The sequence below is a fragment of the Ascaphus truei genome, chromosome 10 (assembly GCF_040206685.1).
Source record: "Ascaphus truei isolate aAscTru1 chromosome 10, aAscTru1.hap1, whole genome shotgun sequence".
NCBI classification, from domain to species: domain Eukaryota; kingdom Metazoa; phylum Chordata; class Amphibia; order Anura; family Ascaphidae; genus Ascaphus; species Ascaphus truei.
In genome coordinates, this window is record NC_134492.1 from 60,797,897 (window position 1) to 60,921,105 (window position 123,209).

General features: G+C 48.6%; 1 long non-coding RNA gene across 1 annotated transcript; it reads right to left on the reverse strand.

Moving 5' to 3' along the window:
• Positions 1-61,148: 61,148 nt before the first annotated feature.
• On the reverse strand, positions 61,149-119,940 carry LOC142503997 (uncharacterized). Its single transcript, XR_012804158.1, has 3 exons — positions 119,738-119,940; positions 88,867-88,951; positions 61,149-63,999 (listed from the first exon to the last, which is right to left on the reverse strand). It is a non-coding gene; the product is annotated as an uncharacterized LOC142503997 (long non-coding RNA).
• Positions 119,941-123,209: the final 3,269 nt, after the last annotated feature.

The window sequence follows — 123,209 nt, forward strand, 5'->3', positions numbered from 1 at the left end:
TCTCAATGGTTTTGATTTAGGAATTGAATGGTATAAGTGATTTGAATTGTATTGTAATTGGTTTTAGAAATTGATTCATTGATTGATGGTAAATGTATTTATGTTTACTTGCTTAGATTGTATTTGATTTTGTGGATGGCATTGTATGTTGTTAAATAGGTTGTTATTTTGAACATTGATTTTGCATAGTGTTACGTGATGCACAGATTAATTGCATCATGTACACACTAAAATGCATTTGTTTGACATTTGATATATATTTGCCTAGGTGCTGGTTTGTTGGGAGAGGAGATATCATTTATTTTTTCAAGTGCTTCTGGTTTAATTTCAAATGCAATGTGCTGATTTTAAGATTCAGATTTCATGTTTTTATTTATGCATGTTTATGTAATCCTTTTATCCTTTTACATTTATTTGTATATTGGTTTTTATATATATATATATATATATATATATATATATATATATATATATATATATATATATATATATATATATATACATACATATATATATACATATATATATATATATATATATATATATATATATATATATATATATATATATATATATATATATAATACCCACTGTACAAATGAATGGGTGAAGGGTTGGTATCTGTGCAGGGTGGGTTAACCCCTTAATTACTATAGCGGTTATTAACCGCTAAGGTGATTAAGGGGTTAAGTGGCCTTTGAAAATATTTGCAATGTTTTTTTTGCCAACGGGGGACCTTTGATGACCGGACTGCCCATCTCATTGCCAGGGGGTAAGTAGAACTCTATTTATTTTCTTTATTTATGCTGTTTTATGTGTTTCATAATGGGCAAATAATCTATTATCCCTATATGGATAATAGTTATTTTGCACATTACTGTACTGTATGTGTGTGTGTGTGTGTGTGTGTGTGTGTGTGTGTGTGTGTGTGTGTGATTTTACATACAGGGTTGGTTCCTTAGGTCTGCGGGGACCTCTGTGGACCACATGAGGTCACCTCGGGCGCCCACGGGTACCAGGCTGGTGAACTCATGGGGGACACCTGCGGGGAAGAAACGGTGGCCCCACATCTGTGGGGGCACCGCGGACCCGTTGGGACCACCCGAGGGCCACCAGACCCCGGTGGGAGCCACCCGAGGCCCCTCAGACACCTGTGGGTCTGACCCGGGGCCCTCCAGACACCCGCGGGCCTACCCGTGGAGACCCCATTGTGGCCCACGGTGACCCGCGGAGACCACCTGGTGGATTACGGCACCTGTCGGGGACCACTCATAGGCCTCCAGACCCTGTTTGAAACCTTTTGCTGGGCCACTGTGAGGATTACGGACACCCGTCAGGGCCACCGGGGACTCCCGTCTGCCTGAGGTATTAACCCTGTATGTAAAAGAATAAATCAGGTATTTATGGGGGGGGGCCACAGGGGGTGGGTTATGTAGTGTTTATTTAATATAGTGATGTTTATTGTGGTTAACGGGGGTGGGGGAAGTGGGTATTGTCCCCAAGCCAGGTTGGGTAGGCCTCCTTGTGGGTAGTCGGTGGTTAGGCCTCACGGTGTGGGTAGTGGGGGAGGGTGTATAGGCCTCCCGAGTGGTGGGTGAGGGTGGGTTAACCCCTTAATGACTATAGCGTGACCGCTAAGGTGATTAAGGGTTTAGGGGACATTACATTGGCTATTTTTATTGTTTTCTATGTTTTACAGCACTGGAGGGACATGGGCAGGATGAAGATGAGGATGAAGACGGCCTTCATCATGGGTGCCTGGAAAAGGTAAGTGTAATATGTACAGTATTTACTGTATTTATTGTGATCAATGTATTTAAAATGGGCAAATGCATTATTATCCATATGTGGATAATAGTAATTTTGCCCATTACTGTATTGTATGTGGGAGGGGGGGTGTATTTAGTTAGAAATATTGTTTATTTTTTTGGAGGCGCAACATTGGTACCGCAGGCCCGCGGGGACCTCCGGACTCCCGTGGGGACTTCCGCTTGGTTAGCCGGGGACACCTGCGCGACCCCCGGACCCCCACTTGATCAGCCGGGACACCCACGGGACCCCCGGCCCCCTGCGGGGTCACCCGGGGGCCCCCAAGGGGGCAGCCGGGGACACTCGCCAGCCTGTTGTATGGGTGTTGGCCTGCAAAAAAAATTTTATCACCTGCCTTTAGCTGGTGAGCTTTGTTCAGCGCAACTTTCAAGTACGATAAGTTTGCGTAGCTTAGTGAATCCCGCAGAAGGGCAGGATTCAGCGCAAACAGCTGATCGTACGAGCAAAGTTGGACTTTGAAAAATTTCCTTAAAAAAGTCAGTTTTAGAGCGCAAAGTGCATATTAGCGCGGCTCTGTGAATTATGCTCGGCGGAACATCACGTTCTAAGAGCACTTTGCGCTCTTAAAACGACTTATCACTGCTTAGTACATAGCCCCCTGTGTGTTTTAAAAGCCACGCGACTTTTCTCCTCCATTGCGGTCAATGGTGGGACCCTCATGGCCGGCGCGACCCTTTCTCGCCGCCATTGACTGTCAGACCCGGTTGGGGTCGAGTTGGAAATGCACGGGCCGGCGCCGCCATAGGATTCAATGGGACCTCCGCTACTATTGGAGTCAATGGGCAACCCACACTTTTTACAGTTAACCCTACTCCGTTTGGTTGTGGGGAGAGGGCTGGAAATTGCAATGCAGTCATGCCGGAGCAGTGACTACATGCTGGCCAAATTCCAGCCTTCTAGTTCCCACAGAACCGGAGATCTGGGTTTACACTTTTCACACTGTCGGAACTGGTTGGGGTCGAGTGAGGGGGTTCCTACGGGCTAGGGGCAAAAATAATTTTATTTCTGGTCGCCCTAGAACAAAAGTTTCACACGCTAATTGGCTGGCCACTGCATGTTGGAATTTGCGAGAGACTTTTCCTCCAGAAGTCTCCCAGGTAATGGTTAGTGAGGGTATAGAGTGGGTGGAAGCATCTCCCGGTATTGGTATGGAAGGTGACAAGGCAAGCAGTAAACCAGGCATAGAGACCGAAATCTTGGGATACATACAGAGTATCTCCAACTGAGAGGAAATAACAGGGGCAACAGAAGGTTCTGAGGGAGAGAACCATGGTTTAGCAGGGGCAGAGAAGCAATCAACAGCGGAGTTCTCAAATACTGGGAATTCCTCAGTGGGAGATAGTATTGTCTGGGAAACAGGAATAGGCTTTGAGATTTTCATATCAGGAGCTTGAGGAAAAGGCAGAGCCAGGGTAGTGGTGGGAGGGAAGCTAACATCAGAAGCTGAAGTCTGTACCTCAGTGACAGGGACCTGAGAGACAACAAGCAGCAAGTAGGAACTATGAAAACTCTTAATGACAGACACCTAAGGAGCACAAGGAGTCTTTTCCGAAACTGCAAGGACCCTAACCACAGGGGTACTTAACCTGACAAAAACATGAATAGGTGTGTTTCCTAGTGCAAAAATACTGATAGCATGACTCCTAGCCAGTAGTGAGGGTGTTTGTGTTTGACTAGTGAAAAAATCAGATGTATTGATAAGTGACTTAGAATCAATTACTGAGGTTCTAGATTTGCTGGACATGTGTGAAAAAATACCCTTTAAGACAGGAGCTTTAATTTCTTCCCAGAGTAACCCAATGGTTGCTGGGGCATATTTAGACGCAGTACTGAGGGACTGAGTTTTAGCAAGGGCAGGAAAACTAAATAGCTCAGATTTAAACCCCAGGACTTGTAATATAGTCAGGATGGTCTCAGACAGTACTAAGGGAGTAACCACAGATATGCTGATCCCTGGAGAATTAGCCTGGGCAGAGAAATCAGGGGAACCCCCAGCCAGGATAACCATTGTAGGAAGAGATTCAGAATCTGAAGGGGGGTTATTACCTCTCAGAGTTTCAGAACCGGTAAGGCACAATACAGCGAGAGGGAAAACTGTGTGCAGGCTTCTTACTAGTATATATGAAAAAGTGTCACTTTTGAGAGAAAACCATGTGTCAGTAAACATTCCTGGGAACACAATATGAACCACAGGAGGGACATACAGACCACTGTATGCTTTTAACCCTAAGCTTAGAGAAGAGGAGGACACAGACAGTACACGGGGGTTAAACATAACTGTACTGGTCTCTGAAGTAGGTATTTGGTAAGGAATGTCTGGGAAACCAGAAATGACTGCAGATTCCACAATGTGGGGACTATGCGCTGAAGCAGGGATCACCGCTCTCTGGGCGACAGGCTGGTTCAGTGTAATACCCAGGAGAAGGAACTCTGCGACCAAGCTTAGGGAAAAACTTGATTCCTGAAAACATTTTACAGGAACCAGAACTTTAGCCGAAGTCTCCGGAGGCGAGACTGCGGAAACTTGAGCTGAAGCAGGGGATTTATAGCAAAGAATTTCTAAGGAATCCGTAAGGTTAGGGGAATCCTTCAATGCAACCTCTGCTGTCTGACTTGGGGACTCATTCTCTGAGGCTAGAACGAAGGCATTAACTTGGAGGCAGCCAGAATTTACAGGGGTTAATGCAGACAGTGCCTGAGAGTAGAACCTAGGGAGTCTTCTCTCTGAATTGGGGGAGACAAGGAATCTCTCCTCTGGAGCTAGGGGCGTGACCATGGCTGGCAGAGAACAGGGAATTATCAAGGGAGACTCAGAGAGCTGCCCCACAGGGGTTAATACAGAAATGACACTGGGAACAGAACTTAGGGATTCCTTCTCAGACGGGGAAAGCGCACAGGACTGCCTGGCAGGAGTTAAAGCTGGAAAACCCTCAGGGCTGGAGTGAGGGATTTAGAGTTAGAAATAGGAGAACTAAGGGACTTATTCTTTGATACTGGAACCTTAGTGTTGGTTAGAGAAACATACGTATACTCCAGGGGAGCCTCACAGGCCTGATCGTCAGGGGTTAACGTAGACATATCATTTGTGTCAGGGAACCCGGGCATACAATCAGGGCTAGGGACCGTGGCAGTTACTACGTTGGGGAACGGTGATAGTGAATCAGACTGGTCAATTCCTGAGAGGGAGATACGTCCCCAGGTTTACCGACAGGAATGGCAGCACAGGGAGACAGCCAAGCGGCAGCGTAGCTGGCGAGGAGAGGGTCCTGTTCCTTTATGCAAATGTCCAATGTTATGGAAAGAACATGGAGCGTGTCTTGGGTGTGAGCCAACATGAAGAGAGGGTCCTCTCGTGCTATGTAAATGTCCAAAGACAAGGCCAGGGTAGAGAGTGCCTTTTGGGCGTCGGCCAGTTCCAAAGGGTACAAGTTATCCCAGGTTAAAGGGTAATCAGGGAAGCGAACACAAGCGGCCAGAGACTGCTTTAAGTCCTGGAGGTAGTACGCCTTCATCATGAGATGGCTACGGCATTTATTTTGCAAAGGGGTTAAACCTTTAAACACAATCTGATCTTCAATCAGGGGTAGTACTTCGCACAGATACTGGTTTTCAAACTGGGACTGGTCTACAGGCCGGGACAGGATTTCAGACAGAAACTTAACAACCCTCACCACAGGGCGGTCCGAGTTTGTGGGGCCGAGCATACTGTCACGGTTGTGCTCGCCACAAACCTGGGTCGGACCGCGTGGCTGAGGTGGGGTTGTAAAAGCACCGACCTTAGACCGCGCAGGCTGATCCGGATTGCGCAGTTCGTAGTCGTACGTAGCAGGATCAGGATAGGAGAAGACAGCATCGTCGTTGGACAAGCCAGGGTCAGGACAGGAGACATCAGGGTAAACGTTGTACAAGCAGGAGTTCGGCAACAGGTAGTCAGGAGAGCCCCGCTTCAGCTTAGGAGCGCGGGGGTGGCCTCTGTGCGTGCGGCAACCATGGACCATTTTACTGGTCTCAGGAGGTGGTAGGTACCAGAGTAGCACACCACCTAGCTGCACGGGTAAACCAGTGCTTCAGCGCAAGAGTCCTGAGCGGGCTGGGGAATCCTCCGTTTCAGCGCAGGAACCAGGACACGGCCTCTGGATTAGGGAAAGAGCAGCAGGCCCCAGGAACCAGGAAGCTGAAGAAACACAGGGAAACCTCCGCTTCAGCACAGATGACAGGAACAGACCGCTGCGAAATAAAGCAGCCGGTCACAGGAAAACCAGAAGCTGAAGTCAACCAGAAGAGTACTCAGCTACAACACAGGAGACAGGAGCAGACCGCTGCATGACAATAGCAGCCGGCCTTAGGAAACCTGGAGCTGCAGACAACAAGGAGAGAACTCAGCTTCAGCACGAGAGACAGGAACAGGAACAAGCGAGGGCTTGTGGCAGAACAGTTAGTGACATCCGGAAAGGACTATGCTCGGCAGGGAGCATTGTGGGAAGGCAGTACTTAAAGGTCAGTGAACCAATGGCAGAAGGGGCGTGTGGCAGCATTACTTTGGTGAGTGAATCCAGGCTGCAGTAACTATCAGGGGAAGTGTTCCAGGACTGCACAAGACTGCAAGGTAAGGCAAACAGTAAACCGAGGAGCGGATTCCTTACAGAATGACATCGAGGGTAATGGTCTCCGTATGAACCCCGACAAACTGCAGTTGAAGAGGCACCGTCTGCAGCGTGATGAAGGCCGGTTGTAGTGGTCGACCATCAATGGCCTCCAGGCCCACTGGAATCCTCTTGCTGGTAAGTGGAATATTGTTCCGTTCTGCAAAGGCTTGATCAATGAAATTGCCTGCGGAGCCGGAGTCCACAAATGCCAGTGTTTGAGTATGAAACCCCTCTCCAGACAGCGTCACTGGCAGCAGGATCCTGGTGGGACGGACATCCTTGATGATGGGGGAGATAGACAGTGTTCCCAACGAGACTCCCCGGGATCTCATTGGGATTTGGTGTTTCCCGGCTTGTGGGGACACTCGAGCACCAAGTGACCGGAATTGCCACAGTACATACAGGGACCTGCACTGCGCTGGCATTGTTTTTTTGGCAGAGGACAGCTTATTCCCTCCCAATTGCATTGGTTCCGGGACGTCCAAAGACGGAGGTGCTGGGGAAACGAACGATGGGACGGGAGACATTGAAACCCGTTGACGATGATGAGAAAGTTCAGTCTTCCGCTCCTGCAGACGGTGGTCCACCCGAATGCAAAGAGCGATCAAATCCTCTAGGTCAGTAGGACGTTCCCGCGCCGCAAGAGGTCGATGTCCTATGTGATGGGAGACTGTTGTTCCCAAATGGGGGAGGCCCAGGCCAGCGCCTCGTCAGAGAGAAGAGCCACGATATAGGCGACCTTAGAGCTTGAGGAGACAAAACGAGAGGGTGAGAGTTGAAATTGAATAAAACATTGATTAAGGAAGCCCCTACATCCTTGGGGGTCCCCAGCGTAGCGGTCGGAATTCGGGGTTCCATAGCAGACGGAGGAGATGTAAAGACAGTTGCGGAGGAAGTTGAGGCCGTTGGTGAAGGTCCCAGACTGGAAGCTCGGGCTTGAACGGTAAGGGAATGAAGGCTCTGCTGAAGCAAATCCATCCGCCTATCATTTTGTTCCAGATAAGTCTCTAGCCTGGCGAAGAGATTAGTGTGGGAAGTTAAAGTACGCTCCACCTCAGCGGGGTCCATGTTTGTTGGGCTGAGCATAATGTCAGGTCGAGCTCACCACAAACGAGGCGGGACCGCGGTGCAGAGGTGGGAAAAGATATAACGCCACCCAAAGCCACAAGGGCACGTCTTGAGAGTAGAATGGTCTGGGTGTCCGAGTCGGTGCAGGAGAGGTACGGATGGTAGTGGATGCTGTTAGCCAAGTCCGGGGTTAGAGAGAGAGACGTAATCGTTTTAACGTTTGCCGAGTTCGGGGTGCCAGAGGTGCGGAGAGTCGTATTGCCGTATGCCAAGTTCGGGATGCCAGAGGTACGGAGAGTCGAAGAGGAAGCCGGTTCGGTACACGAGGAAGACTGCAAAACAAGACAAGACAGGACTAGGGAGGCAGAGAGTGATGAGAACAACTGGTTCTATGCTCAGCCGACGAGTCAATGACGCTGCAGGGTATATTTAGGTGAGAGGGTCCAATGGCAGAGTAGCGAGGTGGGGGTGTGTGGATGGGCAAGGCTGCGACAGGGATATGTACAGAAGGGCTCCCGGAGGAGGGGCTATAGAGCCAAGTAGTAAGGCTGCATTTGATTGCAGCATTGGATAGTGGTAGTGTGCCTTTAAGAGGCTGGTGTGCCTCCGTATGGCCGCGCCTGCGGGCGCGTGACCGGGCACGCGCCCAGACTCGGCACCAGAAGAGGGACGCCGGCGTGCGTACGCCCAGGCGAGACGGCGGTCGGCGTCCTGGAGGGAGGATCTCTGCGAGGCACGGGAGGACCCGGCGGAACTGTGGGTGAGTGGGGAGCACGCAGAGGGCGGCGTGACTCCAAGGTCGTTACAGTTAGCACTGCATTAGGATATGACATAATCCCCACACCCACCACCGTGTACCCCCACACCGTGTCCACAGTATAACCCCCCTTGTCCCGTGGTCAGCGCTGCCAATATGTGCGAGTACTTGTGTGTGCACGTGCATAACGTTACCTGCCAAGTGCGACGGCACCTGGGCGTTAAAGGGTCTTCGCAAAGGATCAGAAGTACTTTCTCGTGATGTCCGGTTCCTCCGGGGAGATGATCAGTCAGGGCGGTCCACCCTTGGTACAGTTCCGCTCTCTCTGCGGAGCTGTGTCCCTAACTGGCTCTTGATAGTAAGGGGTAGGGTCCCTAACCTGGGGCCTGTCCCTGAAGCAACACAAGCCAATAGATGACTCATGGCTAACTGGGGCCTAGGGGGCTGCTGGCCTAGTGCAGGGAGTCACTGACTCCTGCACCCTCACCTCCTTCCCCTAGCCTCTCCTGGCGCCAACTGGCTTGCTCCAAAACCCCACGAAATGTATCTAATCTCCTCTGCAGGGAGATGCTACAGCCCTATTGGCTCCCTGGCGTCATGTGGGGTCCCCTTTGTCTCATGGGACCTGTAGTCCCTGCTTAGAGCCCTTCTCTCATTGGTGGTGTGTTCGCGCACTATCACTGCGCATGCGCGAGCTTCAGGGGCCTCCCGACTCACTATCCTCACTGCGCATGCGCATGGCAGCAGAACATGGCGGCGCCCTGCACCGGGAACTGCCGGGGGTACTCGCAACGTGCACGCGTCCCCGGCAACCCCCCACACATGAAAAAGGGCGCGCTGTGCGTGCACAAGCCCCCACACCTCCCCGTGAGCTGCCGCTCTACCGCCACGGTGAGTACCCAGAGGGAGGGCCCACAAGGCAGAGGGGGACCTGGCTACATCCTCCCCCTTGTAAAAACCCCAACGACCTCGCTTGGGACACATAACTTAGATAACTATATACAGCAGTTATATAATGAAAATGGCACAACATCATTATATAATTAAAAATGCAACAATCAAATGCGATCTTACACTTATCAGCTCTATATCAGCTTGTACATTTCATTGAACATCACAATGACGGACTGCACTTTGCTGCAAGCCCACTGCTGAGCCTCATAATGGGGTGCCCCAATTTGGTCATAGGTTACCCGGTTTGGAGGGTACCTTACTCTTTGGCTCCTACGGAGCTGTTCTTCAGCAACTCCCTCTGGGGAGTAATAAGTACAGTCCTGAGGCTCAGCCTCTTCCCTTGAGGGGAGAAATGTCTCTGAACAGTCTCTGTTTGGCACAAAGCACGGGCTCTGTGGATCCAAAGGCTGGCCTGTTGGTGCCACCTTAGTAGGCGTTGGCCTACGGGGCCCTTTACCCGTAGCTCCTCTGGTAGATGCCCCTTTAGTGGAATAGTCCCTTTGATAGGATCCTTCCATAGGGTCTTCAGGAGTTTCAGAGTTGGAGTAATTAGTTACAGTCTCTTGACCAATCTCTGAGAAATCGGACTCACCGTTGAGTGGTGTGGCCAGTATTTCTGCTTCTTTGTCTCCCACTTGTGGGATGGGGAGAAGGTGATTACGATGCCAAACCTTTACCCGGCCTTCAGTGTCTTTGATGCGATAGACCGGGAGGCCAGGCATCTGTGACTCTACCTCATATACCCCATCTCTCCATCGTTCCGCCAATTTATGTTTTCTGGGGACTCCCAGATTACGAAGCAACACAGCGTCCCCAGGACGTAGCTCCCGATACTTGACTTTATGGTCATATCGTCTCTTGTTGCCAGCATTCTGTTTAGCTGTAGACTTCTCAGCCTGTTGGTAAGATTGCTGCAAACTGTCCTTGAGTCTTTGCACATATTTGAAGTGGGTAGCATTGTGTATCCCATCTGTTGATACTCGAAGACGCACATATACTGGCAGTCTTGACTCTCGTCCAAACATGAGGAAGTATGGGGAGAATCCAGTGGACTCATGGCGGGTACAGTTGTACGCGTGTACCAAAGCTTCCACGTGTCGGCCCCATTCCGTTTTCTGCACATCCTTCAGGGTTCCAAGCATGTCCAACAAGGTCCTATTAAATCGTTCTGGCAAAGCGTCTCCTTCGGGGTGGTACGTAGTCATCCGCGATTTGTCAATGTTTAGCATTTTGAGTAATTCTCGGATCAGAGTGCTCTCAAAATCTCGACCTTGGTCTGAGTGAAGTCGGTTTGGAAGACCGTTGTATGCGGACGCTCACAGAGGTATGCAAGGGAGTCTGGTTATTGTGAAATTAAATAAGGCTTTTATTGCGCCTGTTTCCTTAGCATCAGGAAACCATCCAAACAAGGGGCAAACAAAGCTTCTATTCACTTGGGAGTATTTCTAAGGAATTACTATGCAATCCACCACTCCCTTTAGATAAGCATGTCTCCCAGCCCCAAACATATAGCATGAAATGAACAGATATAAAAAAAAGTCTTATAAATGAAAGTCTTATCTGTTCCTTGTGGTTTGGAGGGAAAATCTTCTCTGTTCCTGGTTGCTACCTTTTCTTCAGGATTTCTCAGTGTGACGGTAGGGAGGGTTTGGCCCGGGATTAACGGGGTTACCCCCCAAGGGCCCCCCTCTAATCTCGCCAGGGAGACAAGGGGTTAACTGGGCTGAGGCCCAGAACTGTGACTTAACCCTTGTTAAATAACATGAAAATGCTTATTCCCCTGTGTAAATGTATTCTCCCCTGTTCCCCTGTCCCATTGTAATGTCTGGGTTAATCAGTACCTGCATAACACACACACTGGGTCATCAGGGGTTAACTGTGTAAGCCCAGTGGGCTAACTAATGCGTTATCTGTGTATTCCCTTTGCCTCATGGGCCTGCAACTGCCTGTGTCAGCGTGTAAGTGGATTGCCTTGTATGGGTGGCCTCTTATGAGAAATAGCTGCAGGGCAGGGATGTCTGGAGCATGAGGGGAAAGGGGGGATATTTTAACCTGTTTTGCCTGCCAGCGAGGTATTCTGAGCTGGTGTCTTAGAGAAGAGAAGGTTTTAGAACCCCACATGATAGATGCAGATGGGGGACATATATTTTTGATTTTGTGGCTCACTGGGGCAATTTTACAATGCGCATCCCAAATGCTAATAACCTCTGCCTGCCTTTGTAATGCGTACCAGGAACCAAATGGTCTTGACACCTTAAAGCTGGGTTACCTCTGTATGCTAAATAGGACATCCTGCTAGATTTGAGCCTGGCTTCACAGGGGAATTGTTTATGCGAGGAGCTACCAGCCTGCTTCAAAAGGTTTTATTGATGGGGCCAGGGGGGGGGGGGGGGCTACCCCCAACAGGATATCAAAAGTGAGTAACTTTAATAAATATAAGAATATTATGAGATGTCCTTGGCTGAACCAGCTAAGAATTACATAAGTGTATTGGCGGGAGTCAGCCGATCTTTGAGAGTCTAAACACTGTATATGTACCTGCTGCTAAATGCCAGATATTAATATCTCTATTAATGTTCATATTACAATGTAATCTCCCTACAAGGGTCTCCCTACGAACGTCAGGTGTCACAGAATGCAGTAATATATCTCACCTGACTGTATGTTTTACTGAACTCAAGTTATGCAATGATTTGCAGTAAATATGAAATTTTGGTTGAGTCCTGAAGAACCCCTGTTGTGATGAGCAGGAAAGGAGAATTTACAAACCTGATCATCAAAGACTAAGTGGCTAATTGCTTATGCTTGGCCCAACGGACAAAAGGAATTAACCAGGGTAAGTGTAACTTTTCACACTGACCATGGAATTCCAACCCTAGCTTCAAAAGCTTCAAAGAGGATTTACTAGACGGCACGGAGCCGTAAACTGGGAAGGAGGAAGTTAAAATGATATATAAGTCAAAGCCACCCTCTACCCAAGTTGTTCATGTTCATGTTGTTCATGCTGTTCATTGTTCTTCATGCAAATGATCTTCATGCATGCATGTGACCTGCCTGTTTTGCTGTGATGTCCACTGCAATATGGAAGAAGTGGCCAGTCTGTAATCCTGCTGGCTGTCTTGCCATAATCTTTACGTAAATGTCTATATTTTGCCTGTTATTGTATAATCTGTTGTGTTCACCTTTATCAAGGAATAAATTATATTTATCATATCTAAGTCTCGTCCCAGTTCAAACCCAGGTATATATATATTTATATATAGTTTTGGTGTCAATTACAGCCTGTCGCAAGCTCTCGTGACAGGCTTGTAATTAACTGGTGGCAGCTGGCGGGACCGAACTGGACCTGGATTACAGTATTCTGCGGGGTACTGTGATCCAGTGGGAACTTGATGGTAATTGCAAGTTCCTGGGACTAAAGATATTGAACACACAGTGTACAACATATAACACAAGATATGGCACCTCCTCACTGTTCCCCTACTTGTGAGAAGCATTTCCTCCAGAACCAAAGTGCCGGCCATCCGTCTGACTGGAGCCGGGCACTGAGACCAGAGGAGTGCATCAAGTCGGCGCGGGGAGCAGCAGCCAGCAAGGCTGAGAGAGAGACAGCAATGGGTGAGCATGAAACCCGGCAGGCTGAGCAAAGATCCACAGCTGCAGCTGCTGTAACCATCACACCGCCCGGAGAGCAGGGAAGGGACCAAGCTCCGGGACGGCAGAGACTTGTGGAGGGAGCGGGTGGTCTTGCACCAGGAGAGGTATTGGCCGTTGCGGCGGCCAGTCCATTTTACCCAGAATTGCTGGCCCTGATGTTTGCACACGGAGAGATGTCACCAGCAGAGCGGCTCGAGCAGCTGAAGCTGGCAATGATCCGACCCGCTTATCCCCTCCCAGAGCCCGGCGCTCACGCAACTCCGCTCTGGACTCCGTTGCCCCTTGCTGAGGTTAGTCCACCGGCGGCGGAGAAGCTCTGGAATGAGCCCGGCGCTCCCGCAACTCCGCTCTGGACTCCGTTGCCCCTTGCTGGGGGAAGTCCACCGGTGGCGGAGAAGCACCGGCAGTTGCTGCGGCACTGCCAACAAATGGGCCACAATAATGCCCAGTGCCCTGACCGTGCGCGGTCAGGCGAAGAAGCCCCTCAGGGCCAACGCTCACGAGCTGCGGAAAAGATGACCCAGTTAGCGGCATCCTCTGATGGCTCCCGCCCAGCCGGGGCGACAACCCTCCGCGGGACGTCTCCTGGAGAACCTGGACAGGCTGCATCAGCAACAGCGGCGGAGAGCAGCGGCCATCCACCTGATCCCAGCGGAGAACCAGCGGCGGCGGCAGAGAAGACGCCGCCACTCCGGCATCCTGCCGGCGGCAGTTTTATTTGGGGGGAGGGACAGGGTTTGCGGGAGGGGGTTATTTTACCAAGTTTGCATGGAGCTGTGTTCCTCCACAAAGACCTGGGACCCTTGTCCTGCACCGTTTTACCTGTACCCAACCCGGGCGCTGTTGCGGCAGCGGTCCGGCGCTGCCCAGCCCAGATGGGGCCGGCGGCGGCCGCTCCAGTCCCCCTGCAATTGGGACCAACGAAGGCGGCGGTCTCTGCGGGGACCAGCAAGGTAAGCCAGACCAAGTCGCAGACTGACTCTGACTTATGTTTCCCTATGACTGTACCCTGTTGTTTCACTCTAGGGGTGACTGGGGGGTGGCAGGAGATAGGGGCACCAGGGGAGGGGAAGGAAGGACAGCTGGTAGGGCAGTCAGGATTCCCCATTACCCTGGCGGGGCAGCAAGGGGACTCTCAGTTAAGAGCCCCACTGTTGCAGCCTTGCTCTGGGCTGGAGGTATCAGGGGTTGTGGCAAAGTTAGACCACCCCCAGATTATCTGCCAGCCAAGAGCTAAGGTGGGTGCATCTGCACCAGCAACCCTGAACTCATCCCTGGTAATGGGGAGACAGTGTCAGGGAGATGGCCTCACTCAGGTGTCCCTAGGATCCAGGTTAGGATTAGTTAGGGAGAAACGGAGTGAGGGGAGGCTGCAGGTAGGTAGCCCGCATCAGTTACCAGGAGAGGGGAAGGAAGGGCAGCTTGTAGGGCCGCCAGGCTTCCCCATTACCTGGGCAGAGCAGCAAGGGGACTCTTAGTTAAGAGCCCCACTGTTGCAGCCTTGCTATGGGCTGGAGGTACCAGGGGTTGTGGCACAGTTAGACCACCCCCAGATTACCTGCCAGCCAGGAGCTAAGGTGGGTGCATCTGCACCAGCAACCCTGAGCTCACCTCCGGTAATGGGGGCACAGCTTCAGGGAGAGGGGCTAGCCCCATTAGCACCCAGCTCTAGGGTAGGATTGCCTGGGAGAGGGTTGGGTGGGCCAGTGGGAACCGGGGAGGGAAGGCAGCAAGTGAGCCAGCCAGTTTTCCCCGTTGCCCTGGCAAAGCCTCAGGGGGTGTCTCAGATCAGCAACCCCCTGTTGCAACCTTGCTATGGGCTGGAGGTACCAGGGGTTGTGGCACAGTTAAACCACCCCCAGATTACCTGCCAGCCAAGAGCTAAGGCGGTTGCATCTGGAGAGATGCCCCTGGGCTCATCCCCGGTAACGGGGAGACAGTGTCAGGGAGATGGCCTCACTCAGCTGTCCCTAGGACCCAGGTTAGGATTAGCTAGGGAGAAGCGGAGTGAGGGGAGGCTGCAGGTAGGTAGCCAGCAGCAGATCTCAGGGAGAGACGGAGGGCTAGTGGTAGCCAGAGAGGGAAAGCAGCAGGTATTGCAGCTAGAGTTTCCCGTTACCCTGGCAGAGCCTCAGGGGGTGTCTCAGATCGGCAGCCCCCTGTTGCAGCCTTGCTATGGGCTGGGGGTATACGGGGCAGTGGCAGGCTTGTGCCACCCCAGGGATACCTGCCAGCCAAGCGCTAAGGCGGTTGCATCTGGAGAGGTGCCCCTTAGCTCATCCCTGGTAAAGGGGAGACAAGGTCAGGGAGGTAGGTGCACTCAGGTAGTTCCAGGGTCTGGGGTAGGATTGCCCAGGGAGGAGAGGAGTGCAGGTGGGCTGCAGGGAGGTAAGCAGCAGGCTGAGGTGCTGGGCCTAGGGGAGGCTAGGCAGGGAGGCACCGTGGAGCAGGGGGAGATAGGAGGTCAGTGGGGTGTTAGGCAGCTGGCAGAAGCTAGGGATGGGCTAGGTAGGCAGAAGGTCCCTTGTTCTGACTGGCCAGGAGTGACCCCTCTGACAGAACCCCCTGGGTTCCCAAAGGAGAGGCTGTGGGTAGATAGGCAGCCAGGGAGGATAGTCAGGAGTATAGCAGAGCAGCTACAGGGTGGCACAGAGCCAGGGCAGGTAGGGTCCCTACAGAATAGTGACATAGCCCTTTCCCAGACTTGGTTGACAGGAAAGCGACGGTCTGTGCTGGATAGCTGGTCTCCTGCAGATGCAGAGACATGCCAGTCTCTGGGCAGTGTGCAGCCTGGACTGCACCGGGGCCCCTTTACCATGGACTTGGTTCCCAAGGCACTGGGTGGGGGGCAGAGGGAGGCAAAGGAGAATGCCCGGCGGCCACGGTGGAGCCCTGCTCCCCAAGATCTGGACTTTACAATCCACTGTGGCCAGGACAATGTACTGGTCAATGTCGGAGGACAATTTTGCCAGGCCAATCCCTCAGGACGTATTGAGTGCGTCAAGAGCGCCAGTGGTATCCCAGGGCCATGTGGAGGCCGCTGGGGTACCAGGGGCCCTTGAGCAGGGGAGGTGTGACGGTAGGGAGGGTTTGGCCCGGGATTAACGGGGTTACCCCCCAAGGGCCCCCCTCTAACCTCGCCAGGGAGACATGGGGTTAACTGGGCTGAGGCCCAGAACTGTGACTTAACCCTTGTTAAATAACATGAAAATGCTTATTCCCCTGTGTAAATGTATTCTCCCCTGTTCCCCTGTCCCATTATAATGTCTGGGTTAATCAGTACCTGCATAACACACACACTGGGTCATCAGGGGTTAACTGTGTAAGCCCAGTGGGCTAACTAATGCGTTATCTGTGTATTCCCTTTGCCTCATGGGCCTGCAACTGCCTGTGTCAGCGTGTAAGTGGATTGCCTTGTATGGGTGGCCTCTTATGAGAAATAGCTGCAGGGCAGGGATGTCTGGAGCATGAGGGGAAAGGGGGGATATTTTAACCTGTTTTGCCTGCCAGCGAGGTATTCTGAGCTGGTGTCTTAGAGAAGAGAAGGTTTTAGAACCCCACATGATAGATGCAGATGGGGGACATATATTTTTGATATTTGTGGCTCACTGGGGCAATTTTACAATGCGCATCCCAAATGCTAATAACCTCTGCCTGCCTTTGTAATGCGTACCAGGAACCAAATGGTCTTGACACCTTAAAGCTGGGTTACCTCTGTATGCTAAATAGGACATCCTGCTAGATTTGAGCCTGGCTTCACAGGGGAATTGTTTATGCGAGGAGCTACCAGCCTGCTTCAAAAGGTTTTATTGATGGGGCCAGGGGGGGGGGGGGGCTACCCCCAACAGGATATCAAAAGTGAGTAACTTTAATAAATATAAGAATATTATGAGATGTCCTTGGCTGAACCAGCTAAGAATTACATAAGTGTATTGGCGGGAGTCAGACGATCTTTGAGAGTCTAAACACTGTACAGTATATGTACCTGCTGCTAAATGCCAGATATTAATATCTCTATTAATGTTCATAGTACAATGTAATGTTGGGTCTCCCTACGAACGTCAGGTGTCACAGAATGCAGTAATATATCTCATCTGACTGTATGTTTTACTGAACTCAAGTTATGCAATGATTTGCAGTAAATATGAAATTTTGGTTGAGTCCTGAAGAACCCCTATTGTGATGAGCAGGAAAGGAGAATTTACAAACCTGATCATCAAAGACTAAGTGGCTAATTGCTTATGCTTGGCCCAACGGACAAAAGGAATTAACCAGGGTAAGTGTAACTTTTCACACTGACCATGGAATTCCAACCCTAGCTTCAAAAGCTTCAAAGAGGATTTACTAGACGGCACGGAGCCGTAAACTGGGAAGGAGGAAGTTAAAATGATATATAAGTCAAAGCCACCCTCTACCCAAGTTGTTCATGTTCATGTTGTTCATGCTGTTCATTGTTCTTCATGCAAATGATCTTCATGCATGCATGTGACCTGCCTGTTTTGCTGTGATGTCCACTGCAATATGGAAGAAGTGGCCAGTCTGTAATCCTGCTGGCTGTCTTGCCATAATCTTTACGTAAGTGTCTATATTTTGCCTGTTATTGTATAATCTGTTGTGTTCACCTTTATCAAGGAATAAATTCTATTTATCATATCTAATTCTCGTCCCAGTTCAAACCCAGGTATATATATATTTATATATAGTTTTGGTGTCAATTACAGCCTGTCGCAAGCTCTCGTGACAGTCAGCATTCAGGTTTAGAAGTTTCCTCTGTGTCTTGCAATCAGCCTGTTCTGGTACAGTAGACTCAAGACGTCTGTCCCCATGTCAGTCTCACAAGTTGTGAGAGTAAGGGACAATCTCTGCTTTGTCTCCAAGTTCAGCTCAGGTGTGAGCTAAGGAGTCTCTCTTCCTTTCTCAAAAGACAGGCTTTTCAAAGCAATCTAATCAGGCAGGTGGTGTTTGTTAATTGACTACCAGCAGTTAACCACCACACTTTTGGATTAGAGGCACATTACCTGAACAGGGATAACTCCCCTGTTACATACCTCCCCTGTTTGTGGGAAGCTCGGGCTTGCCACGGCCAAAGCCCATCCTTCCACTCTCATTCTAGATATCTCTGTGACTTGAATGAGAGTGGATGGAGGAAGAGAACCCTCAGTCCCGTTGGGATCTGCGCCCTTTTTCCAGTTCATTCGTGTCTCCTCCCGAAGGTGCTTGAGATCAGCACTCCTCAGTCGCTCGAGGAGGACTTTTTCTAAGTACAGTCTTTTTGCTACGTGCGCGGTCATGAGACTTCCCTCGCGTCGGGTGCTTGTCTTATTGTAGGCAGACTGTATGGCAACAGTTGCAGAGCGTTTAAAAACAGCCCTTTGAGTTTTCTGCTCTTGAAGCTGTCTCTCTGCTCTTTTCCCACTCAATGGGGTTGCTATTTCAGCCTCTTTGGGATTAAGTTGCAATTCCACGCCCACTTCCAGAGAATGTCCCATCTTTTCAGCTTTATCAGCTAAGGATTCTTCTGGTTTTGATTCAGCACGTGTACCTTCTTTTGTTGCCTGTTGGGTGGCTGAAAGTTTTGCTAGGGCTTGTTTAGGTGGTTCAAATTTTGCAACCTTGTCTTTCAGATGAGCGGTATTCCCAGCTCTCACTGTACCCTTGTCTTCAAGGGTTTTTGTGGCTGTGGGATACTGATGCTTAGTCAGGGTCAATACTTGTCCTTGTAGGACTGTAATCTCATCCGCGAGAGATCCCTGTTTTTTGAGTGCGTCTTGCAAGTCTCTTCTCAGGGAATTTATCTGCACGTTTTGCTTTCTCTGAGCTTGCTTCCACATTTTTATTGCATTGTGAAGCACTATGAATTTCTTTGCTCGGGCCACAGTTACTTGTTTTAGTTTCTGGACCTTCCTGTGCTCCCTTTTGTGCGGGGTCACCTGGGTTCTAAGCTTGGCCTCTAGCGATGCTTTGGTGATGCTCAGGGTAGCCTTCAGTTTCTCATGCTGCTTTGCGGGGACATACTGGGTCATCAGACGTTCCTGCAGCACTTGAATTTCTTTAACAGCCTGACGATTTTCTTCCTGCAGAGTTCGCTGCTTCTCCTCGGCCTTCTCGAGGTGCGTACGCAGACCTTGCAGTTGGTTCTGCAGCCGGTGCTCTGCTTCAAACTTCTCACCTTCCAAAAGTCTATTTATTTCCTTAAGCTCGTGTAGCTTTTCATTCTTTTCCTTGACTTCGTCTGTCAAATGAAAAATGTCTTCTTCCCGTTTTAAGTTATCTCTTTTTAATCTAAAATGTTCTCCTTTTTCAGTCTCTGTACTATTCAGGCCCTCCTTGCAGTCCTCCTTCCATTTACGCACATCTGCTTTGAGAATGACAGTCTCCTGGCATCTTGAGATCGTCCAATTCTGTCCTGGCTGCAGAGTACATTGCGAGCACCGTCTTCTGTTACTCAGCATTATCTTTCAGTACACTGGCGACACACTTTATTCGAGCTTGGCTAGTTCCACGAATTCGGGTATACCCGGGTGTATTGAGGTTTGTGACTGTTTTCTGCCCGAGTACATTGAGTTATTTTCCAAGCAGGGATTGAAGCATTTTATTCCCGCTGGCTGCAATACTGCACAGTTTATATATATATACTGCATTACAATTCATGAATTTATGCCATCTGGTAGACACGCGAAGCATTGCAGCCTATTAAATCCTAATCATTATCATTTAACAGATCAGCCGCCCATCAGCCAGGCATGAACCCAGGCTGAGAAGGCAAATGCAACGGGGCTTGTCAGAGGTTAGGAGTGGCGCATTCCAGGTATCTGCCAGGTACATACCGGGTATTTGCTCGAATAAAGTGTGTCGGTGCAGTAGCTCCGCGTAATCATCTTTCCTTTGTTTCAATTGTTCACGGAGTATATCACAGTCACGCCTGGCATTTTTCAGGGCATCCTCAGGGCTGGTCAAGGGATCGACACTCACTGGTTCCGGCTCTGCTTCCCTGGGATGGTTGGTTGAGGGTTCCTCACTGTTGGCACCGGACAGACACTTCTTTGGGGTACACGACTTCTGCCTTGGGCCCTCTGGATATTCGGTTATCCGCGGGACGAGTTCTCCATTTTCTCTAGGCTGCAGGGCAACTCGGTCCCCCTTTTCCTCCACTGGATCTGTGGACGTGTCTGTTCCTTCCACGGTAAGGGAAGAACCGCTTTTCTTTTTCTTTTTCCGCCTTTTTGTTTTGGATGACTCCGTCCCATCAGGAATACTGGGGTCTCCTTCTTTATTTGACACTTCAACAGCTTCATTATATACGCCAGGCTTTTCTTGCAATTGCTTTAGCTGACAGAAATATTGGGTGATCTGCTGCTCCCGCTCTTTCTCTTGTCGACCATATTCGTCATCATAGATAGTGGTCTTTTCTGTTCGTGCCGAGTTCAGGCACCCCCACCATTCTTGGGGTGTTTTGTGGGTGTGACTCGGTTCGGGTTCCCCGTAAGAGATGTCTTCCTCCTTATTGGACTGGAAGGGCCACTCTTCCATGGGGTAGGGTTCATTACAGGAACGCTGCATCTTGTCCTCCATTTTGGGGCTCTCAGGTGTAGTTTTCTTCCTGACCTCAGGAGGTGCTATTGCAGCTGTTGCCACTGTATTTGCTAGACCCCTCAACTGTAGTAGTCCTACACGTGGGCATATTTTGCTTGTAGAGGTCGTAGCTCTCACAGGCATCTCTGTAGACTTTTTCTTTCTTGGATAAGTTTTACAATATCAGCAGTACTGTGAATGCATTTTCTCTCATCAGGTATACAGGATGTGCAGTTGCTAGGTAAAATGTCTATTTGCTTTTCTCCATTTACTTGCTAGGTTTAATCTCTCATTAGGTATGCTGGTTGTGTAGTTGCTAGGTAAAAACTTCTGTTTGCTTTACACCATTTACTTGCTAGGTGCAATCTCTCTGCTTCAGCCAAATAATGTGATTTTCTGCTTGAGTTCAGTCTCAACTTTGGGTATTATGACATTCACTCTTCACACTTTGGGATACCTTTTACACAGTTCAGCAATTCCTTTTTTTTCTAGTAGGCAATTTTACCCTCAGCACTTGTTTACTGAAAATTCCCCTGCTTCAGCACAGTTTTGCAGCAATTTTCACATTTTTCTGCATATACTCCATTCATAACTGGTAGTCCTATGCGGTGTGGCAGCCTTTACTTGCAGAATCAGTACCGTTCATGGGTCACCATCTGTATTCACTGCTTCAGCTAAACATTTGAAAACAACAAACGCCTATCCCTTTCAAGGGCTAACTCACTTCTTGAACCCTGACTATGGCTGGAAGGCAAACCCCCTATTTCAATGACCATATTACACTTTATTATTGTGATAGGCAAATAAGGTTTACCTGCTTCAGCAGTCTCTCTCTCTCTCTCTTCTTGGGATTGGGGAAAAGAGTCCATCTGTGGTTTTGTAAGTTTCAGCGCAGTGTAAGTTTCCTGCATGGGTGTGTATCACTTTAATTCTGGTCTCTGCTGCATGAGATTTTTTTTAATTTTTTTTACGTTGCTCAGACTGTTTGTAGGCAAAAAGCATAAAAAACAATTCACAGCCAAACTCCGGGTTCCTTAACTTTAAGAACCACCTCTCGTCCCACTTCGAACACCATATGTAGGCGGACGCTCACAGAGGTATGCAAGGGAGTCTGGTTATAGTGAAGTTAAATAAGGCTTTTATTGTGCCTGTTTCCTTAGCATCAGGAAACCATCCAAACAAGGGGTAAACAAAGCTTCTATTCACTTGGGAGTATTTCTAGTGAAATACTATGCAATCCACCACTCCCTTTAGATAAGCATGTCTCCCAGCCCCAAACATATAGCATGAAATGAACAGATATAAAAAAAAGTCTTATAAATGAAAGTCTTATCTGTTTCTTGTGGTTTGGAGGGAAAATCTTATCTGTTCCTGGTTGCTACCTTGTCTTCAGGATTTGTCAGCATTCAGGTTTAGAAGTTTCCTCTGTGTCTTGCAATCAGCCTCTTCTGGTACAGTAGACTCAAGATGTCTGTCCCCATGTCAGTCTCACAAGTTGTGAGAGTAAGGGACAATCTCTGCTTTGTCTCCAAGTTCAGCTCAGGTGTGAGCTAAGGAGTCTCTCTTCCTTTCTCAAAAGACAGGCTTTTCAAAGCAATCTAATCAGGCAGGTTGTGTTTGTTAATTGACTACCAGCAGTTAACTACCACACTGCTGGATTAGAGGCACATTACCTGAACAGGGATAACTCCCCTGTTACAACCGTAGTGAACGAAGTACTTCTCCCATAGTATTTTTGCTACTGTGATGGCCTTCTGGTCTTTCGTGGGGAAGGCCTGAGCATAGCGGGTGTAATGGTCCGTGATGACCAGCACATTACAGATTCCTCGGGTATCAGGTTCAATACACAGAAAGTCCATACACACTAGGTCCATTGGGCCAGAACTCTTGAGGTGGGCCATGGGCGCTGCTCTGGTAGGCAAGGTCTTGCGTTGTATACACCTGGAACAACGGCGGCAGTGTTGTTCCACCGCTTCCCACATCTTGGGCCAAAAGAAGCGGTCTCGGACTAACCCAAAAGTCTTCTCTACACCGAGATGCCCATGTTCATCATGTAGAGACTTCAACACCATATATCTCAAGTTTTGGGGTAGAACCAGTTGTCGCCTATCAGGGTGGTTGTGATATTGAACTACCCTATAGAGCAAGCAATTGTCAATCTCGAACTTGTCCACCTCACGCATGAGCAACGCGATCAGGTCTCTGGGAGCACTTTTCAGTAGAGCTGGATTCTTTCTTTGAACAGCTTGCCGAATGATGCTGATTACCGGATCTCTCATTTGGTAGTCCACTAGGTCTTTCCATCTTATGACCTTGTCGTGAGTTATGTTCATTCCTTTTGGATCGCAGTAGGCGCCTGGGATAGCCTGCGACTGGCATCCTAATGAATCTGCAACTCGTAGTTCTGAGGCCACCTGATCATTGATGACCGCCGCTATACTTAGTCCTGGTCGTCGGGATAGAGCGTCAGCTCCAATGTTCAAAGGCCCCGGCTTATACTTCAGAGAGAATCTGTAATTACATAGGGTTGCCAGCCATCGGTGCCCTGCTGCATCCAACTTGGCAGAGGTATTGATGTACGTGAGGGGATTGTTATCCATCCTTACCTCAAACATAACACCATACAGGTAATCATGGAGTTTCTCTGTGATTGCCCATTTGAGAGCCAGGAACTCTAGCTTGTGTACAGGGTATTTCTGTTCACTGGGTTTCAGACTGCGGCTGATGTAGGCTACAGGCCGAAGACCATCATGGTGCTTCTGATGTACTGCTGCGGCCGAGTTTATTCGAGCATTTGCCCGTTCTCGGCTGCAGCAGTAACCTGGCGCGCGCCGGAGGGTGCCGGGCGCGCGCCGAAGCAGCGGAAGAGCGCCCTCCGATCGGGGCGCTCTCCCTCCCGCTGCCGGGTCCGCCGGGTCCCCCGGAACCCCCTGCCGCCGTCCCCCACATCGCGGGACACCAGGGCTCCCTCGGGGAGCCCTGGACGCGCGTGCAGGGGGCGCTGGCACCCGATGACGCGTGACCGCGCATCGGTGACGCGCGGCACGCCGAGGGAGTGGGGCTAGCAAGCCGGGGCATCCCCCGGCTTGCGGAACTAGCCCTGCTCGGATTAAGTGTGTCGGTAGTGTAAGACAGCGCCCAGTCCATTGAGACTGGCGTCCACATGCAGAACGTATGGTTGTTCTGGATCAGCATTCGCAAGCACTGTCAGGCTTTTCTTCAAGTTCAGGAAGGCCTGTTCACACTCGGACGTCCACTTATCACCAAACGGTTGACGGGCCGACGTGGCCTTCCTTCCGGTATCTTCGGGGTATATCTTCAAAAGATTGTTCAGGGGTTTAGCTCGACTAGAGTACCCTTCCACGAAGCGACGGTAATACCCACAGAAACCCAGGAATGATCGCAGTTCCGTGACATTCTCGGGACGAGGCCAATTCACTACCGCTTCTACTTTGGCTGGAACGGTAGCAATTCCTTGAGCAGACACTATGTGTCCCACGTAAATCACCGAGGTGTGACAGAACCGACACTTGTCGAGGGACAACTTCAATCCTTCTTTTCCAAGACGGTCTATCACCTTAAGCAGCCTCTCTTCGTGCTCCTCCAGAGTCTTTCCGAAGACAATGATGTCGTCCAGGTAGACTAGACACTCCTGAGGGTTCATGTCTCCGATAGTCTTCTCCATCAGTCGCTGGAAGGTAGCAAGGGCCCCACATATACCTTGGGTCATACGTGTAAATTGGTAGAAAGGCAGGGGGCAGACGAAGGCTGTCTTTTCCTGGTCCTCTGCATTCATAGGTACCTGGTAATACCCGGACCGTAAGTCAAGCTGAACCATTGGCTCCCGGTTAGAGCATTCAGAATCTCTTCAATGATGGGAAGGTTGTATTGGTCGGGTGTCAAGAGAGAGGGGATTTGGCCCGGGATTAAAGGGGTTACACCCCATTTGGCCACCCTCTACTCTCACCTGGGAAGCAAGGGGTTAACTGGACTGGGGTCCAGTAATGTGTTTTTACCTTGCTTCAGCATCCTAATGTATATTCCCCTGTAAAAATGTATTGTTTCTGTTACAGTGTTGCACCAACACATACACTGGGATTGATGCGGGAGGCTTAAGGGGTTAATAAGCTACAGTTTAGGAAAATACAAATGTGTGGGGTCTTTTCAGAAATATCTGGGCTTCAACAGGCTTGATTGAAGTTGGGTGTGAAAAGTACAGAGGGGGTTTGGTGTATGTTAAAACATATTGCTGGTAGAGACAGCTAGGCCCTTGTCTGGGGCATTGGGTGTGAAATCTAGCACCTGTGATAAATGTTCTCTACACACGAGTCCCTGCTTTAAAGGATTTATTGACCAGGGGTTATGGGGGCCAGGGGTGCAGTTACCCAAGGAGATATCAGAATGAGTGACCTTATTAAATATAAGAATACTATGAGATGTCCTCGGCTGAACGTGCTAAAAGCTACATATGTGTATTCGTGGGACTGATTCGCACATAAGGATTACAGATACATGATGTCTAGCAGGTACTAAGAGACAGATATTAATATCTCTCTTAATTTTAATATTACACGGTAATATTTAGTCTTATTGGGAGCGTCATGCGTGCTGGAATGTATTAATATGACTCGCGTGCCAGTAAGTATCACTGAACGGAAGTTATGAAGTTATTTAGATAGGAAAAGCAGTTTTTAAACGTCCTTGGGTGGGAGGAGTTTTACTCTGAGGAAAACTGTCAACCTCACCACTGATTTATGAGAGGGGCTGGGTTTAGGTTGTGTTCAATGGGAAATAATTGTATAAGAACCAGGCTCAGCCTAGGGCTATTGTCCTTCATGTCTTTTGTGTCTTTTGTGATTCTCAAGATTGCTGCATGAACTGCTAGTCAAGATTTCTGACTATTTCATCATTTCCATCCTAAGTAAGTGCCTATTTTGTCTGTTATTTGTATAATCTCGTGTGTTCACCTTTTTCAAGGAATAAATTATATTTGATCATATCTAAGCCTCGTCCAGTTCAACCCAGTTATATTTGGTGTGTATTATTAATAGCCTGTCTCAAAGCTATCGTCACATCGGGCACCGTACGATTATTCAGGGTTCGATAATCGACACACAGTCTTACAGATCCGTTCTTCTTCCTCACCACTATGGGTGATGCGTAAGGACTCCGAGACTCCATCAGTATCCCAGCGGTCTCCATTTCTTTCAGGACGTTCCTTACATCGTCCACATCCCTGGGGGCGATGCGGCGGGAGCGTTCACGGAATGGAGTGGCGTCACTCAACCTAATGGTGTGTTGGGAGATGCGTCTGCGGCCCACATCCATCTCACTTGTGGAAAACACCATCCTTCGTTTATTCAGCTTGGCCATCAGTCGACCCTTCCACTCAGTTGGCAGCGTCGAATCTCCGAAGTTAAAATCCAGATCGACTAACTGCTCACCCACTGCAGCGGTGTTCACCTGTGGCACTATTTCCACGGGGCTGACCGTATTTATGTTACCCAAACTGCGTCCTGCATCAATATCCATCGGGAATGGTTCGTAGAGGAATTTTGGTCGTCCACTCTCTTACTTCGGGTATTACCCTATACCCTCTCTGAACCTCTTCCTCCGGGGTAGTCTCCAGAGAGAAAAGGTGATCGGTCTCATCTCGATCGGGATAACAGCACCAGACAGCTATGCCTTGCACTCCCCCTGGTAAAATTGTCGTCAGTCTGCGTTGACGATTGTATAGGTCCCCGTGACGCTCTAAAGCATATACTCTGTTGCCCTCCTCCCGCAGTACAGGGTCCAGGAGCGGATTGGGCATGGGTAATTCGTTGGTCTCTTTCAGGTAGGCTCTGATTACGGCTCGCACTATATCCGTATTCGTTTCCAAGATGACCGGGTACTGACACTGTCCTTGAGGCTTCGGACATACCATTGCCTCCACATGCATGGGATGTTTCTTGCAGGTGTCCAGTTGAACTCTCACAATCCCATCGATGGGGTAATCTTCGTTACTAAATCCCCTCACCTTCATATGTTCCGCCGACCGCAGGGGACAGTGTTTGAGGTGTTGGTCATAGAATTGTCGTTATATTATGGTCACTTGGGATCCAGTGTCCAGTAGAGCAGAGGCATAGACACCTTTTACTAACACATGCATGATGGCAGATGGGCATACCTGACTGTAAGCATCTCCGGGCGGAGTTCCATCGTCGGGGCTTAGGTCAGTAGGAGCTTCGGGAGGCGCAGGGGTGGCCTTGGATGTCTTGTCTTCTGTGGTTTGTATCCGGAAGATCATGGACCTAGCTGAGCTTCCTTTACTGGGAGTTTTCTTTTCTTTGTTGACTCCTTCAGGGCACTCTCTGGAGAAATGGCCTTTCTGTCCACAACCATAGCAGGCGATATCTTTTGGATCAAGTCGTCTTGGGTAAGTGGGGGAAGATCTCCCTGAAGTTCGCCCTTTCATTGAAGGCGACTTGGGTGGCTCCTCTTCCTCTTACACAGGTTTCTTGAACCGGCGAGCGGAGGCTCCCGGGATGTCACTCGTAAGCTGTTCTTTGACCTTGGTGGACGTATGTAGCTTGGTATAGTATTCATGCCCCTTGACGAGCCCCAAAATGTCCATGAATGTAGGGGGAGGCCCCTCCATTAGTGAGCACCTAATCATGATCACTATGTGATGCGTGGGAATGGCCCCTTGGAGGAACTGCTTGCGCCGGTATTTGTCCATATCTGAGGCTGGAATGAGGCAGCAAGTTCGCAATTTCCACAGTACCAGCTGAATTCGTTGAAGGAAATCTGACAGGTCTTCTTTCTCTTTCTGTCTGAGACCGTAATATTTGAACCACAGCTCACTTTTCTCTTCATCTTTGCCATAGATCTGGACTAACAAGACTACCATCTGATGAGCAGAGAGATCAGGGTCTTGGTCGCGCTGCGCACTGACCATGGTGGATGCCAGGGGTCTGAGGCTTTCCAGGATTATCTGCCGTCTTACCGCTTCTGAGCAGGGCCATTCATCGATCACCTTGAGGGTGTGTTCCTTCCAAGACTCAATGCCTTCCTCATCTGCGGGGACGGGAACCATTCCTGAAAACGCCTTCAACTTCCTGTAATTCTGAGCTTGGGCTGACGTAGTTATAGCTTCCACAAGCTGCAGGAATGTCACTCCTAGCATGGAGCCACCACTGTCTGAGGAACTTGCGATCCCCGCTCCCTGACTGTTAGGGGTTGGTGTGAAGCTGCTCATTAATCTGTTAGGGACCGGTGATGTTGGTGGGCAACCGGCCCAGCTGGTGGCCCCTTGCCTAGCATCAGAAGAGAAAGTCACTCGGGGTAGGGACACGTCTGATCTGATGGGAGTACTGGCGGATATGTCTTTGCCTTCCCAACCCGCATTTCTGGTAGGGGAAGTTACGTAACTGGAAACGGTTCCAGGGTAAATGAGAGGGCATCCTTGCGTAAAGTCTCTGGTAGATACACTACTTGTGGGCCTCCATTAGGGGGTTGAGTTTGTTCTGTGGCCAGCAGTAGGGTGTTCTCTTGCCGGTCAATATTGTAGTGCTTACTGATGAGGCGGGCTCCCACCAGACCAGGTAATGTCCTTACTGCAGACAGTAAACATGGGTACATCGGCAGGTACCCCTTCTACGGCGACTACGTGTCGCAGGGCCTCTCCTAGTCTTTCGGCCCAGGCGCCCACTTGTTGTGGTGTGAACGCGAGCATGCTGGCTGATACAATACTACATGAACTACTGAGTAGGGCACCCCAGGGCTATCTCAGCAGCGCCTCCAAATGTAACGGGTATTCCCTGTGAATACAAACGCTACTACTGATGTGTATACCTGTATGGCTCTCAGGAGCCTAAGCCTCCGCTCGGGGAGCCTGGGGTACATACATATAACAATCTCATGGTGCAACGCCTCCACCTGGAAGGGATCCCAATGGAGTGGGAGGAGGCCCTCACAGGAAACAATCACGGTAATCACACAGTTGTAAAACACGACAGGCTTTACTGCATATATGCGCATAACTTATACCAATCACATTCAAGGTTAGCACTGCATTAGGATATGACGTAATCCCCACACCCACCACGGTCTACTGCCACACCGTGTCCACAGTATAACCCCCTTGCCCCGTGGTCAGCGCTGCCACTATGTGCGAGTACTCGTGTGTGCACGTGTGTAACGTTACCTGCCCAGTGCGACGGCACCTGGGCATTAATGGGTCATCGCAAAGGATCAGACGTGCTTTCTGGCGATGTCCGGTTCCTCCGGGGAGATGATCGATCAGGGCGGTCCACCCTTGGTACAGTTCCGCTCTCTCTGCAGAGCAGGCTTGATCCCAAGCCTCTGGATGGGAATCGCAGTGTCCGCTGTGTCCCTAACTGGCTCTTGATAGTAAGGGGCAGGGTCCCTAACCTGGGGCATGTCCCTGAAGCAACACAAGCTACTAGATGGCTCAGGGCTAACTGGGGCCCTGGGGGGCTGCTGGCCTAGTGCAGGGAGTCACTGACTCCTGCACCCTCACCTCCTACCCCTAGCCTCTCGTGGTGCCGACTTACTTGCTCCAAAACCCCGCAGAATTTATCTAATCTCCTCTGCAGGGAGATGCTACAGCCCTATTGGCTCCCTGGCATCATGTGGGGTCCCCTAAGGCTCATGGGATCTGTAGTCCATGCTTAGAGCCCTTCTCTCATTGGTGGTGTGTTCGTGCGCTATCACTGCGCATGCGTGAGCTTCAGGGGCCTTCCGTCTCACTATCCTCACTGCGAATGCGCAAGGCAGCAGAACATGGCGGTGCCCTGCACCGGGAACCGCCAGGAGTCCTCGCAACGCGACCGCGGCCCTAGCAATCGGCCGCACGCGTCCCCGGCAACCCCCCACACATAAAAAGAGGCGCGCTGTGCGCGCACACGCCCCCGCACCTCCCCGCGAGCTGCCGCTCTACACTTACTGCATCCAAGACTGCAATAGCACACTAGGCCTTCTGGAGGAATTAATCCATACACTGCCTGTATCTAACAGGACTTTCATTGGTAGGGCCCAGGGAAGCAGGTAGCGGCCGGAGGCTAGGCTACATGTAAAACAGGACACAATAGTGCAATGAAGTACAACAAGGAGGAACATTCCAAATAAAGCACAGAAGTAATCCTACTCACGTTTATTGTGAGTGGTAAAAGCCTTGTGGTTGTTTAAGAGTAACCAGCTCAGGTCGCAGATCGTCAGGAGGATGGTAAGGAGATTTTCAAGGTATGAAAGTGTAACGCTTGCGCTCACCACGAACAAGTCGGGACCCCGGTACTGAGGTGGGAAAGTATAGAACAGCGCACCCACAGCAGCGGAGGCGCGCCTGGAGGGTGGATAGTCAGTGTAGCCGGGTCTGGGTTGGAGAGAGCGGGTTAGTTGCGATACTTTCAGAGGTCTTGAGGAGGAGCCAGTAGAATAGTCAGTGTCCGTAATGGCAAGGTCAAGGGTTGGAGCCAGCAGAATAGTAGAGTGTCCAAAATCCGAGGTTAGGGATAGAGAAGAGCGGGTAGTCAGGAGCAAGCCGGGGTCGTTATCCAGAGAGGGGTCCAAAGTCAAGCCGGGTCGGTACACGTGAGATCAAGCAGCAAGAGAACAAGGCAAGGCAGAAGCTAGGAACAGATCGAGGAAAGCACAAGGCTACCATGAACTCTGCTCAGCAATATTAGACTGCTGGGTATTTGTAGGACAGCTGGGTGAATGAGACAGAGGGGAGGAGTGGAGGCACAGCTTCTGGAGGCAGAGATTGGCTGCAAGGTGCTGGGGACAGGTGGGAGAGACTTGCCTCGCAGCTGGGGAGCGGCGAATTACGTCACGTGTGTCAAGCTCCATAGCAGGGTACAAAGACCTCCATGTGCACGCGTGCTCTGTAAGCGGCGCGGAGGTGTGTGAAGCAGCAGGTAAGGAGGGAACACGCCGCAGGGAACGCGTTACCCGGTTCCTTACAGAAAGAGAGGACACAAAATATAGTGCAGATTGCTTTATAATAATAAAATATTAAAAATCACCAGTAGCCCTCACAAACATAGATGGGTTTAGAGCAGTGGGACCCCCCTGGGCCAGACAGCGAGGGGAAGTCCAAAACTCCTTTTCTCTCAGGGAAAACTTTGTGGCGGACGTCCACAGCAGATCACCAGATGCAAGGGGTTAATGCTGGATGGGCAGTCCCTCACAGAGCACCGGTGCTCGGAACACCTCCTACTTGTTTGAAGAGGCTGCCACAAAGTTTTCTCTGAGAGAATATTAACTCGCTGGTTCCTTGTGCAGGAGAAAGGGGGGTGGCTAGAGTAGCCGTGTGTATTAACCCTGGTTGCATGTCTAAGTCACGTGCTCACGTGCGTGCTGTTAGTGACAGGTGGTATATTGGGACAGATTGAGGAGAGAGAGAACTCATTTGAGGGACCTTTGCGTAGGTGAAGGGTGGGGCAGCTTGCGGGTTGTGTATTGATCCTTGATCCTGTAGAGGAGATATTGTCCATTTGACGGACCTTTGCGCAGGTGAAAAGTGTGAGCGCTTGCGAGCGTCCGTATTAACACTTGTCCCATATGCATCTCTGCGTGTTATAATGTTTCTCTTTGCGTGTTATTATATATGTAACACATGTACCCCCACCCTTTAGGAGATACTGCTTCAGCTACAAGGTGTTGTGGTGCGGTGTACCTGAAAGAGTCCAGGAGAGCTGAGATGTCTGCGATGGGATGGAGACCAGGACAGGCTTTTGGTGACCTCTGATGTTCTTTCTCTGGTGTTCAGCGCCTCCAGCTTCAGTGGACTCCTGGGTTTCTGGAGGCAGTCCCCACCGAAGCAATCGTATGCTCCCCTGCCCAACAGACTGGAAACTCAGGCAGGGTTATGTAGAACAGAAGGGGGTGTATTTAGCAGTCACTGCAGTTCTTATCCATACAGCGGATGCAGGGTGCTCAGAGAAGCCAAGGTCTCTGGATGGTGCTGGCTCTTCTAATGTGGAGCCTTAGATGTTTCTGAACCAGCACCTCTCTCTCCCACAGGGAGGAGACAGGCCACACACCTCCACTCTCTTGGAAGGGTGGGAGAGCACTCACTAACTTTGGCACTGCCTCCCTGAGGAACCAGAAGGGGAGGGCTCACTCAAGGAGGAGCATTAGGGGGGTCAATTGCCCACAGGACTGCCTGTCACAGCCTAGACTCCCAAGGACTTATATGACAGGGGGGAAAGAGAGGCAGGGTGGACTATCCATGTTACAGTACATATAGTTTTGTGTGTTATATCAATCTGCATGTTATTATATCTCTCTGCATGTTATTATATCTCTCTGTGTGCTATTATATCCCTGTGCGTGTTATTATATCTCTCTGTGCGTTGTTATATCTCTCTGCATATCATTGTATCGCTGCGTGTTATTATATCTATGCGTGTTATATCTCTGAGTGTTATTATATCTCTCTGTATATCATTGTATCTCAGTGTGTTATTATATCTCTGAGTGTTATTATATCTCTCTGTATATCATTGTATCTCACTGTGTTATTATATCGCTGCGTGTTATATCTCTGCGTGTTATTATATCTCTCTGCATATCATTGTATCTCAGCGTGTTATTATATCTCTCTGCGTGTTATAGTATCACTTTGCATGTTACCGTATATCTCTCTGCGTGTTATTATATCGCTCTGCGTGTTATTATATCTCTCTGCGTGTTATAATATCACTTTGCATGTTATATCTCTCTGCGTGTTATTATATCTCTCTGCATATCATTGTATCTCAGTGTGTTATTATATCTCTCTGCGTGTTATTATATCTCTCTGCGTGTTATTATATCTCTCTGCGTGTTATTATATCTCTCTGCGTGTTATTATATCTCTCTGCGTGTTATTATATCTCTCTGCGTGTTATTATATATCTCTCAGAGTGTGGAACTGGGGCGCTCCCTGTTATATATGGCTTATAGTTGTTGGACGCCTATGGACATAAATGACTGTGCCAAAAAATAATGAAAAATATTAAAATTGTATACTGGCCCTTGTTGGTTTTGCTACAGCTTGACCTTGAAGAAGACAAATCCCAAGATCTTCTTATAACGGCAATTGGAGTGTGGTGATGGTCAGCGCAAATTATATATCTCTGCATGTTATAATATCACTTTGCATGTTATATCTCTCTGCATGTTATTATATCTCTCTCTGCGTGTTATTATATCTCTCTGCATGTTATTATATCTCTCTGCGTATTATAATATCACTTTGCATGTTACCGTATATTTCTCTGCGTGTTATTATATCGCTCTGCGTGTTATTATACTGCACCGACACACTTTATCCGAGCAAATACCCGGTATGTACCTGGCAGATACCTGGAATGCGCCGCTCCTCACCTCTGACAAGCCCCGTTGCATTTGCCTTCCCAGCCTGGGTTCATGCCTGGCTGATGGGCGGCTGATCTGTTAAATGATAATGATTAGGATTTAATAGGCTGCAATGCTTCGCGTGTCTACCAGATGGCATAAATTCATGAATTGTAATGCAGTATATATATATATACTGTGCAGTATTGCAGCCAGCTGGAATAAAATGCTTCAATCCCTGCTTGGAAAATACCTCAATGCACTCGGGCAGAAAACAGTCACAAACCTCAATACACCCGGGTATACCCGAATTCGTGGGACTAGCCGAGCTCGAATAAAGTGTGTCGCCAGTGTATCTCTCTGCGTGTTATAATATCACTTTGCATGTTATATCGCTCTGCGTGTTATTATATCTCTCTGCGTGTTATTATATCGCCCTGCGTGTTTTTACATCTCTCTGTGTGTTATTATATCTCTCTGCGTGTTGTAATATCTCTCTGCATGTTGTAATATCACTTTGCATGTTATTATATCTCTGTGTGTTATTATATCTCTCTGCGTGTTATTATATCTCGCTGCATGTTATTATATCTCTCTCTGCGTGTTATTATATCTCTCTGCTTGTTATTATATCTCTCTGCGTGTTATTATATCTCTCTGCGTGTTATAATATCACTTTTCATGTTATTATATCTCTCTGCGTGTTATTAAATCTCTTTGCATTGTATTATCTCTCTCTGCGTGTTATTATATCTCTCTGCGAGTTATTATATCTCTCTGCATGTTATTATATCTCTCTGCGTGTTATATCTCACTGTGTGTTATTATATCTCTCTGTGTGTTATTGTATATCTCTGGGTGTTATTATATCTCTCTGTGTGTTATTATATCACTTTGCATGTTATATCGCTCTGCGTGTTATTATATCTCTCTGCGTGTTATTATATCTCTCTGCGTGTTATTCTATCTCTCTGCGTGTTATATCTCACAGTGTGTTATTATATCTCTCTGTGTGTTACTATATATCGCTAGGTGTTATTATATCTCTCTGTGTGTTATTATATCACTTTGCATGTTATATCGCTCTGTGTGTTATTATATCTCTCTGCATGTTATTATATCTCTCTGCGTGTTATTATATCTCTCTGCGTGTTATTATATCTCTCTGCGTGTTATTATATCGCCCTGCGTGTTATTACATCTCTCTGTGTGTTATTATATCTCTCTGCGTGTTGTAATATCTCTCTGCATGTTGTAATATCACTTTGCATGTTATTATATCTCTGTGTGTTATTATATCTCTCTGCGTGTTATTATATCTCTTTGCATGTTATTATATCTCTCTGCATGTTATTATATCTCTCTGCGTGTTATTATATCTCTCTGCATGTTATAATATCACTTTTCATGTTATTATAGCTCTCTGCGTGTTATTATATCTCTGCGTGTTATTATATCTCTATGCGTGTTATTATATCTCTCTGCGTGTTATTATATCGCCCTGCGTGTTTTTACATCTCTCTGTGTGTTATTATATCTCTCTGCGTGTTGTAATATCTCTCTGCATGTTGTAATATCACTTTGCATGTTATTATATCTCTGTGTGTTATTATATCTCTCTGCGTGTTATTATATCTCGCTGCATGTTATTATATCTCTCTCTGCGTGTTATTATATCTCTCTGCTTGTTATTATATCTCTCTGCGTGTTATTATATCTCTCTGCGTGTTATAATATCACTTTTCATGTTATTATATCTCTCTGCGTGTTATTAAATCTCTTTGCATTGTATTATCTCTCTCTGCGTGTTATTATATCTCTCTGCGAGTTATTATATCTCTCTGCATGTTATTATATCTCTCTGCGTGTTATATCTCACTGTGTGTTATTATATCTCTCTGTGTGTTATTGTATATCTCTGGGTGTTATTATATCTCTCTGTGTGTTATTATATCACTTTGCATGTTATATCGCTCTGCGTGTTATTATATCTCTCTGCGTGTTATTATATCTCTCTGCGTGTTATTCTATCTCTCTGCGTGTTATATCTCACAGTGTGTTATTATATCTCTCTGTGTGTTACTATATATCGCTAGGTGTTATTATATCTCTCTGTGTGTTATTATATCACTTTGCATGTTATATCGCTCTGTGTGTTATTATATCTCTCTGCATGTTATTATATCTCTCTGCGTGTTATTATATCTCTCTGCGTGTTATTATATCTCTCTGCGTGTTATTATATCGCCCTGCGTGTTATTACATCTCTCTGTGTGTTATTATATCTCTCTGCGTGTTGTAATATCTCTCTGCATGTTGTAATATCACTTTGCATGTTATTATATCTCTGTGTGTTATTATATCTCTCTGCGTGTTATTATATCTCTTTGCATGTTATTATATCTCTCTGCATGTTATTATATCTCTCTGCGTGTTATTATATCTCTCTGCATGTTATAATATCACTTTTCATGTTATTATAGCTCTCTGCGTGTTATTATATCTCTGCGTGTTATTATATCTCTATGCGTGTTATTATATCTCTCTGCGTGTTATTATATCTCTCTGCGTGTTATTACATCTCTCTGTGTGTTATTATATCTCTCTGCGTGTTGTAATATCTCTCTGCATGTTGTAATATCACTTTGCATGTTATTATATCTCTGTGTGTTATTATATCTCTCTGCGTGTTATTATATCTCTCTGCATGTTATTATATCTCTCTCTGCGTGTTATTATATCTCTCTGCTTGTTATTATATCTCTCTGCGTGTTATTATATCTCTCTGCGTGTTATAATATCACTTTTCATGTTATTATATCTCTCTGCGTGTTATTATATCTCTCTGCATTGTATTATCTCTCTCTGTGTGTTATTATATCTCTCTGCATGTTATTATATCTCTCTGCATGTTATTATATCTCTCTACATGTTATAATATCACTTTTCATGTTATTATAGCTTTCTGCGTGTTATTATATCTCTGCGTGTTATTATATCTCTATGCGTGTTATTATATCTCTCTGCGTGTTATTATATCTCTCTGCGTGTTATATCTCACTGTGTGTTATTATATCTCTCTGTGTGTTATTATATCACTTTGCATGTTATATCTCTCTGCGTGTTATTATATCTCTCTGCGTGTTATTATATCTCTCTGCGTGTTATTATATCTCTCTGCGTGTTATTATATCTCTCTGGGTGTTATTATATCTCTCTGCGTGTTATTATATCTCTCTACGTGTTATTATATCTATCTGCGTGTTATTATATCTCGCTGTGTGTTATTATATATCTCTGCATGTTATTATATCTCTCTGCATGTTGTTATATCTCTCTGCGTGTTATATCTCACTGTGTGTTATTATATCTCTCTGTGTGTTACTATATATCGCTAGGTGTTATTATACCTCTCTGTGTGTTATTATATCACTTTGCATGTTATATCGCTCTGCGTGTTATTATATCTCTGCGTGTTATTATCTCTCTCTGCGTGTTATTATATCTCTCTGGGTGTTATTATATCTCTCTGTGTGTTATTATATCTCTCTGTGTGTTATTATCTCTCTCTGTGTGTTATTATATCTCTGCGTGTTATTATATCTCTGTGGGTGTTATTATATCTCTCTCTGCGTGTTATTATATCTCAGTGTGTTATTATCTCTCTCTGTGTTATTATATCTCACTGCGTGTTATTATCTCTCTCTGCGTGTTATTATATCTCTGCGTATTATTATATCTCTCTGCGTGTTATTATATCACTTTGCATGTTATATCGCTCTGCAATGTGTTTCTGGCGGCCTGGCTTCTCTTAATCCACAGATACTGTATGTTACTGTTATGTATATAGGAGGTGTCGTTGCGATCTCTGAGCAGCAGGGGGCAGTCACAGGCTTCCATAGAACAGACACTGCGTGTGGAGTTGGGATACACTGCATCACCATGTTCTGCCTCTAATTAACACCAGGTGACTAATTGCAGCTAATTAGAACCGCATGTGAGAGCAGAGCTCCACTGTCAGTATACATTATGATGATGCCTGGATGTCTATATTGAATGTATAAACCAGATATATACACAGTGACAGATATACACACAACATACATGTGTATATATACACAATCTTTTTTGAATGCACAGTATACATCAGATATCTACAGAATCTATATATAATATAATAATAATAGCATGTTCATATATATATATATATACCGTGTGTGTGTATATATATATATACACACACACTTTCTCTACTGAGTGCTCTGGACTTTCTTTTGTGTATGTATGTATGTATGTATGTGTGTGTTTATGCGTATGTATATATGGTTATATGTATGTGTATATCTGAGTGTTTGTGTGGATGTATATATGTTTATATGTGAGTGTGTATATATATATATATATGTATTATTTGTAATCTTACAGTAACTCTGTGCCCAGGACATACTTGAAACCGAGAGGTAACTCTCAATGTATTACTTCCTGGTAACACATTTAATAAATAAATATGTGTGTATGTGTAATAAATATTATATACACACACACACACAAAGGCGACAAGAAACCTTGACCGTATTGCATATCTATATATATAAAACTGAAAATCTTGGTTATGAGTGTCTGTAGACCATTTGATTGGTCCGTGTGTGTGTCAGTGTGTCTGTCACTGTGTGTGTCACAGTGGGGGGGGTCATAAACGGAGCTGGGGGGGCAAAAACGGAGCTTGGGGGGAGGGGCAAATACTCACACGTCTCAGTTAAGCCCCCACAGCAGCAGCAGCAACAGCAACAGCCGGCGCCACCACCAGGGAGCATTTCCTCCCTCAGGCAGCAGCAGCAGTGTGGCCGGGGGTTGGGGACACCTGGGTTAAAGCGCACCTGCCAATGAGAGCTGTGGGGGGCGGGCGGAGGGCGTGGGAGGGTGTCTATAGACACTCACAACCAAGATTTTCAGTTTTATATATATAGATATAGAAACTGTGGAGATTTCTTGTCGCCTTTTTCACCCACCATAACTTCAAATGTGGATGGTAAATCCTAGAGCCCTGAAAACTGCAAAGCCAGCAGTACAACCAGCCCCACACTGAGACCCATTAAGGTTGAAACATGTCTGTGAATGGTTTCTCTGGCTTTGCCTCTGATTCCCATGCAGTGCTTAAAAGCTGTGTGAACAGCGGGCATTATCCTCTAAGGTTTCCATGTAAAAATGGATTTCAGGCAAAAGGTGACACGGTGTGCTCATATGCCTGTCATTTCTCAGAATACCTTGCTACTGTGGAAGCACTGTATGCTAGGTAATAATGGTGAAAGGCGGGGGTGCAGACCTGTCTAAGACATGTGAATGTGCTCACAAGTGAACTCTTTATTTGATGTATGTATGTATGTATGTATGTATGTAATCCTCTTTCCCCCTGACTAAAGAGACTACCGGTACTGCCGTTACCTGTTGGCTCACAGAGGACCTAAGCCTCCACCACTGGGAGCCTGGGGTGGTATAATTTTTGTCTCGGTGCAGCGGCTCCACCTGCGAGGGATCCCAGCGTAGTGGGAGGAGCCCCTCACAGGAACCAATAGTAATAGTAAACACACACAGTAACAACCTTTACTGAACGCACATATACATAACACCACCACACAGTATATTGAACACTCCGCCCAGTACCACCAGTGAGTGTCCCAAAGTACATTGGGTGCCAGGCACCAATACCCTGATGTCCCTTTCTCAATGTCAAGGCCCACCCAAACCGTTGGAGATAGCGCTATCCCGTGAAGTGTTGGTGCACTTAGTTGGGTACCTGCCCGGGCTCCAGCACCCGGGAAATGCGATGAAGAAGGGGATTCGTCTGATCCAGCGATGGGGTCCACGTCCACGTGGTGAATTCCGGCGTGGATAATATCACCAGAGTCTCTTACAACGGAGATGGTCTGGCCCAGACCACAGGCCGCAGTCACCACGTGGCGTCTCACCGGTGCTGTACTTGACTATAAGCAGCTACTGGGGAAAGGTCCCTAACTATGGGCTTTCCCTGTAGACTGCGTCTGCGCGGCCAATTCAACATGGGGGCAGAATTACAGGGGGCAAAATAAATGCAACTCCCTAAATATAATTCAGACCCTCAGGAGGATTTTACCATCAAGGATCAGCCTCCAAGGATCCTATCATCATCCACACCCCAACTTCATACCCATCAAGGGAGGTCTCCAGGTCCGCCTGGCCTGCGGTGGAAGGAGCAGGCAGCGAAAGTATTTCTCAATAATACTTAATAGGGCCCTAGAGTAACAGGAAGAGGGGTATTCTGGCACAGAAGGGTGAGAGAGGGGAACCTCTCTATATACAGCCTGCATGATGATGACGCCTAAGGCCCCGCTCACTCTGCTCGCTACGCGACGTGCGCGCGCACGTTCGTCACTCTTGGATGCTTGTGTATGGGAGTTTTCAAACTACCAACGACTCCGGCGGCGAAGTACAGCGCTGACACCGCTGCGCTTGAGGGAGACCGCTCGAGTTGTAATTTCGTGCTGCAGCCGCGTCACGTGTATTTTGCCAGCCAATGAAATTACACACACTCTTGGAAGTCTTGGATATGGAAGTCCCGCCTCCAAGTTGCATCATTCAGTCTGCTGGGGATGAGCACACGTCACCCAGCAGACAGAGGCGCGAGGGCGCGCCTGCGTCGTGAGGTAAGCAGAGTGAGCTCGGCCTAATATGTGATTCCTGTAATGCCTATGCTGCAAGAAGTCCACATTGCTGTAGGAAGCGATCCTGTCCCAGGGTTAAGGAGGGTCCTGGGAGGGGGTTGACCCATGTCCAGTTTCAGGTGTAGGGTCCTGAGGTGGATCCAGTCTGGGTTCCATTTCCAGATTTAAGTTGTGAGCAGAAATGGACTTCTACCAGTGTGAGATTGTGAATTCTGCATTGAGAAATGCTGAAAACCTGTCCTGTTGAATAATGCTGCTACTGACAAAGATACAGTTAAAAGTTCCTGGCGCCTTTTCTATTTTATTTGATCACTCCTCAACCACAGCCTTGGCACGGACACCATCAAGGATACCCTGAGAAGACAGGTAACCGCTGAGCTAGCACACACCTTGGAACAGGTACAAACCCTGTCAAAGGTACACAGTCTGTATAAATATCTACAGTACCTCCTATTATTAGTACACCCTATCCATACAGCAAGGGGGGGTATATATATAAATACCCAAAATGTGTATATATATATGTGTGTGTGTGTGTGTATATACTGTATGTATGCGTGTATATATAATATATTATTATATTGTGACATAGTCCCAGGATGTTAGGCAGCTTTCTGCCCGATTTAGGTCAGAAAGTGCAGAAATAGTGTAAAAGGATCCATTCCCCAGCTTTACATTTACTGAGGCTGGTGGATAGAGAGTCAAGGCCATAGTTTATAGTGGTTCTGGTTCCCCCTCACCTGCTCTCCTAATTACAGGAACAGGTATTTAGGGCAGACAGGTTTGCTGTTTCAGTCTCTCTCCTGGAGGCTGGGGGCATCGCTGCTCCCCTGCATCCAGTTCGGGGAGGACACCCCCCTCCAGTATCGCAGTACCCAGAAGATTTGCCTGGGCTCACTTGGGACTGAGTTCCCACCACTACTGTCAGCCTCTCTCCTGGTGGCTGGGGGCTGGGGCACGCTGCTCCTCTGTATCCAGTTCGGGAAGGACGCCCCCTTCATGAGCTTTAGTGTCCAGAAGAATTGCAGAGAATCTATTGGGACGCTGTCCCTTTCTATCAGATAAGAAATCAATGTATATGTCTGTGCCTAAAGACTGTGAATAATATTAAGTATATAATAACCCTAAACAGGAGTGTGGTGTTTAAGCTGGGAACAAGGTTATGCTGCTGTATAGTTCGTTTCCCTAAAAGGGATAGGTGTTATTTTTATGATTTTGTTTTCTTAAAGTGATAGGCTGTATAAAATATTGTGTCACTAATATAAGAATAACCACTGAAGGTTAATGGCTGAGTGCCTCTAACATGTATCTGTTATAACTGCAGTCCCCTATGGGGACGAAATAAAACCGGCAGAAGCCTGAGTTATGCACTATAATGCTACGTATTATCCTTGTCTTTAAATAATCCCTACAAGACATGTTGGGAAGAGCCCAGACAGACGTCAGTGCTACACAAGGGTGGCGTTTGTCACACACATATATGTGGCACACTTTCCCCCACACCTTAGGAGATGTGTGTGTATGGTGCAATACTGGTGGCTCACAGGAGGTCTGAGCCTCCGCTGCTGGGGCCCGGGGTGTATCCTGGAATGATGCTCGGTAGCGCCTCCACCTGTAACGGGATTCTATAGTGTAGAATGACCCCGTTACAGGACACATAAGAAATAATATACACGTGGTATAATGGAACAGTTTACTATACACACTAATATAGTACAGCCTACACTCCAGGCCTCGCATGGCCATACCTCCCAATGTACCTAGGGGCCCTTGGGCACCCAACCAACCCGGTTGGTTGGGTGCCCAAGGGCCCCTAGGTACATTGGGAGGGGCCCTTGGGCACCAACACATGCTGACTGACACACACACACTGACAGTCAGTGTGTGTGTGTGTCAGTGTGTGTGTCAGTCAGTGTGTGTGTGTGTGTGTGTGTGTGTGTGTGTGTGTGTGTGTGTGTGTGTGTGTGTGTGTGTGTGTGTGTGTGTGTGTGTGTGTGTGTGTCAGTCAGTGTGTGTCAGTCAGTGTGTGTGTGTGTGTGTGTATGTGTGTTAGTCAGTGTGTGTGTGTCGGTCAGTCATCGTGTGTGTCGGTCAGTGTGTGTGTCGGTAAGTCAGTGTGTGTGTGTCGGTCAGTCAGTGTGTGTGTGTCGGTCAGTCAGTGTGTGTGTGTGTCGGTCAGTCAGTGTGTGTGTCGGTCAGTCAGTGTGTGTGTGTCGGACAGTCAGTGTGTGTGTGTCGGTCAGTCAGTGTGTGTGTGTCGTCAGTCAGTGTGTGTGTGTTGGTCAGTCAGTGTGTGTGTGTCGGTCAGTTAGTGTGTGTGTGTCGGTCAGTCAGTGTGTGTGTGTCGGTCAGTCAGTGTGTGTGTGTCTGTCAGTCAGTGTGTGTGTCGGTCAGTCAGTGTGTGTGTTGGTCAGTCAGTGTGTGTGTCAGTCGGTCAGTGTGTGTGTCGGTCAGTCGGTCAGTGTGTGTGTCGGTCAGTCGGTCAGTGTGTGACTGGCTGGGTTGACTGACTGGGTGGGTAAGTGACTGACTGGGTGGGTGAGTGACTGACTGACGGTGGGTGAGTGACTGACTGGGTGGGTGAGTGACTGACTGGGTGGGTGAGTAACTGACTGACTGGGTGGGTGAGTGAGTGACTGGGTGGGTGACTGACTGGGTGGGTGAGTGACTGACTGGGTGACTGACTTGGGTGAGTGGGTGGGTGAGTGGGTCGGTGGGTCAGTGACTGAGTGGGTGGGTCGGTGACTGAGTGGGTGGGTCGGTGACTGAGTGGGTGGGTGAGTGACTGACTGACGGTGGGTGAGTGACTGACTGGATGGGTGAGTGACTGACTGGGTGGGTGAGTGACTGACTGACTGGGTGGGTGAGTGACTGGGTGGGTGACTGACTGGGTGGGTGAGTGACTGACTGGGTGACTGACTTGGGTGAGTGGGTGGGTGAGTGGGTCGGTGGGTCAGTGACTGAGTGGGTGGGTCAGTGACTGAGTGGGTGGGTCGGTGACTGAGTGGGTGGGTCGGTGACTGAGTGGGTGGGTCGGTGACTGAGTGGATGGGTCGGTGACTGAGTGGGTGGGTTGGGTGTGTCGGTGACTGAGTGGGTGGGTGTGTCGGTGACTGAGTCAGTGGGTGGGTTGGTTGGGTGTGTCGGTGGGTGGGTAAGTTTGGTGACTGGGTGGGTTAGTCGGTGACTGGGTGGGTGAGTCGGTGGCTGGGTGGGTGAGTCGTTGACTGAGTGGGTTGGTCGGTCAGTGACTGAGTGGCAGGGTGGGTTGGTCGGTGACTGAGTGGCTTGACTGAGTGGGTGGGTTGGTTGGTGAGTGGGTGGGTTGGTGAGTGGGTGGGTGGGTTGGTGACTGCATGGGTGAGTGGGTGGGTGACTGAGTGGGTGGGTTGGTGACTGAGTGGGTGGGTGGATCGGTGACTGGGTGGGTGGGACCGTGACTGGGTCAGTGAGTGAGTGGGTGACTGGGTGGGTGACTTTGACTGAGTGGGTGGGTGAGTGAGTGGGTGGGTTGGTGACTGACTGAGTGGGTGACTTTGACTGAGTGGGTGACTTTGACTGAGTGAGTGGGTGACTGACTGGGTGACTGACTGGGTGGGTGGGAGACTTACCTTGACCGGGTGGGTGGTGGTTCCTGGCGGCAGACGGTTCCCCTCCTGGCCCTGATATCTCTGTGGCATCTGCCTGGGGCAGGAGGTGGGCTCGGGAAGTTGGCGGGGGAGCAAGAGTGGCAGGCTGGGGCAGGAGGGCCGTGCTTCCCCTCTGTTCCTCTTTGGGAGTGAGGGGGGAGGAGCGTGGAGTAGGTGGCTGGGCAGGAGGGCCGCGCCACGCTTCCCCTCCATCCGGGAGCCGGTGCAGGGCGGCGAGGGTGAGTGTGATGGGGCGGATGGGGATGCTGCTGCTGGCCGGGGCTCGGGTGAGCCTGGTGGATTCCTTGGGGGGAGCCGGCGGGGAGGTGAGCTGGGGCGGTGATGGATGGGGGGGGGGCGGGGAGGTGAGCTGGGTGAAGAAGACAGTGTGTGTGTGAGTATGTCAGTTGGGTGAGGCCGAGGGGGAAGGTGAGCTGCGGGTGAGGAGAAGAGAGTGGCAGTTGGGTGACGTCATAGAGCCACCAATCTGATTGGCAAGAGGCTGAGGACCAATCAGATTCACCGCATCTAGCACCAACCTCACAAATTTCAATTTTATTATATATAGAGATAGAGATAGATCTCAGAATGGAAAAATCGCACAATCCTACAGTAGTGCATTATCATAAAAAATAGACAGTTTATTTAAAAAGGTGGAGACAAATGCCCACATGTATGTATATCTTTATTTAAATATATTCACAGCAGCAATACGTGACAATCATATAAATAAATACTACAAATAACAGAACATAGGAATAAGTGCTTCAGACATAAAAATTAACATTTATGAAGAGGAGTCCCTGATACGAAGAGCTTACAATCTAATTGGTAGGTAGGAAGAACGTATAGAGACAGTAGGAGGGAATTCTGGTAAGTGCGTCTGCAAGGGGCCAAGCTTTATGTATCATGCGTATAGTATTAGACAGAGCTATTCATGCTTCGTTAAGCAGGTGAGTCTTAAAGGTGGATAGAGAGGGTGCTAGTCGGGTACTGAGGGGAAGGGCATTCCAGAGGTGCAGGGCAGTCAATGAGAAAGGGTTAAGGCGGGAGAGGGCTTTAGATACAACGGGGGTAGAGAGAAGACATCCTTGAGCAGAACGCAAGAATCGGGATGTTGCATAACGAGAAATTAGGGCTGAGATGTAAGGAGGGGCAGAAGAGTGTAAAGCTTTAAAAGTGAGGAGGAGAATGGAGTGTGAGATGCGGGATTTGATCGGAAGCCAGGAGAGGGATTTCAGCAGGGGAGACGCAGAGACAGATTTAGGAAAGAGTAGAGTGATTCTGGCAGCAGCGTTTAGGATAGATTGTAGGGGAGACAGGTGAGAGGCAGGAAGGCCGGACTGCAGGAGGTTACAGTAATCGAGACGGGAGAGAATGGGGGCCTGAGTCAGAGTTTTCGCAGTCGATCAACAGAGGAACGGGCGTATCTTTGTGATATTGCGAAGGAAAAAGCGACAGGTTTTAGATACGTTTTGAATGTGAGAGAGGAGTCGAGTGTGACCCCCTAGGCAGCGTGCTTGCGCTTACAAGATGAACAATAAAAACAAGCATTGGATATAACACCCGGTTACCGGCCGGAGACTACACAGTCCACTGGAGGAAGATTTCGATCCGTGCTGACCTGCAGCAGCAAAGGGGATCCACGAACCTCAGCTTGCGTATACCGACATCCGACTGGAGCATAAATGTCCTCCTAGAAATGTCCGCATGTAATGCTACACGCACCAGCGCAGTATAGTCGCCCGCATTTAGAGGAAGTCCCAAAGGTAAAGATAGTGAAAACAGCTCTTTGATGACATAAAAAGTTAAAAAAAATTATATGAAAAAAAAGACTACTTTTAACCTACTTCTCAGCCTGTTGGGCATGTCTCGGCTGTCCTAGAATTGTGCCTTGAAGTGACTTTCCCGTATTTCTAAGTGGGACGCGGGATTGCAATTCTAAAGCGTATAATCCGTCCCATTTGTTCTTGTTGAGATTAAATCCTGATATCTCTTTTCCATGCGGCTTGCGAGATTTACTTCCACTTTGCATACATTCATTTTCCTGTCGACTTTGAAAGGAAGAGATTGGGGGCACCGTCGTCCTAATTCTGTCACTGGGACGTTTACATCGTCAAACGAGTTTCATTAACCCTGTCTCGTCATACAGCCATTACAGGGCAGAATAGAATTCTGGGTAGTGATATGCAAATTAGCACAGTGGTCCCAATCCACGTGTCCCCCCCATTACATCCGGGCTCATAACGGGACGTTATCTAAATTAGTAACTGAGCGACCTAGAGAGGAAGATGGTAAAATAGAGAGAGGGGGGGGAACGGGGAGAGAAAAGGGGTGGGGAGCGAGAGAGAGAGATAGGGAAAGGGATAGACAGAGAGAAGAAGAGAGAGGGAAGGGGGGAGAGAGAGAGGGGGTGGGGGAGGTGAGAGAGAGGGGGGGTGGGGGCGGTGAGAGAGAGAGGGGGTGGGGGAGGTGAGAGAGAGAGGGGGTGGGGGAGGTGAGAGAGAGAGGGGGTGGGGGAGGTGAGAGAGAGAGGGGGTGGAGGAGGGGGGGGGAGAGAGGATACTTTGCATATCCCCAGTGAGCAGACAGTATTTGTCAGGCATCTCAGGTGTTCCATCTTGTTCACATAAATATAATATAATGATAATTATCCCTCCCAGATAAACACGGGTCTCCATATCTATTTAAACACATCGCTGTGATCCTACACAGGAGAGCGATTACTGACCCAATCTGCAGCGTTACTTAGTGACATTCTGCAGCCCTCGCTGGGGGGCACTTATGGCTTTTGGGGGCCGTTAGCCTAATCTGTTAGCAATAAACTGCCATGGGAACATGTAACCTTTTCCTAAACAACATCAGTGGGAAATCCATAGGGACAGCAGCAGAAACATAGGGAGGTGAAGCTCTTACACCCACATAGGGACGCAGTCCCTCCTAGGACCAAAACGAACCCCTGGCACTGCCATGTGTACAGAGTTTAATCTGGGGGATTGACACCTACAGTATAGGCAGTGGTCAACAAATCACCCAAAAATCTACTCGCTGAACAAAAAATCTACTCGCCACCTAGTACCACACGTGTGCTGCTTGGGCCAATAGGAGCTCGCCACGATGTTAACTCCACTCGCCCGGGGCGAGCAAATGTATAGGTTTGTCCAACACTGAGTATAGGTATTTTCACTGTATAAACCTGTGAGCGGAGACTCGGGGGGGGCTGGTTCCCTCTGGCTGCTCCCTTGTTCCTGATATCACTATACGCTGAGCACACTATATAAGCACCCCCGCTTCAGCTAAATGGTAGCTAGGTGTTGGTGCTAATTGGGACAACAGATTTATGCAACCAGAGAGAAAAGAACCCCAAATGTAAGCACTCTATCACCTTGTGAGATGATCAGCGAGTTAAAACATAATTTTATTGAAACAAGGTAAAAAAACAGGGGTTTAAAACAAGGATTAAACTAACACGCAGCGCACTGTAACCCCTTATTGTGAGGTATGTGAACCCCGGGTTATATAAGGGTGTGGTGTGAGCTCACTGGTCCTAGTGGTACGTGTATTATGAAATCCTCTAGGGATATGAATGAGAGAATAAAGTTAGGAACGTTACGTGTAGGGCCAGCAGTTATAATGAAGTAGCACTGTAAGGAGCAATAACGGCTTCACAACCTCACACACAGACGACTTGGGCGGCAGCTAAGTGCCCAAATAATAGTTGTTGTTGCAATAAGAAGTAGATTCTGCAACAATACAGAGAACGGACTAAATGGTCTGAACTAGTGTTTGACCAAATACAAGGGCGCCTTGTGTAGCAAGTAAGTCCGTGTGTGTAGTAACACAAAAAATTGTGTAAACCAAGATTTCAAATGGCAGATCTAAAGCTGACACTATACTTATATTTATTGGTCTCGTCTCTTCCTCAGGTCTGAATTCAGGCATGTCAGATACTTAGGGGCCTATACAAGTAGCTCCGATAAGCTCGCTGCCACGTGGTTGGGTTTGGCATGTTCGCACCTCACGGTCTGACGTCTGTGTTATCACGGTATTCAGAGAGAGTTACCGCAAGTCACAAACCGTGAGGTGGGAACATGCCAATACCACTCGGGATAGCAGTGACCTTATCGCCGCCTTCTAAGTCCTACCGCTGCGATCTCCCTGCGCAGAGACACGCTGCATCTGCCTGCACAGCTCATACTGGCGATCTCCCTGCACAGAGAGAGCTGCATCTCCCTGCACAGCTGTTCCAGGCGATCGCCCTGCACAGAGAGAAGCTGCATCTCCCTGCACAGCGCTTACAGGCGATCTCCCTGCACAGAGAGACGCTGCATCTCCCTGCACAGAGAGACACTGCATCTCCCTGCACAGAGAGAGCTGCATCTCCCTGCACAGAGAGAGCCGCATCTCTCTGCACAGCGCGTACAGGCGATCTCCCTGCACAGAGAGAAGCTGCATCTCCCTGCACAGCTCTTACAGGCGATCTCCCTGCACAGAGAGACACTGCATCTCCCTGCACAGCTGTTACAGGCGATCTCCCTGCACAGAGAGAGCCGCATCTCTCTGCACAGTGCTTACAGGCGATCTCCCTGCACAGAGAGACAGCTGCATCTCCCTGCACAGCTCTTACAGGCGATCTCCCTGCACAGAGAGACACTGCATCTCCCTGCACAGAGAGACAGCTGCATCTCCCTGCACAGAGAGACAGCTGCATCTCCCTGCACAGCTCTTACAGGCGATCGTCATATTTTAATTTTATTAACATATTATAGAAGCAGAGGGTTTCTGGACCTGACCCCCTTTAATTTCACGCCCGGGACTCCCTGATTCCCAAGTTACAGGCTTCCGTAGGGAGTGCCGGTATCTGTGCGAAGTTTAAATGTCCCGGTCATGTGACGCGAGACATTTAAACTTGCAGAAGATTCCAGCGCCCCATACCGGGAGGTGTACCTCGGGAAGCAGGGGGTCCCCGGACCTGAAATGAATGGGGGTCACGTCCTTCTTCAGTAATATGTTAATAAAATTTCAATAAAAACAGAGCTTCATTACCTTAGCGCAGGGGCGCTCAAACTTTTTTTAGCTGCGCCCTTTCTCCTTAGCACGTCACGTGACCCGCGACCTCATTTGACGCCGCGTTGCCATGGACACGAGTCCTGACACAGGCAGAGACAAGGTAAGTTTAGTGTTGCAGAAGCCTCACGCGAACCCCCGGGATTTAATTTAATGCCCCTCCTTTGCGCACCGCTTCCTTAGCGGCTAACCACTAAGGTAATGAAGGGGTTAACCGCCACTACCCGGTTTGTTGGTGGTAGAGGGGGTGAGTGTATAGTTATAGTTGCTCCAGGGAGGGGGATTAGGCCTGCCATGAGGGATTAACCTCCCCCCCTCACCTCTGCAAAGGTAATGGCGTTTTTAACCCCCACCATGATTGTAGAGGGAGAGGGGTCTTGGCCCGGTATTAAAGGGGTTGCACCCCATATGGCCACCCCCTGACCTCACCAGGGAGGCAATGGGTTAACTGGACTGCGGTCCAGGAATGTGGTTTTTACCTTGCTGCAACATGAAAATGTGTGTTCCCCTGTTCTAGTGTATTATCACCATGTAAGTGTCTGTACCACACACACCCTGGGATCCATCTGGGAGGACAAGGGTTAATAGTTAGGAAGTGATTATAACCCTTTGTTTAATTTTCCCGCCTTTTCAGGCACCATTTTGCAGAGTCCCATAGGTCGCCATTGGAGCTCCATTCACTTCAATGGCGGATCTAGCGGTTTTGGACCTGTTTCCCTTGAAGACCAGCAGGTGGCGTCCGAGTGGAGGAGTGGCGGTTTCCCATTGTAAGTCAATGGGCCCATTGACTTCAATGGAGATTCCTCGATGGCAATCTCCAGGAATAGGTTGGCAGCCGTCCAAACCGCAAAACCGCAACAGCGGATACTTTGTCTGAAAAAGAGTTTGATCACTATTTGTCCAAGTTCAACGACAAGTGGCGTGGGAATCTTAGGTTCTAGGGCACCCAGGAATAAAATTCTTTTTGCCCCTAGTCCCTAGGCCTCCTCACACTTGACCACCACCGGGTCCAAGAATCCAAGACCCCCAGAAAGGGTCGCGCTGGCCAAGCGGGTCGCGCCTTAGGCTTCAATGGCAGCGAGAGGAGCAGAGCGAGAAAACGGCTAAGTCCGAAACCCTGAAAAGTATAAGCCCATAACTCCGGTTCTGGAGGGGCCAGAGGGCCGGGGTTTGGGTGCCTGCAGTCACTGGTCCGGCATAGCTGCAGGTCTATTCCCGACCCTCTCCGTCCAACCCGACGGAGTATGGACCACCCTAAAGGTCCGTGAGTTTTTCCCCATAGACATCAATGGCGGCCGTTTCCCATTGATGGCTATGGCGGAGATGTCCTATAGACTTCAACGGCGGCGATGCCCCATTGTAAGTCTATGGCGACGGTACCCATAGGCGCCAATGGCGGAGTTTCCTCATTGAAAATCTATGGCGGAGAAGCCAGTTGATTTCAATGGGAAAGAAGTGAAAAACTGAGATTTAGTTTACAACGGAGAAATTTGTAATAAAGAAATAAACAGTTTAACTTGTATTTGCATATCTCCGGTTCTGTGGGTCGCAGCGGGCTGAAACTTGGCCACTATGGTGAGTCAGTTCCGGCATGAAGAACTGGGTCATTTCGACCCGCTGGACCCAACAAAACTGGTTATTTTAATATGTCTGTATATTAAAAACCATAATGTGTTTCAAAGCAGGGACAAAAGCCCGCGAAGATTCCTGCACACTGATGAATGCAAATGGTCAGGGGGGCGACCTAATCTCTAAGAACCAGACCCCTGATCAAAGGCTCAGCCTCTCTAACTGTTTATATGAGGGTGGAGAAGCGTAGAGCTGGAGTGGTTTGTAGGTGCCATAACTCAAACCTACAAACAAAGAATATCCTGCCAGATACACCATCTGGTAGACTGCCCGGCACCCCTGACTTGGGTGTGGGGCTACAGAAATGTGACCCCCAGGGTCCCAGTACGCATGTACCATCTAGCTGGGGGGCATGGGTTAACAATGTTCCCACGTTAGAGATTGGGTGCAGGTAACTGTTCTCCAATGGCCTGCACTCAATAGTAAGCATAGGGTTGAAAAGATATATAAACTGATGTCAACCCTACAGTCTTTGTCTCCTTGTTACATCTTGATTGATACCTGATTGCTGGAGAATTGCTATTTGTCTACTTCTTCATTCCAACCCCTAAGTAAGTGTTACCTTCTTGTCTGTTAATTGTACTATCTTGTTGTGTTCACCTATCTAAGGAATAAACATACTTTATTATATCTAAGCCTCGTTCAGTTCAACCCAGTTATTTGGTGTATATTATATCTTGTCATAAGTTACTGTGACAAGCTTATAATAACTGGTAGCAGTGGTGGGATTGAACTGAACCTGTATTACAGTTTACTGCGGGACTCTGTAATACAGTGGGAACTCGAGGTGAATTGTGAGTTCCTGGGACTTAAGATATTGAACACACAGTGGTGCAACATTTAACACAAGTTGTAACACCACCTCACTGCTACGACCGAACCTCTACCAGCCGTGAACCATGAGCGAGGCTGAAGGCTCATCCAATATCCGGACCCGAGCTCAGCTGCGGGACAAGTGCCGAGAATATGTACTGCCCTGGGAGGGCCAAGAGGTCGCGTAGATGAAGGAGGCGATCAGAGACCACGAAGCCCGACTTGCGGAGCCCCAGGATACGGCTCAGCTTGCTCTTGTGCAACCGCCCGGAGAGCAGGGAAGGAACCCAGTGTCGGGGCGGCAGAATCCTGGGGAGGGAGCGGGAACACCTCCCGGGGGCAGGGCAGCAGGAGGGGTATTGGTCGCTGCGGCTGCCAGTCCGTTCACCCCTGTAATGCTGGCCCTGATTACTGCGTGGAGTGACAGAGGGACAACGGAGGAGCAGCTGCAGTTTATCACTATGGCCGTGAACAGATCCGCTTATTGCCCCCCTGCCCATCACGACAAAGATGCTCTCAAGCTGGACCATCACAGTCTCACAAAGTTCGTGGAAGGCACTGATCAGATCGACAGTTTCTTAAAGAACTTTGAAACACAGTGCCGGCGGTACAAAGTGCTGCCCCAGCATCGGGTCGCACGTTTGGACCCCTTACTGTCCGGCTTGGCTAAGCAGACGATGATGGCGCTTCCAGAGGAATATGCTGACGACTATGATCACTTAAAAGAGCTGTTATTATTTCAATATGGTCTCACCCCTGAAGCCTACCGGGGCAAATTCCGGCTGGAAGAGAGGCAGCCCCTGGAGACCTATGTGACTTACGCGACCCGCATGATCCTGCATGGGCTCAGATGGGTGGAGGTCTATGGGGCAAAGACTTACCAACTCCTGCTGGATCTGATGTTCCAGGAGCAGCTCATGCAGCAGTGTCCGCTGGCGGTGAGGACTTGGGTGTACGACAAACAGGCCAAGTCTTGCCAGGAGGCGGCGAGGCTCGCAGATGATTATGTAGCCAGCCGGGCGCTGATGCCCGCCAAAGCAGCAGCCAAAGCGGCGGCGGCGGTCCCAGCTAAAAAGACTATCAGTACTCCCCAATGGACTCAGAAGCCGCCTGCGGGCAGCAGTCCACCAAAGGCGGGAGAGCTCCGGCACGAGCGCTGGTGATACAACTGTAACCGCACTGGTCACATCCGACCAGATTGCCCGGAACCCCTGCGTTCCGGCGGACCCCATCAGGGACAACGCACCCCAGCTGCGAAGCCGGTAGCGCGCGTACAGGTGGCTTCCACCAAAGAATCCAGACCAGTCATGGAAACAACTCCCAGCGAGACGTCCCATGCAACGCCTGTCCCGGTTTCATCGGTCCTACAGCCAGGAGCGGAGGACATCTCAGCGCAGCCCTGCAGCAGACAGACGGCCGGAGCAGACACCTCACCCCGGTCACAGTCGGTGACCGGCAAGCAGTCGGCTTGATGGATTCAGGTGCTGCAGTAACCCTGGTCCGACCTGATATGGTCCGGCCAGAGGAATTGCTCCCAGGCCCTGGGATACAGATCACTGTGGCAGACGGAGAGCCATGTTTCCTGCAGATTGACAGGATCTTTTTGGATTGGGGGGAGGGACAGGGTGTGCGGGAGGTGGGGGTTTTGCCCGGTTTGGATGCCGACGTTCTTCTTGGCAACGATCTGGGACCGATGACCTGCACCTACGACCGGGTACCAAGACCCGCAGCAGTGGCGGCAGTCACCCGGAGCCAGACCACGGCAATGGTGGCGGCTCCAGTCCCCCTGCCTTTGGGACCAACGTTAGCGGAGGGCACTGAGGAGCCCGGGGAGGTAAGCCAGGATCAGTTGCAAGCACCGACTGACTTACTGCTTCCCCTCACCATTACCCATTCCCCTGACAATGACATGACTGGGGGGTGGCCAGAATTAGGAGCCCAGTTTAGGGAGGCAGTGAAGACAGACCCTACCCTAGCCGGCGTGAGACTTCGGGCGTCCGAGTCTCAGGCGGGGGAAGGCACTGAGCGCTGCCTATGGCTTCGGGGACTCCTGTATAGAGAAGCGGGGATCCCGGGGAAAGAGGAGGGATTGACCGGTAAGCAACAGCTAGTAGTGCCCCAGGGATACCGACAGCAACTGTTACGGGTAGCTCACTCTATTCCGTTAGCGGGACATCAGGGGGTCAACAGAATGCGAGCCCGGTAATTACAGCGTTACTACTGGCCGGGGGCATCCCGAGATGTGGGCACTTTCTGCCGCTCCTGTGATGCCTGCCAGCGGGTAGGTAAGGCGGGTGACCGTGTGAAGGCACCCCTGAAACTCCTACCGGTAATAGGGGAACCCTTCCAGAAGGTAGCGATGGATCTTGTAGGACCCCTTATGATTCCTAGCAGGTCAGGAAGCGCTACATCCTCACGGTGGTGGATTTTGCCACCCGGTACCCTGAGGCGGTAGCGCTTGGCACCATAGATGCCAAGACAGTGGCAGCAGCTTTGCTGAACATTTTTTCTAGGGTAGGTTTCCCTAGTGAGATGCTAACCGATCAGGGGTCGCAGTTCATGAGTGAACTGTTACAGTGTCTCTGGGATGCATGCGGTGTACAGCACCGGCGCACTACCCCTTACCATCCCCAGACAAACGGATTATGTGAGAGGTGTAACGGTACCCTGAAGCAGATGCTTCAGACCTTTATAGAGGCGGAGGGGAAAGACTGGGAGATTCATTTACAGCACTTGCTGTTTGCCTACCGAGAGGTACCGCAGGAATCTACAGGCTTTTCCCCCTTCGAGCTGCTATATGGCCGCAGGGTGCGTGGACCTCTGGACCTATTCCGTGAGGGATGGGAAGGGGAGGCTACTGCTACTGATGCTTTGGTGATCCAGTATGTAGTAGATCTCCGAGACCGGTTGGAGATGCTCATGGGGGTGGCCCAGGAACACCTCAGGGCCGCTCAGACCAAGCAGAAGCAATTGTATGACCAGAATGCCCGTAGCAGGGAATTCATCCCAGGACAGCAGGTGCTTGTTCTCAAACCCACTCGAGAGAACAAATTGATGGCTGCCTGGTCGGGACCGTACCCGGTTTTCCGAAAGATGAATGAGTGCAACTACGTTGTACAGGTAGAGCCAGAGAGCCATAAGACATATCACATTAATATGTTAAAGGAGTACAGAGCACCGAGTATGGGAGCAGTGCTGGCCATTTGTAGCCCACTGCTGGAAGATCCGGCGAGCAATGCTCTGCCTGACCTTCTAGGGGAGGCTAGGCAGGGAAACACTGTAGAACAGGTGCAGATAGGGGCACAGTTAAGTGCTAGGCAGAAGAGAGAAGCCAGGGACATGCTAGCAAAGTATAGGGCTCTCTTCACTGACATGCCAGGGAAAACACACCTCACAGAACACCCAGTGGACACAGGGGACCTGCGACCTCTGCATAAGCACGCGTATAGAGTGTCAGCAGAGGTCAAGACAAGTATGGAGAGGGAGATAGAGGAGATGCTAACCCTAGGGGTAGTTACCCCGTCCCAGAGCCCTTGGGCAAGTCCGGTAGTCCCAGTCCCCAAAAAGGACAAGACCACCCGGTTTTGTGTGGACTACCGCTTGCTCAACGCTGGGACGGTGTCAGATGCCTATCCCATGCCCCGCATGGATGAGTTACTGGATGAACTCGCTGGGGCAAAGTATCTGACCACCATGGATTTGAGCAAAGGCTATTGGCAAATCCCACTGACCCTGGAGGCTAGGGAGAATTCAGCATTCATCACTCCAACTGGCCTCTATGAGTTTTTAGTGATGCCATTTGGGATGAAGAATGCCCAGGCTACCTTCCAACGCCTGGTCAACCGCCTACTGGAAGGGATGCAGAGCTATGCTAGGGCTTACTTAGATGACATTGCTGTCTTTAGTAACTCCTGGGACTTCCACTTTAGACATGTAGCTGCAGTGCTGGATAGGAGTAGGGAGGATGGGCTTACCTTGAAACCCACAAAGTGTATGGTAGGGATGGCAGAAGTCCTGTACTTAGGGCACAGGGTGAGTGGAGGGCACCTCAAACCAGAACCAGCCAAGGTAGAAGCCATAGTTCAGTGGCTTGTCCCCAGAACCAAGAAACAGGTCATGGCATTTATGGGCACCGCAGGGTACTATAGGAAATTTGTCCCACAGTACAGCGCCGTGGCCAAACCCCTAACTGATTTGACTAAGAAGCAACTGCCTGTGCTTATCACCTGGCCTCCTGCCTGTGAAACTGCGTTTCAGGCACTGAAAACTGTGCTTGCTGGGGCCCCCATACTGGCTGCCCCGGACTATACCAAACATTTTCTTATACAGACTGATGCCTCAGACTTTGGCGTTGGGGCTGTGTTGAGCCAGATGGGGGAAGATGGCAGAGAGCACCCCGTGGTGTTCCTCAGCCGCAAACTGCTCCCCAGGGAGGTGGCATATGCCACCATTGAGAAGGAGTGCTTGGCCATTGTGTGGACACTCAGAAAGCTCCAACCTTACGTGTATGGGTGGGCTTTCACGGTCATCACAGACCACAACACCGAGTTGGCTACAGAGGGCATCAGGGGAGAATGCCAAGCTGCTAAGGTGGAGCTTGGCCCTACAAGAATTTGAGTTCACTATCCAGCATAAGAAGGGTAGTGAAAACAGAAATGCTGATGGACTCTCACGTCAGGACTATCCCTCTGAGACTGAATTCATTAATGGTGCCAGCAGTGACTCACTGCCCGTGAGGGCCAGTGGGCCACAGGTCACCTATTAAGAAGGGGAGGTGTAGAGGAAGAGGGGGATTGGCCCTGTATTAAAGGGGTTGCACCCCATATGGCCACCCCCTGACCTCACCAGGGAGGCAATGGGTTAACTGGACTGCGGTCCAGGAATGTGGTTTTTACCTTGCTGCAACATGAAAATGTGTGTTCCCCTGTTCTAGTGTATTATCACCATGTAAGTGTCTGTACCACACACACCCTGGGATCCATCTGGGAGGACAAGGGTTAATAGTTAGGAAGTGATTATAACCCTTTGTTTAATTTTCCCGCCTTTTCAGGCACCATTTTGCAGAGTCCCATAGGTCGCCATTGGAGCTCCATTCACTTCAATGGCGGATCTAGCGGTTTTGGACCTGTTTCCCTTGAAGACCAGCAGGTGGCGTCCGAGTGGAGGAGTGGCGGTTTCCCATTGTAAGTCAATGGGCCCATTGACTTCAATGGAGATTCCTCGATGGCAATCTCCAGGAATAGGTTGGCAGCCGTCCAAACCGCAAAACCGCAACAGCGGATACTTTGTCTGAAAAAGAGTTTGATCACTATTTGTCCAAGTTCAACGACAAGTGGCGTGGGAATCTTAGGTTCTAGGGCACCCAGGAATAAAATTCTTTTTGCCCCTAGTCCCTAGGCCTCCTCACACTTGACCACCACCGGGTCCAAGAATCCAAGACCCCCAGAAAGGGTCGCGCTGGCCAAGCGGGTCGCGCCTTAGGCTTCAATGGCAGCGAGAGGAGCAGAGCGAGAAAACGGCTAAGTCCGAAACCCTGAAAAGTATAAACCCATATCTCCGGTTCTGGAGGGGCCAGAGGTCCGGGGTTTGGGGTGCCTGCAGTCACTGTTCCGGCATGTCTGCAGGTCCATTCTAGACCCTCTCCGTCCAACCCGACAGAGTATGGACCACCATAAAGGTCCGTGAGTTTTTCCCATAGACATCAATGGCGGCCGTTTCTCATTGACGGCTATGGCGGAGACGTCCCATAGACTTCAACGGCAGCGATGCCCCATTGTAAGTCTATGGCGACGGTACCCATAGGCGCCAATGGCGGAGTTTCCCCATTGAAAATCTATGGTGGAGAAGCCCGTTGATTTCAATGGGAAATAAGTGAAAAACTGAGATTTAGTTTACAACGGAAAAATTTGTATTAAAGAAATAAACAGTTTAACTTGTATTTGCATATCTCCGGTTATGTGGGTCGCAGCGGGCTGAAACTTGGCCACTATGGTGAGTCAGTTCCAGCATGAAGAACTGGGTAATTTCGACCCGCTGGACCCAACAGGACCGGTTATTTTAATATGTCTGTATGTTAAAATCCATACTGTGTTTCAAAGCAAGGACAAAAGCCCGTGAAGATTCCTGCACACTGAGGAATGCAAATGGTCATGGGGGCGACCTAATGTCTAAGAACCAGACCCCTGATCAAAGACTCAGCCTCTCTAACTGTTTACATGAGGGCGGAGAAGCATAGAGCTGGAGTGGTTTGTAGGTGCCATTACTCAAACCTACAAACAAAGAATATCCTGCCAGATACACCATATGGTAGACTGCTCGTCGCCCCTAACTTGGGTGTGGGGCTACAGAAATGAGACCCCCAGGGTCCCAGTATGCATGTACCATCTAGCTGGGGGGCATGGGTTAACAATGTTCCCACGTTAGAGATTGGGTGCAGGTAATTGTTCTCCAATGGCCTGCACTCAATAGTAAGCATAGGGTTGAAAAGATATATAAACTGATGTCAACCCTACAGTCTTTGTCTTCTTGTTACATCTTGATTGATACCTGATTGCTGGAGAATTGCTATTTGACTACTTCTTCATTCCAACCCCTAAGTAAGTGTTACCTTCTTGTCTGTTAATTGTACTATCTTGTTGTGTTCACCTATCTAAGGAATAAACATACTTTATTATATCTAAGCCTCGTTCAGTTCAACCCAGTTATTTGGTGTATATTATATCTTGTCATAAGTTACCGTGACAATGAGGCCTTACCACCCTCCCTGGGGCAACTATATCCTACACCCACACCCTCTACCACCAACACCACACAGGAATGGGCAAAAGTGCAAATAGCCAAAGATGGTTAATAGCGCTTTTGCCCATTCAAATAATAATTACAATGCAATACACTAAAATACATTATTATTAAACAAAACTCTAGCCATTTAAGGCCTATTGAGGGGCCAGTAGTTAGTTGTTTTTTATTTTACTGTTGCTCCCTACGGAGGACGCAGAGAACGAAGATGAGGACGGCCATCATCCTGGTGTGGGCAGGGAGGTGAGAGAGGATGAAGGGTGGGGGTGAGAGAGGATGAAGGGAGTGGGGTGAGAGAGTATGAAGGGTGGGGGGTGAGAGGGGATGAAGGGAGTGGGGTGAGAGAGGATGAAGGGTGGGGGTGAGAGAGGTTAAAGGGAGGGGGTGAGAGAGGATGAAGGGTGGGGGGGTGAGAGGATGAAGAGTGGGGGGTGAGAGAGGATGAAGGGAGGGGGGTGAGAGAGGATGAAGGGTGGGGGTGAGAGGATGAAGGGAGTGGGGTGAGAGAGGATGAAGGGAGATGGGAGTGAGAGGATGAAGTTGGTTAAGAGGATGAAGGGAGGGGGTAAGCAAGGATTAAGGGAGGGGGTTGAGCGAGGATGAAGGTAGGGGGTTGAGCGAGGATGAAGGGAGGGGGTTAAGCGAGGATGAAGGGAGGGGGGTGAGCAATGATGAAGGGAGGGGTGAGAAGATGAAGGGAGGGGGGATGAGAGGATGAAGGATGGGGGGATGAGAGGAGGAAGGGAGGGGTGGTGAGATGATGAAGGGGGGGTGAGAGGATGAAGGGAGAGGGGTGAGAGGATGAAGGGAGGGGTGATGAGAGGATGAAGGGAGGGGGATGAGAGTATGAAGGGAGGTGGGATGAGAGGATGAAGGGAGGGGGGATGAGAGGTTGAAGGGAGGGGTGAGAGAGGATGAAGGGAGGGGGGGTGAGAGGAGGAAGGGAGGGGGGTGAGAGGATGAAGGGAGGGGATGAGAGGATGAAGTTGGTTAAGAGGATGAAGGGAGGGGTTAAGCAAGGATTAAGGGAGGGGGTTGAGCGAGGATTAAGGGAGGGGGTTGAGCGAGGATGAAGGGAGGGGGTTAAGCGAGGATGAAGGGAGGGGGGTGAGCAACGATGAAGGGAGGGGGTGAGAAGATGAAGGGAGGGGGGATGAGAGGATGAAGGATGGGGGGATGAGAGGAAGGGAGGGGTGGTGAGATGATGAAGGGGGGGTGAGAGGATGAAGGGAGAGGGGTGAGAGGATGAAGGGAGGGGTGATGAGAGGATGAAGGGAGGGGGATGAGAGTATGAAGGGAGGTGGGATGAGAGGATGAAGGGAGGGGGGATGAGAGGTTGAAGGGAGGGGTGAGAGAGGATGAAGGGAGGGGGGGTGAGAGGAGGAAGGGAGGGGGGTGAGAGGATGAAGGGAGGGGATGAGAGGAAGAGGGGGGTAGGAGGGTGAGAGGATAAGGGGAGAGAAGATGAGGTGGAGTACAACAATCTTGGAATGTGTGGGAGGAGCAGTAAGATCAGTTTTGCTCGCCATGTACAGTATGACTGCCGGTCAGTTATTTATAAATGATCTGACCATTGCGTCATTTGTTCTAAATTTCACTCAAAGCGTGCACCAATTTGCACTATTTCATATTCTGTTTCCTAGAAAAATCCCCGGAAGAGCGCTCCCTCCCACTCCCGCTCCCACTCACTCCCGCTCCCACCCAAGACGCCTCCCCAGATTTTTTACTAAATAGAATATAAATTGGTGCAAATTGGTGAATACTTAGAGTGAAATTTGTAAAAAATGACATATCAGTCAGGTCATTTATAAACATACAATAAATTGTCCCAGGCGCTGTGAATAAAGTCCAATGAACCCAAATACCGTGAACCAATTGGGCAGTCTTTAGTATAGGCTTCCTATGCCAGATAGGTGATCTTGATAGTTGTTGGACAGGCAGGGGTGTAGTCTGATATGATGTGCTGATGTCTCTGAAATCATAGAAAAAAACAGCAGGGCACGCACATAGCGTGGTATGTTTTTTCAATTACCCCCCTGCCTAGAACCCTGAAATCCTACTTACAGGATGGGGGCTCTCAGGTACAGTTGAGAGAATCTGTGCCTCACGTCTCTGTCCCTCAGAACGTCTCACGGATCCACGTGGTCTGGTCTGTAGGGGTCCCCTCACTCAGCGATAATGGTAGTAGGGATGGTTTACTCCAACGCTCCCACAGATGAATGCGTGGGGGGGGGGGGGGGTTGAGACGGGGAAGATACGGAAATATACTAGTGTGATAACGTACAAGGTATTTATTGACATAAAACAACAATAAAATCACACTTACAATGTGGAAAGATGGCGAGCTCCGCTCACAATGCCGTCACTAGGCTCCTCCTCCCTTTTTGAATTGAGCTGCCCGGGCACCCGTAGTTCCTGGTGTGAGGAGAGTTCCGGTCTGCCCCACTGCTGACGTCACTCTGATTTCCGGAATCGAGTGCAGCGCGTGGCGACCTTCCCCTTGGCAGCATTAGGAGCTACACAGGCTGCGGACGGCATTGTGAGCGGAGCTCGCCAACTTTCCACATTGTAAGTGTGATTTTATTGTTGTTTTATGTCAATAAATACCTTGTACGTTATCACACTAGTATATTTCCATATCTTCCCCGTCTCAACCCCCCCCCCCCACACGCATTCATCTGTGGGAGCGTTGGAGTAAACCATCCCTACTACCATTATCGCTGAGTGAGGGGACCCCTACAGACCAGACCACGTGGATCCGTGAGACGTTCTGAGGGACAGAGACGTGAGGCACAGATTCTCTCAACTGTACCTGAGAGCCCCCATCCTGTAAGTAGGATTTCAGGGTTCTAGGCAGGGGGGTAATTGAAAAAACATACCACGCTATGTGCGTGCCCTGCTGTTTTTTTCTATGATTTCAGAGACATCAGCACATCATATCAGACTACACCCCTGCCTGTCCAACAACTATCAAGATCACCTATCTGGCATAGGAAGCCTATACTAAAGACTGCCCAATTGGTTCACGGTATTTGGGTTCATTGGACTTTATTCACAGCGCCTGGGACAATTTATTTGTATGTTTATTTGGTTTATACAGATTTGGAATAGTCTGTTGATTTTTTGTTCCTTAGGCTGCTTTTATCTTTTAATTAATTTTTGATCACTTTATGGTTATTCACCTTAATTTGTTATCATAGTTATCACTATTTTATTTTTGTGTAGGTCAGCGCTTTTTAGAGGGCTTATTATTGTTTGTTTGCCAGGTCATTTATAAATAACATTCTTCCCCACCAACGATTCTGGTGCGCGTCGCACCTTTCACCATTGTGCCCAGTATTTTTGGGCAGCCCCCTGGCAACCCTATTAACTCCTTCCGCAACCCTCCCGGGAAGGGCCTAACTAGCCACCCTGGGGCAACTACAAGCTTCACCCAACCCCTCTACCACCAACAAACCTGGGAATGATATTTACCCCTTCATTACCTTAGTGCAATGGTGCCCAAACTGGGGGGCGCAAGATTTGTTTGGGGGGGGGCGCGGCATTGCAGAGGCCCCACGCTCTTCAGCACGAGGCCTCGGTAACACACCTAAATTTAGCTGGCTTCAGGCGACGCATCACCATAGAAACACAGCGTCAAATTGTGCCACGGGATGACGTGACGTCACATGACCCAGCGGCATCATTTGACGCCCGATTAAGGTAAGGGGGGTGCGACACTGGGGGAGAGCAGGCAGGGGGGCGCAGTACAGAAAGTTTGCGCACCCCTGCCTTAGCGGTTAGCGCTAAGGTAATGACGCTGCCTGTAAATGCATTTTTATTACATAGGATGGAAGCCGGGGGTCTCCGGAGCGGATATTAATGCGGGGAAGCTGCGGAGACACTGGCTTCCATCCGATGCAGTAATAATACATGTTCTCCCTGAGGTGCACATCGCGGATTCCTTCAGGTGGCGGAGATCAGAACGCGTGAGTCGCAGCCGCAATGTGCATCTCTGAGCTGCCTGAATAGCTCGGTCTGGGAAAAAATGCGAGTTTGGGTCTTTTTTGAGCTAACGCTCGGTTTGTCCGAGTGGGAGCGCGACCGATCGGGGAGACACAGGTTTCCCGCGAGTTTGGCATGTTATCCGGGCTTTCTGAATAGCTCGAAACGCGCTCGAAGTGCCCAAAACTGTCGGTAAGTCACTTATTGGAAATTACTGAATAGGCCCCTTAATGTTTGTGTGTTGCACTAATGAAAGCTGCATAGTGAAAGACCTCAACACACATCATTTGCCTGCAGATTTAGCAAACAATGCTTTTGCCCCCAAAACATTAGACACAGACAGTAAAAACCCGGCAAAGCTTTTTCCGTGGAAATGTTTAATATTGAATGTAAAGTGAGCTGCATTTAAGCTATTACACGTATTACTATCCTTACTTTCCATTTGGTCTCCCTATGTAATAATAATAATAACTTTATTTCAAATAGTGCTTTACACCCAATGGGACTCAAAGTGTATGTATGTATGTATGTACGTACGTCTTTATTTATATACTGCCATTTACGTACATAGCGCGTCACAGCAGTAATTCACGCGACAATCATATAAATAACAAATAATATAAATAACACATAATGGGGAGAAGCGATTCAGACATAAAAGTAACATTTAGGAAAAGGAGTCCCTGCCCCGAAGAGCTTACAATCTATGTTTTTGGGAACCACTCAATGTATCGCGGAGGGCCTAACTCCGGTCCTCAAGGGCCACTAACAGGTCAGGTTTTCAGGATATCCCTGCTTCAGCACAGGTGGCTTAATCAGTCCCTGCTTCAGCACAGGTGGCTCAATCAGTGGGGATATCCTCAAAACCTGAACTGTTGGTTGCCCTTGAGAACTGGAGTTGGCCGCCCCTGATGTATCTGTTCTTCAGCAATCTTCCGCTGTCTGCATAAAGTGGGGACACAGTTGCATTCATCGTTCAGCGAGCTTGTTCTCTTAACTCAACCCACCGACAGCAATGAATGTTAATTGTGACCTTTTATTGGGTTTCGTGAGGTTTATCGTCAAGCCTCCTGGCACAGGAGACTGGCGTAACAGAGGCAGGAACTGTGTAGGGAAAAGGGAGTTACGGTGGTGATGACATAGATGAGCTGAATGTCATTTACAACCATCAGAAGGGAACCTGAGGAGAAGGAGATTGACTAGTGGTAATTTACTGTCAATAGAATGGACATTTGAAAGGAGATTGGTCAATGGAATGGAACCCGAAGAGAAGGAGATTGGTCAATGGAATGGAACCCGAAGAGAAGGAGATTGGTCCGTTGTAATCTAGTCAACGGAATGTTGTCTAGGATAAATATTGGTCAGTCGTCAGTTACAATCAACAGAATGGAGCCTGAAGAACAGATTAATTGGCCCTAATTTTATACTCAATGTAATGGAGCCCTGGTTGTAGACTGGCTGATTTAGACTTATAGTCGAAGACAGTTTGAGGGGTAGAAGATTGTAGTCCATGGAGATAGCATAGCAGCAGATTGGTCTGTCTTAGTGTACGCTCACCAAAATGGAAGCTGGGAAGGATAAAGATCCTAAGCAAAATAATGAAAATAAAAAATATATACTGTACAGTATATCTAAAATAGAATAAAGATTCAGCTTTATATAGGGGATGTGGCAGACAGAAGATGTAGGGGTCTTTCATTAGGGTTGGCATAAAAAAAATAGTCCATATAATGTTCTAATCACTGCAATGGGTTTCTTGTTCAATGAATAAAACCTGGTGTTGGAACTCCGTTCCTGTGAGTATACCCACAGAAACTGGTTCGTAACGTCAACACAATGGAGAGAAAGATGAAAGCGATTGGCTGGTCAATTTAAATGGAAGTAGTAGATTGGCTGATTGGTGTGGCCAATGTAATGGAGGAACTAGATTAGCTAGTCATGGGTACAGTCAGTGTCATTTTAGCAGTAGATTGGCTGGTTGAAGAGTATGGCCAACATACTGTAATGGATAAAGGAGATGGGGCTTATTATCGAGTACGATCAACGTAATGGAAACAGGTTGGATGTAATGAGCCGGGCGTGAGATGGAGATGGGATACCAGGTGGTGGGATGGACGTATCGGCGACAGAATTGAAGCAGAGCTGCAGGAAATGGCCAGGCCATAATGTACAGTCAACGATCGATGGTTTGCTTTCAAATACCAAACTCACCGACAGCGTTGAATGTTCATCAAAGCGACCAGTGGAAGAGGACAGCGCCCATTCAGCTTCCATCTCTTCTGCTTGGCTGGTTACACAGACAAGCTAAACGGCTTCAGATGATATTGAAAAGAAGGCAGCCATCTTAAATGTAACCCATAAAAAAACATATGCATTCAATACGATTCACAGTCTTTACTTTCGAATTCGTTAAATAATAAAGAATAATTGTGCATGAAGAAGCCGGCAGGATGCAGATTTAACCCCTTCACATCCTACATGGCAGGTCTCTGGCAGTGAAGCGGGTATATGAATTCCTGCCACTTGTATAATGAGCGGCCACGTGGGATTTGCTGCAAAAGAAATGAAAATATATTTTTATTAGAAAAATGATTCAGACAAGACTTGAGTTCAGAAGTTCAGCCGATCCATTTATAATGAATTGAATTGTAGCATTTGCCACATCATTAAAGAAACACTCCTTACTGCTGTTATATGGGGTGATAGGAGGAGTTATAGGGAGAGGTTATATGGGGTATTAGGAGGAGTTATAGGGAGGGGTTATATGGGGTAATAGGAGGAGTTATAGGGAGAGGCAATATGGGGTAATAGGAGGAGTTATAGGGAGAAGTTATATGGGGTAATAGGAGGAGTTATAGGAAGCGGTTATATGGGACAATAGGAGGAGTTATAGGGAGAAGTTATATGGGGCAATAGGAGGAGTTATAGGGAGGGGTTTATGGGGTAATAGGAGGAGTTATAGGAAGCGGTTATATGGGGTAATAGGAGGAGTTATAGGGAGGGGTTATATGGGGTAATAGGAGGGGTTATAGGGAGCGGGTATATGGGGCAATAGGAGGAGTTATAGGGAGAAGTTATATGGGGTAATAGGAGGAGTTATAGGAAGCGGTTATATGGGACAATAGGAGGAGTTATAGGGAGAAGTTATATGGGGCAATAGGAGGAGTTATAGGGAGGGGTTATATGGGGTAATAGGAGGAGTTATAGGAAGCGGTTGTATGGGGTAATAGGAGGAGTTATAGGAAGCGGTTATATGGGGTAATAGGAGGAGTTCTAGGATGCGGTTATATGGGGCAATAGGAGGAGTTATAGAGAGCGGTTATATGGGGTAATAGGAGGAGTTATAGGGAGCGGTTATATGGGGTAATAGGAGTTATAGGGAGCGGTTATATGGGGTAATAGGAGGAGTTATAGGGAGGGGTTATCGGGAGCAGTTATATGGGGCAATAGGAGGAGTTATAGGGTGCGGTTATATGAGGTAATAGGAGGAATTATAGGGAGCGGTTATATGGGGCAACAGGAGTTATAGGGAGGGGTTATATGGGGTAATAGGGAGGGGTTATATGGGGCAATAGGAGGAGTTATATGGGGTAATAGGAGGAGTTATAGGAAGCGATTATATGGGGTAAGAGGAGGAGTTATAGGATAAGGAGTGGTTAGAGTAATAGGAAGCGGGTCACTGTCCAACTGCACTTTTATAATTAATTAAAATAATATACCACTACACTGAGCAGAAAGAGAAATCATTGTATTTATCTCTAGTTTAAAATGACCCCGGAACTGAGCTTCCTTTTAGATTTTAGTGCCAAATCAAGGACAATATTAACACTGTTATAACCCCTCTGTGTAATAACTCACACAGATTAGTACATTATACAGCTTATATGTCAAAGTCAGAATGTATTAGAAATGCAACACCTTCTTCCCCCAAAATCAACTCAAAATGAAACCACCATATAACCAGAAGCCATTTACAACCCTGACACGAAATGTATTCCTAACTCGTCTCCCTGTCTCCTGACATAAACCATCGCAGTGTAAGGATTGGTAACCCCACCGTGAGGTGATATAACTAACATAGCGTTATTTCCCTCTCTCTCACCGTGAGATAAACCCCTATTTCCGGCTGTGGATGGGGGTAACCCCACAGTGAGGTGATATAACTAACATAGCGTTATTTCCCTCTCTCTCACCGTGAGATAAACTCCTATTTCTGGGTCTGGATGGGGGTAACCCCACAGTGAGGTGATATAACTAACATAGCATTATTTCCCTCTCTCTCATCGTGAGATAAACCCCTATTTCCGGGTCTGGATGGGGGTAACCCCACAGTGAGGTGATATAACTAACATAGCGTTATTTCCCTCTCTCTCACCGTGAGATAAACCCCTATTTCCGGGTCTGGATGGGGGTAACCCCACAGTGAGGTGATATAACCAGTGGTCGACAAATCACCAAAAAATCTACTCGCCACCTAGTACCAAATGTGTGCTGCTTGGGCCAATAGGCGCTCGCCACGATGTTAAATCCACTTGCCCGTGGCGTGCAAATGTATAGGTTTGTCGAATACTGGATATAACTAACATAGCGTTATTTCCCTCTCTCACACCGTGAGATAAACCCCTATTTCCGGGTCTGGGCGGGGGTAACCCCACAGTGAGGTGATATAACTAACATAGCGTTATTTCCCTCTCTCTCACCGTGAGATAAACCCCTATTTCCGGGTCTGGATGGGGGTAACCCCACAGTGAGGTGATATAACTAACATAGCGTTATTTCCCTCTCTCTCACCGTGAGATAACTCCCTATTTCCGGGTCTGGATGGGGGTAACCCCACAGTGAGGTGATAAAACTAACATAGCGTTATTTCCCTCTCTCTCACCGTGAGATAACCCCCTATTTCCGGGTCTGGATGGGGGTAACCCCACAGTGAGGTGATATAACTAACATAGCGTTATTTCCCTCTCTCTCACCGTGAGATAAACCCCTATTTCCGGGTCTGGATGGAGGTAACCCCACAGTGAGGTGATATAACTAACATAGCGTTATTTCCCTCTCTCTCACCGTGAGATAACCCCTATTTCCGGGTCTGGATGGGGGTAACCCCACAGTGAGGTGATATAACTAACAGCGTTATTTCCCTCTCTCTCTCACCGTGAGATAAACCTCTATTTCTGGCTCTGGATGGGGGTAACCCCACAGTGAGGTGATATAACTAACATAGCGTTATTTCCCTCTCTCTCACCGTGAGATAACCCCCTATTTCCGGCTCTGGATGGGGTAACCCCACAGTGAGGTGATATAACTAACATAGCATTATTTCCCTCTCTCACCATGAGATAAACCCCTATTTCCGGGTCTGGATGGGGGTAACCCCACAGTGAGGTGATATAACTAACATAGTGTTATTTCCCTCTCTCTCACCGTGAGATAAACCCCTATTTCCGGGTCTGGATGGGGGTAACCCCACAGTGAGGTGATATAACTAACATAGCGTTATTTCCCCTCTCTCACCGTGAGATAAACCCCTATTTCCGGCTCGGGATGGGAGTAACACTAAGACATACTCACAGTCACGTTACTGGGAGATAACACCACATGATGCTACAATAACGTGACGGTAACCCCATGCTAATGACATGTAGAACGGACGCTGAGTCTGCATATAATTAGCAGTGAGGAGACACCTCCTGGTTTAGGTAATGCCCCGTAATGAGCCCAGATTTAACAGCGTTTCTGATCTGTCCAACATATAAAAACATATTTCAGGGAGGTTTGTGATGAAAATGCCATTGAAATAAGAGAATTTGATTTCAGGGAAACGGCAGAAAAATTCTACACGTTTTCAGCAAATAGCCAGGGCGCAGATAGCGAGAGCCGGCCAGCATGGAGGAGGGGCGGGAATGCTCTTTTATGAAGGGAACAAGAAATAAATGAAACTGAGGGCTTTCTGTGCCTCTGAGCGTCGGGGTACAAACGTACAAGAAATGTGGCTTTACTGACACGGAAGCCTAATGTATACTGTCAGGCTGGGACGTCGCTCCGTGCGTCGCTTGAACGGCCGCGGGGACTGTTGATGCGTCTGCGGTCTCCGGAGCGGCCTGGATACCAGCGCTGATGACATAATTGAAGTGACTGCGTTAGCCGGCTCCCCGGAGGCTGGGAGAGGGAATTAGAGCGTGTGAGCAATTCTTCTGCAGGAATTCTCTGCTCTGACCTCAATCTGGTCCCCGCGCAAAGTGCCCTTTATTAGTAACTTTAAGCAAAGATAGCCCGGCTTCTAATGTCAGCAGTATATATACATGTGTGTGTCTATATAACAGTATATATACATGTGTGTGGCTATATAACAGTATATATACATGTGTGTGTCTATATAACAGTATATATACATGTGTGTGTCTATATAACAGTATATATACATGTGTGTGTCTATATAACAGTATATATACATGTGTGTATCTATATAACAGTATATATACATGTGTGTATCTATATAACAGTATATATACATGTGTGTATCTATATAACAGTATATATACATGTGTGTGTCTAAATAACAGTATATATACATGTGTGTATCTATATAACAGTATATATACATGTGTGTATCTATATAACAGTATATATACATGTGTGTGTCTGTGTGTATCTCCATAACAGTATATATATGTGTGTATCTATATAACAGTATATATATACATGTGTGGGTCTGTGTGTATCTATATAACAGTATACAGTATATACATGTGTGTATCTATATAACAGTATATATACATATATGTATCTATATAACAGTATATACTGTATACATGTGTGTGTCTATATAACAGTATATATACATGTGTGTATCTATATAACAGTATATACATGTGTGGGTCTGTGTGTATCTATATAACAGTATATATATATACATGTGTGTATCTAAATAACAGTATATATACATGTGTGTATCTATATAACAGTATATACATGTGTGGGTCTGTGTGTATCTATATAACAGTATATATACATGTGTGGGTCTGTGTGTATCTATATAAAAGTACAGTATATATACACAGGTGTGGGTCTGTGTGTATCTATATAACAGTATATATACACAGGTGTGTGCCTGTGTGTATCTATATAACAGTATATATACACAGGTGTGGGTCTGTGTGTATCTATATAACAGTATATATATACAGGTGTGGGTCTGTGTGTATCTATATAACAGTATGTATACACGTGTGGGTCTGTGTGTATCTATATAACAGTAGCATATACACAGGTGTGGGTCTGTGTGTATCTATATAACAGTATGTATACACGTTTGGGTCTGTGTGTATCTATATAACAGTAGCATATACACAGGTGTGTGCCTGTGTGTATCTATATAACAGTATATATACACAGGTGTGGGTCTGTGTGTATCTATATAACAGTATATATACATGTGTGGGTTTGTGTGTATCTATATAACAGTAGCATATACACAGGTGTGGGTCTGTGTGTATCTATATAACAGTATATATACACAGGTGTGGGTCTGTGTGTATCTATATAACAGTATATATACACACAGGTGTGTGCCTGTGTGTATCTATATAACAGTATATATACACAGGTGTGGGCCTGTGTGTATCTATATAACAGTATATATACACAGGTGTGTGCCTGTGTGTATCTATATAACAGTATATATACACAGTTGTGGGTCTGTGTGTATCTATATAACAGTATATATACACAGGTGTGGGTCTGTGTGTATCTATATAACAGTATATATACACAGGTGTGTGCCGGTGTGTATCTATATAACAGTATATATATACATGTGTGGGTCTGTGTGTATCTATATAACAGTATATATACATGTGTGTATCTATATAACAGTATATATACACAGGTGTGAGTCTGTGTGTATCTATATAACAGTATATATACACAGGTGTGTGCCGGTGTGTATCTATATAACAGTATATATATACACATGTGTGGGTCTGTGTGTATCTATATAACAGTATATATACATGTGTGTATCTATATAACAGTATATATACACAGGTGTGGGTCTGTGTGTATCTATATAATAGTATATATATATATACATGTGTGGGTCTGTGTGTATCTATATAACAGTATATATACATGTGTGTATCTATATAACAGTATATATACACAGGTGTGGGCCTGTGTGTATCTACAGTATATAACAGTATATATAAACACACATGTGTGTATCTATATAACAGTATATATATACACAGGTGTGGGCCTGTGTGTATCTATATAACAGTATGTATATATATATATACACGTGTGTATCTATATAACAGTATATATACATGTGTGTATACAGCAGGGCCCCGGGCATACAGCGGATTCCGTTCTAAGGACCCGCCGTATAGTGAAAATCGCCGGAAAGCGGAACCGGCGAATTTTAGCTGTGCGCATGCGCAACCTGGCAATTTCCCCGTGTGCGCGCGCGCGACCTCCTTTCGGTGCGCACGACCTACGTTCTGCGCATGCGCGCAACCTACGTTCTGCGCATGCGCGCAACCTACGTTCTGCACATGCGCGCCAGCGGCAACAGCCCGTTCTGCGCATGCACGACCTCTGAGGATACATGGCGGCCCCCTTCTCGGTGCTGCCGTATCAGCAGATCGCCGAAAAGCGGTGCCGAGAAGCAGGGCCTTGCTGTATATATAACAGTATATATAAACGTGTGTATCTATTTAACAGTATATATACACAGGTGTGGGGCTGTGTGCATCTATATAACAGTATATATACACAGGTGTGGGGCTGTGTGCATCTATATAACAGTACATATTATTTAAGTTATGGTGGTGAAAAAGGCGACTTTTTTCACCCACCATAACTTAAATAATGTGTATGGTAAACCTGCCAAGCTTGAAAATGGCAAAGCCAGTACAACCAACCTCACACCGATGAGACCCAAAAGGTTGAAACAGCTGTCTGTGAGTGGTTTGACTGACTTTGCATCTTAACCCATGCTATGCTTAAAAGCTGTGTGAACAGCGAGCATTTGCTTATAAGGGTTCCAAGTAAAAATGGATTTCAGACAAAAGGTGACACATTGTGTGCCCATTTGCATGCTATTTCCCAGAATCCCTTGCTGCAGTGGGAGCACTGTATTCGAGGTGATAATGGGTGAAAGGCAGGGTTGCAGACCTGTCTAAGACACGTGAATGTGCTCACAAGTGATATTGTTTATATAACAGTATACTGTACATGTAATTTTATCTATATAACAGTATGTATACATGTGTGGGTCTGTGTGTATCTATATAACAGTATATACACGTGTGGGTATGTGTATCTATATACAGTAACAGTATATAACGTGTGTGCTGTATATAAATGACACACACACATTATATATGATTCTGTCTACCCATATGGAAAGATTTGCTGTTAATACATTGAAGCTACCAAAGCTCCAAACATGGCAATAGCAGGAACAGTTTTAATTGCCCGTGTTTGGCTCAGAAAACCCAAGCCTCCCTAGTGTAAGAGGCAGGGCCCTGCCAGGATGCTTCATTCTATAGGCGAGTGCTGGATACAGGCGGCAGGTTACAAGTCTACACCCTGACGCGCCACAGGAAACATCTGCTCTTTCCTTCAATAAATGTAGGGTAAGGGTTTTAAAGCAGGAACCATGTGAACAGAATGCATGGGAACTCAACACGAACAGCTCCATTCCCAGCTCCATTACTGAACAGATGTGTACGGGCAGGGCACACAAGGACAGGAGGCCGCCAGGCATTAGGGGTAGACCCTCATTTACAAGGGGCTTTGGGTCTTATTCCATATGGCCTTTGGGGCGTTCGGGGTTATATAGTGGGCCGCTGCAGCAGGCCAGTACCCAGAAGCTGCGGCCGCCCAACCGAAGGAGAGAACTTGGGAGTCCCCAGAGTTGACGTTGGGGAAGCAGTAAGTGGGAGTGTGCGGAGGTAGAGCTGTGAGAGCGGGTAATGTGTGAGGGTGTTGGTGTTGGGGAAGCAGTAAGTGGGATTATGCAGAGGTAGAGCTGTGAGAGCAGGTAATGTGTGAGGGAGTTGGTGTTGGGGAAGCAGTAAGTGGGAGTGTGCGGCGGTAGAGCTGTGAGAGCAGGTAATGTGTGAGGGAGTTGGTGTTGGGGAAGCAGTAAGTGGGAGTGTGCGGAGGTAGAGCTGTGAGAGCAGGTAATGTGTGAGGGAGTTGGGGAAGCAGTAAGTGGGAGTGTGCGGAGGTAGAGCTGTGAGCGCAGGTAATGTGTGAGGGAGTTGGTGTTGGGGAAGCAGTAAGTGGGAGTGTGCGGAGGTAGAGCTGTGAGAGCAGGTAATGTGTGAGGGAGTTGGGGAAGCAGTAAGTGGGAGTGTGTGGAAGTAGAGGTGTGAGAGCAGGTAATGTGTGAGGGAGTTGGGGAAGCAGTAAGTGGGAGTGTGCGGAGGTAGAGCTGTGAGAGCAGGTAATGTGTGAGGGAGTTGGGGAAGCAGTAAGTGGGAGTGTGCGGAGGATGAGCTGTGAGAGCAGGTAATGTGTGAGGGAGTTGGGGAAGCAGTAAGTGGGAGTGTGCGGAGGTAGAGTAGTGAGAGCAGTTAATATGTGAGGGAGTTGGGGAAGCAGTAAGTGGGAGTGTTCGGGGGTAAAGCTGTGAGAGCAGGTAATGTGTGAGGGAGTTGGTGTTGGGGAAGCAGTAAGTGGGAGTGTGCGGAGGTAGGTCTGTGAGAGCAGGTAATGTGTGAGGGAGTTGGGGAAGCAGTAAGTGGGAGTGTGTGGAAGTAGAGGTGTGAGAGCAGGTAATGTGTGAGGGAGTTGGGGAAGCAGTAAGTGGGAGTGTGCGGAGGTAGAGCTGTGAGAGCAGGTAATGTGTGAGGGAGTTGGGGAAGCAGTAAGTGGGAGTGTGCGGAGGTAGAGCTGTGAGAGCAGGTAATGTGTGAGGGAGTTGGGGAAGCAGTAAGTGGGAGTGTGCGGAGGTAGAGTAGTGAGAGCAGGTAATGTGTGAGGGAGTTGGGGAAGCAGTAAGTGGGAGTGTTCGGGGGTAAAGCTGTGAGAGCAGGTAATGTGTGAGGGAGTTGGTGTTGGGGAAGCAGTAAGTGGGAGTGTGCGGAGGTAGGTCTGTGAGAGCAGGTAATGTGTGAGGGAGTTGGGGAAGCAGTAAGTGGGAGTGTGCGGAGGTAGAGTAGTGAGAGCAGGTAATGTGTGAGGGAGTTGGGGAAGCAGTAAGTGGGAGTGTGCGGAGGTAGAGCTGTGAGAGCAGGTAATGTGTGAGGGAGTTGGTGTTGGGGAAGCAGTAAGTGGGAGTGTGCGGAGGTAGGTCTGTGAGAGCAGGTAATGTGTGAGGGAGTTGGGAAGCAGTAAGAGGGAGTGTGGGGAGGTAGAGCTGTGAGAGCAGGTAATGTGTGAGGGAGTTGGGGAAGCAGTAAGTGGGAGTGTGCGGAGGTAGAGCTGTGAGAGCAGGTAATGTGTGAGGGAGTTGGTGTTGGGGAAGCAGTAAGTGGGAGTGTGCGGAAGTAGAGCTGTGAGAGCAGGTAATGTGTGAGGGAGTTGGTGTTGGGGAAGCAGTAAGTGGGAGTGTGCGGAGGTAGAGCTGTGAGAGCAGGTAATGTGTGAGGGAGTTGGGGAAGCAGTAAGTGGGAGTGTGCGGAGGTAGAGCTGTGAGCGCAGGTAATGTGTGAGGGAGTTGGTGTTGGGGAAGCAGTAAGTGGGAGTATGCAGCGGTAGAGCTGTGAGAGCAGGTAATGTGTGAGGGAGTTGGGGAAGCAGTAAGTGGGAGTGTGCGGAGGTAGAGCTGTGAGAGCAGGTAATGTGTGCGGGAGTTGGGGAAGCAGTAAGTGGGAGTGTGCGGAGGTAGAGCTGTGAGAGCAGGTAATGTGTGAGGGAGTTGGTGTTGGGGAAGCAGTAAGTGGGAGTGTGCGGAGGTAGAGCTGTGAGAGCAGGTAATGTGTGAGGGAGTTGGTGTTGGGGAAGCAGTAAGTAGGAGTGTGCGGAGGTAGAGCTGTGAGAGCAGGTAATGTGTGCGGGAGTTGGGGAAGCAGTAAGTGGGAGTGTGCGGAGGTAGAGCTGTGAGAGCAGGTAATGTGTGAGGGAGTTGGGGAAGCAGTAAGTGGGAGTGTGCGGAGGATGAGCTGTGAGAGCAGGTAATGTGTGAGGGAGTTGGGGAAGCAGTAAGTGGGAGTGTGCGGAGGTAGAGTAGTGAGAGCAGGTAATATGTGAGGGAGTTGGGGAAGCAGTAAGTGGGAGTGTTCGGGGGTAAAGCTGTGAGAGCAGGTAATGTGTGAGGGAGTTGGTGTTGGGGAAGCAGTAAGTGGGAGTGTGCGGAGGTAGGTCTGTGAGAGCAGGTAATGTGTGAGGGAGTTGGGGAAGCAGTAAGTGGGAGTGTGTGGAAGTAGAGGTGTGAGAGCAGGTAATGTGTGAGGGAGTTGGGGAAGCAGTAAGTGGGAGTGTGCGGAGGTAGAGCTGTGAGAGCAGGTAATGTGTGAGGGAGTTGGGGAAGCAGTAAGTGGGAGTGTGCGGAGGTAGAGCTGTGAGAGCAGGTAATGTGTGAGGGAGTTGGGGAAGCAGTAAGTGGGAGTGTGCGGAGGTAGAGTAGTGAGAGCAGGTAATGTGTGAGGGAGTTGGGGAAGCAGTAAGTGGGAGTGTTCGGGGGTAAAGCTGTGAGAGCAGGTAATGTGTGAGGGAGTTGGTGTTGGGGAAGCAGTAAGTGGGAGTGTGCGGAGGTAGGTCTGTGAGAGCAGGTAATGTGTGAGGGAGTTGGGGAAGCAGTAAGTGGGAGTGTGCGGAGGTAGAGTAGTGAGAGCAGGTAATGTGTGAGGGAGTTGGGGAAGCAGTAAGTGGGAGTGTGCGGAGGTAGAGCTGTGAGAGCAGGTAATGTGTGAGGGAGTTGGTGTTGGGGAAGCAGTAAGTGGGAGTGTGCGGAGGTAGGTCTGTGAGAGCAGGTAATGTGTGAGGGAGTTGGGAAGCAGTAAGAGGGAGTGTGGGGAGGTAGAGCTGTGAGAGCAGGTAATGTGTGAGGGAGTTGGGGAAGCAGTAAGTGGGAGTGTGCGGAGGTAGAGCTGTGAGAGCAGGTAATGTGTGAGGGAGTTGGTGTTGGGGAAGCAGTAAGTGGGAGTGTGCGGAAGTAGAGCTGTGAGAGCAGGTAATGTGTGAGGGAGTTGGTGTTGGGGAAGCAGTAAGTGGGAGTGTGCGGAGGTAGAGCTGTGAGAGCAGGTAATGTGTGAGGGAGTTGGGGAAGCAGTAAGTGGGAGTGTGCGGAGGTAGAGCTGTGAGCGCAGGTAATGTGTGAGGGAGTTGGTGTTGGGGAAGCAGTAAGTGGGAGTATGCAGCGGTAGAGCTGTGAGAGCAGGTAATGTGTGAGGGAGTTGGGGAAGCAGTAAGTGGGAGTGTGCGGAGGTAGAGCTGTGAGAGCAGGTAATGTGTGCGGGAGTTGGGGAAGCAGTAAGTGGGAGTGTGCGGAGGTAGAGCTGTGAGAGCAGGTAATGTGTGAGGGAGTTGGTGTTGGGGAAGCAGTAAGTGGGAGTGTGCGGAGGTAGAGCTGTGAGAGCAGGTAATGTGTGAGGGAGTTGGTGTTGGGGAAGCAGTAAGTAGGAGTGTGCGGAGGTAGAGCTGTGAGAGCAGGTAATGTGTGCGGGAGTTGGGGAAGCAGTAAGTGGGAGTGTGCGGAGGTAGAGCTGTGAGAGCAGGTAATGTGTGAGGGAGTTGGTGTTGGGGAAGCAGTAAGTGGGAGTGTGCGGAGGTAGAGCTGTGAGAGCAGGTAATGTGTGAGGGAGTTAGTGTTGGGGAAGCAGTAAGTGGGAGTGTGGGGAGGTAGAGCTGTGAGAGCAGGTAATGTGTGAGGGAGTTGGTGTTGGGGAAGCAGTAAGTGGGAATGTGCGGAGGTAGAGCTGCGAGAGCAGGTAATGTGTGAGGGAGTTGGGGAAGCAGTAAGTGGGAGTGTGCGGAGGTAGATCTGTGAGAGCAGGTAATGTGTGAGGGAGTTGTGGAAGCAGTAAGGGGGAGTGTGCGGAGGTAGAGCTGTGAGAGCAGGGAATGTGTGAAGGAGTTGGTGTTGGGGAAGCAGTAAGTGGGAGTGTGCGGAGGTAGAGCTGTGAGAGCAGGTAATGTGTGAGGGAGTTGGGGAAGCAGTAAGTGGGAGTGTGCGGAGGTAGAGCTGTGAGAGCAGGTAATGTGTGAGGGAGTTGGGGAAGCAGTAAGTGGGAGTGTGCGGAGGTAGAGCTGTGAGAGCAGGTAATGTGTGAGGGAGTTGGTGCTGGGGAAGCAGTAAGTGGGAGTGTGCGGAGGTAGAGCTATGAGAGCAGGTAATGTGTGAGGGAGTTGGGGAAGCAGTAAGTGGGAGTGTGCGGAGGTAGAGCTGTGAGAGCAGGTAATGTGTGAGGGAGTTGGGGAAGCAGTAAGTGGGAATGTGCGGAGGTAGAGCTGTGAGAGCAAGTAATGTGTGAGGGAGTTGGCGTTGGAGAAGCAGTAAGTGGGAGTGTGCGGAGGTAGAGCTGTGAGAGCAGGTAATGTGTGAAGGAGTTGTGGAAGCAGTAAGTGGGAGTGTGCGGAGGTAGAGCTGTGAGAGCAGGTAATGTGTGAGGGAGTTGGTGTTGGGGAAGCAGTAAGTGGGAGTGTGCGGAGGTAGAGCTGTAAGAGCAGGTAATGTGTGAGGGAGTTGGGGAAGCAGTAAGTGGGAGTGTGCGGAGGTAGAGCTGTGAGCGCAGGTAATGTGTGAGGGAGTTGGTGTTGGGGAAGCAGTAAGTGAAAGTGTGCGGAGGTAGCGCTGTGAGAGCAGGTAATGTGTGAGGGAGTTGGTGTTGGGGAAGCAGTAAGTGGGATTGTGCAGAGGTAGCGCTGTGAGAGCAGGTAATGTGTGAGGGAGGTAGTGTTGGGGAAGCAGTAAGTGGGAGTGTGCGGAGGTAGAGCTGTGAGAGCAGGTAATGTGTGAGGGAGTTGGTGTTGGGGAAGCAGGAAGTGGGAGTGTGCGGAGGTAGAGCTATGAGAGCAGGTAATGTGTGAGGGAGTTGGGGAAGCAGTAAGTAGGAGTGTGCGGAGGTAGAGCTGTGAGAGCAGGTAATGTGTGAGGGAGTTGGGGAAGCAGTAAGTGGGAGTGTGCGGAGGTAGAACTGTGAGAGCAAGTAATATGTGAGGGAGTTGGTGTTGGGGAAGCAGTAAGTGGGAGTGTGCGGAGGTATTGCTGTGAGAGCAGGTAATGTGTGAGGGAGTTGGCGTTGGAGAAGCAGTAAGTGGGAGTGTGCGGAGGTAGAGCTGTGAGAGCAGGTAATGTGTGAAGGAGTTGTGGAAGCAGTAAGTGGGAGTGTGCGGAGGTAGAGCTGTGAGAGCAGGTAATGTGTGAGGGAGTTGGTGTTGGGGAAGCAGTAAGTGGGAGTGTGCGGAGGTAGAGCTGTAAGAGCAGGTAATGTGTGAGGGAGTTGGGGAAGCAGTAAGTGGGAGTGTGCGGAGGTAGAGCTGTGAGCGCAGGTAATGTGTGAGGGAGTTGGTGTTGGGGAAGCAGTAAGTGAAAGTGTGCGGAGGTAGAGCTGTGAGAGCAGGTAATGTGTGAGGGAGTTGGTGTTGGGGAAGCAGTAAGTGGGATTGTGCGGAGGTAGCGCTGTGAGAGCAGGTAATGTGTGAGGGAGGTAGTGTTGGGGAAGCAGTAAGTGGGAGTGTGCGGAGGTATAGCTGTGAGAGCAGGTAATGTGTGAGGGAGTTGGTGTTGGGGAAGCAGGAAGTGGGAGTGTGCGGAGGTAGAGCTGTGAGAGCAGGGAATGTGTGAGGGAGTTGGGGAAGCAGTAAGTGGGAGTGTGCGGAGGTAGAGGTGTGAGAGCAGGTAATGTGTGAGGGAGTTGGGGAAGCAGTAAGTAGGAGTGTGCGGAGGTAGAGCTGTGAGAGCAGGTAATGTGTGCGGGAGTTGGGGAAGCAGTAAGTGGGAGTGTGCGGAGGTAGAGCTGTGAGAGCAAGTAATGTGTGAGGGAGTTGGCGTTGGGGAAGCAGTAAGTGGGAGTGTGCGGAGGTAGAGCTGGGAGAGCAGGTAATGTGTGAGGGAGTTGGTGTTGGGGAAGCAGTAAGTGGGATTGTGCGGAGGTAGCGCTGTGAGAGTAGGTAATGTGTGCGGGAGGTAGTGTTGGGGAAGCAGTAAGTGGGTGTGTGCGGAGGTAGAGCTGTGAGAGCAGGTAATGTGTGAGGGAGTTGGTGTTGGGGAAGCAGGAAGTGGGAGTGTGCGGAGGTAGAGCTGTGAGAGCAGGTAATGTGTGGGGGAGTTGGGGAAGAAGTAAGTGGGAGTGTGCGGAGGTAGATCTGTGAGAGCAGGTAATGTGTGAGGGAGTTGTGGAAGCAGTAAGGGGGAGTGTGCGGAGGTAGAGCTGTGAGAGCAGGTAACGTGTGAGGGAGTTGGTGTTGGGGAAGCAGTAAGTGGGAGTGTGCAGAGGTAGAGCTGTGAGAGCAGGTAATGTGTGAAGGAGTTGGTGTTGGGGAAGCAGTAAGTGGGAGTGTGCAGAGGTAGAGCTGTGAGAGCAGGTAATGTGTGAAGGAGTTGGTGTTGGGGAAGCAGTAAGTGGGAGTGTGCGGAGGTAGAGCTGTAAGAGCAGGTAATGTGTGAGGGAGTTGGGGAAGCAGTAAGTGGGAGTGTGCGGAGGATGAGCTGTGAGAGCAGGTAATGTGTGAGGGAGTTGGGGAAGCAGTAAGTGGGATTGTGCAGAGGTAGAGCTGTAAGAGCAGGTAATGTGTGAGGGAGTTGGGGAAGCAGTAAGTGGGAGTGTGCGGAGGTAGAGCTGTGGGAGCAGGTAATGTGTGAGGGAGTTGGTGTTGGGGAAGCAGTAAGTGGGAGTGTGCGGAGGTAGAGCTGTGAGAGCAGGTAATGTGTGAGGGAGTTGGCGTTGGGGAAACAGTAAGTGGGAGTGTGCGGAGGTAGAGCTGGGAGAGCAGGTAATGTGTGAGGGAGTTGGTGTTGGGGAAGCAGTAAGTGGGAGTGTGCAGAAGTAGAGCTGTGAGAGCAGGTAATGTGTGAAGGAGTTGTGGAAGCAGTAAGTGGGAGTGTGCGGAGGTAGAGCTGTGAGAGCAGGTAATGTGTGAGGGAGTTGGTGTTGGGGAAGCAGTAAGTGGGATTGTGCGGAGGTAGCGCTGTGAGAGTAGGTAATGTGTGAGGGAGGTAGTGTTGGGGAAGCAGTAAGTGGGTGTGTGCGGAGGTAGAGCTGTGAGAGCAGGTAATGTGTGAGGGAGTTGGTGTTGGGGAAGCAGGAAGTGGGAGTGTGCGGAGGTAGAGCTGTGAGAGCAGGTAATGTGTGGGGGAGTTGGGGAAGAAGTAAGTGGGAGTGTGCGGAGGTAGATCTGTGAGAGCAGGTAATGTGTGAGGGAGTTGTGGAAGCAGTAAGGGGGAGTGTGCGGAGGTAGAGCTGTGAGAGCAGGTAACGTGTGAGGGAGTTGGTGTTGGGGAAGCAGTAAGTGGGAGTGTGCAGAGGTAGAGCTGTGAGAGCAGGTAATGTGTGAAGGAGTTGGTGTTGGGGAAGCAGTAAGTGGGAGTGTGCAGAGGTAGAGCTGTGAGAGCAGGTAATGTGTGAAGGAGTTGGTGTTGGGGAAGCAGTAAGTGGGAGTGTGCGGAGGTAGAGCTGTAAGAGCAGGTAATGTGTGAGGGAGTTGGGGAAGCAGTAAGTGGGAGTGTGCGGAGGATGAGCTGTGAGAGCAGGTAATGTGTGAGGGAGTTGGGGAAGCAGTAAGTGGGATTGTGCAGAGGTAGAGCTGTAAGAGCAGGTAATGTGTGAGGGAGTTGGGGAAGCAGTAAGTGGGAGTGTGCGGAGGTAGAGCTGTGGGAGCGGGTAATGTGTGAGGGAGTTGGTGTTGGGGAAGCAGTAAGTGGGAGTGTGCGGAGGTAGAGCTGTGAGAGCAGGTAATGTGTGAGGGAGTTGTGGAAGCAGTAAGTGGGAGTGTGCGGAGGTAGAGCTGTGAGAGCAGGTAATGTCTGAGGGAGTTGGGGAAGCAGTAAGTGGGAGTGTGCAGAGCAAGAGCTGGGAGAGCAGGTAATGTGTGAGGGAGTTGGGGAAGCAGTAAGTGGGAGTGGGCGGAGGTAGAGCTGTGAGAGCAGGTAATGTGTGAGGGAGTTTGGGAAGCAGTAAGTGGGAGTGTGCGGAGGTAGAGCTGGGAGAGCAGGTAATGTGTGAGGGAGTTGGTGTTGGTGAAGCAGTAAGTGGGAGTGTGCGGAGGTAGAGCTGTGAGAGCAGGTAATGTGTGAGGGCATTGGCGTTGGGGAAGCAGTAAGTGGGATTGTGCAGAGGTAGAGCTGTGAGAGCAGGTAATGTGTGAAGGAGTTGGGGAAGCAGTAAGTGGGAGTGTGCGGATGTAGAGCTGTGAGAGCAGGTAATGTGTGAGGGCGTTGGCGTTGGGGAAGCAGTAAGTGGGAGTGTGTGGAGGTAGAGCTGTGAGCGCAGGTAATGTGTGAAGGAGTTGGTGTTGGGGAAGCAGTAAGTGGGAGTGTGCGGAAGTAGAGCTGTGAGAGCAGGTAATGTGTGAGGGAGTTGGTGTTGGGGAAGCAGTAAGTGGGAGTGTGCGGATGTAGAGCTGTGAGAGCAGGTAATGTGTGAGGGAGTTGGGGAAGCAGTAAGTGGGAGTGTGCGGAGGTAGAGCTGTGAGAGCAAGTAATGTGTGAGGGAGTTGGGGAAGCAGTAAGTGGGAGTGTGCGGAGGTAGAGCTGTGATTGCAGGTAATGTGTGAGGGAGTTGGGGAAGCAGTAAGTGGGAGTGTGCGGAGGTAGAGCTGTGAGAGCAGGTAATGTGTGAGGGAGTTGGGGAAGCAGTAAGTGGGAGTGTGCGGAGGTAGAGCTGTGAGAGCAGGTAATGTGTGAGGGAGTTGGGGAAGCAGTAAGTGGGAGTGTGCGGAGGTAGAGCTGTGAGAGCAGGTAATGTGTGAGGGACTTGGCTTTGGGGAAGCAGTAAGTGGGATTGTTGGAGCGTGGAAAGGCTTCTTTATACATCTGAAATACCCAAGACCAGTAGCAGAGCAGCTGTAACCTCAGCAAACGGCAGCAAACAGCTGCCACCCTTTGGCTGCCACCTTTACTGCGACTTGGGTGTTGTCTCTAAGAGAGTCTGATGTGTAGAAAGCCGACCATGGAATACTTCTCTTAGTGGTACGAACACTGGGGGGGACCCAGATCCAATTCCAGTGTTACCTCTCCTTGTGACCTTGGGCAAGTCACTTTATCCCTCAGGCTCCAAAATAATTGAAAGAATTGTAAGCTCTTTGGGGCAGGGAATGCAAAATTCTACCCAGAGCGTTAATTATGCGGTCAGCGCAACATAGAAAATAAATATATTATTATCAGGCTCAGAAACGGGAGGTAATAATAAGGTGTGCGTCGGCTACATGGAGTCCCAAAAAGACAAATCCTAAAAAAAAATATCACAGTAATTGTAGAGTTTAAATAACAAGGTTAATTTTGGACCCAAATTGGAAAATGATTAGGTAGGTCTCTGTGTTGAAAGAAATATGTATGTAAAAAATATTGCCGGTTGGGTATTTTACTGGAAATTACTGTAAATTATAAGAACTAGCTTAATTTGCCAAGAGCTGAACACAGCCTGACGCACAGAACACAGGACACAGGCTGACGCACAGAGCACAGAACACAGGCTGACACACAGAACACAGGCTGACACACAGAACACAGGCTGACACACAGAACACAGCCTGACGCACAGAACACAGGACACAGGCTGACGCACAGAGCACAGAACACAGGCTGACACACAGAACACAGGCTGACACACAGAACACAGAACACAGGCTGACACACAGAACACAGGCTGACACACAGAACACAGGCTGACACACAGAACACAGAACACAGGCTGACACACAGAACACAGGCTGACACACAGAACACAGGCTGACACACAGAACACAGAACACAGGCTGACACACAGAACACAGGCTGACACACAGAACACAGGCTGACACACAGAACACAGGCTGACACACAGAACACAGGCTGACACACAGAACACAGAACACAGGCTGACACACAGAACACAGGACACCGACTGACGCACAGGACACAGGACACAGGCGGTTGAACTTATAAAAAGATTAATTTGATACACACTAATATAATATGTGCTATACCTCTTATTACCCCATATAACCGCTCCCTATAACTCCTCCTATTACCCCATATAACTTCTCCCTATAACTCCTCCTATTACCCCATATAACCGCTCCCTATAACTCCTCCTATTACCTCATATAACCTCTCCCTATAACTCCTCCTATTACCCCATATAACCTCTCTCTATAACTCCTCCTATTACCCCATATAACCGCTCCCTATAACTCCTCCTATTACTCCATATAACCCCTCCCTATAACTCCTCCTATTACCCCATATAGCCTCTCCCTATAACTCCTCCTATTACCCCATATAGCCTCTCCCTATAACTCCTCCTATTACCCCATATAACCGCTCCCTATAACTCCTCCTATTACTCCATATAACCTCTCCCTATAACTCCTCCTATTACCCCATATAACCGCTCCCTATAACTCCTCCTATTACCCCATATAACTCCTCCTATTACCCCATATAACCGCTCCCTATAACTCCTCCTATTACCCTATATAACCGCTCCCAATAACTTCTCCTATTACCCCATATAACCTCTCCCTATAACTCCTCCTATTACCCCATATAACCTCTCCCTATAACTCCTCCTATTACCCCATATAACCGCTCCCTATAACTCCTCCTATTACCCCATATAACCTCTCCCTATAACTCCTCCTATTACCCCATATAACTCCTCCTATTACCCCATATAACCTCTCCCTATAACTCCTCCTATTACCCCATATAACCTCTCCCTATAACTCCTCCTATTACCCCATATAACCGCTCCCTATAACTCCTCCTATTACCCCATATAACCTCTCACAATAACTCCTCCTATTACCCCATATAACCTCTCCCTATAACTCCTCCTATTACCCCATATAACCGCTCCCTATAACTCCTCCTATAACCCCATATAACTGCTCCCTATAACTCCTCCTATTATCCCATATAACTCCTCCTATTACACCATATAACCGCTTCCTATAACTCCTCCTATTACCCCATATAACCGCTCCCTATAACTCCTCCTATAACCCCATATAACTGCTCCCTATAACTCCTCCTATTATCCCATATAACTCCTCCTATTACACCATATAACCGCTTCCTATAACTCCACACTTATACTTTCTTTGGACCCTCAAAACTGAGGCACACAGGCGCTACATAGGTTTAAATGTCAGCAGTGGGTATAAGCAGGAGATACTTACTGTAGGATCATTATACAGTACAGTATATTTATTGTTAAGTGGGCCAAAGTCTAACGTTTTTCGAGGGAGTTTAATAAAGTACTCAGTACCATTATACTATTCAGCACATTCATAATCCAGGTGCTGGGAGTGAGCAGAGGTATCCAGTACAGTTATAGAGTGCAGCAGGGACTACTAGCGATACTCAGCATCATTATATAATGGTGCGAGAAGGGGCCCAGGAGGCATGTAAATGGCCAACGCGAAACCTTCACGTTGCGCTGCGCAGTAGATCTTGGCTCACGGTGTCATTTTCTGCTATTTTGGGCCGTGGAAAGACAGAATTGGGCTTTTTATCGCCGGCCCTGGGACTGCAGCCAATGTACAGTATGCTTTACTCAGGGCAGAAACAACACGGAACGGCTTCAGTGCGGGATCCAGGGGCTCAATGTCAGAGAGGGGAGAGAGTATATACACGCACACACACAGTAATATATATTATAAATACACAGTATATTCATGCAAACACAAATATATATACAGAGTTTACATGCACACACGTGCATCCGTTATATATATATATATGTCAATAAATTTCACTTTTTTGTATATAGGAGCGTGCCCTTTTTTTCCTTTTTCTGTATATTTTTGGACAGTATGCACCCTTCCTTTACTCTTATTTTTTATTTTTGTGTTGTGCGTGCCCTGTTTTTGATTATGTATATATATATATATATATATATATATATATATATATATATATATATATACACGTGTGTATATATACTGTAATATATACATATATTTTTTTACACAGGCACACGTTATGTATATACACACGCACATATATATATATATATATATATATATATATATATATTTTTTTTCAGAAGCAGTCTGTTTCCACTTATTGCAGCTGTAGTAAAATGAAAGAGGGAGCGAGCAAGAAATCGAGTGAGAATAATGAAGAGAAGGGGAGAGGGAGAAAGAGAGAAAGAGGGGGAGAGGGAGAAAGAGGGGGAGAGGGAGAAAGAGGGGGAGAGGGAGAAAGAGGGGGAGAGGGAGAAAGAGGGGGAGAGGGAGAAAGAGGGGGAGAGGGAGAAAGAGGGGGAGAGGGAGAAAGAGGGGGGAGGGAGAAAGAGGGGGAGAGGAAGAAAGAGGGGGAGAGGGAAAGCAAACCCTGACAGGGAGGGGGTAACATGACCTTTAGTCCTGAGGGGGCCCTGGAGGTGAGGGGGTAAAGAGGAGGATGGGGGATGAAGTACCCCCTCTCCTGCTGCCTTTCTAATTCTCCCAACATACCACTTAGATTGTAAGCTCTCCAGGGCAGGGATTTCCTTTCCTATTGTGACTTTGCACTGCTTATTGTATTATAATTTCCTGCACTGTATTGTCTCTTTTGTAAAGAGCCGAGTACACTGCAGGCACTACATAAATGGAGAGGGGAAGAGGGGAAGAGGGGAAGAGGGACTCAAATCCCTCATACACACTCCTCTATACAACACAAGGAGAGATACCGGAGATACCCGAGAAATAATCAGATTCACTTCAGCTTATTTGCGTATTTAAGCGATCCGCCTTTGCGGAGATCTGACTTGGCGAACCCCCTCGCCAACTTCCCTAAAGTCAGATTTCTTTTCAAAGTTGCACGCAAAAAAACCCCAGCTTATTCTGCCAGGCTCCAGAAATTGGGGTGAAAAGCACAGACATCTCTAATGTTAAAAATAGCAACTTTCCCTCAAAGAGAGAAACGTGAAAAGTCCCATGAATTAAAGGGAAAAAAGTGGATCGCGTCGGGGCTTAATTTAATTCCGTGGCAGCCGGCACAGAAATCACCTTGTGGCTGGAGGTTTTATCTGTAATGTAATTCCGTGGCAGCCGGCACAGAAATCACCTTGTGGCTGGAGGTTTTATCTGTAATGTTATTTCAGTTCACACGCGGCCTCTGCTAATGACTTAAAACTCTATCCCTTTATTTATTTGGACATTTACACAAGAGTTACACGGAAACCATCCCCGCGGGGCGAGAAGCCAGGGCGGGTATTTTCAGACCCTGTAAATAGATTCTTTGTGCTACATTTTAGGGACTCGGTGAGAGGAATTTCTTCTCGCTTCCAAAAAGCAAATCCTTGGGGTCCGATTCCCATAAAGAGATATTTAGCATCGATATAGAGTTTAAGGAGCAATCCCAGCAATATCCTACATGTGTGTTTAAAAAAAAAAATACAAAAATACAAAAAATAAAAAATAAGTCACTGCAGTATTAGTACCTTTTTTTATATCTTAAAATTAATCTCTTAGTCCCATTTTTAATGAGTGTTAATATACTGAGCATCCTCTGATTTCTATAGCAGGTTTTATCCCACCTCCCCAGCACTTTCCTGTTTGTGATCATTTGTTGCCAATGTTCCCAGCAGTTTGAGCTGCAAACTGTAACAATAGACAGTTATCTCAGTAACATAAGAATACATTGTAGCTGCTGAGTTACACTGACTGAAGGAATGATTGAAACTGAAAGGCGGCCATTAAGTGAACCCTAGGAAGCAGGATTTTGCTGATTGATCACGGGGGGACCGTGATTGATCAGCAGCTTAGGTAATTACTTGTCAATAGAAGGTAACCAAAGGCTGTCTATATTAAAACAAAATACATATTTAAGTGCCACTTGAATTGCCTCTTTAAAAGTAGAAACCAAATTGAAATTAAACACTAATCGTTAATTATCTTGTTTTAATCTGCTTAAACTGTTGAGTGATTGTAAATTAAACGGAAAAACCCACATAGGGCAAACAAAAAAGGGTTAATCAAATGTAACTTTAAAAGATTCAACCCCCCTGAATGTAACGGTTTGACTTAATGATATCCTGTGAAAAATTAGTGTGTTTCTCTTTTCTCCGGGAACACGGCATTCCAAAGAGATCAGCTGCTTCGTTTTCAAGGTCTGACTAATGACCGTTACTTTGCAAACAAAGACCACCACAGAAAAATAATCATTCACCTTTTACTCTGAGAGCCGACAAACAGTCTGATCGCCACAAAGACATTAAGTACAGATGGTAAAAACCACCTCCCAAAAGATTTGGTCTGCTGCGGACGTGTTCCAAGTCAACAACGAGGGTTATATTCCATAACGTGTATTAATAAAGTAGAACAGGTTTTATTGTTACACGGGTCAAAAACGTGAAAGCGCAACATAAAAAAACGCCAAAAAATATATAAAAAGAACTATTTCCTAATTCCGACCTATTTGTACTTTTTTTTTTACGTCGCTTGTTCACTTCTCCAATCTTGCAAGACCCCTCCCCCCTCCTCCCCCTGCTAGCAGTAACGGGGTTAATCCTTTGATGTATTGTTAATGGGATATCTGTCTGTTAGTTTTTTAATGGTATAATCCCGGAACACAAAGTTTAATGAAAACCGGGCTGAATTCCTATGAGCGAGATTTTCTCCGCCGGATGTATTATCCCGGCTGCTTTGGGGAGATAAATCGAGGCCGCGTCGCCGGAACGAGGGAAATAATGAACGGGATTAATTTGGAGGCAGATTAGGAGGGGAGGGTGGGAGAACAGACCGTCCTGGCCTGACGTGAGGAGATGAGATCATCTTTCAGGGCTTTGGGTACCAGAATATCAGAGGATGGAAGGGTAGCAATGATTGATGTCGGGGCGGGGGTGCAGATGCTAGGATATTTGGGGTAACCCCTTTTAATGAGGGGATTTGGGGGTGGGGGGGCTCTGTAACTTGCACAGTGAGGAGAAGTTTATCGGACACATGCAGAGGCACGGTGACAATAAGGGACAGTTGTAGTGACACAGAGGAGAGGGGACAGAGGAAGGGCCAGTCGCAGGGAGGAGCGGAGGGGACAGCGACACAGAAAAGAGACATAGAAAAGGGACAGTTACAGTGTCAGAAAAGAGACAGTCACAGTGAGAAGGAGCAGAGGAGACAGTGACAAAGAAAAGGGACAGTCACATTGAGAAGGGACAGAGAGGACAGGGGACAGTGACACAGAAAAGGGACAGTCACAGTGAGAAGGAGCAGAGGAGAGCGTGACAAGGAAAAGGGACAGTCACATTGATAAGGGACAGAGAGGACAGACAGGGGACAGTGACACAGAAAAGGGACAGTTACAGTGAGAAGGAGCAGAGGAGACAGGGGACAGTGACACAGAAAAGGGAGTCACAGTGAGAAGGAGCCGAGGGGACAGAGACAGGGGACAGTGACACAGAAATGGGACAGTCACAGTGAGAACGAGCCGAGGGGACAGAGACAGGGCATCGTGACAAAAACAAAATTTTAACTAAGAAAGGGGGAAAAGAAGAATGACAGAGGGACAAGGACGGTGTGAAGCAGAGGGACGGCGCTGGTGACAAGCCGCACAGGGCACAGGGGACAGTGACAGCCGGATTTTGTTAACCCCTTAATAACTGTCACATCTGTCACACCATGAGGCTATGCTGGGTAACTGGAGATGAATGCGCTCAGTGACCCACTTTCAGTCCCTGCTTACAGCTGGCACAGGGTTTACTGGGAACAAATGTTACTTATTAGAAGTAACACAAATTACACCTCAGTTCATGAAAATAAGCATTTTATTCATGCCAAGAATTTTATTTCTGCATCGACTGAGGGAAGTATTTACTCTATATCACCCTGTGTGTGTTACACGAACACATTTACTGCTGTCACTGTGTATATGTGTGTGTGTGTGTGTTACACTAATACACTTACTGCTATCCCTGTGTGTGTTACACTAATACACTTACACTTACTGCTATCCCTGTGTGTTACACTAATACACTTACACTTATTGCTGTCACTGTGTATATGTGTGTGTGTGTTACACTAATACACTTACTGCTATCCCTGTGTGTGTTACACTAATACACTTACTGCTATCACTGTGTGTGTTACACTAATACACTTATACTTACTGCTATCCCTGTGTGTTACACTAATACACTTACACTTACTGCTGTCTGTGTGTGTGTCTTACACTAATACACTTACACTTACTGCTATCCCTGTGTGTGTTACACCAATAAACTTACACTTACTGCTATCACTGTGTGTGCTCCACTAATACACGTACAGCTATCACTGTGTGTGTTCCACTAATACACGTACAGCTGTCGCTGTGTGTGTTACACCTAATACACGTACACTTACTGCTATCACTGTGTGTGTTCCACTAATACACGTACAGCTGTCGCTGTGTGTGTTACACCTAATACACGTACACTTACTGCTATCACTGTGTGTGTTACACTAATACACTTACACTTACTGCGGTCACTGTGTATTACACTAATACACTTACTGCTATCACTGCGTGTGTGTTACACCTAATGCACTTACACTTACTGCTATCACTGTGTGTTACACTAATATACTTACTGCTATAACTGTGTGTGTTACACTAATACACTTACTGCTATCACTGTGTGTGTTCCACTAATACACGTACAGCTGTCGCTGTGTGTGTTACACCTAATACACGTACACTTACTGCTATCACTGTGTGTGTTCCACTAATACACGTACAGCTGTCGCTGTGTGTGTTACACCTAATACACGTACACTTACTGCTATCACTGTGTGTGTTACACTAATACACTTACACTTACTGCGGTCACTGTGTATTACACTAATACACTTACTGCTATCACTGCGTGTGTGTTACACCTAATGCACTTACACTTACTGCTATCACTGTGTGTTACACTAATATACTTACTGCTATAACTGTGTGTGTTACACTAATACACTTACTGCTATCACTGTGTGTTACACTAATACACATACTTACTGCTATCATTGCGTGTGTGATACACTAATGCACGTACACTTACTGCTATAACTGTGTGTGACACTAATGCACTTACACTTACTGCTATCATTGTGTGTATTACACTAATACACTTACTGCTATCCCTGTGTGTGTTATACTAATATACTTACACCTACTGCTATCACTGTGTGTTACACTAATACACTTACTGCTATCCCTGTGTGTGCTACACTAATACACATACTGCTGTCATTGTGTGTGTTATAACTATTAATGTATGTACAGTATAACACTGTTGCAGGTGAATGCTTTGCAGTGTGGCAATCTTTATTCATTCACGTTGTACGCTTCACAAATCGCAGAAGAAAGAACTCACCTTAAAACGTTCCGTCCCGCTCCTGAAATCTCCTCATAGCCACACATTCATTATTTCTCATTGCAGAACAGGTCCCGCGTGTCACCTGCAGAGAAACACAGGAGTATGTTAGGAGGTGTGAAATGTACCCGGGGAAAAAAGGAGATAAAGGACATGTTCTGGGTGTCCCTCAAACATCCAATACGTTTGGGAAAATAAGATTGTGAGGTACAGTAGTTCAAACAAAACTTCCTCAGTAACGTCTCCTATTACTCAATATATTACTCGTCCTATTACTCCATATGTGACTTCTTCCTATTGCTCCATATATGACTTTTCCCTATAACTCCTCCTATTACCCCATATAACCGCTCCCTATAACTCCTCCTATTACCCCATATAACCTCTCTCTATAACTCCTCCTATTACCCCATATAACCTCTCTATAACTCCTCCTATTACCCCATATAACCGCTCCCTATAACTCCTCCTATTACCCCATATAACCTCTCCCTATAACACCTCCTATTACCCCATATAACCGCTCCCTATAACTCCTCCTATTACCCCGTATAACACCCCTTTAACTCCTTCTGTTCCCAATTATGGAAGAATAATAGTCACATTATTTCTATGTATAGCTATAACCAGGTTTGTGTTTTCCGTAGCTATGAGAAGAGCCATGCTTTGGGTTTCCTTGCAGTGTGTGTGTGTGTGTGTGTCCTGGAATAGACGGGCATGTTCCCTGGGATCTCTCTCTGGCAGCACCAACTTCCTCAGGGCTAGAGAGATTCCCTGCAGTTTACGCAGCAGGCTTTTCTACCTGCCTGATGAGCCAGGTGGAGACTGGCTAATTGTCGGTAGCTGCTTTCTATTTGAAGCCCTTCTTAGACAGAGGTAAGGAACATTTCTCCGTTGTAGTAGAGAAGATTTCCTCTGCCTTCTGGCTGCTGGAAGGAGATAATGACCCAACGAGATAGAGAACGATACCCCGGTATGAAACGAGACGACGCTTCAGACAGCTGATAAGGAGTGTTGAAGTCGATGGAATGTTGTCTTCCGACCGGTTAAAGGGATAAGATGGGAAAGTCTGCGGGAGCCGTGTCTATCTCTCCAACATCCGAAGGGGACAGGGGGCCCTTTCAGCGTCTGGCTTTTGAAGATCTTTACCAGGCACACTTCAAAAAGTTTATGGGAGGTTATGGTGTGAAACAAGGGAACACAGAAGATCTCACGCAACTACTGTCCTCGCAAAAAGTAGCAGCCGGGTCGGCTCGGGCACGGGAATCTGAGGTCTGTTTCCTGTAGAGGCGCAGAGATCAAACCCCGTGGAAGTCAGTGGAACACGTACAGTAGGGATCGTAAGTGTTTCTTACTAAACGTGGCATGGGGGACGGTATGAATGTGGCTCTATACTAACAGCATCTTCAATTCCAGATTGGCTTGCAGGGCATTGGGGAGAGGAGACAGGGGTGGGGGAGAGGAGACAGGGGTGAGGGGTGGGGGAGAGGAGACGGGTGGGGGAGAGGAGGGGAAATGCAGAAGAGGGGGGAGAGAGGATATAGAGGGGGAAGGGGGGAGAGAAGAGAAAGGGAGGAAGGAGATAGAGAGGAAAGACAGGAGAGGGGGGGAGGGGAATGGTGGAGAGAAGGGAGGAGGGGTTTTGCAGGTACAGCGAGTCCCTGCCCCTAAAGAGCTTGCAATCTAATTTTAGCACCTGAGGCACAGGGGATATAAAGTGACTTACACAAGGAGCCGACTCTGGGGTTTGCACCCACTTCAAACACAGCATTCTCCGCACTGAGCTCCTCCTTCAGTAAAGGCTTAGAAGGGGATCCTGTTTTGTAAATGGGATTTAAATGGCCGTCCAATTGGAACCCAGAACCGATGACAATGCAGTTTCCTAATAGCACAAGATTTGTCTGCCATTTTGTTTCCCCTGACAGAGATTTTAAACCCGGTAACTGCACCGGTAAGTATCTCAGGAACCCTGGCGGAGTCACCAGAGCGGAACAATTGGAGTGTATGGCTCTGGGGGTGAAACCCTCAACACCCCCACACTCCAGGCGCCCACCCTGTAAACAAATTGGGGGCAAAAATAAAACTGGAGTAGGAGGAACTGGTCCTTTATGAGCCAATGAAATATCTGTGCAGGGAACCGGAATACAATCTGTTCTAGGTTCCGCTCATTACTGGTAACTATGTAACTATGTCTGTGCAGGGAACAGGAATACAATCTGTTCTAGGTTCCGCTCATTACTGGTAACTATGTAACTATGTCTGTGCAGGGAACCGGAATACAATCTGTTCTAGGTTCCGCTCATTACTGGTAACTATGTAACTATGTCTGTGCAGGGAACAGGAATACAATATGTTCTAGGTTCCGCTCATTACTGGTAACTATGTAACTATGTCTGTGCAGGGAACAGGAATACAATCTGTTCTAGGTTCCGCTCATTACTGGTAACTATGTAACTATGTCTGTGCAGGGAACCGGAATACAATCTGTTCTAGGTTCCGCTCATTACTGGTAACTATGTAACTATGTCTGTGCAGGGAACAGGAATACAATCTGTTCTAGGTTCCGCTCATTACTGGTAACTATGTAACTATGTCTGTGCAGGGAACCGGAATACAATCTGTTCTAGGCTCCGCTCATTACTGGTAACTATGTAACTATGTCTGTGCAGGGAACCGGAATACAATCTGTTCTAGGTTCCGCTCATTACTGGTAACTATGTAACTATGTCTGTGCAGGGAACCGGAATACAATCTGTTCTAGGCTCCGCTCATTACTGGTAACTATGTAACTATGTCTGTGCAGGGAACCGGAATACAATCTGTTCTAGGTTCCGCTCATTACTGGTAACTATGTAACTATGTCTGTGCAGGGAACCGGAATACAATCTGTTATAGGCTCCGCTCATTACTGGTAACTATGTAACTATGAAAACAAATATATCGGCCAACAGAGTTAAAAACTGGTATATACCAGTGAAGATACTCACATATTACTTGACCTCTCTGCAGCATTTGACACCGTGGACCACCCTCTTCTCCTTCACATTCTCCATACTCTTGGTATTCGTAACAAAGCTCTATCCTGGATCATTCACCCAGTAGCCCAAGCACGCTGCCTAGGGGTCACACTCGACTCCTCTCTCACATTCTCCTCTCACATTCAAAACATTTCTAAAACCTGTCGCTTTTTCCTCCGCAATATAACTAAGATACGCTCTTTCCTCTGTTGCTCGACTGCTAAAACTCTGACTCAGGCCCTCATTCTCTCCCGTGTCGAGTACTGTAACCTCCTGCTGTCCGCCCTTCCTGCCTCTCACCTGTCTCCCCTACAATCTATCCTAAACGCTGCTGCCAGAATCACTCTACTCTTTCCTAGATCTGTCTCCGCGTCTCCCCTCATGAAATCCCTCTCCTGGCTTCCGATCAAATCCCGCATCTCACACTCCATTCTTCTCCTCACTTTTAAAGCTTTACACTCTTCTACCCCTCCTTACATCTCAGCCCTAATTTCTCGTTATGCACCATCCAGACCCTCGCGTTCTTCTCAAGGATGTCTTCTTTCTACCCCCTTTGTATCTAAATCCCTCTCCCGCCTTAAACCCTTTTCACTGACTGCCCCACACCTCTGGAATGCCCTTCCCCTCAGTACCCGACTAGCACCCTCTCTATCCACCTTTAAGACCCACCTTAAGACACACTTGCTTAAAGAAGCATATGAATAGCACTGTGGCTATTCTGAACACATGATACATAAAGCTTGGCCCCCTGCAGACCCACTTACCAGAACTCCCTCCTACTGTCTCTGTACGTTCTCCCTACCTACCAATTAGACTGTAAGCTCCTCAGGGCAGGGACTCCTCTTCCTTAATGTTACTTTAATGTCTAACGCACTTATTCCCATGATCTGTTATTTATATTATCTGTTATTTATTTGATTACCACGTGTATTACTACTGTGAAGCGCTATGTACATTAATGGCGCTATATAAATAAAGACATACAATACAATACAATACATGTCTGCAAGTAAAGTGAATAGTGAAATACAGGCTTCTTGCTGGGAGATTATATACCTAGAAGAAGGAGGGGCTGGTCTCCCACAAGCTGCCCAATAAGCAGTTGCAGGTGATTGGCTAAATAACAGGAACACAATCTGTTATAGGTTCTGCTGAGAAAAATCAGGAAGCAGTCGCATATTTCAATTTTGTCTGGTTATACCCACTACCAGCTTTACGTTGCATAGCCAGCATCCAACTTCGCACCGATGAGACCCAAAAGTTTGAAAAGGCTTTCTCTGAGTAGGGTAACTGGCTCTGCACTTCTGTAACCCAGGCTGTGCTGATAAAGCTGTGTGATGCGGCAGGCGTACGCTTACAAGGCTCCACGTAAAAAAACGGATGGGAAATCAAGAGTGACACACTGTGACCGCACATTAGCATATCATTACCCAGAATCCCTGGCTGCAGGGGAAGCAGTGTATGCTAAGAGATAACGGGGAAGGGCAGCGTGGCAGACCTGTCTGAGACGTTGGACTGATCTCACGCGTGGGATTGTTATTTGCGGTTACACAAAATAGGAATAAACCCACGCGAAGCCTTTGTTCAATGATCTCAGGGTGGTGCTTATCTGGGTTGGAAAAATGTAAGCGTAGCAAACAAGGAGAGAACCCCGTGTCTAGCTCTCACTCCCTACAGTCTGAACTACACATTACACATGGCCGTCTCCTGCGCTCTGTCCATAACTGTCTCCTCTCCAGCCCTTTCATCTCTGCTCTCTCTTGCCTTAAACCTTTTCCCCCTCACTGCCCCTTACCTGTGGGACTCCCTCACACTCAGTATGCGCCGAGCACCTTCTCTCCCTCACTGCCCCTTACCTGTGGGACTCCCTCACACTCAGTATACACCAAGCACCTTCTCTCCCTCACTGCCCCTTACCTGTGGGACTCCCTCACACTCAGTATGCGCCGAGCACCTTCTCTCCCTCACTGCCCCTTACCTGTGGGACTCCCTCACACTCAGTATACACCAAGCACCTTCTCTCCCTCACTGCCCCTTACCTGTGGGACTCCCTCACACTCAGTATACACCAAGCACCTTCTCTCCCTCACTGCCCCTTACCTGTGCGACTCCCTCACACTCAGTATACACCGAGCACCTTCTCTCCCCACTGCCCCTTACCTGTGCGACTCCCTCACACTCAGTATACACCGAGCACCTTCTCTCCCTCACTGCCCCTTACCTGTGCGACTCCCTCACACTCAGTATACACCGAGCACCTTCTCTCCTCACCTTCAAGACAAACCTGAAAACCCACCTCCTGAATGAAGGATTTCAATAGCCTGGACACTTGGCTACTGTCCCACACGCAGTCTCTCCTACTAACCATTGTGGCCAAGTCCTGCCATCTACTGCACTTACCCACAATAAAGGCCAGGCACTGCCATCTACTGCACTTACCCACCATAAAGGCCAGGCACTGCCATCTACTGCACTTACCCACCATAAAGGCCAGGCACTGCCATCTACTGCACTTACCCACAATAAAGGCCAGGCACTGCCATCTACTGCACTTGACCACCATAAAGGCCAGGCACTGCCATCTACTGCACTTACCCACCATCAAGGCCAGCCAATGCCGGTCACAAGCCTGAAGGAAAAATGGGCAGTGTTGGTTCCCGTGGTGACAGAACTGGAAAATTAGCCAAGAACCCAATGGTTCCCAATTACAGAGTGTGGAAACACTAGAGGACGTACTGAACATCCTGCCGCTGGCCTCTACAGTGCATCGCTCCCTATGTTGCAGAAGATGAAGCGAGGTCGTTTATGGAGAATACTTACCCACCATCAAGACTAGGCACTGCCATCTACGCACCTACCACCATCCAGGCCAGGCATTGCCATTTACTGCACTTACCACCATCAAGGCCAGACATTGCCATCTACTGCACTTACCCACCATCAAGGCCAGGCACTGCCATCTACTGCACCTACAACCATCAAGGCCAGACACTGCCAACTGCTGCACCTACCACCATCAAGGCCAGACTCTGCCAACTGCTGCACCTATCCACCATCAAGACCAGACTCTGCCAACTACTGCACCTATCCACCATCAAGGCCAGACTCTGCCAACTACTGCACCTACCACCATCAAGACCAGACACTGCCATCGTCTGCATTTTCCCACCATCAAGACCAGACACTGCCATCGTCTGCATTTCCCCACCATCAAGGCCAGACACTGCCATCTACTGCCCTTATTCCCTCTCCTGCTGCCTTTCTAATTCTCCCAACATAGCACTTAGAGTGTAAGCTCCCCGGGGCAGGGATTTCCTTTGCTGCGCTTATTGTGTTAGAATTCCCGGCACTGTATTTTCTCTCTTGTAAAGCGCTGAGTAAACTGCGGTCGGCGCTCTATAAATAAAGCTATACATACATAATAAAAACTAACTTTTATGTACATCATTTTAAAAGGGGAATAGTGTGAAGGCTCAAAAACCAAGGATGCCAAATTTATAATATAAAGGATAAAACAGGACTGGTGAGAGGTTCAGCTAGGAACGCACAGCTCTCAATGCATGAGCTGTACACTCCCTCCTATGTACCAGTCATGGATAAATACATCTCTTACATCACTGATCAAACCCCTAAATCAAGGGCTCTCAACTCCAGTCCTCAAGACCCCCCAACAGGTCAGGTTTTTAGGATATCTCTGCTTCAGCATAGGTGACTCAATCAGTGGCTCAGTGGAAGACCGAGCCACTGATTGAGCCACCTGTGCTGAAGCAGGGACTGATTGAGCCACCTGTACTGAAGCTGGGACTGACTAAGGCTGCGGTCCCAGTCACTGCCACAGCGCACGGCTCGGCGTGAGCTGTGCTATCAAGCCCCGCCCCCCCAGTCCGGCCGGTCCCAGTCCCTACCGCTGGGGAAAGGTGCGCGACAGGTTTTCAGGGAGTCAGGGGAATTTCACCTCGACATCTGCGACGGGGGCGTGGCCACGCCCCCACCGGCGGCTCAGCCAATAAGGGCAAACCAGCCGCGGGACGTCATGGCCACACCCCCGCAAACCCACAGCCACGCCCCCTCCCGTCGTAAACCTTCCCTCTCCCCCCAGACCGCAGATCGCGGTGTAGCGCTGTGCACGCGCCGCCCCCCCCGCCGGGCACGCGTGCCACAGTGAAGACTGGGGACTCAGCCTAAGCCACCTGTGCTGAAGCTGGGATATCCTGAAAACCTGACCTGTTGGGGGGGGGGAGGGGCGGGGGCTTGAGGACTGGAGTTGAACACCCCTGCCCTAAATGATCAAAGGGTATACTGTATAGTGTATCAACGTTCAAAAAAAGGAAACCCCTTAACTATTAGGTCCAATGACAGGTGCAAAAAGAAGCCAACCGTAATCATGGGCGTCTCAGTAATCAGCGGTAGATTGGTTCAGTGGAATCCCGGCTTAAAGGGACAATAGTGAAGAAGTGCCCGGGCGCTACATCAATGGAATTACCGATACCCTCCATCACCCCCTAACGTGTGCTCCCCCTTCTTTTTCTGTTTCCAAAGCCCTTAAAGGGTCGAGCCCTTTCCCAGAGAATTTAACAGGCTTTTTTTTATTTATTACAGAGATTCCCAACAAGCTCTGATAAACTCCAAACATTACCACATACATTTTTTATATATATATATATATATATATATATATATATATATATATATATATATATATATATATATATATATATATATATATATATAGTGAGAGAGAAAAAAGGCCCTAAATAAAGCACTCTAGTATATGTATCAGTACAAATCACATAAGGTTTATTAATGTATTGTCACAGAACAAAAATGGTTAAAACAAAGCACAGAAATGTTTAAAATACAGCATGGATCCCCTGTACATTACAAGGCTAAACAATTCCCTCAAAGAAAATGCCCAGGATACACTCAGATAGTATTCTGAAACACCTGACAAAATAAACCTGGTGTGACACCCAACAGACTAAATAGTCACAGCTAAGGCTATGTAATCATCTGCAAAGATCAGAGTCACAGCTAAGGCTATGTAATCATCTGCAAAGAAGTCTAATATGCCTACTAGCCCCTGCAATATAGAGTTTGTCTGAAGCGACAATAAGTGGCAGGTAAGTGACAGCAGAGATACACAGATTAAAGCCTAAGACTATTTATTAATAACCCTGTGACAATACATTAATAAACCTTATGTGATTTGTACTGATACATATACTAGAGTGCTTTATTTAGGGCCTTTTTTCTCTCTCACTATCTATTACACTGCCCTTATAGCACCACCGACAACTCACTGTAGTTTGAAATTTTCCAGTGTCGGTATTTAGTTGTGTTTACATGTCTTGTGGATGCGGGGTCCTCTCTTTTTCTCTTGCATATATATATATATGTAGCGGTCATGTAAAATGGCTACAGTCATCTCTCCTGCTGACAGTAAGGCCTGGTAAGTTGTGGGCATGCCAGCAGTAATTATGGAGGTTTGCCCTCACACCCTGGTGGGGTGCCCTGTGTATGGATGGGAGTAGTCACATGCTCTGACTCCATGGTTAGTGATGTCAGAGGTGTGTCAGCTTCCAGAGTGTACATAAGGCACAGCACTGAGTCTAAAGTTAGATCTGCGTCCAGTTCTGGCAGGAGTTCAAGTTCTAGTACTAGCCTGAGTTAATAAGAGTTCTAGTTATGTTATAGTAACTGAAGAGGAGACTGTGTCCAGGGACCTGGCACAGGGCAGTGATCCCTGCGGGGATAGGGAATCCCTATCTAAGGAGAGATACACCTTTTAAAGGGAGGCACTGACTGGACATGAGTGGCTAAGAATCTACTGCGAGGGGCAGCTAGCCCACTCAGGCAATAAAGATTTTTCTCAATCACAAACCCTCTCGTGTACATGTGTGGAGTGAATGTACAGAGAGGAGCACCACGGAGGAGTTCCTCGCCAGGACCATCCCCAAGTGACCGAAGGGACCCTGATGAGGTGGAGGCGCTGCACTGGAACTAGGTGAGACTCAGCACACTACCTCAGCTGCCTGTCTGGACGGGTCCTCCCCACACACCATCATGCGGGAGACTCAGGAGTCCTGTTGCCAACAGGTGCACCACCAGACACTACCACACTGTAATGGGGGCCGGTTAGACCACAGGGGCCAATGTGAGATTGGGTGGGGGCCGGCCGGTTCACAAAAACCGTTACATATATATATATGTACAGTATATAAGTGTCCAAAGGAGTGCTAGTGGGCGTGGCTAAATGTATGCAACAAAAAACAGACAAAGATGCCCAAAGCTACTTCAAATGTGACAAAAATAATACACAGTGCAATACCTATATATTCTCTTGTAAAAGGGTAATTTAGTTTAACCCTTTGGCCAAAGCGTCTTAAGCCTGTTGCCACTTTCTTTTACACCAATCTAACTGTGCTAGAAGCAAAGATTTGTCTGCTTGGGGGGGAGGGGAGTGCCAATTAATTACTAACTGAATTTCTTCTGTCTCTGAATGGGGGAGTGTTTGCAAATCAAGTGTTTTATTTTTCCTTATCCCACCCTGTCCTTGTCCAAGGGCCAATAAAGACAAGGGGAGGGAGAAAGAGGGGAAGTCACCCCACTCCCGACTCTCAGCTCACCGGGTTTACATAATAACTTTACAAAATGAATTAAAAATACCTGTAGGTGTCAGTACACTTTGGCCTGTAGGAGGGACTGACCCCTTAACCCTGTCACTGCCATTAGTACACTTTGTCCCTAGGAGGTTCTGGCCCTTTAACCCTGTCACTGCCATTAGTACACTTTGGCCTGTAGGAGGGACTGACCCCTTAACCCTGTCACTGCCATTAGTACACTTTGCCCTAGGAGGGACTGACCCCTTAACCCTGTCACTGCCATTAGTACACTTTGTCCCTAGGAGGTTCTGGCCCTTTAACCCTGTCACTGCCATTAGTACACTTTGGCCTGTACGAGGGACTGACCCCTTAACCCTGTCACTGCCATTAGTACACTTTGTCCCTATGAGGTTCTGGCCCTTTAACCCTGTCACTGCCATTAGTACACTTTGGCCTGTAGGAGGGACTGACCCCTTAACCCTGTCACTGCCATTAGTACACTTTGCCCTAGGAGGGACTGACCCCTTAACCCTGTCACTGCCATTAGTACACTTTGTCCCTAGGAGGTTCTGGCCCTTTAACCCTGTCACTGCCATTAGTACACTTTGGCCTGTAGGAGGGACTGACCCCTTAACCCTGTCACTGCCATTAGTACACTTTGTCCCTAGGAGGTTCTGGCCCTTTAACCCTGTCAATGCCATTAGTACACTTTGGCCTGTAGAAGGGACTGACCCCTTAACCATGTCACTGCCATTAGTACACTTTGCCCCTAGGAGGGACTGACACCTTAACCCTGTCACTGCCATTAGTACACTTTGCCTCTAGGAGGGACTGACCCCTTAACCCTGTCACTGCCATTAGTACACTTTGCCTCTAGGAGGGACTGACCCCTTAACCATGTCACTGCCATTAGTACACTTTGCCTCTAGGAGGGACTGACCCCTTAACCATGTCACTGCCATTAGTACACTATGGCCCTAGGAGGGACTGACCCCTTAACCATGTCACTGCCATTAGTACACTTTGCCTCTAGGAGGGACTGACCCCTTAACCATGTCACTGCCATTAGTACACTATGGCCCTAGGAGGGACTGACCCCTTAACCATGTCACTGCCATTAGTACAGTTTGGGATGTAAATTTGGCTGCCCAGATCACTGCATCATTGGAATCACTGCAGCTTTCTCAGATCTGATCGCTTCAGTAACCCCCAATAAATTGTATATCTGAATAAAAAAATCCTAACCATGAATATTCCTAACTTGCACTGACCAGGGCTGAGCTACGAAACAGTTGGTGGCCATCTTTAATATGCCCCCGGAGGAAATGTTATATTCTCCCAAACAGAATGATTTCCCCGCGGGGGGAGATGACTAATTCAGCTCGTTCTAAACGTTTTGTCTTGCCGTGGGACAGCCCCTGGTTAATCCTCTAACCAACAGGCTCCCGATTGTATATTTCCGAGGACTGAGCCATGCAGTGTCTGTGCCTGCGCCGCACTCAATACGCCCATTGTTGTCACAGATGTCTGCTGACCAGAGGAACAGCCACGTTGAGGGCGGTGAGATGTAGGAGAAAAGGTTATAGCCGAAAGGCCTATGTAACTCACGGCCCTACAGAGTCTATAGAAGGGTCGGCGGTCTCTGGTCCTCAAGGGCCCAAACAGGTCAGGTTTTCAGGATATCCCTGCGTCAGCAGAGGTGCAGTCGAAGACTGAGCCACCTGTGCTGAAGCTGGGACTGATGGAGCCACCTGTGCTGAAGCAGGGATATCCTGGAAACCTGACCAGTTGGTGGCCCTTGAGGACCAGAGACGGCCACTCCTGGTCTATAGGAACATGAGTTCCATAGGTGTTGTTTGTTACCCATTCATGAATACAATTAGTATAGTTGCGTGTGTGTGTATGTTATACTGTACAGGGGTATCTGCATACTGTACACACAGTATGTCACGTATCCGCATGTGTCTGTATTCTATGCAGCAGCAGTGTATTTGCCTAGCGTAACTGTGTTAAATAATAATAATTATAATCTGGGAAATGATTTTCCTGGAGAGCCACAAAGACAGCGGTGGCCATATTTGTAACAGTACCGGGAAAAACAGTTTCACGGCAGTGTATACAGTGTATATATTTACATTACATTCAGCGTGTATCTGCATTGTATGGGTTGCAATGTGCATATATATTATATTTACACCCCGCTAATTGGTTCTGTGTGACACGCAGAACACGCTATCGTTTTTATTACATGTAAAAAAAAAAAACCCCCTTTCAAATCTAGATTCACTGGCTGGGATTTTAAAATGGCTGCCACCGCGCGCACATGTTCAAAAAGACAAGAGCTCTCATTTCGGGTGACAAATCAATAAACGACAGGGAATAAAATAGCTGATCACAGTGTGTATTGAAAGTAGGAGTGTGGGACTGCTGCTCTGACAGAGCGTGAACGAGCGTGAATGGCCACTGCACCTGGCCTGCAAAAAAAAGAAATAGGTCAGAGGTCAAGCCAAGGCATTAAAAGCATTGAATAAACATTCTTTTCTCTGGCAGACCCGGCAGGGGGTCACCTTACTCTCTGGGCCAACCCGTCTTTTATTCGGGGATTACCCAGGATGCACCCAAATCAGCAGTAGTGTTTATAGGGGACAGGCCCTGGGGTAGCGGGGGGTGAATAAGCATTTTTAACATCACTTCTCCGTGACAATCGTCTCCTTAGGAAGTTTTAATTCCGCCTTGTGTCACTGTTTGACTTAGTTTGTGTCGGTGTGAAAGTGAGTGTGTTTCACTTTTCTCCGGGGAACACGGAAGTCCGCTTCTGTTTCTCTGCCGGACGGATGACAGCTTCATCGTTATTTTGCAGACAAAGAACAGATCAAAATGCTTGGTATCTTTATGTAGCCCTCTGTCCCCCTAGGGTAAGGAGTCTACGGGTGCTGGCTTTACCTGTTGGCTCGCAGAGATCCCGAACCTCCGCCGCGGGGAGCACGGGGTGATACAGCAATACAACTTGGTACTGCGCCTCCACCTGGGAGGGATCCCAACGCAGTGGGAGGAGCCCCTCACAGGAACCACCACACTGATACACACAGTATGTGATAAGAAGAACCTTTTACTGCAGAACATATAATAACCAGTGATAGCCGGATAATAACCCTACTGGTTACAGCTACCCCTTCACCTCGCAGGGCCTTACCCCACCGCAGTGTAACCCACACCGTGTCCACCGTACCAGAGGGGCACTCGGGCACCCAACCAACCTGGTGTCCACAAGGATAACAGCCCAACCCTTGTATGTGGTCAGCGCTGCCACTATGGTGTACAGTATGTACTCTGTTGGTGCACTTCTGATATAGGTACCTGCCGGGTGCTCCAGCCCCCGGGAGTGCCGACTGAGGAACAATGGGATCCGCCGATCCAGCGATGGTCCCCCGTGACGAGTCCGCCTCCGCGTGGGGGGAGGGGGGTATCCTCCTATAGGGTGAGGAAGGATGCCCCTCCTATAGGGTGAGGAAGTATGCCCCTCCTATAGGGGGAGGAAGGAGACCTCTCCTATAGGGTACCGAGAATGTCCCTCCTATAGGGTGAGAAATGATGCCCATCCTATAGGGGGAGGAAGGATGCGCCTCCTATAGGGGGAGGAAGAGACCCCCTCCTACAGGGGGAGGAAGGATGCGCCTCCTATAGGGTAAGGAAGGACACCCTTCCTATAGGGCGTGGAAGGACGCGCCTTCTATAGGGGGACCACATTGTCAAAAGGAGAGACTGGGACACATAAAAAAAATGATTTCTAAAACAAATGACAACTTAAAAATAAATTTGTATTATTATAGTCTTTGTCTAATAGCGTCTCCAATTAGGATGCATTACTGATTTATTTCAGTTTTCTAATAAAACATAAACTCTCCTCTCCCCCCCCCCTTCATTCTCTCTCACCCGATTCTGCTTTTCCCCCTTCTCTCCCTCCCTCCTCCCTCTCCCCATCTCTCTCCCTCCTCCCTCTCCCCTCCCTCTTCCCCCCCTCTCTCCCTCTTCCCCCCTCTCCCTCCCACTTCCCCCCTCTCTCTTCCCCCCTCTCCCCCCCCACCCCGCACCACACCCCACCCAAAACTAAAAGCCGAGACATTTGACCGATTTTGAGAAGATGGTGGGGTCCCAGCCTGAAGCCAGCACGCGTTTCTCAGCCAGGTTAGGACATTGTGCGTTAATAAGCGTGGCCAGTACGCAGCCCGAATGCGAGCAGGGAACGGAACCAGCGAGAATGAATGATTTTCACCTGAAATAACCCGATGAAACGATGTCCCTAACGGAGGCGGGATCTCACTCGCCAGTAACATGCTCACACAGCTCGTAAAGACCCTTTCCAAACACCGTGACAGCTTCTGCGGAGCTGGACTTTCTCACTTCTCTCCCTCAGAGCGCATGCGGGCGCCAAGGTTATTCCTGAAAACTCGGGCGCCAGGGCAGCCGGGAACTGTGCCCTCTGCCCCCTCCCGGGGGTTGTAGAAAAGGGGCAGAGGACGGGACAGGGAAAAGGGGAGACATGGGGAGAGAAAGGGACAGAGAGAGAAGGGAGAGGGGACAGAGAGAAGGGAGATAGGGGACAGAGAGAAGGGGCAGGGGGACGACAGAGAGAAGGGAATAGGGGACAGAGATAAGGGTCACAAGGGGACAGAGAGAGAGAAGGGGCCGGGGGGACAGAGAGAGAGAAGGGTCAGGGGGGACAGAGAGAGGAGGGGGAGAGGGGACAGAGAGAGATGTGGGAGACGGGACAGAGAGAGAAGGGACTGGGGGAGACAGAGAGAGAAGGGGGAGAGGGGTAGAGGGGACAGAGAGAGAAGGGGGAGAGGGGTAAAGGGGACAGAGAGAAAAGGGGGAGAGGGGTAAAGGGGACAAAGAGAGAAGGGCAGGAGGGGCAGAGAGAGAAGGGGGCGGGTGACAGAGAGAGGGGGCAGGGGGGGCAGAGAGAAAGGGGCAAGGGGGACAGAGAGAGAGAAGGGGCCATGGGGACAGAGAGAGAGAAGGGGCAGGGGGGACAGAGAGAGAAGTGGGAGAAGGGATAGAGAGGGGAGGGGGGACAGAGAAAAGGGGGGAGGGAGGGCAGAGAGAGAAGGGGGAGAGGGGACAGAGGGAGAAGGGGACAGGGGGCCAGAGATAGAGAAGGTGCAGGGGGGGACAGAGAGAGAAGGGGGAGAAGGCACAGAGAGGGGAGGGGGGACAGAGAGAGAGAGAAGGGTCAGAGGGGATAGAGAGAGAGAAGGGACAGAGAGAGAAGGGGCAGGGGGACAGAGAGAAGGGGGAGAGGGGACAGAGAGAGAAAGAGAAGGGGGAGAGAGGGCAGAGAGAGAGAGAAGGGGGAGAGGAGAGAATGAAGGGGCAGGGGGGGGCAGAGAGAGAAGGGGGAGAAGGGACACAGAGGGGAGAGCTGACAGAGAAGAAGGGGCCAGGGGGGACAGAGAGAGAAGGTGCAGGGGGGGACGAAGAGGGAGAAGGGACAGAGAGGGGAGGGGGGCAGAGAGAGAGAAGGGGCATGGGGGATAGAGAGAGAAGGGACAGAGGGGCAGAGAGAAGGGGGACAGAGAGAGGGGGATGGGCAGAGGGAGAAGGGACGGGGACAGAGAGAGAAGGGGGAGGGGTTAAGAGAAGGGAGAGAGAGAGGAGGGGGGACAGAGAGAGAGAAGGGGGAGAAGGGACAGAGAGAGGAGGGGGGACAGAGAGAGAAGGGGGAGAAGGGACAGAGAGAGGAGGAGAGAAGGGACAGAGAGAGAAGGGGCAGGGGGATAGAGAGATAATAGGGGGAGAAGGGACAGAGGGGCAGAGATAGTAGGGGGAGAAGGGACAGGGGGGCAGAGAGAGAAGGGGGAGAAGGGACAGAGAGGGGAGAGGGGACAGAGAAGAAGGGGCCAGGGGGACAGAGAGAGAGAAGGGGAAGGGGGATACAGAGAGAGAGAAAGGAGAAGGGGGAGAGGGGACAGAGAGAGAGAGGAGAGGGGACAGAGAGAGAGAAGGGGGAGAGGGGACAGAGAGAGATGTGGGAGAAGGGACAGAGAGAGAAGGGGCAGGGTGGATACAGAGAGGGATAGAGAAAGGAGAAGGGACACAGAGAGAAGGGGCAGGGGGGCAGAGAGAGAAGGGGCAGGGGGACAGAGAGATAGTAGGGGGAGAAGGGAAAGAGAGGGAAGGGGAGAAGGGAGAGAGAGAAAGGGGAGAAGAGACAGAGAGAGAAGGGGCAGGGGGGACAGAGATAGAGAAGGGGGGGAGAGAAGGGACAGAGAGAGAGAGAAGGGGAGAAGGGACAGAGAGAGAAGGGGAGAAGGGACAAAGAGAGAAGGGGGAGTGGGGGAGAGAGACTAAGAAGGGGGAACAGAGAGAGAAGGGGAAGAGAGGACAGAGAGAGAGAGGGGGCAGAGAGAGAGAGAGAGATGGGGAGAAGGGACAGAGAGAGAAGGGGAGAAGGGACAGAGATTATCCTGGAACCAGGGTCACGAATGATGTACAGCAAGCATGTCAAACTCAAAGGCTAACACGGGCCAAACAAGGTTTAAGTTTAGGTTGGCCGCAAAAAAACAAAAACTTCAATTTTCATAGAAACTTAGGTTTATTTCGAAAAGTACAGTATAAAAAAAAAACGATAAAATTAATGTTTTTTTCCTGACACTTAGCATCTCTGACTCTCTCTCTCCCTCTCCGACTCTCTCCCTCTCTCTAACTGACTCCCTCCCTCCCTCTCTCTGACTGACTCCCTCCCTCTCTCTGACTCTCTCTCTCTGACTGACTCCCTCCCTCCCTCTCTCTGACTGACTCCCTCCCTCCCTCTCTCTGACTGACTCCCTCCCTCTCTCTGACTGACTCTCTCTCTCTCTTTCTGGCTGACTCTCTCTCTCTGGCTGACTCTCTCTCTGGCTGACTCTCTCTCTCTCTGGCTGACTCTCTCTCTCTGGCTGACTCTCTCTCTCTCTGGCTGACTCTCTCTCTCTCTGGCTGACTCTCTCTCTCTCTGGCTGACTCTCTCTCTCTCTGGCTGACTCTCTCTCTCTGGCTGACTCTCTCTCTCTCTGGCTGACTCTCTCTCTCTGGCTGACTCTCTCTCTCTCTCTCTGGCTGACTCTCTCTCTCCGACTGACTGACACTCTCCCTGACTGACTGACACTCTCCCTGACTGACTCCTCTCTGACTCTCTCCCTCTCCCAGACACAATCTCTCTCTCAGACACACTCTTTTTCTCTCTCTCTCAGACACACTCTCTCTCTCTGACACACTCTCTCTCTCTCAGACACACTCTCTCTCTCTCAGACACACTCTCTCTCTCAGACACACTCTCTCTCAGACACACTCTCTCTCTCAGACACTCTCTCTCCCAGACACACTCTCTCTCAGACACACTCTCTCTGACACACTCTCTCTCTCAGACACACTCTCTCTCTCAGACACACTCTCTCTCAGACACACTCTCTCTCAGACAGACACACACTCAGACACACACCCTCAGACACTCACATACACAGACACTCACACACTCAGACACACACACACAGACACACAGACACTCACATACACAGACACTCACACAGACACACACTCTTTATTAATATCCCCTTCCTTTGCCAGAGATGGGCCAGCACTACCCACAGTGATGCATGCAAGGAAGACTCATCAAAGGGAATGAGACAAATGACAATTAGCCCAACCAATATATTAAGAACACAGATGTTGTGTATAAAGTTGAAGAAAAAAATTGACTGATTCTCTCCCTCCCAAGCCCACGTGTGCAGCCGGGAGCGCTGACAACGCGATACATGGCTTTGAAGGCGGGCGGTGGTGTTAGCAGATGGGAGAGCTCGCGGCACACTTAGCGTGTTGCTGATTGGCCTGTGCTGTGACGAGAGTGATACGGGGGGGAGGGCCCGCTTGCTGCGGGCCAAAAAAAAATTCTGGCAGCGTGCCAACACGCGCCAGCCAATCAGGCGAGGGAGAGGTTTTTTTTTGTTCCCCTTTGCAGAGAGCGCAGTGCGCGCATTGCCTGGCACATCGCGAGCTGGGCCGCAAAAATAATCGTTGTGGGCGAGTTTGACATGCTTGATGTACAGTATGAATAATTCCAGTTAGCTTAACTCATACCTTCCCTCTTCCAAAGCACAACAAGTCCTTTTGTCTTTCTTAGTTTTATTGAGGGAAAATCACAGGAAGAAAGGTGCTTGCAGATGTATTTTGGGTAGAGAGCGCTTCTCTGTCTGAAGTGCAGTGTATCAAGGAAGAGGCAGTGTAAAACAGAAAGGCCTTGCTGGGGCAAATAGCAGGCAGGTACTCACTCAGAGTCCAGGGTGAAAAGGAAGTGAGGAGCAAGGGTCACACTAGAAGTGAAGTGAGACTATACTAACTGTCAGCAAGGACAGGGGGGTAGGAATAGCCCACTCTCTGCTAGGAGAATAGGAGATTGCAGACAACCAGCACTGACTAGGGTGGTGTAAACAACATGTAACAATAATGTTGCCTTTTCACATGCAGCTAGCTGCTGGGACAGGGAGAATAGCAGGCAGCTAAACCAGGGAGACATGAATCCTATGAGCTGCAAAGGGAGACAGAGAAATGTAAAATACTGTTCCACGACAGAGAGAGAGAAGGGGAGAAGGGACAGAGAGAGAGAAGGGGAGTGGGGACAGAGAGAGAGAAGGGGAGAAGGGACAGAGAGAGAGAAGGGGAGAAGGGACAGAGAGAGAGAAGGGGAGAAGGGACAGAGAGAGAGAAGGGGAGTGGGGAACAGAGACTAAGAAGGGGGAACAGAGAGAGAAGGGGAAGAGAGGACAGAGAGAGAGAAGGGGAAGAGAGGACAGAGAGAGAGAGAAGGGGAAGAGAGGACAGAGAGAGAGAAGGGGAAGAAAGGACAGAGAGAGGGGACAGAGGGGGCAGAGGAGGACGGGACAGTGAGAGAATAACAGACAGGGGACATGAGAAGGGGCCGGGTGATCGGCAGCAGACAGGGTACACAGTGTGATAACTTGCTCCTAACGCTATAGGGGCTTGAGAAACAAGCATTGCACAATATTGCCGGAGGTTCCACATACGTTACATCCGGGTTGTTTAAGAACAGGATATAATCACAAGACGTGTGTGTGTGTCTGTGTGCGCGCGTGTCTGTGTGCACGCGTGTGTCTGCACGTGTAGGCTGCGTCCATACAGAGGCAGACAGCGCGGACGCGTCCGCACGCTGAGCGATCAGAATGCCTAAAGGCAGTGATCGTGTCTATACAGCGTGCGGGCGCATGCACGCGGAAGCGGGATAGGGCGGTCACTGGCCCGCCCATAGACACCACCCCGGACGGCGCGCGTACTAAGCCCAGGGAAAGCACCCGCTTTTCCTGCGCCTCCACACGACACCGCACAGCTGCAGTGTCTATGGACGCAGCCTTAGGCCGCGCTTATAGTGCCGGTGACGCGATGTCGCCCGAAAACAAATGCATTGTCGCCGCTACGATTTTTTTGAAGCCAGGAATATTTGATTTTTCAGGGGCTGTCGCCTCGTGAGCACCTGAACCAATCAATGGCCTGGTCGCCCGCGCCGCAAAGCGAAATACAACTTTCACTAGCGGCGACGGGTGATGTCACGCGTCGCAGGGACTATACGTGCGGCCTTAGGCTGGGGCCATGGTACCGCAGACCGTGCGGGCGCGAACAGACTGCCTTAAGGCAGTGTTCGTGTCCATGCGGTGTGCGGGCGCGCGGAAGCGGGCGTTGCGCAAGAAATCAGTTCAAACAGATTTCTTACTGTGACAGGCCGGTCACGTGAGCGGTTCGCCCAATGAGGGCGAACCAGCTCGGTGACACCCTAGGAACGCCCCCACGGCCCGTCCACCATGGCCAGGGGAAGCGTCCGCGCACCTCCGCGCGGGCGAAGGCCCCATGGCCCCAGCCTTAGATTTAATGAGATCCGATAAGTATATAGTGCTATATAGTGCTATACAGGCAGTCCTCATTTTACAACGCTTCGCTTTACAACGAATGGCTTATCCAACGCTGTGCAATGCATACCTATGCTCATTTATACAACGCCAAAACGGCTTATCCAACGCTCTTACGACGCTTTGCAAAGTTGTTTAGGTGTATATGATATATATATTATATAATATATTATACATTATATTATTATATTATGTTATATTCTATATATAATACAGTATATACACTATGTTATGTATGTGTGTGCTGCATATCTTATTGTCTGCGTAAAATATTTGGTGTATTTTAGTGTTAAAAATGCCTTCAGGAACGGAACCTTTCATTTAAATAGTGTTCCTATGGGAAAACGTGTTTCGCTTTACGACGTTTCGCTATCCAACGCCATTTTGAGTAACTCATTGTGTCGGATAACCGAGGACTGCCTGTACATTGTATATATATATATATACACATATATTGTATATATATAGGGGCCTCGAAGACGGAAGAACTTGCTAAAGTGCTTCCTGAAACGTAACGTCTAACAGCTCCGGAGACTCCCCGAGGCCTGCGATACTTACATGGCGGTTGAAGTCTCACACTGCGTCATGTGGACAAGTAGGAAGCTGCAACGTCACCAGCCGTGGCCTCCTATAGGGCCACGTGACGTGGGGGAATGTAAAAACCAGGCACTACCAATGCTACCTGTAACGGGGTCTTCAGAGCTTAAAAAACAAAGCGGTTATTTCGGGGGGGCAACTCCAGTCCTCAAGGGCACCAACAGGTCAGGTTTTCAGGATATCCCTGCTTCAGCACAGGTGGCTCAGTCGAACTGACCCACCTGTGCTGAAGCTGGGACTGATTGAGCCACCTGTGCTGAAGCTGGGATATCCTGACCCGTTGGTGGCCCTTGAGGACTGGAGTTGGCCACCCATGGGATATATATATAGTATTTATTTATATACACATATAGGCGTGTGTTATGTGTGTATATATACTGTGCCTCGAAAGGAAAGTTTTGGACCCGTATATCCTGCCCGCGCTCGCGTGTGGATGTGACCCGTGTATTCTGCCCGCGCTCGCGTGTGGATGTGACCCGTGTATTCTGCCCGCGCTCGCGTGTGGATGTGACGTGTATTCTGCCCGCGCTCGCGTGTGGATGTGACCCGTGTATTCTGCCCGCGCTCGCGTGTGGATGTGTCCCGTGTATCCTGCCCATGTCGCGTGTGGATGAGACCCGTGTATCCTGCCCGTGCTCACGTGTGGATGTGATCCATGTATCCTGCCCATGTCGTGTGTGGATGTGTCCCGTGTATCCTGCCCATGTCGCGTGTGGATGAGACCCGTGTATCCTGCCCATGTCGCGTGTGGATGAGACCCGTGTATCCTGCCCGTGCTCGCGTGTGGATGTGTCCCGTGTATCCTGCCCGTGCTCACGTGTGGATGTGATCCGTGTATCCTGCCCGCGCTCGCGTGTAGATGTGACCCGTGTATCCTGCCCATGTCACGTGTGGATGTGACCCGTGTATCCTGCCCGCCCTCACGTGTGGATGTGACCCGTGTATTCTGCCCGCGCTTGCGTGTGGATGTGTCCCGTGTATCCTGCCCGTGCTCACGTGTGGATGTGACCCGTGTATCCTGCCCGCGCTCGCGTGTGGATGTGACCCGTGTATCCTGCCCGCGCTCGCGTGTGGATGTGACCCGTGTATCCTGCCCATGTCACGTGTGGATGTGACCCGTGTATTCTGCCCGCGCTCGCGTGTGGATGTGACCCGTGTATCCTGCCCGTGCTCACGTATGGATGTGTCCCGTGTATCCTGCCCATGTCGCGTGTGGATGTGTCCCGTGTATCCTGCCCGCGCTCACGTGTTGATGTGTCCCGTGTATTCTGCCCGAGCTCACGTGTGGATGTGACCCGTGTATCCTGCCCGAGCTCACGTGTGGATGTGACCCGTGTATCCTGCCCGTGCTCACGTGTGGATGTGACCCGTGTATCCTGACCGTGCTCACGTATGGATGTGACCCGTGTATTCTGACCGTGCTTACGTATGGATGTGACCCGTGTATCCTGCCCATGTCACGTGTGGATGTGACCCGTGTATCCTGCCCGAGCTCACGTGTGGATGTGACCCGTGTATCCTGCCCGTGCTCACGTGTGGATGTGACCCGTGTATCCTGCCCGAGCTCACGTATGGATGTGACCCGTGTATCCTGACCGTGCTCACGTATGGATGTGACCCGTGTATTCTGACCGTGCTTACGTATGGATGTGACCCGTGTGTACCTGCCCGAGCTCACGTGTGGATGTGTCCCGTGTATTCTGCCCGCGCTTACGTGTGGATGTGACCCGTGTATCCTGCCCATGTCACGTGTGGATGTGACCCGTGTATCCTGTCCAAGCTCACGTTTGGATGTGACCCGTGTATTCTGCCCGTGTCGCGTGTAACCGCTCTCTATAACTCCTATTACCCCATATAACCGCTCTCTATAACTCCTATTACCCCATATAACCGCTCCCTATAACTCCCCCTATTACCCCATATAACCTCTCCCTATAACTCCTCCTATTACCCCATATAAACGCTCCCTATAACTTCTCCTATTCCCCCATAACCGCTCCCTATAACTCCTCCTATTACCCCATAAACCTCTACCTATAACTCCTCCTATCACCCCATATAAATGCTCCCTATAACTCCTCCTATTACCCCATATAAACGCTCCCTATAACTCCTCCTATTACCCCATATAAACGCTCCCTATAACTCCTCCTATTACCCCATATAAACGCTCCCTATAACTCCTCCCTATAATTCCTCCATATAACCGCTTAATTTAACTCGCAGCAGTGACACAAATTCAGAATAAAAGTGAAGTCATTTTAACGTGAAATATGCTGTTTTTCGCCCTTCGCATAAGCTTTAAAAGGTTAGTTTTCTGTTGCACGAGAAACGCTCACTGACAAGCTGTGTTATTAAAGTAACTTGGCTCTTGGCCGGGCTGCTGAGGCAGCAGAAAGAACTTCATGTCAATCTTTTATGGCTGACTGAAAATAAACTTTACTGAGTTCATTTTATGGGAGTAATACAGCAAAAGAATGAGGCCTCTATTATTCATTCAAATTCTTTCCTGCCCGAGACGCCTGGAACAGATATCTTTGTATCTTCCCAACTCATCCTTAGGCTGCGCTTATAGTGACGGCGACGTCAGTCTGCGGTCACTGGAAAAATCAAATAGAGATGACTTCAAGCGATCGCGACCAATCCGTTGCGCTTACTATAAGCGCACGCGATGGCAGCCGGCACTATAAGCACAGCCTTATGCATAGAACCTAAAACTCCTCCATACTGTATAACCGCTCCCTATAACTCCTCCTATTACCCCATATAACCTCTCCCTATAACTCCTCCTATTACCCCATATAACCGCTCCGTATAACTCCTCCTATTACCCCATATAACCGCTCCCTATAACTCCTCCTATTACCCCATATAACCTCTCCCTATAACTCCTCCTATTACCCCATATAACCGCTCCCTATAACTCCTCCTATTACCCCATATAACCGCTCCCTATAACTCCTCCTATTACCCCATATAACCTCTCCCTATAATCCTCCTATTACCCCATATAACCGCTCCCTATAACTCCTCCTATTGCTCCATATAACCGCTCCCTATAACTCCTCCTATTACCCCATATAACCTCTCCCTATAACTCCTCCTATTACCCCATATAACCCCCCTATTACCCCATATAACCGTTCCCTATAACTCCTCCTATTACCCCTCCCTATAACTCCTCCTATTGCCCCATATAACCCCTCCCTATAACTCCTGCTATTGCCCCATATAACCTCTCCCTATAACTCTCCTATTACCCCATATAACCGCTCCCTATTACTCCCCTACTGACCCTTCCGGAATCACCGGTTGGAGCACAGAGGGGCAGAATGGGGGCGCAGTCCCTTGGTACGTGGACGCTGGGAGAGACGCAGGATGAAGACGCCGATCTTAGCCCCAACTTTATGGCAAGAAAACAACATGTGTCCTGTTATTGACGATCTTCTTAATGCATTTATAGTGCTGATGTTGCAGGGTAAAATGCAACTTCTATACCCACCCGAATAATCTATCCCTGTGACATTAATATCATGCAAAGATGTCCCAAATAGGACAAAGAGAGGACTTGTGGGATCTAATATTGTAAATAAAGCCCTGCATTTTGATCTGGCCTCTTACTATTGTTGCCAGGCGGCTTCTCTGTAAATACTGTACACAATAGTGAAAGGTGCAACGCACTCAAGACACGCACACACCTCTCACCACTCCATGCCGTTTCCTCCTCTCCTTGGCCCCACCCCATGGCTCCTGACACCTCCTCCTGATTGGCTGCATTACCCAGCAGCAACCAATCAGGAAAGAGGAAGCTGCCCAGCCCCCTAGCAGCAGCCCTGCTCTCCCTGCTCGGGGAAATCCCACGGCCCCCCAAGCCGGTCAGCTCATGTCCAGAGAGGTAATACCGGTATACACATACACGCCCAGAGAGGTAATACCGGTATACACATACACACCCAGAGGTAATACCGGTATACACACACACGCCCAGAGGTAATACCGGTATACACATACACGCCCAGAGAGGTAATACCGGTATACACATACACGCCCAGAGAGGTAATACCGGTATACACATACACGCCCAGAGAGGTAATACCGGTATACACATACACACTCAGAGAGGTAATACCGGTATACACATACACGCCCAGAGAGGTAATACCGTTATACACATACACGCCCAGAGAGGTAATACCGATATACACATACACGCCCTGAGAGGTAATACCGGTATACACATACACGTCCAGAGAGGTAATACCGGTATACACATACATGCCCAGAGAGGTAATACCGGTATACACATACATGCCCAGAGAGGTAATACCGGTATACACATACATGCCCAGAGAGGTAATACTGGTATACACATACATGCCCAGAAAGGTAATACCGGAATACACATACATGCCCAGAGAGGTAATACCGGAATACACATACACGCCCAGAGAGGTAATACCGGTATACACATACACGCCCTGAGAGGTAATACCGGTATACACATACACGCCCAGAGAGGTAATACCGGTATACACATACACGCCCAGAGGTAATACCGGTATACACATACACGCCCAGAGGTAATACCGGTATACACATACACGCCCAGAGAGGTAATACCGGTATACACATACACGCCCAGAGAGGTAATACCAGTATACACATACACGCCCAGAGTGGTAATACCGGTATACACATACACGCCCAGAGAGTTTTGTGTGAAAAACTTTCACCCACGACCGCGAAGCAGGTAAAAAGTGACCCTTTGGCAGCCGCCGAAAAAATGGCGACCTTGTCCACGTTCACACGCGATCTGGTAAGCGTTTTGGTCAGCGTGCATTGTCATTTGCAAAATTCTACCACCTGTCCGCACGGAGGTCTGAAGTGCAGTGAAGCCACTTCCCACAAGTGCCGTTTTTATAGCTATCCACACTACCCATCATACAACAGTCCAGGAACCCTATTGGTTAAGACCAAAAACATCACTTCCTGTCCGAGCTGGAGCATGCTCAGTTCATTTCCCTTTGGGATTCTCTCTGTGAAGGAGCCGCCATAGTTTTGTAACTTTATTAGATTCAAACAATAGTTCCAAAACCTCTCTCTCCTGTTTTGAACCCGTTGTGCGTGTTTGCATGGACGGGGGAAGAATATATTTGTGTAGCACTAAAATTTCCCCTATTATAAAAAGCTGTGGAAACAAAACAAATCCTAAAGACTTCTTTACCCGTTATTACAGAGCAGTTAGGGGAGGAGTTATAGGGAGAGCTTATAGGAGCAGTTAGGGGAGGAGTTATAGGAGCCGTTAGGGGAGGAGTTATAGGGAGAGCTTATAGGAGCAGTTAGGGGAGGAGTTATAGGAGCCGTTAGGGGAGGAGTTATAGGGAGAGGTTATAGGAGCAGTTAGGGGAGGAGTTATAGGGAGCCGTTATAGAAGCAGTTAGGGGAGGAGTTATAGGAGCAGTTAGGGGAGGAGTTATAGGGAGCCGTTACAGGAGCAATTAGGGGAGGAGTTATAGGAGCAGTTAGGGGAGGAGTTATAGGGAGTGGTTATAGGAGGAGTTAGGGGAGGAGTTATACGGAGTGGTTATAGGAGGAGTTAGGGGAGGAGTTATAGAGAGTGGTTATAGGAGGAGTTAGGGGAGGAGTTATAGGGAGTGGTTATAGGAGGAGTTAGGGGAGGAGTTAGAGAGAGCGGTTATAGGAGGAGTTATACGGAGCGGTTATAGGAGGAGTTAGGGGAGGAGTTAGAGAGAGCGGTTATAGGAGGAGTTAGAGAGAGCAGTTATAGGAGCAATTAGGGGAGGAGTTAGGGGAGGAGTTAGAGAGAGCGGTTATAGGAGGAGTTAGGGGAGGAGTTATACGGAGCGGTTATAGGAGGAGTTAGGGGAGGAGTTAGAGAGAGCGGTTATAGGAGGAGTTAGAGAGAGCGGTTATAGGAGCATTTAGGGGAGGAGTTATAGGAGCAGTTAGGGGAGGAGTTAGAGAGAGCGGTTATAGGTGGAGTTAGAGAGAGCGCTTATAGGGTCAGTTCCCCTGCACAACACTATAATAGAATGTATCCCAGTTTGCGTCTGTAACTCCTGCTGTTCTCCTCTCTCTTCACTCTGTTAAACCCCCAGATCTGAGGGGCCGTTGTAACCTCTGTGCCTGAGAGATGAGCGTCTCGCGGAAACACACTCACGTCACATCTTTCCCCATCTGACGCCGGCGCTAACATTCTGCTAGAAACTATCATTCAAGTGTTCTTGAAACTGCAATAAATGATAAGTCGCCGGCCTAACACATTCTCTGCCATTTAATAACGGGATACCTACATTATTATCTTGCCCATTGGAGACCTGAAAATCAAACATTGTGAAATGTTCAATAATAAATGTAGCCTAGAGCCCCTGGCTATAGCCTTTCCCCTGGCTATAGCCTTTCCCCTGGCTATAGCCTTTCCCCTGGCTATAGCCTTTCCCCTGGCTATAGCCTTTCCCCTGGCTATAGCCTTTCCCCTGGCCTTAGCACTATAAGTCCTGATAAGAACAGGCAGTGTTGGGGTTAAACTCCTGCATAGCGCCTAGCTTGCAGTTGCAGCCTGGATAGATACAATGTTACTCTATCCAGGTGCAGGTCTCCTGGCAGTTGGAGTGTCACATGCCAGTGGTGTGATGGAAGTACCTGGACCTGCCCAGTTATGGGGCAGGGTTACAAACCCCTCCCTCGGGTATAAAAGTTGGCACTCCACTAAATTGTGTGTTCTGCCCCCTCCCTCTGAGGAGTGGGAGCGACTCCAACTCACCCAATCAGGGGGCGCACACCCGCACCCAATTCCCCAAATTGCCGTGATTGGCGCGGACGTATAAACACCGGCAAATCATGATAGCGGCCATCTTTAACAAACCTCCATATTTTGCCATCACAATTCTCCAGAAAGCTCTTGAATGAATTTCACTTAGCAAAACAACATACATTTTTACAGAGAAGTGGGGGCGGGGGGGGGGGGGGGGGGATGGGACGACTGACAACTGAAAATAATGGGCCACTGCCATTTTAACCCGTTCACTGCCAGAGTTGCCTGCAATGTGGTTGCAGGCTTTGAATGGTTAATATGCAGCGCTTGTAGCAGGGATATAGGTTGACAGTATATAGTAGGACTGCTCAACTCCAGTCCTCAAGACATCCCCAACAGGTTAGATGTTAAGGATATACCTGCTTCAGCATAGGTGACTCACTCAATGGCTGAGTCGTTGACTGGTGGCCAACTCCAGTCCCCAAGGGCCACCAACAGGTTAGCTATTCAGGATATCCCTGCTTCAGCTCAGATGGCTCAATCAGTGGCTCAGTCTTCGACCAAGCCACTGATTGAGCCACCTGTGCTGAAGCAGGGAGATCCTGAACATCTGACATGTTGGGCGGGGGAGTTGTGCCTCCCTGGTATATAGCATGCAGGCTGCTCCATTGTAGAGAGAAAGAACCCAGCGATCCTGGCAGAATTCCAGACAGTCTGAACCCGGGCGGATAGCGGTGTCTGGGCATGCAGGTGTCTCTCACACAGAGGGGGGGGGGGGAGAGGGGGGAGGGGGGGGGGGAGAGGAGGGGGGGGGGGAGAGGGGGGAGGGGGGGGGGAGAGGGGGGAGAGGGGGGAGGGGGGGGGAGGGAGAGGGGGGAGGGGGGGGGGGGAGGGAGAGGGGGGAGGGGGGGGGGAGGGAGAGGGGGGAGGGGGGGATCACACACACAGGCACTGCAAGCAGACAAAGAACCGGAGGGGAGAGCCCCAATACTCACTGCCAGGGAGGGGAAGGCCATGCAGCAAGGAGGGTAATGGGGAAACCTTACCTGTTTGGGTTGTCAAAATTAGATAAATCAGAAGAAGATTAGAGATATTATTAAAGGTTTGTTGTTACCATTGGCGGTGGATTTGGCTTTTATATTGATGCTGGTTTGCTCCCTATAACTCCTCCTATTACCCCATATACCCTTTCCCTATAACTCCTCCTATTACCCCATTTAACCCACTCCCTATAACTCCTCCTATTACCCCATTTAACCCTCTCCCTATAACTCCTCCTATTACCCCATATAACCTCTCCCTATAACTCCTATTACCCCATATAACCTCTCCCTATAACTCCTCCTGTTACCCCATATAACCGCTCCCTATAACTCCTCCTATTACCCCATATAACCGCTTCCTATAACTCCTCCTATTACTCCATATACCCGCTTCCTATAACTCCTCCTGTCACCCCATATAACCGCTCCCTATAACTCCTCCTATTACTCCATATAACCGCTCTCTATAACTCCTCCTATTACCCGATATAACCTCTCCCTATAACTCCTCCTATTACCCCATATAACCGCTCCCTATAACTCCTCCTATTACCCCATATAACCGCTCCTTATAACTCACCCCATTATCCCATATAACCGCTCCCTATAACTCCTCCTCTTACCCCACATAACCTCTCCTATAACCCCTCCTATTACCCCATATAACTTCTCCCTATAACTCATATTACCCCATATAACCCCTCCCTATAACTCCTCCTATTACCCCATATAACGCCTCCCTATTACCCCATATAATCACTCCCTATAATGCCTCCTATTGTCCCACATAACTGCTGGTTCAATTCCCGGTGTCGGCTCCTTGTGACCTTGGGCAAGTCACTTTATCTCCCTGTGCCTCAGGCACCAAAAACATAGATTGTAAGCTCTACGAGGCAGGGACCTGTGACTGCAAGATGTCTCTGTAAAGCGCTACGTAAAACTAGCAGCGATATACAAGAACAAACAATTATTATTATCCCTATAACTCCTCCTATTGCCCCATATAACCTCCCCCAATAACTCCTCTTATAATACCCCCTATTGCCCCATATTCCAGCCTCGATCTGCTTCATAACTGCCTTACTTGTCACCGCGGTTTATCGCAGCGCAAACGGAGATAATCCTAAAACGCCCTTGCTGTTCATGCAAACCCAGAACTTGTCCCCCTCTGTAATTAACCAAATGAATTGGAAACAGGATATTACTAAAGTATTTTTGTCCCTGGAGTGACATCGCAAAGTTTCCCCGAAAATCCGTATGAATGAAAATTCTTCTGCAGGTATCCCCCAAATAAAGTTTCTCACGGAGATCACCATTACAAACTCAGCAAATGTCTCCAATTTTTATTTTATTTTTAAAAAGCCCCTTTTTAACTATTTTAACTTAATCAGCAAAACCCTTGTGTCCTACGAGAAGGAAGGGGTGGGGGGACACGGCGGACATTTTTTAAACCCCCCAAAATCAACGATTGCTGCGAGCCTGCATTAAAAAAAAAAAAAACAACCCTCGGGTAAAAAGGCAAAACAGAACCCCCAAAAAATGTTTTTTTTTGTTTGTTTTTTTAATTAATTTTCCTTTGTAAGTCAAAAAGATTTGTTACGATTTGTTGTTGAAAAAAACAACAACCAGCAAAGTGTTTATTATTTTAAATAAATAAACCCACAAATGTAGATTATTTTCGTGTTCTGCGTTCTGAGAAATACAGGTAGCTGTTAATCAATGTTTGTGGCTGGGAAATCGAATAAATCAGACACCCCCCATTAAATATTTCTGTAGGGTTTTTTTCCCCGAGTTTCTTTGCTGGGATGTCTCGTATATAAGGAGACAGACACAAGTGTCTGGGAAAGCAGCCCTTTGTGTGGGACAGAGAAGTCAGACAGAGAAAAAATAAGACATTTCAGCTGAGATTTTTCTCCTAAGAATTCACCCCATAACCGCTCAATAAATTCCACACTTCCAGAACGAACCTAAAAAACCCTAAATCTTACCCGGATGCATTTTGCCTTTAAAAAAAAAAAAAGTCATTTATTTATATATTACATTTTTTTTTTTTAAATAAACATTTGTGGTCCGGACACATCTAAATCCCTCGCGATTTTTCCCCTCGGCTGAAGTCAAAATCCATTTTTACATCGGAAGCCGCAAATTGCTTCCGATAAAGAAAAAAAAACGAATTGTGGAACGAAAGAAGAAGAAAAACATTGATTTGAGGATTTAAAAAAACAGCCTATTTTACGTGAATCCAAACAGTTTGTGTTAAAAAAAAATACGTATAATAACGGTTTAACCCACTCATTGCCAGGAACCCTGGATAAACCCTCGCCCGTCGCCCTGAAAACTGAAATATAGGATTTCATTTTAAGGCATCTTGCGGGGGGGAGGGGGGGGCGGGAGGGTTAACGATTTAAACCCCTCTTGGACATTAGGGGGGGGGTTAACGATTTAAACCCCTCTTGGACATTAGGGGGGGGGTTAACGATTTAAACCCCTCTTGGACATTAGGGGGGGGGGAATCTCTTGGGTTCAGAATCTCAGGGTAACCCATTCAGTGCCAGACAGGTCAGGAACGATCGGGGTATATTTCTGCTACGGGATACGGTTCGAGGGGAAACGCATTTTAAACCGCACTCCCACCCCGTTATTTGCCGGGGAGGTGGACGCGGAGGGACGGCGGTTTTCACGCCAGGCTTTTTCGCAGAGGGCGGCGAAAGATTGCACGGTTAAAAACTGCGTGGTTCTTTTCCCGGGGGGGAGCGCACTTAGCAACAACCCAAAGTCTGCCGAACGGGTTTAAAAACAAAAACCTTGTTAACCAACACCGAAAATATGAAAGAAATAGGGTTTTAAAAAAAATTTAAATAAACATTTCTAAAGAGATACTTACGCAGGTAGTCGGCGGGTTGTCGGACGTGCGGCAGGTAGCGCGCAGGCATTCCCGGCTCGAAGGCACGGCAAAAGTAGACGCCAAAGTCGGCGACAAGCAGAGGTTTGGTTTCTGCCAGGGCAGCAGGGGTTTGGTTTCTGCCAGGGCAGCAGACCTTACATGAACTGAAATCTTTCTTTTTTTTCTTCTTCTGCTTCTCTGTCTCCTGAAAAGAAGGGGAGGGAAGGCTGGCTGTCACGTGGGACTCACATAGGGGATCCATTGGCCGGGAACGCAGACGGTAGCCAAACCGGATTGGCCAACTTAAACTCTTTGCCTCGGGGATGAGAGAGAGAGAGAGAGAGAGAGAGAGAGAGGGGGGGGGGGGGGGGGTCGTTCTCATAATGATTTTTTCCCCTTCCCTCTCTGTGTTGAACAATGACTGCAGGAATGTTTCTCCGTGGAAGTCCCACTTAAAGAAAAAAACCCAAACAAATGTCATTGTTTAAATAATCCGAAGCGTCGAGCCCGTCCTATACCGGGATTGTCCACGGTAAAAACCGGCACGCGTGGAACAAATATTATTTCTGTAACAAACGTCACCCCTGAAAAAGAAACATTATAATGGTCTTTGTGTAACCGCGACCCCGGTTATCCCGCGTTATTGCTTTCTTTCAGTTTCCAAATGTGACACAAAGTCTGGAGCGTGGCAAAAGGACGGTTAGGTCTATAGGAATACACCGGTAATGAGGGGATGGCAAAGTATTTCACGTGTTTACTCTTTGATACGTAGTTACAGCGTCACAAGCTCTGGTAATTACCTCGTAGGTGAGGTTGAAAGAACAGTAGAACTTATATTACTGTAATGAGACGATCTAAGCGGCACTTTAAAGCAAAAAAAAAGGTTTTTTTTTTTGGTTTTAATATATACAGGCATACCTCGCTTTAAGGACACTCACTTTAAGTACACTCACGAGTAAGAACATATCACTCAATAGGCAAACGGCAGCTCGCGCATGCGCCTGTCAGCACGTCCTGAACAGCAATACCAGCTCCTTACCTGTACCGAAGCTGTGTGCAAGCGGGGAGACTGTAGAGCCTGTTACACATGCGTTATTTACATCAGTTATGCACGTATATGACGATTGCAGTACAGTACATGCATCGATAAGTGGGAAAAAGGTAGTGCTTCACTTTAAGTACATTTTCGCTTTACATACATGCTCCGGTCACATTGCGTATGTTAATGCGGGGTATGCCTGTACAGCCTTTGATTAGCTTTACTGGAAGCTATTGACCTGAGCTGCTGACCGATCAGCGGAGATCCTGCTTCCCGGGCTCACTAAATTGTTGCCTTTCAGTTTCAAATGAATCCGTCAGTGTAAGGGCCGTTACATAGTGTGTCCGCGCGCACATCCCCGCGCGCCTGTGAGAACGCACGTGACGCACGCTTTTTGTGTGTATGCTGTGAGCGACTGGGATGGAAGGTAATGTGTATATGTGTGTGTGAGTATGTGTGAGTGTATATGTGTGTGTGAGTATGTGTGAGTGTATATGTGTGAGTGTATATGTGTGTGTGAGTATGTGTGAGTGTATATGTGTGTGTATATGTGTGTGAGTGTATATGTGTGTGTATATGTGTGTGTGAGTATATATGTGTGTGTGTGTGTATGTGTGTGTGAATATGTGTGAGTGTATATGTGTGTGTGAGTATGTGTGAGTGTATATGTGTGTGTGAGTATGTGTGAGTGTGTATGTGTGTGTGAGTATGTGTGAGTGTATATGTGTGTGTGAGTATGTGTGAGTATAGATTGTGTGAGTTAAAAATGTATGAAATAATATTTAAAGGAAAAAAAAGACATTTTGTATAAATAATTTTTTTTTGTATTGTGCAGCTTTGACACATACACACATACACACATACAGTACACACATACACACATACACACATACACACATACACACATACACACATACAGTACACACACAGTACACACATACACACATACAGTACACACATACACACATACAGTACACACATACACACATACAGTACACACATACAGTACACACATACAGTACACACATACACACATACACACATACACACATACACACATACAGTACACACATACACACATACAGTACACACATACACACATACACACATACAGTACACACATACACACATACACACATACAGTACACACATACACACATACACACATACACACACACATACACACATACACACATACACACATACACACACACATACACACATACACACATACACACATACAGTACACACATACACACATACACACATACACACATACAGTACACACATACACACACACATACATTTTCTTCTCCCCTGTCGGCCGGTTCCACGCACACGGCGGAGCGCGCGGCCGCTATTTAACAGCCCTAACTCAGCAGCTTCAATGTCTCCTGATATTACTAATGTAACATTATCTATTGTTACCGTTTGCAGCTCAAACTGCCGGGAACATTGGCAACAAATTATCCCAAACAGGAAAGTGTTACAAAGCTCTTGCACTGCTGGTGAGCTGGGCTGAATCCGGCTAAAGAAATCACAGGATGCTCAGTATGTTAAAACTTATTCAAAATGGCATTAAGAGTTGAATTGTAAAATAAACAAATGCAGCAACGATTATCTAACACTACAGAAGTTATTTATATTAAAAAACAACCCACGTGTATTTATTTATAAGTGAGTAGGGTTATCTATATATATAAGTCTCAAATAATGTTTGTGTGTGTATGTCTGCTGGACAGCTCATTGGCCTGCGGGCCAGGCAGGGAGGAGCCAGGCTGGGAGGAGAGACACGCACGCACACTCTCCTCACACCGTGACCATGTGCGCCTCTGACCAACACACACACACACACACCCACCCCCCTCTCCCGGTGCCCGTCACTCTCCCCCGTCAGCCGGACCGCAGCTCACCTTCCCCCCTCCTGGTGGCCGTCACTCTCCCCCCTCAGCCGGACCGCAGCTCACCTTCCCCCCTCCTGGTGGCCGTCACTCTCCCCCCTCAGGCACAAATACCACACTCTCCCCCCCCCCCCCCAAACCCGGACGCTACGCAACATCCCCAGCCGCACCATCACACGCACGTGCGCCGCCCTGCACCGGCTCCCGGACGGAGGGGAAGCGCGACGCGGCCCTACTGCCCCAGCCACAAACTCCAGGCTCCTCCCCCCTTGCTCCCAACGAGGAACAGAGGGGAAGCGCGGTGCGGGCCTCCTGCCCAGCCTTCTACTCTTGCCCCCCCACCCAGTCAGTCACCCACTCACCCACCCATTCTGTTACCCACCCAGTCAGTCACCCAAAACCGCCCACCCATTCAGTCAGTCACCGACCCCACCCACCCACTCACCAACCCACCCACTCACCGACCCACCCACCCACTGACCCACCCACTCACCCACTCAACTCACCGAACTCACCCAACCCACCCACTCAC